Source organism: Mytilus californianus, unplaced genomic scaffold (assembly GCF_021869535.1).
Source record: "Mytilus californianus isolate M0D057914Y unplaced genomic scaffold, xbMytCali1.0.p SCAF_3, whole genome shotgun sequence".
NCBI classification, from domain to species: Eukaryota; Metazoa; Mollusca; class Bivalvia; order Mytilida; family Mytilidae; genus Mytilus; species Mytilus californianus.
Window position 1 is genome coordinate 37846108 of NW_026262679.1, and position 144179 is coordinate 37990286.

Here is a 144179-nt window from a genome sequence, read left to right on the forward strand (position 1 = left end):
ATAATGCAGAGACAAGAAAGTCTGCTCCATGAATTTCAAAAGGTTTATGGACACTGTAAGCTCTATGACAAACACAATGAATTCTGTTTTCATATTGTCAACCTTCTATCCATGAGTATAGTAACATGCAATTTCCCCCATGTCAATTGCGTTAACGTAATGAGATTTGATCGGGTATATTAAAGCTAGTTCTCACTACGGTGATTTTACTACAAGAGGTTTGATTTTAACTCAAAAACTACACCAGCAAGGTTTTGAAAAGGAGCGAGTGAAATTATTACTCCACACGTTATACAGTTGCCAACAGCAATTGGTTGATCGTTACAAGTTGAATATATACATGTGTTTCAAGTTTCTCGGTGCAATAGTGATATTTTAACTCATTGTCATAGATTGCATAATTATGTACACTATATATATATATATATATGTCAGTCTTATTTTATTATCCTACCAGTTTTGTCCTGATCCTTTCTTTGACACATATAACTGGATGCGACTTTGGAACCGTATGACGGGTATTGCAACCTTAGCAGGTGAGGCTTAACCTGTCAACTATCTGGTCTCATTCCCTTTTGGGTTTACTTTAACTCTCATAATGTTTGTGTAGTTTATATATATATATATATATACATACATGACTTTTGTTATATATTTAATTAACTGCCCTATATTTGGTAAATGAGTCTTCCATTGCCTATCAAATTGAAATAACATTTTCAAAAGTTGCTTTGATTCCTCGATTTACATTCATCATGAACGTTCAAATACCAAAAATTTAGAAAAAAATGCATGGTGTATAAATATTTAAAAAGCTTTACGACTAAAGAAGGATACAAAACTCTATCTGAGGAAGTTGGAACCTTATTTTCTTATAATTTCTTTGTTAATCAACGGACAATAAATTATATATTTAAATATTACGTCCCTCCTTCCTTTGTGTCATTAAAAGTCTGAATGTTCCTTTCTAATCATTAAAGTTGTATTCCTCTACCCCAGATTTGTTTTACTTGTGTAAATTTTCGTTTTTGCTATATTCCTTCAATCTTAGTATTAGTTTCTCGCTTGTTTTATTTCCCCACAGCTTGATTCTCTGAATAGTCATTTTCTATTCACTGTTTCTTTAGTATACTTTTTTCTCTTTTTTGTACATTCTTATCGAAAAGTCTTCTGTATATTCTTTTGATACTTTTTGACTATTTCGCAGATCATGTTTTTCCTTCATATTCATATTCATCTGATATTTTTGATTACTTTTTTCGAAATGTAATTATTGTAGTTTTCTATCCGTTTATCTTAATACATTACTCTTTTCTGTATGAACAGCTGCTTTTATTTTTATTTTTTATTGGTAAAGAACTTTAGTAATAATCGTATGTTGGTGTTGTCAGGATTTTTTGGTTTATTATTTATTTATGGTAGATTGCATCATTTCACAAAAATATTTTATCGCACATTTTGATGTGGTCAGTTTTATAAAGGTTTCCACAGTCTGAAAAATACAATGGTGTCTGTTCACTTGAATTTTCCGGATTTTGCTTTGTCACATTCTTACAGATTTTAACCTTTCATATATAGACAAACTAAAATACATTCCATTTTCTATTAAGCAAAGTATCTATTTTATTGTTGTGTTTCTTTTTCTCAAACCTTGGTTTATATATTTTCAGCTTTATTAAGTACCAAGTGTGTTTTCTAAATTGACTGTTTGTGGTTTTAACTGACAAACATAATTAAGATGTTCTCATAAAATAACGTCTTCTTTAGAAATAATCTAATTTCGAAAGCTTTATCAAATTTAAATATTGTCATAAATTTAACAAATGGATACATTAATCTTAATGATCAATACGAGAAATGATGAGGTATAACTGATATGAAACAGATGACAATATCGGAGACACACTTGCTCTGGTACAACTTAATTTCATCATTTCACAAAAAAACCTTATACATTATCACAGAATACCAAATGAAATATAATTTTCGTGCAAAGTGAATTAAAATCGTTTGCTCATCGTAAAAGTACCATTAAATCAAGAGTTGAAATTTTACAATCAGTTGTGAAAAAATTTGTGATATCTATCTCCCTTCAGAGCCAATTATTTTGTCTTTTCAAAGCACCTTTTTATTTTAGCGACATATGATGTATCCTGGAACAGGATCGATAAACTACATTTTTATTGTTGATTTCTAAACAAAATGTTTTAAATCCTAATCATGTTAATATTGATTTTTTTTTAAAAGTTTTGATTATTTTAGATTTGGTGAAGTCTCTTAAAAATCTCTATTTAGAAATAAAGTATAAGTATACATAATAACCATATAAAACATTACGTATAATATTTGTCAATGTTTTCACAATAACAAGCAACACTGAACTTTCAGTTAAGGGGATATATAGTAAGACCGTAAACTAAATAACTGCTGATTCTAGCTTTGTCTGTCCAATCCAAAATAACTAAACGTTCAGTTGTTGTCTTTGGTATTTGTATTATACTTCCGTTGCTACTGTTCCAAAACGTTATTTCACTGATAAATAAATCTTCGCCATTTTCATATTCTTTCTCGCATGACTATCTTTAAACCCAACCTTTTATGAGGTGATTTTTGGGCTCATCAACAAAGGTCGTGCAAGGTCGTGCAGCGAGCTTCAGATGTATGTTTTCACTCTTTATATTGGGGATATTGTCTCGTGTAAATATATGTCAAGTCTTTTCATTCTTTATGTAATGGTTTAAATGATGAGGAAATTTTTAAAAACTTGTTTCATCATTATTTTCATATTATTTTGACAATGAATATATCAACTGCAGTTTTTATATATTACTATAAATATTTTTAGTGAGAAAATTCATATAGTGCTATTTCCCTTATATATGGTTATCAACATCAAGTTTATCTTGACCATTCACTTTATAAAGATTTTTAGTTAGAAAATTCTTAGTGATATTTCCCTTATATATAGCTATCAACATCAAGTTTATTTTGACTATTCACTTTATGAATATGAATGTTTCTTTTCTATTAGAAAATAGAAGGTTCACAAAGCAGCATTTATATTTTAGAAATATTAGCTCAGCTAATATTTGTTTGCAGAAATATAATAATTTTAAGATGGAACAAATCATGTAGGTCCTCAAAAGATATTAAGAAAGAATGGACACAAAATGTGCATTCCACTTTAATGAACTGATTTTCTAAAATTAAAAGTCGCCTTAAGAAATATCTAATTTTATGTCACAGATACCCCAAGCGGTCCTTTACTGATCTGATATTGACATATAATGTTGGACACTTGTCTTTAGTTTTGTTTTGTCGACTTTTAGATATCTTTTTTTCGGCGGTGGGGGTTACTGTTGCTTATCCATATTGCTTTGCTTTTAGGTTCTATTGCGATGTTGTAGATTGACTATTTGCAAAATGTTTTTTTTAATTTGGGTTTTCTTCTCGTCGAAATACCCTGTAGTTAAATAAGAAGGCAGTAAATTTACATCAGTTATAAAATATTACAAGTCAGAGTATAAACAGAAAACAGTGGTAAGAAATCAGTCAGAATCCATGAACCACCAACCAGTAATATGTAATATACAAAAATGAGCTAAATTCAAGATGAATATAATTTCTGTGTCATTTGGTTTCTTGTGGAGAGTTATCTCATTGGCAATCATACCACATCTTCTTATTTTTATACATGATGTAAATATTCTACATTTATTTTGGAAATACTAAAGAGGTACTGATCAACCAATTGGTAATGGCTATAAACAACAGTAGTCTAATAGAAATTGAAGTGATTGTTTCCGGAGATTGCAGCTGCACATGACATATGCTCAAAACCACGAACAAACTGTGAAATGTAAGCACCCATGCAACTTAGGATCACCTGAGATCACCCCCTGTTTTTGGTGGGGTTCTTGTTGCTCAGTCTTCAGTTTTCTATGTTGTATTTATGTACTGTTGTTTGTCTGTTGATCTTTTTCTTTTTTTGCCATGGCGTTGTCAGTTTATTTTCGACTTATGAGTTTGAATGTCCCTTTGGTATCTTTCGCCTCTTTTTTTTAGGAAACGCACATTTATACTACTACTCTGATAATTTAAAAATAGAAGTAATTGTCAATTGTTGTTATAGATGTATGTCTAGCGACAAAGGTTGCGTCATACCTGAACGACAGTTATTTAGTCAAACCAAGCAGCTTTTGATGACAGCATGAAGATTATTTTAGACGAAACATAAATCCAACCTTTCACAATTCATACAAACTGTACACTATTTTGTGTGAACAGATACAGGTATAGCAGGAAAATGATCGGGATCTTAGACATAGGAGTAAATTAAAAAATGCATGTTTAATTCATCGACAGATCTAGCAACACTTAGCTCTGTCACTACCTCGCATTTTTATATATAGGGCGTGATAAATTATTTAGATTCATATTCCATAATTTCTATACATTTATGCTGTACATATGATTCGCTTTTTCAATCTAATGACGTAAAAAAACAAGACGATGTGGTACGATGTATATGTTTATTTCAGATATAACCTTATTCCTTTATTTGAAAGCTAATTTTTTTTTCTGTCCTGTGGGAGCATTTTTTTTTCTCACAATCATAATACATAAAATCATATTCTATTATTGTCATGCATTTTTTTGATATAATCTTATTCGGCAATTTTCATATATTTATTTTACGAATAAGATCTCACAATCACATTTTGATACATTTGTTCAACATGTTTTAACAGATCCTATCTGATTCCATTACTGGAATTGATCGTTTCGATACGTGTATTTAATGGATCTTGCATCTTTATTTTGATGCATGCAGTATTGTAGGGCATAACGCCATCAACTATAGACGGTTTTACTACCAAAGCATGTTAAAGTAAAGTTTGGTTAGTTTGCTTGTAAAGTTTGTTGAGAAGTTTTATTATGCATTGCTATTAACATTTACCCATTGATTATTACTTTTGTCCAATACAATCCTCGTAGTCTCTATAACCAGACAAACTCCACCTTTATCTTTGTTTGCAAACGTCATATTCCTTACAAACTTTGCGCGCAACCTAACCCAAACCTGCGTTGAATATCCTCTTGTAATAGAGATCTAATTGTGCATCAATTGTATAATTAGAATCTTATACCATAATAAAAAGGAGATACCGATTTCAGTGCGCATCATGCATGTGTTATAACCTTTACAGTTATAAACGGCACCAAAAGTGTGGGAGACAAAATATATGAAGCTTTTCTAAAACGATCACCAAACATAAAATATTTCGAAACAGTACAGCTAAAGAAGTGTCTATGGTCAGCCTTTTTAGGGAGTTGCAACCCCCTTTTTGTACAATAAGATACTAACTATCAATAAAAGTTCAAACTCACATAAGGAAATAAAGTATCATTAAAATCCAGCGAGTACTGTAGTACAAACTTTTTTTTGCTTTTAAAGTTCGTAATTGATTTGGCTTTTTCAACTGTTATGATTCGAGCACCACTGAAGAGGAGTCTTGTGTAGACGAAACGCACGTCTGGCGCACTTTATAAAAAAACCTGGTATCCTTGATTTTTTATAGATGAAATAAACGGAACGGACAATCTGCCAGCCACACACATCAATCAATACAGTGGTAATATTTAAAAGTACGATAACATGCAAAAATGACAACTCTTAACTCATAAATTGTATGAACAAAAATACCGAATTCCAAGGTAAATTCAAAAGGGGAAGGCCATAAAACCTGACAAAATCAAACGTTTGACTATATCAACTAACGAAACGAATGGAAAATAACTGTCATATTCCTGACTTGGTACAGACATAAATAACACCACTTTATACAATGTTTTGTAGCAAATTTTAAATTTTGTAAAAGAAAAAAAAACTTGAGAAGCGTCATTAGACTTGTACATATGAGAGAACTTAGCCTTCAATATATGTTTTTCCATTTTAATCCAGCCCAACAATAAATAAACCGCGTTTTTGCACTGTAATGCATATCTTTCCCGGAGCTGGATACGAACTATAGTTCTTAACCGGATGACGACTCTCCTCGTCGGCCATAGTAAAGGACATATAAAGTGAGTGGCGTTGAGATGATGTTTTAGTGGTATGGGATGGTGTTTTTGTGCAATTCATTTTTCCTTCTTCAAAATATCGTAATTGATTTGTAAAACAGTTATACAAACACACATGGATATATCTGTGTGTGTGCGTGTGTATGTGTGTGTTAGCTGAATTTTTATTGGAAGGTTAAAACCAAGTTGGAGAAAAATAGTGTCCTTTGCGGTTGATCCTGAACTTTATAACATAAAATGTCCGATTTTGATTTTAATTCATCTATATGTAGTCTTTTCTTCTTCTTTTTTTTTTTTGCCTTTCATTACAACCACCTAATTTATTTGGTTGATAATGTTTTAAGAATTTCCCATACACATCAACGAGAAAGTAATTACATTTATGTTAATCTATGCTTTGAATGGATTTTCCATAAAATAGAGTCAAAATATTCATAGTTATTTATTATTATAAAAATACATATAATAAAACTGTACCAATGTCATTTGCATAGATATATTTATTTCATGCTGAAGCGTTATGGATCTCCGATTATCACTTCTAATAGTTATGCAGAGAGCAAAATGCCATTGATGCGATCTTCAGTTTTTTTTTATCTGTAAATATAAAACATATACAATTAAGAACATAACTAAATCATGAACATTTTACTGGTATAAACATGTTTTTCTATATATTATAATCATCTCCCATTTAATCTTAATCAGTGAAATGACATGGTTCACAAAAGAAAGTACAATAAAATCAGTACATAAAAAGCACTAAATAGAAAAACAAAGAATATGGGGTATCCATCCATGACACAAAATCAGTACATGCACATCAAAATACACATATAAAGCAAAGGAACAGAGCTTGTATTGCTGTTCTTAACTCTATTGTTACTTAACTCTTATTAACTCTATAATACCGTTATAAGAGAGAGAGAGTACAATCAGACAATAAGGAATAGTACCGTACCTAATAATTCTTGCAGTTACATTGTACCAATATCAAGCTAACAAGGATTTGGGAGATTGAAAAGTGTCTGCAGACTTTGTTCTATTTTATTTACTTTGTTCTATTTTATTTACATAATATATGAATAAATGAAGATTTCGAGTATGTAATAAAAAAACATATTTTAGCAAACTGCAAATGTTGATAATTCCCTTGTCATAGGATGCTGCGGCAAAAAAAGTTGTGAATAAAAAATTGAAATTACTCTTTTGTCATGCACTTCACACGTCTTCCAGTGGTCGTATTTGCAACAGACGCAAGTTCAAACAGGTTAACCGTTCAATTTGTTTGCCTACCGTTGGATATCAGTTGTGCAAATTAATAGGAACTGTTTTAAAAGGTAACATTTATGTCACTTAAGATATATTTTCACCAACGATGCATTATGACTAAACTTAATTAATCCTAAAACTCACCTTCCTTAAGTACCAATTGTTTCCACCATTTTGCCATATAATCATAACCAACAAGAAGTATCAATCTGAAAAACGCATAAAAACATTGCATTTTGTCCATTTTTGCCTACTTCTTTCTCTTTTTTTGTAATTCAGTCGTGGTTTAATATGACTGTCTTGGAATCTCACAAATTTATAAAAAATGGACATAAATAAGTGCTAAACAAACAAAAACAAATGGAAAAAAGGAAAACACAAAGAAGAGATGAGATAAATTACAGATAGATCTTGCCTGTTAGTAGAATAAAACATACCGAAGTTCAGCCATACAGCTCTGTCTCTGAATCCATCCTACCACCCAGTAGGTACATTCAAGGCACACAAAATCATTGACTTAATGGACTAGATGACATTCTCGATTCGATGCTGTATTCCCGGCCATATGGACTGGACGACATTCTGGATTCGTGGTTATAGTCAGAATCAGAAAACTGCGTATTGCTGTCATAATCAGGATGGTTCCACACATATCCGTCGCTGTATCCTGTTCCATTAGGATGAAACGATGAGGAATTGTCAGATTCCATATTGTCAAAAGAATTCATCTGAAAACCGGAAACAGCATTACAATCAACAGCTGATGGCATATGCCATTGTGTTAAATATTCATCAATAATAACTAATGCATACCTGTATTAGTTCTATTATAATCTGCAAAATACTAGTTGTGGGTGAATTTTGTACTTAGAGTACTAAGTAAATTTCAATTCAATAATAAATAAAAACATATTCAATAACAATAACATTTTATATTATAGGTATATGATCCTAGTACTGCTGTAATGTTGCACAGCACAACTGTCTTTGATTGGGACTTAAACGTTTCAGTGTTTGTGTGGTTTAACAGTTTCCTTAATATCATTCTAGAGATTTTGTTCTTTTCTGTCCCGTCCACAGAATCATTTGACATACATCATTTAAATCATATCTGCACTCACATATACACATTTTGGAAATAATTAAAAGTTTATATATTGTATTTTAAATTATTTTATAGTCCTTTTTTCAGGTGTTATTCTTAGAATGAAATATTAACAAAATTATCTAGACACTGTGCCATGATTTCGGAAGCTCATATATAGTACACTTACCAGTTGTTGAAGAGGAGGCTCATCCATCTGATTTTTGATTCTGTATGTATTAAATGGCTGCCATTTCTGTTGATAACTCTGCACTTCTATTGGGTTCATTGGTATATGATTCTCATGTTTGACCGGACTTGACGCCACCATTGGTATTCCTTGTAAGGGCCCACAAAATCTTGCATTCTAAAAAGGGAATCAATGAAATGTCACTCTACAATCGATATCAATCTTATGTGGATTCTTGAAAATGACTAACTTCTATCATAGTCACTAAAATATTTTTTTATCAAATAACAAAACTTTTGGCCTTTCTATACTTTACTCTACAAATGACTTTTTTTCTAAATTGAAAGATCAATTAAACCTTCTCATAATAAATTGTTTCTTCTATAAAAATGGGAAATGCAAATAAAAAAATTTCTTTGGTGGTCGAAAGAAAGTAATACTTTGTTTAAAAGAACCAGACTTTTCTAAAGACGCCAATGCAGACATTATCGAAATACCGGTAGTTTTAATCGATAACATATATGTAAGAATAAGGGGATGTGTTATGTTGGCCAATGAAACAAATATCCCTATCCATAAAGACCAAAGGATATATATTCAGTTTTATAGTTTTCCATGCCAATAGATTGTCAGTTCCAATCAATACTACAGTGCACTTTTACTAAAATAGTAAAACTAATAACTATATACCATTTTACTTATATAAATCAGATTAAAATTTTTAAAAAGTCTATAAAAAGAAAAGAAATAAAAACATCCAGAAAACATTACTTTCACTACAGGTGTGGATACTATACAAATACATCTCAGTGAACTTTATATCAACTTCACTTCACAAGACAAGAAAGTCTACGTTAATCTTTATATCGACTAAAATAAGGGTCTACGAATAAAGGGTCAGTATTTCCATTGGGGAATATCCCATCTGACCAAGCCTAAAACGTTAACGTGTCTCAAGTTGAAGCAATATACCAAAGCATGTTCTCATTATAACGATTCACACGCAAGGTTTGTGAAGAAGAAGAACTAAATAATCCATCTACAAGTTTAATGGACAAAATCGTGAAATGGTCCCACTGTCTCAACTTACTAGAGGCATGCCTACTGTGTCATAGACCCGACATATCCACTATTGTCCATTTTACATTATTTACAGTTTTGTCATGTAACCAAGGGTTACCCATGTAAATTAGGTGACTTAGAATTGCATTACCCTGCCGACGCACCTTATCTCATTCCGCTAATATTCACCGATTCCGGTCGTTTTCACTCCCAAATTTGTATTTCTTTGTCTAAACTTTTGGTATTTGATCTGAAATCTGCCAACTTCCCTCATATCCAAAAGCTGTGTATAGATATCAATTTTAATTTACCTTGTGTACTTTTGTCCTTGTTATTTGCTTAGTATTATATCATTGTGTGCATTTCTTGTATGATTGTGTGTAATTCTAATTTGAATGCATGTTTGTTTTGTTGAACGTCAAACACATATCCACATCTTTAAAAACTTGATCAATAAGTTTCTTCACCAAACCAAACAAAATTTTGTACCTTTTCTTGTTGTTGCTGTTGTTGTTGTTGTTGTTGTTTTGACAGAATGCTCCGTTTGTTGTCCTTACAGCGTTTGTTTTGGAACCAAACTCGGATCACACGAGGACTCAAATTTGTCATTTCAACAAGTTGTTCTTTCATTAAAGCATCTGGTCGAGGATTTGCATTATACCAGGTGCATAAAGTGTGAAGCTGTTTTTCATTGAGTACAGTCCGTCCACGTGTCGGCTTTTGATCTGATTTTCGTCGAGATTCACCATTTTTGCTTTTATCTTTATTTCCTGTGAATCATATAAATCAATGATTTATCAGTGTATATTTATTGCCTTATTATTACCGATAAAACAAACCCATTTATGTAATAAAAATTACAGACAAGATTCGTTTTCTCAGAGTTTTAGCGTTTTCTGTTTTTTTTTTTATTATTATTATCATAACTAAAAAACACAGTTACTTCGGCACACTTATACACTTAGATTTTCGCTACCTTCAAGTATATCTTACCAGGTTTAACATGCTTATTCTAAAAAAAGATTTTTTCTCACATTCAAGAATAACAAAAATCGATTTGAATTTTATTCTACTTTAGTTAATTTTGATTCACATTTTTTGAAAGTATATTCTTTTATGAAAATAAATTTCAGTATACATGTATTTTTAATTAAGATTATACGCATTATATTTGTAATAATGAATTAATTGAAATTAAGATACATTTAAATGCAGATTGTTATTTTATAGCTTTTCCTCAATCGAACTAAGGTCCTTGGAGATGTCACCTTTGATCATTTTTATAGGATTCCACTATTTAATTGTTTTAATTATTTACAAAAATTGTTACAGTCAACCATAAATACTCAGTTAAAACAAAATATGCATGAAACAGAATTTTAGATTTGATCTTATTTATCATATTAATAGCTATGTCCCACTTAAATCAGTAATTTTATAAAAACTGTCGGCGCTTACTGGAGTGAAAACAAATAAGCACTATCGATTATCATTTTCATCGATTTCTTTTTCGAATTCTGTACAGTGATATCAACAACTCTAACATTTAAACATGAAGAGATAAACATCAAAAACTCATTATTGGGATTTTTCCATTGATTTTAATTGTCATTTTGCTAGCGTTAAAAAGACAAATTACTTCTCGTATTTGTTAAATTATAAATATAAAAAACAAATAAAACTGATAGTTTTTTCCTGATTTATACAAATTTCCCCATGGTTCCCGGTTTTAAATAAAATATTCTGTTTGTTCATAATACAGCAAATTATCAATTTTTTTAAATATAAAATTTAAAAAGTCTAAAATATCAATTTTTATGTGAAGTGAGAAATCTGTTGCATAACATTAATACCGAATTAATTTAATGCATCAAAGACGCAAATCAAACATTTATTTCTCATCAGTTTTCATTGTAACCAAATATTTGATGTTATAATACGAAAGTACAAAAAGTTTTACAGTAAAGTAAAGAAAAAAAGAAACTATAATATTTGTAACCAATTAAACGGTTAAAAATCATGTTACAGATTTCAAATTATTTGAACTAATGATAATAAATAACGCGTTTTTATACCACGGTGAGGCAATTAACGTCAAAAGATTACTGGCATTTCAGTCTATAAATGTTCCTGTCATGTTCATACAAAAAAAGTAATCAGACATTTATATTTGTCGCGTTTAAATTATTTTACTTGTTGTTATTTGAATATTAAGATATTGATGCACTTTTATCCAAATATATTTGTTTTACTTGTACCTTTATTTTTATGTAAACCGTTTTCTCTTTTTTCTTTTGCATTTTCATTGGTTTTCACTGTGTGTTCCTCCGCTTCTATTTTGATGTCTTCAACTTCTAATGCCGGGTTCATATCAATATCACTAACTTCATGGTCTTCTTTACAAAACAATTCGTTGTCTTTGAGTGCAAATTCATCCCCAGGAATAAGCTGGCGACGGCAAGCAACACAATGAAAACAGTCTATATGATAAAGATTATCCTTTGCTCTCATAACGAAGTCATTTCTACTACAAGCTTTGTGGCATTTAGAACATTTGGCACCAAATAACCTAAAGATAAAATTGGTTAATGTTATTGTTTGTTAAATGCTTTAAACAACACTTTTCTCAAAGATATAGTCTTGAGATATTTTCATGCATATATCGTTGGTTCAATTCTCTATCATGCATAATCATAGATAATTGAAAAAGTATACTAAAATTTCATGGATTACGCAAAATTAATTTTAAAACATTACTTTTCTACACTTTTAAAACATCCTATTTCCTAAACTTTGAAAAAAATAAAATAAACTAATAAAATTCATAATTCCGGGACTATAAAATTAAATGGTTTTAATTAAATCAAATTCTTGTTCCATTTTATTCACTCATTATTTCTATAATAAATATTAGATATTTTATTACTTGCCTTGCGTAGTCTTTACGACAGTATGTTTTCCCGTCTCTTACAAAACAAGTACAGCTTTCATCCAAATACTGACTACAGTCCACACATTTTAGGCACGATGCATGCCACTCTAAATCCGGTGCCACTTTCAAGATAAACTGGTCGTGTATCTGTGAGCCGCAACCAACACAGATTGAAATTTTCCTATTTGCTAAAAGGTAAAAAATAAAAAAATAGTATTGCTATTTTTGTTTAACGTATTCAATGTATACTTCATCTTACTAGTATGTATCCAATATAATAATAAATTGGTATATCAAACTTACTGTTGCCGATGGACTGTGGCTGTTGTGCATCCGCTGTCATTTTGAATACTTAAAATGAAAAGTATTTTAATTACTTGTTTTGTAAATAAATAGACAAAACAACCTTTAAAACGAGAAAATAACGCCTTATCTATGATATATCGGTTTGAATGATTACCACAAGAGATCCTACTTTGTCATCTCTATTTTGATTGGCTCATGTACTAGCTGCAATCAGTATACACAACTGGTCGATTTGACAAGGGGCGTATCAGTAATTCTGTTGATGTAAAGGAGAAGTGTAGTTTTTAATGAAGACTAAGAAAGATAACCGCGTTTAAACTTTATAACCATTTCGTTTACTTTTTCGTTCTATGCTTATTACCAACTCTCCCATTTGTCGATGAATGGTTAAGTTTGTATGTATATTGAGTATCATATTATCTAATGATATTCTAGAGAAAAAAGAAATAAATAAAAAAAAACACTTTATAAATTTAGTGAGTCCGAAGCGCTTTTCTGGATTAGCCTTCATCAGAAACGTTCAAACCCAAAATATCGAAAGTCAAGGATGAGTGAATACTTCAAAAATGACAAAAGGGGACTTAAAAGAATAGCCAACCACCTAAGATTAACTTTGCATGAGGGAGTTTGAACCTTAGTTTCCTAATAGTTTCTAAATTTATCAAAGGGGAATTTAAGAATTATATACCTTATAAATCATGTCAGTACTGGAGCACTGTCTTAATTGTGTTAATTGCTAGTGTGTTTTAATCTGGGACTATTATACAATTAGTATAATAGTCCCAGTTTTAATTCAGCTTGCAACAATAGGTGAAGTTTGTTGATCATAGGCGATATATGGTATGGAAAAGTCCAAATGTTTGATTTTAGCTGGCCGTTCTGCTATGGGCTTTTTGTACTGTTGTCTTGACCACAGGATGAAAAGCAAACATCAGTGAATAAATCAATATGAGGGTTTGGCATATTTGTCTTTTGAAAAAGACTATATATTGTTGACGCAAAGGTTTAAGCCAGAATCCCTTTTACAGTAAATTATGAAGATGGAATCTGTAAGTGTGCGTTGCTATTTATATATTTTTTTTGTAGTCATATTTTACCGATGCCGGAAGTTTTTTGTCTATGCGCGAGAACATTTACAAAGAGTAACATACAGCTTGAAATTATCCATAAAATCTACGACCGACACATGTTCCAGATAATCTGACTTAACACAGACAGAAAATGTACAGTTGTTAAACCAGTTTAACGTTCGCAAAAGCCTCACCTTAAGCATATCTTTACAAAATAAGGAGATGTGGTAAAATAGTATGCTTCAAAGTCATCTATTATATATGACTTTAACGGTAAGACCAACAAATCACAGGCACAACGAGACACAAGCAACTAGATTTGCGTCCCGTGAATACTCAATTACTCTATGTCCGATTACACACATCTCACTAAACACAAGTCATGTTTATACAACGGCTCAAAACTACAGCTCAGTAAAGGAGAAATGAAGAGTTTGTGAATGATAACAACTTGGCTTATATATAACTATTGGGCGGTGTAGAGAAAAATCCAAATATCTGACAAAGCTTGTTGTTTGGGCCAAAACAATTGTCTCCATGCTCCATGTACAGAGATCGATTCCAAAGAATACTCAAACATTGCAAACACACTTGTGTCATGGTATTGCATAGTATGTAACGCACAATATCGTTATGTTTGACCTGATTTTTTTCAGCTGGTAGCAACATTTATTCAGTACTGTTGAAATTCACATCAATCAACAGCGACATAAATCTAAGCATAACATCTGCAATGAACTCAAGTATTGGTGACCCTCAGCTTCACTAAAACGCATAGATAATTAAATGTAGAACCAACAGCAAAACAACAAGAAATCACAAACAACAAGAAATCACAAACAAGAAATCACATACAAGAAATCACAAACAACAAGATATCACAAACAACAAGATATCACAAACAACTAGAAATCACAAACAACAAGAAATCACAAACAACAAGATATCACAAACAACAAGAAAGCACAAACAACAAGAAATCACAAACAACAAGATAGCACAAACAACAAGAAAGCACAAACAACAAGATATCACAAACAACAAGAAAGCACAAACAACAAGAAAGCACAAACAACAAGATAGCACAAACAACAAGAAATCACAAACAAAAAGATATCACAAACAACAAGAAATCACAAACAACAAAAAATCACAAACAAGAAATCACAAACAACAAGAAATCACAAACAAGAAATCACAAACAAGAAATCACATACAACAAGAAATCACAAACAAGAAATCACAAACAAGAAATCACATACAACAAGAAATCACAAACAACAAGAAATCACAAAAAAGAAATCACAAACAACAAGAAATCACAAAAAACTAGAGATCACAAACAACAAGAAATCACAAACAACAAGAAATCACAAACAAGAAATCCAATACAACAAGAAATCACAAACAACAAGAAATCACAAACAACAAGAAATCACAAACAACTAGAAATCACAAACAAGAAATCACATATAACAAGAAATCACAAACAACAAGAAATCACAAACAAGAAATCACAAGCAACAAGAAATCACAAACAACTAGAGACCACAAACAAGAAGAAATCACAAACAACAAGAAATCACAAACAACCAGAAATCACAAACAACAAGAAATCACAAACAACTAGAGATCACAAACAACAAGAAATCACAAACAACAAGAAATCACAAACAAGAAATCACAAAAAACAAGAAATCACAAACAACAAGAAATCACAAACAACTAGAGATCACAAACAACTAGGTATCATCACAAACAAGAAATCACAAACAACAAGAAATCACAAATAACAAGAAATCACAAACAACAAGATATCACAAACAACTAGAAATCACAAACAACAAGAAATCACAAACAACTAGATATCACAAATAACAAGAAATCACAAACAACAAGAAATCACAAACAAGAAATCACAAATAACAAGAAATCACAAACAAGAAATAACAAACAACTAGATATCACAAACAACAAGAAATCACAAACAACAAGAAATCACAAATAACAAGAAATCACAAACAAGAAATCACAAACAACAAGAAATCACAAACAACTAGAAATCACAAACAAGAAATCACATACAACAAGAAATCACAAACAACAAGAAATCACAAACAACAAGAAATCACAAACAACTAGAAATCACAAACAAGAAATCACATACAACAAGAAATCACAAACAACAAGAATCACAAACAAGAAATCACAAACAACAAGAAATCACAAACAAGAAATCACAAACAACAAGAAATCACAAACAAGAAATCACAAACACCATGAAATCACAAACAACAAATCACAAACAACAAGAAATCACAAACAACTAGAGATCACAAACAACTAGATATCACACACAACAAGAAATCACAAATAACAAGAAATCACAAACAACAAGATATCACAAACAACAAGATATCACAAACAACTAGAAATCACAAACAACAAGATATCACAAACAACAAGAAATCACAAACAAGAAATCACAAACAACAAGAAATCACAAACAAGAAATCACAAACAAGAAATCACATACAACAAGAAATCACTAACAAGAAATCACAAACAAGAAATCACATACAACAAGAAATCACAAACAACAAGAAATCACAAAAAAGAAATCACAAACAACAAGAAATCACAAAAAACTAGAGATCACAAACAACAAGAAATCACAAACAACAAGAAATCACAAACAAGAAATCACATACAACAAGAAATCACAAACAACAAGAAATCACAAACAAAAAGATATCACAAACAACAAGAAATCACAAACAACAAAAAATCACAAACAAGAAATCACAAACAACAAGAAATCACAAACAAGAAATCACAAACAAGAAATCACATACAACAAGAAATCACAAACAAGAAATCACAAACAAGAAATCACATACAACAAGAAATCACAAACAACAAGAAATCACAAAAAAGAAATCACAAACAACAAGAAATCACAAAAAACTAGAGATCACAAACAACAAGAAATCACAAACAACAAGAAATCACAAACAAGAAATCCAATACAACAAGAAATCACAAACAACAAGAAATCACAAACAACAAGAAATCACAAACAACTAGAAATCACAAACAAGAAATCACATATAACAAGAAATCACAAACAACAAGAAATCACAAACAAGAAATCACAAGCAACAAGAAATCACAAACAACTAGAGACCACAAACAAGAAGAAATCACAAACAACAAGAAATCACAAACAACCAGAAATCACAAACAACAAGAAATCACAAACAACTAGAGATCACAAACAACAAGAAATCACAAACAACAAGAAATCACAAACAAGAAATCACAAAAAACAAGAAATCACAAACAACAAGAAATCACAAACAACAAGAAATCACAAACAACTAGAGATCACAAACAACTAGGTATCATCACAAACAAGAAATCACAAACAACAAGAAATCACAAATAACAAGAAATCACAAACAACAAGATATCACAAACAACTAGAAATCACAAACAACAAGAAATCACAAACAACTAGATATCACAAATAACAAGAAATCACAAACAACAAGAAATCACAAACAAGAAATCACAAATAACAAGAAATCACAAACAAGAAATAACAAACAACTAGATATCACAAACAACAAGAAATCACAAACAACAAGAAATCACAAATAACAAGAAATCACAAACAAGAAATCACAAACAACAAGAAATCACAAACAACTAGAAATCACAAACAAGAAATCACATACAACAAGAAATCACAAACAACAAGAAATCACAAACAACAAGAAATCACAAATAACAAGAAATCACAAACAAGAAATCACAAACAACAAGAAATCACAAACAACTAGAAATCACAAACAAGAAATCACATACAACAAGAAATCACAAACAACAAGAATCACAAACAAGAAATCACAAACAACAAGAAATCACAAACAAGAAATCACAAACAACAAGAAATCACAAACAAGAAATCACAAACACCAAGAAATCACAAACAACAAATCACAAACAACAAGAAATCACAAACAACTAGAGATCACAAACAACTAGATATCACACACAACAAGAAATCACAAATAACAAGAAATCACAAACAACAAGATATCACAAACAACAAGATATCACAAACAACTAGAAATCACAAACAACAAGATATCACAAACAACAAGAAATCACAAACAAGAAATCACAAACAACAAGAAATCACAAACAAGAAATCACAAACAAGAAATCACATACAACAAGAAATCACTAACAAGAAATCACAAACAAGAAATCACATACAACAAGAAATCACAAACAACAAGAAATCACAAAAAAGAAATCACAAACAACAAGAAATCACAAAAAACTAGAGATCACAAACAACAAGAAATCACAAACAACAAGAAATCACAAACAAGAAATCACATACAACAAGAAATCACAAACAACAAGAAATCACAAACAAGAAATCACAAACAACAAGAAATCACAAACAACTAGAAATCACAAACAAGAAATCACATACAACAAGAAATCACAAACAACAAGAAATCACAAACAAGAAATCACAAACAACAAGAAATCACAAACAACTAGAGACCACAAACAACAAGAAATCACAAACAAGAAGAAATCACAAACAAGAAATCACAAACAACAAGAAATCACAAACAACAAATCACAAACAACAAGAAATCACAAACAACTAGATATCACAAATAACAAGAAATCACAAACAACAAGAAATCACAAACAAGAAATCACAAATAACAAGAAATCACAAACAAGAAATAACAAACAACTAGATATCACAAACAACAAGAAATCACAAACAACAAGAAATCACAAACAAGAAATCACAAACAACAAGAAATCACAAATAACAAGAAATCACAAACAAGAAATCAGAAACAACAAGAAATAACAAACAACTAGATATCACAAACAACAAGAAATCACAAACAACAAGAAATCACAAACAACAAGAAATCACAAATAACAAGAAATCACAAACAAGAAATCACAAACAACTAAGAGTATTAGTAATCAACTTCCAAAGCGTTAAGAACAAAAGAAATGATCTCCAGGTTACTAGTATGCTGGCCACGATCAGATATTATTCTAGGGACAGAAACGTGATTCAGTGACAAGACCAACACAAACAAAATCTTCCCGCAGAAATTGTTAATGATGGTATATGCAGGGACCACAAAATAGACATCCTAGATTGAGTTCTAAAACAACTAGAGGCTATAAAAAGTCTTTGTCGTTCATCTAGGTCTATGTGCATCTTCAACAATGGACTCTCGCCAACACTGTGCACTAGACTAGAATTCATGACAAAAATCTCTTTTTTGTTGATCTTGTATTGCTGGTAATTTTTTGTTTACATTTCTGCCTGAAAAAAAAGGATAATTTAAGGGCAATCGCCACTTCTAAGAGTCTACTAACGATTTCGGAAAATTTGACTTGTTTGTAGATCTTTTCTTTCTTATCTTGCGGATCATTTTTGTATTTAAAGTGTCTATATATCTATTATAGTTTTCAAGATAATAGGCAAAACTCTAAAAATGTGTAGAAATCGTCATTAAAGAGCAATAACTCAAATAAGGAGTCGACTGAAGATTTCAGCCATCTCGACTTATTACAATCTAATTAAAATGTGGAACTCGGATTTCGTAAATCCGATTTCTTTATTTTAATAAGATTGGACTTATTAGTAGATCTTTTGCTGATTATTTTTGCTTGCAAAGTGTTTATCTATTTATTATAGTTTTGACGATATTAGGCAAACACGGAAACACTTGGTAAAGAGCAAGACGTCGACTGAAGATTTCGGCCATGTAAACTCATTTGTATATCTTATCTTGCGGATCTTTTTTGTTATTTAAAGTGTCTATATATCTGTTATAGTTTTCAAGATAATAGGCAAACACTAAAAATGGGTGTCATTGAAGCAATACGTCCAATAAGGAGTCGATTGAAGAGTTCAGCCATCTTGACTTTTAGTAGATCTTTTCTTTGTATATTCCTTGAGTTTTTGAGATATTAGGCATAAAACGCCAAAAATTGGTAAAAATCGTCGTTAAAGAGCAATAACTCCAATTAGAAGTCGACTGACGATTTCAGCTATCATACTTAGTTGGAAAACTTTTCTTGCATATCAATTTTGCTACTTTAAGGTTTTATCTATCTATTATAGTTATTGAGATATTAGGTATGATGGACAAAAAAAATGTAAAAATCGTCATCAAAGGGCAATAACTCTAATAAGGAGTTGTCAGATGATTTCGGCTATGCTGACTTATTGTAGCTCTGGTCGTACTGATCATTATTGCGTTGAAAGTGTTTATATCTACTATATTTTCAAGATACATGGAATAGGCAAAAGCACTAAAAATGGATACAATCTTCATTAAAGAGCAATAACTCTAATAAGAAGTCGTCGAATGGTTTCGACAATGTGGACCTTTTTGTAGATCTTGTCTTGTTGATCACTTTTTAAGTGTTTATGTATCTATTAATGTTTTTAAGATATTAGACAAAAACTAAAAAAATGGGTGAAAATCGTCATTATATACCAATAACTCAAATAAAGAGTCGTCGGGCGATTTCAGCATATATACTTATTTGTAGATCTTGTCTTGCTCATCATTTTTGCTTTTAAAGTTTCTTTATATCTATATTACAGTTTTTAAGATAATATGCAAAAATGAAAAATTGAAATGGTAAAGTTCGTCATTTAAGGGCAATAACTCCTATAAGAAGCCGTCTGACAGATTGACGTAAATGGACTATATATAGATCTCATCATTTAGAACAATTCTTCCTCAATCAGATTTTCTCTATTTATATCGGTTTTCAAGATAAAAGACAAAACTTGCATTTTACCCCTATGTTCTATTTTTAGCCATGTTAGCCATGTTGGTTGACAGGCAGTATCATCGGACACATTTTTAAACCAAATGAAGATTGTGTCCAAGTTTGGTTAAATTGGTTAAAAGTTTCAGAGGAGATTTTTGTAAAAGTTAACGCACGACGACGATAGACGCCAAGTGATGAGAAAAGCTCACTTGGTCCTTTGGACCTGGTCAGCTAAAACAAAAACTATTGTCCAAGCCATCTTAAGTCGGGCAAGACACATTAGTTATATCTTGGATCATAAATTCAAACAAAAGAAGAAAGCTATATTAACATGCTTGTATAAACCACCTTATATAGACTAGCTCAGCAAATTGGAGACAATGCAGTACCGGACATCACAAAAGTCTTATTTTCATCCTTGGAGGAGACTAGACAGACATCAATTGGAACAGCTTCACAATACAAGGTACTCAAACATAAAGAAACATCAATACTGCATTCCTTCAAAGGACATACAGTATTAATAAACAGAAGATAGAAGATCACTTTATACTTTTAAAATAGAATATGAAATTGTGTTTTTTTTAACTTTGGACCAACCCTTTGGGGGCTCACATAAAATCTTCATACGTATCAGACCATTATTGTCGTTTTCCAATGACAGTCGCTACTTTCTCAGCCAACAGATAGCTTCACAGTACACTAACTATGTCGTTCTTTAAGCTATATTAACATCATTTGGTGTCCTTCCTAAAGAATTGGTTTCGATAACAGCGTTATACGGCCCATGCATTTGACAGAAAAATAATCTTCAGTAAGCGCAACTTCCTTTATGCTATCATATAGCGTGACATCTTTGCTTTGACAAACTATTATGATTTGTTGATATTACTGACTTCAGGGGCGAAAAGCACCCGGGATCGCTTCTTTTGGAGTCCATTCGATTCCTTAAGTGTTTGTTTGCTGTCTTTCTTTAATCGTTTTGTAAAATTTGAATATCGGCTAACTACCGCGTGCAAGGCATATTCAATAATGATAATAAACTACCCTTAGTCCCTTGATTTTTGATAGAAAAAAAATCGTGCAGGCAGTAGCGTATTTATTCTTTTATTCTTACTTTTTCTGTTAATATTAACTAACTAAAATGGAGAATGGACACGGGAAATGTGTCAAAGAGACAACAACCCGACCAAAGAGCAGAAAACAGCCCAAGGCCACCTATGGGTCTTCAACACAGTGAGAAAATCCCGCACCCGGAGGCGGGCTACAGCTGGCTCCTTAACAATAAAGAATACTAGTTCAGCGAAAATAGACGTCACACTAAACTCCGAAACATATAAATGAACCAAAATTTAAAAAAACAAGACTAACATAGGCCAGAGGTTCCTGACCTATATATCATAGAAATATGACAGAATACATCCTTGCATCAATTTAAAGATATGATATTTAAAAATGCAGAATGCAAGTTGAATATACATGTTTTTTTTCGTTCTTATCCGAAGTTACTTGCTTTTCTGTTCCAAAGGAGTGTTAAATTCAGTCGATACACTAAGGTTTTTATACCCCAGGCATGCCTTAGGCAGATTTTCAGTGTTTTCAAACATCGCTATTGATTTTGGCCTTCCATCTGTTTTTAATCGAGCTCCACAGTATGTAGACGAAACACGTGTAATAAGTCATAAGACTGGGCTCTTTGATGAGTTTTAGACAACTGGCAGTGCCATTGCTGATGGACGGTTTATTTTCGAGGAAATAACCAGCCCAGCATACGTACTCAGCGTTCTTTTGCTGGAATGAACTTCTGGACAAGATCATTTTCTGTAAATTTATTGTAACTAAAAATGTATATATCATTGGAAACACATAAATGCCTTTCTATCCACAGACATAGATGGCCTTAGCTAGATTGGCACACTTTTTTGGGGAATTTTCTGTTGACAATGCTTCTCAACTTCGTTCTTAATTTGGCATTTTAACTATTTTAAACGATATTCCAGAGCTGTGGTTTCCTATCATAACGGATGTTTGCTATTGACAAGGAAGCTATTGACCCAATGGTTCTAAGTGGTAAAGTTGAAGTCACCCCCTTTAAATTTTTACGGACATCATCAACTGACAATATTTGCTACTTAACACCAAATTAAAAGAAAATCACATTTTATAAACTATGTGCGTCCGAAGTGCTTTATTGGATGTACCTTCATCAAGAATACTCAACCTAAACATTGAAAAGACGACAGAACCAGGACATTCGCCGTTTCAGAATCTAATGCATTCTGGGAAATACTTTTAAAAGTGTACACCAAAGCATCGTGTTTGGTTAAAAACGTCATACACATTGACATTCAACCAATGACGTGACGTTATTTTCAATTTGGGGTACAAACAATAAAATTACCCATAGTCCTTTAGATTCTGAAACGGCCTAGTTCAAATACAAAGGTTATAAGTGCACAGAACTTGGACATTGATCGTCAGCACATTATCAGTACAATTTCGCTAATCCTACAAAGTAAATAATCCCACCTGCACTGATTAGAATCAAATCAACAGCACCCACCATAACCTAGATCATTCTGTATTTTGCTTGATTGTTTATTTCGTGTTAAATTAAAAAAAAAATATTCATAAATCTATTTTGCTTAAAACTTTTGCTACACATTTAACGGACTGTAACACATAAAGGGCTCGTTTGGGATATCGAAATTGACCTGCAGTGTTATTGTTTTCATAGAATTTCAATAAAATAAATGGAATTTAAAATGCAGCAGGAAAAAAAAATATATTAGAAGAATTGCAGTTGAGGATCTTTTTTTTTATTCCCCAGTGCTTTCTAGAATTTTACAAGCACGACATATCCACGAAGTTAATTAAAATTTTAAAATTCACACAAAGAGGTACATACAAATGTTTATATCGCAAAAAAATCAATATCATCATCTATATTCTGTAACTGTCAATTTGTATTGAAATTTTTCTATTTGTGTGTATTTTGTTTATTTGCTTTATATATTTGATCTTTTATGATGTATTCTTTATTTGGAAAGTTAAAGGGGCATTAGCTGTTAAATTCATGTTTACCGATTTGACTAAAACTCTCATATTTGATTTATGACATAATTAAACGTACATGTATATACAAATTACAAAACGTATAAAATAAATAGTTAACAATGCAAGGACTCGTTAATATGTATCAACATTTCGTGTGTATGTAGACGCCATCTAATTAACTATCGAGATGACCTCCGAAGACTGCCGACCATCATAGAACCCGATATAAACATGAATACAAATATAAATAGATGGAGGGCACATGCAATTGAGTTTTTCAAGGTCTGTTTGATTTCATATTATATTTTATAAAAAATATGGTAATCATCGTTTTCACCTGCATAAGAATGATTTTTTTTTGTGGATCGAATCAGTCAACAAAATGGTTCACCCTTGTTTCACTTTCAATGTTGGCATTCTTTCCCTTTTAATTGTTGAACACACATAGTGCATGCGTAACCCATCTCTAGCTAAGGGGTTAAATTGAAGTTTACATGAATATGGATTCAATGAGGTTAAATTATTGACTTGCAAGTCAATAATACATCAGCGATATTTTTGAGCTTATGTTGACAAATTTGGGCGATACTGTCTGCTTATAACGAGATATTATTTCTAAATTTCACTTTTATCAGTACTTGAAACAAAAATGATCGTATTTTGTTTTTTGTCTAAATCGTAGCTAATGCGCCTTTAAGCAAATTAAACAGTGAACGAATTATTTTTATATTTTGCGAAATCAGTACTTGAAATGAGGAAATTGTATCGTTTTTTTTTTTTCATTTTATCGTAAAAATTTACAAATGATTATTGATTGCACACATCTATCTATTGTTCTTTGTGTCTATCTATAATAATTTGTCGTACATTACGCCCATCCATCCATCCATATCGCTCAGTCTCTCCTCTCTCTCTCGTGATAACTTTGTGTATTGCTTTAAATATGTACCTTTTATTGCTTAGTGTATGTCTGTTGCCATAGCAATTAAACAAAATGTTTAAAAATTCCCGTAATTATCTTTCAACTGCTAACATTGGCTACCAAATTTCGACATTATGATGTAATGTCCAGTTTTTAGCTTTTTCAATTTCCAGTTTCATCATAATATCGAGACTGTTAAAAAAAACCTCATCATAAATATTTTATAATGCTTATAATGAAGCAACAGCTTCAAAGTTGTCCCACCTTGATTAAAACAAACATTATGATACATTAATTGATACTCAAGGACGACGCCGTCAGACATATGAGCTACATGCACATTCTCGGGAGAATAATGAAAATAATCTATATTTTAATGTCGTACATTTTATTTGATTCAGATGAAATATTAAATGTATCAATTTACTTTGGAATACTTAAATTCAAATCATTTGTTCATGAAATATGAAATGAAGATTTTGTTTATAGATTAATGGTACCGACCGTGCGAGACCCTCATTGGTTGTCAAGGTAATTAAAAACGCCGTAGTAGTAAACAGATTAATCCAGATGTAGTGTGAGCAATCACTCACTTATTATATCCCATGTCCAGATATAAGCTTTCGCTAACAGAAAGCAGAACATTGAAGGAACCGAAAACTTGGTATACCAATATGAACCTTGATGTCATATATCAAGAAACTATGATTTGTAATTGCAGAAAAAAAATACAACGAAAATGTCTTGTTTTTGGGACAATGAAAAGAACATATGACACAAATATGTAGCCTTCATGAATCAAATAAGTGATATGAAAACGTGTGACAGGGTTAAGGTTATCAATGTATAGCAAATGTAGTAACACATATCAAGAACGTGTAGTAACTGATATGTGTAGTAGTTACTGAGGAAAATACGACAACAATATCTTAAATGTGCATTAGTGTGAGGAATATACACGTTTGCAGCAAACTGGAGGTAGATAAGTGACGGATCTGAAAACTTGTCACACGGTATTATAATAGCTTACCAATATGAAGCTGCGTTCGTCTGTAACAATGTGCCATTTAGAAAAGGGAAATTATTTTTTAGGATTAAACCTTATCTTTGATTTAAAATCAATCCCGAAATATCAAAGAAGTTCTTACTTGTAGTTGCTAAAAAAAAGTGACATGGAAGTGCTACGGACGGACAGAAAGGACAGAGGTTAACAAGTATATGACGAGATTTCGAACATCCGTACCAAATATTAAGAAACTCTAACTTGTAGATGCTGAGAAAAAATGTGGTATAAATGTACTACGAACGGACGGAACGACAGAGGAAAACCAGTTTCAATTTACTTTTTCGAGAAACCAAGCCTTCCGACTTTTATGTGATCGTTTGAAACTTTTAAGTCATAAAATACAGATAATACCTCAAGAAAAAAGACGAGCCAGAACAACTAAAATCAAATGAATAAGGTATACAAACAGCAAAAGGTATATATTCAAACTTAATGCTCAGTACGTTGCTGTTTAATATAATTTATACCTTGCAACACAGACGAATTTATCGACTGTCTAGTTACATGCAATGACGACCTAGCAAGACATTTAATTAAGACAAATAAATAAACCCCGACCTAACTGTTTATTTAGATGTACAACAAAATAAATTACAATTTATGTTCCCTTTCTTTTTATAATTGAATGAATCCAATTTCTGGGGGACAAATGTCAACAGAAATGGAAATATGTTGACATTGTGAAATAAGTCTTGTTTAGAAATCAGAATTACGGAAATTAATTTTCTATTCGCTGCTCCAGTTCACGACATTTTGTTTAGTTTTCCAAAAGAAAGATCCAACTTATCGAAGATTCTCAGACAGATTTCAATGTTTTATTGCAATTTTATATTCACGGATGGTTAAGGTATAAAAATTATTAAGTCAAGTCACGCATGTGAAATTGAAGCTACAGAAGAAGACACGGGTGAAGGAAATAGAATGTAACAATGGCTAATTGTGGAATTATTGGAGGAATTGTCAGAGAGAAGAAACAAATTAATTTCATTGATTGTCTTCTTAGTATTGATGGTTATAGCAAAACAAAAATGTTCATGCGGGTTAGAGTTTGGAATACTTCGGTTAATATTAGGTAGTTAAATCAGTAAACAAATATACATTTTCTTATTGAATTTGAGTTTGTTCCTTTGCTGTGGGTGTTGTCAAGGGCGTGTTTTGATTTTAATACCAGGTTCATATACCTCTGGAAGTTGTTTTTAGTGAAGCACCAATTTCTGTCGCTTATTGCTAATATTACTAGGTCGATATCCCTGCTAGTGTACCGTTAATCAACCTAATTATTGCGGTATAACAAGTATTTTGTGTTAATCTCACACAGATTAGCTATATAAAAGACATACTATTACATGTACAATAGTATAATGGAAATATGTGTAAATCACAGGAATCATTTTCCAAATGATTGAATGTACTTGAAGAATACCACAAGATAATGCAAATAATAATTCTACCCTAATATTCCGTTTATATGAAATACTTGCCTTTCATGAACTCTTTTTTCCCCTCTTTCTTTTTCTTTTAAATGCCCTTTTAGTTACCGATAAATACAATACTCTGTTTTGTATTACACTTTGCTAGTGCAAGATATTTATGATTCTTGGCATAGATTTTACATTTATATGCATTCCAACAGATGTACAGTTTATATACATCTTTACAAATGTACAGTTAATATGCATCTTAACATATGTACATCAAGATTGCATGTACTTAAGTACCTGTGTAATATTTTGAACACTGATATTTTAGCTGACTAGTTTCAATTATTGTTTGCTATTTGATATCAACAATCGTTACAATAAAACTTTTGCTAAATGTTTTACGCTTTCCTTATTTGTTCTTTACATTCAATCACGTGCAGATGTCTCTTTTTACGGCTTTAGATCTCCCATGCATATGCGCGTGAGACAGGTTAATAAAAAATTAGAATTACACGTGAGAAAACTGTTACGATCGTTAACGTTAATAAAAATATCTTCATTAACATCATAATTTGTAAGGGTAAAATAAAACAGAGGAAATAAAGTGACTACTTTGAGAATGTTTCCTTTGAAAATTACCTTCTCTCTTTTTTGCATGCGATTTACCAATAAAAATTGACAATTTATCGATCCCTATGCGGAAGACAGGAAATTGGTCTCGGTCATGGCGAATTCATGAAATATCATGGAAGGAATATAGCGGTTCCGATTCATGTTTGATAGGAACTTTGATAGATTAAACACTCGGATAAATGCATATGAATTGAATATGGAACCGGGACTAGTATTGCTGATATGGTCATTTATAGTAGTAACAAAGCAATTGTGATGGTTGTTCTTCCCTTCTTCTTATTTAATCTTGTGATTCTTTTAAGATATTCCTTCCAGATGAAGACATTGACATTCCTTCTTGTTTATTTCCAAAATCATAAAAAAAAAGTTTATGCAACTTCCTTTTAATTAACACATATTTGTCTGTAAAAAATATACTGCAGTAGCTTAAACAAATTTATAAACATCTAAACTACAACTAGGTGATTCCACTAAAAGATGAACCAAATCACAAATGCCCAAAGATTGATTAACACAGCAATTCTGTTTCCCAAAAAAAATAAAATCAGAAGGACTATTTTTAAACAAAACTGTTATTCTAGGAATTTGTCTACGTTTTGTCTTTCAGATATAAATCAAGGCAAAAGTAGTTTGCCGATTTTCAAATCTCATAAATCGATTTAGAAGACAAATGAAGGGGAAAAAAATTAACACAGATTTGTAATTGTAGGAGACATATTTATAAAAGCAAGTTTGCTTGTTTTTGAATCCTATATATTTATTTCATTTGTATCATACTGTTGTGTGATAATTCATCTGCATAAATATTGTTTAAACTTAGGTAATAAACAAAAAATGAGGGAATCGCATGAACTTTAAAAAAAAAAAGCGAAAAGGGGTGCGTCGAAATGGGTATGCTTCTGCTATGCTTGTATCTCCCCCATGCGAATTCACACTCAGACAACATGTCACAATCTATAAAATTACAGATAAGACGGTTATTCTGGTATCCAATGATCCAAGAACTTCGAAAACATGTCGCTACTGAGTAAAGACACATAAGTATCGTATCGGTCAACCGATTTGTTATGGTTACCATAAAACTTGTGTAGCGTCGATTTAAGTCGTTCTTCTGCCTGACTCTGTTGGACCTGTTTTTTTTTGTTTTTTTTTTTGTAAGAAGCACACCCCTGCAAAAGAGGTCCGTATAATGTGAACATGCACGAGCATTACGTATTAATTAAGGTATGTTAACGCCGTACAATCGGACAGAGGGTATGTTACTACTGAGAAATTTGATTAAAAATTAAGTTGAAAATTGAAAAGTTTAGATCATCACGTTTGTCATAGATTCTAGTCTGTGTCAATATCAAGGAAAAGATCCAAATATGTTGCAGACCTTTTAGTTTCGATAGTATCCTTATTCTCAAGTTCGCTGTGCTATATATATATGAGATACAAACACTCACTGAAAAGTGAATTATTGTGGCAGGACATCATCAATATAACTGAAAGAGAAATTAAAGAATTTTACAAGTTGTTTTTCTTTTTGTCTATGAAAGTTTGAAGGATTTCTACTTCGTATTGAGTACAAAAATAGTCGGCCTGTAGGGGGACAAATTAGACCATTTTGTCAAGGATGTTCTTCGGTGCAATTTTTGACAATAGAAAATGAAAGGATATGGAGTAAATGTACATGGGACAAAATCGCACACAATACATAGTAAAAATAAATAATTTATCAATGAACAGGGCTTTTATTCCTGTTCTTCATCTTGACAGTTGATGTAGGGTCTTAAACAATGAACGAAACATTTAAAAATGCAATATTCTACCAAAATTGTCTTCAACAGCAAATGCGTAGCGCTGAATAGCATTTTGATTTTTAGATATGCACAAAATTGTTAAAAAACATTTAAGTAAAATTGAGAATGGAAATGGGGAATATGTCAAAGAGACAACAACCCGACCAAAGAGCTGAAAACAGCCGAAGGCCACCAATGGGTCTTCAACACAGCGAGAAAATCCCGCAACCGGAGGAGGGCTTCAGCTGGCCACTCTTGAAATAAAAATGTGTACTAGTTCAGTGAAAATGGACGTCATACTAAACTCCAAAACATATAAATGAACTAAAATTAAAAAAACATACAAGACTAACAAAGGACAGAGGCTCCTGACTTGGGACAGGCGCAAAAATGCGGCGGAGTTAAACATGATTTGTGAGATCTCAACCCTCCCCCTATACCTCTAGCCAAAGTGCATTATGTACATACTGATGTATTTAAATTCCAAGTGTGTACATAAATTTCAGTCTGTTTCAACAACCGACCTACCTACTTCCAGTTCATCAAATTATATAGCTGCCTTAAAGCTAAGGTTGCAACACAATCAAGCTACATCTACCATATACGCTATTGAAACATTCCACAAAATTCCTAGCCTTTGCTTTGAAATCAAGGATAAAAAGGATAACAATTCTGTATATTATAACAAAAACCGAGTTTTACGGTCAACAAGAATTGGTAAATGGTTAAAGTGTGTCGGTTTCTCATGTTTACTAGACCATTCACATACTGTCATAGATAAGAAATGTCCGCGATGTTCCATCTGACATTATTACAGGTTTTGTCATATTCTTCGTTTAGGTTAAATCCTTGTTTCAAGTTATAATTTCAGAACCGTATGGCGGTGATTTATGTAAAGCACGACAAGATTAACCTGTTGAGAAACCTAGTCTCGTTTCCGTTTGTTTCAATTTATTAACTAAAGATCGATATACTACCTTTTTATTATATCTATTTTAGAAAGTGTACCTTGAGGAGTCAAATCTGATTGAATATTGCAGGTAGGAATTATTATGAGCCACATTTAAAGCAAAAAATTAAATCGAAATCAGAAAAATAATAAGTACTCTAGATAATTTCTGAAGCAATTTTATACGCCCTATTTACCTTTCTTGAAAAACGATTGGGGTCATGATCCTCAATAAGTTAACAACAACAGTTATAAACAACTGAACACACGTTATAACATTCATACCGACGGTAAATAAAGGCAACAGTAGTATACCCTGTTCAAAAGTCATAAATCAATTAAGAGAAAACAAATCCGGGTTACAAACTAAAACCGAGGGAAACACATCAACTATAAGAGGAAAACAACGGAACAACAGAACTGCAACAAAACCAAACGCCAACATACATAGAAATGGACTATTTGATAACAACTGCCATATTCCTGAATTGTTACAGAAGATTTAAAAAAAAAATGATGGGTTGAACCTGGTTTTATGGCTTGGCTGAATTTGTTGTGCCAGACTTTAAAAAGGTTGCATGAGTTTCTGACAGTTGTAGTTAACCTCAGTTTTGGTTTGTATATGTCATTTTGTTGGCTATACACATGCATGTCTCTATCAAATTATTCATGATATTTCAATACTTTATCTATGAAAAACGAATGTTCTTATTTTGATTTTAAAATAGACCTTACTTTCAGAGTTCAATTACATTTATATGGGTCATTTTCAAAAAATGTCGAATTTTGAAATTGCAAAATTGATTTGAAGTTACTTATTCAAACAACCCTCGTCATAAGCAAATCAAAACAAACAGTAGTTATAGAACAACATATAAAAAGATGCAATCTTTATAATGTCATACAAGAATATATTGAAACATTTTTTGATAGGTGGTGCAATATTTTTTTTCTCCTCTTACCATGTTCAAAAGAAATTTCGGGTTATTTAGAAAAGGTTTCGATAAAATTTTAAGCTTGTTTTTCGTAGCCAATAAGATGGTTTTCAAGAGTAAAAACTTCTATATATATTCATTCTGTGAAATAATAGATTATTTGCCAATTTTCCATGTTGTACTGAAAAATGCCTCTAAAAATTGTACTCAATAAATAAAAAAAAAAACCATTGTATTTATAGTCTTGTTTCATACTTGAATAAGTGAATTGATACTAATCTCCCCACAAAAAAGTCAGCTGCAATTATTCACGAATAGCTGTAAAACGAATATTTATCAGTGAATTTGTTAAACCAAATTGGAAAATAATAAAAATAATTTCTAAATTTGTTTGCCCTGTAAATGAGTTTTTTTGAAAAAACAATTTATGATATTTTTATTCCTGTGATCTGTGAAATCTGCGAATCAAGCTGAAGCAAGCTGAGTACACTCCATGAAGAAGCGAACATCCCTATGAAGAGGAAAATGACCATTGGAAAGTAAACGTCGGTTAGTCAGCCTTGTCGTTATCAGTTCGTCTTGGACTTATGCGTTTGAAATATCCCTTTGGTATTTTCCGCCTCTCTTAATTGGAATATAGGTATAATATCACAGTAAAAAACATCACCATTAAAGTTGGATTTATAATGAGCAATTTTCAGTTTTGAAAATTTCAATTCTTCAGTGAGAATATATTTTCTGTATATCTGTCGGTATAGTCGAAATCAACTATCAAATGTTATATCTTTGGGTCATTATAGAATTTAACATTCTTAACAGTATTATAACAAATATGCAATAAGAAGGGTACAATTAGTCCCCATAGTAATACAAGTTACTGACAGTATACTGTACTTTCACAACGAACACAAATAGTATCAATGGCTTCGTATATTCAATTAATATATGTTTGTTAAATGTGTTCACCTTTGATGCAGATTTAAAAAGGAACAGTCCCATATACTATATCTCAATCTGACCTCTTAAACATGAAAACATGAGACGTAAGATGGACATAAACTTCATGGAAAAAAAAGAAACATGTTGATTTTGCTGAGGAACAGATCTAGACCGAATCTTGAAAACTAAAGTTGTCCTCTGTAATAATTGTGTCATGCTCTTATGAACGACGAATTCCTAGCGATAAAGTTGCAGTCATCTCTTCGAAAATTTTAAGTATGCCATCATGAGTTGGTTTACCGTTGTGGAATAACTGTGTCACAGATGACCACAGTTATGTCCCAAATGTAGAAGCCGTTATCTCGTTCTCTTTTCTTGATTATTACCAAATAATTTAATGAGACATAACACCGAATTATTACTTACCATGAGCAACATGATAGGTGCTTCATGTTGATCAGGATATGCCTACCCTTCCCAGGCACCTGCTATCACCCCGGTTTTTGGTGGGGTTTCCGTTGCTACGTTTTTCATGCAGTGTTTTGTAGACTGTTGCTTGTCATTTCGTCGTGTTTAGTTTTTTGACCCGGTCTCTCTTCGACTTCTGAGTTTTTTTATTCTTCCTTTGGTGTCTTCCACCTCTTTGATTTGGTAATAAGAGATAAGTCAGGCTGATAGATATTCTTTGAACCAGACTTAGACACAACACATGTATTGTTTTGTTGTTATGGATACCTGTATTTACTTAGGAACCAACCTATAACTGCAAACTAAGTCTGACCATAGAGAATGCAAAATGAGGTAAAACTTATGCAACAGTAATAGAGTCATATTTATGGACATGGATTTAAAGAGTAGCCTGCATATGGAATATAAATCTCCCAGTGGATACGATATTCCACAGCTTGCATTTCCTATCATAATTTCCTTGATAGAGGGTTGCTGCTTACATGGAATCTATAAGACCAAGAGTTCCAAGTGGTGAAGTTGAAATCATCCCTTTGAAAATTTTACGGACGCCATCACGAGTTGTTTGACCGTTATTGAATATCTGTTTCACAGATGACGACATATATGTTCCAGGTTTTGTAACCACAATCACGTCAACTTTTCCTCAAATGTGACCTACCGAATTAGACTAATCACCGGGTGTTTGCTTACATGAGCAACACAACAGCTGCCACATGTGGAGTAAAAGCTGCCTACCCTTCCGGTGGACCCGAGATCACCTCCGGTTTTTGGTGGGGTTCATGGTGCTCATTCTTTGGTTTTCTATGTTGTATTTTGTATACTGTTGTTTGTCTTTTGGTCGTTGTTCATATTTCCCATGGCATTGTCAGTTTGTTTTCGGAGGTCCCTTTGGTATTGCTGGCCTCTCTGTAAATCTTATTAATATCTTTACCATCATAATATTACTACACTATGGGGAATATATCTGATGATAAAATGATTCAACGTTTTACCTGTGTAGATTATAGTAAATTAAGAATGTCAATATTAGTACTGTTTATTTGTTTTGAGGCATATTTTCTTGTTTTTGTCTTGTTTTACATTCACTATCATGTGTAACTAAAATCAGAATTGTTTTCAAATGCAAAATTTATTTAAAATCATTCATGGGTCATGCCCTAAATTAGATTATTCTATAACAAAATCACTAAATTTAAAACTTTGTTATGGAATACAATTTCTTTATATAAAACATGTACATGAATTTAATAAAAGTAAAATCATTATAAAAAAAGTTATAATAAGTCATGTATAGGACAAACTTAGAAATGATTTATTCTCATTAGCTTGATTAATAAGCATATGTGATCTGAATGACATGTAAAATCGAATTACATTATACACTAAATAATAACTCATAATAGATACAAGGCTTAAACTTTTGTACGCCAGACGCGCGTTTCGTCTACAAAATACTCATCAGTGACGCTCGAATCAAAAAAGTTAAAAAGGCCAATTTAAGGTGGCAGTTGAAGAGCATTGAGGACCCAAAATTACGCATGTTAATAAAGCTTAATATGTAAATACAAATACTTCACTCTCTCCACTGTATGAACATGTCTGTTGTTTGATTGACTGTCTACTTTGACATTTTTAGTATTACATTTACATTTTTTTAGCCCCCCCCCCCCCCTATGTTTCCGTATTTGTGTTGTCAAGAACTTTACCTTTTTCGCATTTGTTATACAAAATGCTATGCATATTTTATGGAATTTCACACTTCAATTTTCACCGATAAAATGTGATAAGAAATTCACAACTTTCAGTATATTATATATGTATATATCTTAAATGTTTCCATTGTTATGACTATATGAGAGACAAACACACTAATGATCCATGAGTTACAGAACTTTAAAAAAATCATGTAAAAAATGTAGGTAAAAATTAACCATTTGCATAAATTTTCACTTAAACACAAAATATATTTAAATGAAAGGTTTCACTAGTCGAGATCAGTAATGTAAAAGTATATCAAAAGAAATACTAATAGTAATATTAGTACACAATGATTATCTTAAAATAAAACTTTTTTTTTAAACTCACGACGGTCAAAATGATATTGCATTGATATTGGGAAAATGTTATTGCCAGTTTGACGAAAACTGATGACGTTACACAAACTTTGGTACGATAGAGAGTCAAAAAAAATTAGTTGAACTTCTGTCACAACAAAGTATAATGTTTCGCATTTTCGTCCTTGAAGAAAATCAAAAATCACTTACAAAACTTGTTTTATACAATCAAACTGTGCTTTTCTACAAAACAAAAACTATGTGAAATCAGAGTCTTCAGATAAAAGAAGACATATTAAAGATGAATGTGATAAAATAGCAATTTTAACCAAAAGGTTTTTGATTCCTGCTACCATAAACTATTTCTAATAATAATCCAGCCAATATCTCAAAAATCTTTAGTTAAAGACTAAATAATATTTCTTAGTTTGATGAATAGGTGCAGTATTATAATCATGATAATATTTTCTTCATAAGCCTTCGATTAAAGAGTGAAAATACAATTTCTTCAGAAGTTCAAGTTCATCAGTTCCTATCAGTCTCTTTATTTCTGGGACTGCTGATTCCTGGAATACAGTCTTTGTTCCTTTCAGACGAGACAAAGCAAGATCATATCTGAAATAACATAATCAATGGTGACATATATATAAACAGAAAGATATTTTTCCAATTCTTTTTATTTCTTTTTGACAATTTTTTAAACGGTAACATTTTCTGTGACATAAACACCTTTTTTCAAGAAATTTATCAATAACAGGTGATATGTTCTGTGATCTTTTATATTAAATTTTATCTATCTTCCTTGCACCTGTATGACCCTGCTCAGCTATTAGTAAAATCCAACAGCAAGGCTTTGTCACATAAGTTGTGTTTAACCTGGACTAGATAACTTTGAACATGAATTTCCACAACGTCATTATGTTTGACCCTACATTGATAACCCAAACTCATTAAGTCTTATTTTGGTTGGTGTGTAAAAAAGGGAAAAAGTCTACTTTCAATCATGAAAACCAAACAATGAAACCAAATAAATGGATTTGTCAGATTATCCTTATATGGAAATTGTAAACATATCAGTTGCTTAGCTGATATAATTCACTTCAAGAACATGCCATAACAGTTTCATTATGTAACTCACAGATGATATCTCACAATATAAATATGCAGAACACATAATAAAGGTATACGTACGAGGCAACTATTATTTGGAATATTATTTTGAAAGGTAAAACGGGATTGTTTTGTTGTTGTGGGAAGGTCTGACTATAAAGTGCTCATTAATATGTCTGTGTCAATGAGTCAGCATGATTATGTTAGTGGTAAACTCAGTACTGTTAAGACATTTACACGCACTGCCATTCAGTTACTGTTCCAATAATTATGCTTTTTCTGTGTTCCAAAGGTAGGAATTGGGAATTAGAATGCTTGGTTTATAAAATAAAATTCTATATATATACTGGCTAGTTTTGAGGAAATCTTTTCAAACATTTTTCATGGGAATAGTTTGCTACTGGCTATGATAGTCCGGACTTGGTTAATTTTTGAATAAATGGTTAACTGAACCAGGTCTTACATTGAGCCATACCATCCTCTTGTAAAACAATCATATCAGTTTCAATTATGTATCTTTATTGTGTTCAATGACTCAATTTTCACCAATTGAACATGGCTATATACGTTAGTTTTTACACAGCAAAACAGATGTGGCTGTGTCTGTATACATCCCACACAGACAAACAGACACCCCTCTGCAAAGACTTTGTGTGTTCACAGAGCCTGTCATAACAGGTCAATAACAGCCAACTAACAATAAATATATCAGACCTTAATTTACCGTTGTGGATATGAAAATTTGAATGAAAGAATAAACATGAATTACTAATTCATTGATCAGTCTTTAAGATCGGTTCAAATCAAAATGAACATTTCAGTTCAAAATAAATTGACTAGTGTAAGACAGTCATGCCCATTTTTCTGCATATCTAAACTAAACCTTTGACAGTAGAAATGTTAATTCCTTCCATGTCCTTATCTCATGTAACTCACCTTTGGCGTGTAAGATGTTCTTTGATTTCACTAAAACTTTTCATTAAATGGTTTGCATCATTTGGATCTAACCCTGAAAGCAAATAAACAGAAAATATTTAAGTTGAAAATACTTTTTTTCAGTGAAATTTTTTATGACATTATCTTTTGTGTTGTCTTAAAACCTGTTAGGAATTCAGTGTTGCCTCACTCTCTAATAGTTTATCACCCGTAATTCTTAAATATTGCATTCAGCTCAACTTACCACCAGATAACATATCTGTCATGCTGTCTTCTAATGCCTCTGGATTTTCTAGCATTAATTTCATTTCATCTTCAGCCACTATCCAAGGTAAACTCAAATCTTCGTTAACCGATAAGCTCTCCAAAGCTTGATCTAACTCCCCTGGAAATGCAAAATATTTCATTTTACAAACATTTGAAAAAAAATGTTACCTTTGATCCTTCCTTTCAGTTTTAGTTTATTTCTATGAAATGTTTATTTACTTACTATAATGTATAAACGGTATATTTCCCACTTTATCATCTTGTATTTGTTCATTAACATATAATCAAACAAGAAATATTGTTCGTTTGGTCACTCCCTTGCCAGTTAAGCATTATTCTATGCAATATAAACTTATTTGCAAAGAAGCTTGGTTCTCTTTCTTGAGGGACTGGAATTGTTTCATGAGATATAATCATAGTGTTTTTATAGCAATACATTTTTGTGTCTGGCTTGTGATTTTCAATAAGTTATAGACTTATAGGCTATATTGAATAATTCTCTCCTCTGTCAGTTTATGACTGTTCTATGCGATATAAAGATATAAACTAACATGCTATAATGAATTATTCTCTCCTCTATCAGTGTATGACTGTTCTATGCGATATAAACTTATATGCTATAATGAATTTTTCTCTCCTCTGTCAGTGCATGACTGTTCTATACAATATAAACTTACATGCTTTAATGAAGTATTCTCTCCTCTGTCAGTTTATGGCTGTTCTATGCGATATAAACTTACATGCTATAATAAATGATTCTCTTCTCTGTCCGTTTATGACTGTTCTATGCGATATAAACTAACATGCTATAATGAAGTATTCTCTCCTCTGTCAGTGTATGACTGTTCTATGCGATATAAACTTACATGCTATAATGAATTATTATCTCCTCTGTCATTGTATGACTGTTCTATACAATATAAACTTACATGCTTTAATGAAGTATTCTCTCCTCTGTCAGTGTATGACTGTTCTATGCGATATAAACTTACATGCTATAATTAATTATTCTCTCAACAGTCATTGTATGACTGTTCTATACAATATAAACTTACATGCTTTAATGAATTATTCTCTCCTCTGTCAGTGTATGACTGTTCTATGCGATATAAACTTACATGCTATAATAAATATTTCTCTTCTCTGTCAGTTTATGGTTGTTCTATGGGATATAAACTTACAGGCTATAATAAATGATTCTCTTCTCTGTCCATTTATGGCTGTTCTATGTAATATAAACTTACAGGCTATTCTGAATGATTCTCTCCTCTGTCAGTTTATGACTGTTCTATACATAAACTTTCAGCCTATAATAATTGGTCACTTTTCTTTCATCTTATGACTTTTCTATGAGATATAAACTTACAGCTGGTTACAGTGAAAGGTTCTCCCCTTTACCTTTTTATGGGTGTTCTATTAGATTTTAACTTACAGGCTATAATGAACGGTTCTATTCTTTGTCATTTTTGACTGTTCTATGAGATATGAAAGTATGGGATACATTGAATTGTTTTCTCATTTTTCAGTGTTTGGCTGTTCTATGCGACATAACATTACAGGATATAACGAATGATTTTCAACTCAGTCATTTTGTGGCTGTTCTTTGCGATATTAACTTACATGCTATATTGAATGGTTCTCTCTTCTATGATGTGTGACTGTTCAATGAGAAAATGGTGTTCTCATTTCACTTTTTGAACTATGGGATCTGCACCTACTTGCTATAATGGTTCTAATGTATGGTCTCTCCAATGTCAGTTTGTGCATGTTTTAAGGTCTAAACTTACTTGATATTACAGAAGCTTGATTCCCAGCCTCAGAAGTGTTTGATTGTTCTCCCCATTCTGTCTCATAGTCTGAAATGAATATATTATATATAACCTCATTTAATTATATTCGAAGGTGTACACTAACTATTTGAATCAGTTTAATATATGTGTGTAACGACAATGTGTTTTTCATATATGTTTGTGACCACAATGTATTTTTCATATCATCATATTAGTATCATGATATTTTGCTTTAGATTTTCACTTCAAGGTTTGAGCCTGTAATTGTTCTTAAACAGTCATTATATAATATCATTTAGCAAGGTTAAACTTCAAATTCTAAATGACACTTATAATTAAACATTTTAATTTTAGCCAGTAACTGTTTAGAAGTAATTAATCATTGAAGAAGCAATCAATTTTGACGCTTTAAATATATTCTCTTATTTTAATGTCCTATTTCTACCTTGTCTGTATCTTGATCCTGAGGGGTTTTCTGAAGAAGAAATAGATGAACTAAACATCTGATTAGTTTATAAATGGTACAGAAAAAAATATATTCCAAGTCGATCTAACAAAGAAGTATGCTATCAAGTCCATTTTGGAACATGGATATATTATGATTCTTCTCTAAAAAGAAACAAAGCTATTATTTACAATTATTAAGAAAATTAATAAATCAAAGAAATAATGTTCAAGATAATGACTTCACAATTATATCATTATATGCAATCATTTTGTTAAAATTTAAAAGGAAATGATGCGTTGCAGTTCGAGATAATGAAAACAATATTTTATAAATTTCAAGCATCCGATGCGCTTTTCTAGATTTACCATCAACAGCGCTCAATGTCGAAAATTTAAAAGCCAATGATTTATAAGAGCCGAAACAGCTGAAGAGCTACATGAACACATAAAATAATAGCCAAATCCATTTAGGGTCAACTTAGCCTAATATATATATATATATATATATATATATATATATATATATATATATATATATATATATATATATATATATATATATATATATATATATATATATAAACAGTGTATTATAATTTCAGGAGAACCATGTGCACATTTAAGAAACAACAATATATATTTTTCAGAGTAGAAGCATTTTAATTTATAACAAATTCTTAACAAAAATCATCATTCTGTTCCAGTCCAACCAATTTGTATGTACCAAAACAATTTGTGAAAAAAAAGACAATCAGAGAAATTTTCAAAAAGTGCCGGAGAGTGAAAGTTTCCTTAATTTTCGTATCAAATTAAATTAAATGGTCTTTATAAAAATTAAGTGTACATGTGTGTATCAAATTTATTTTGACACACATATATGTCTCGCCTGTATGTAATTTTGAAAGTAAAATTCTAATTTTGAGGTTAATATAGTAATACTTTAACACATGTAAACTACGCAAAACATCCACAGTCAATCAACCATGACTGAAGGTTCAGGGCCAACAAATAATCTCCATGACAATGAGATATATGTCAATGCTTATAGGTTGCAATTCTGTAAATACAGACAATGCAATTTCCCATAGGAACTCCCTTTGCGGCTAAAACTGTGACACTTTTACTATGAAGTTTCGTGAAAAATAATATCCCAGAACGGAAAGTTTATATGCACTACTATTTTATTCAAAGGTCAAAATATAGGGCTGTGCGGCATATTTTCAACATTTATATGCCCTGAACTTCTAAGAGTTTAAACTTATACTAAAATTCTATACTACCCTTACCTCCATTTTTGGACCTCCTAAGAATTAAAATTTAGCCGCTACCATGTTTATCTATACTGGTTACATTCCCAAGTGATGTCTCTATGAGATGAAACACAGAGATCATCAATGGGAACCAGTACGTTAACAAATTAACATACCTATGAATATTAAATATCTCCCCAAAAGAGGCGTGGTTTGAGAAACAGCTGTATTTACAAAGTGCAACCTATACAAACATTTATTCAAATAGAAAACTCTCTAAAAACACTTTTTCTCACAACAATACTTATTTATCAGAATTATAGCCTTAAAGAAATCACTGCATATACTCTAAGTCTCCTTTTACAGTACATTTTATACCCCTACCCCTGTTTCAATTTTTTAAAGATTTTGAAAACAAGACTCTAATTATTGCCAGCTTACCCTATGTGCATGTTTTCTGACATGAACTGTCTAAAACCTGTTTGAAACTATTCTGATAACAAATTGAAAGCATTTTAGAATACTATAAATGTATTGTTTAGTAGTTAAGCATTCCAACATTCAAGATTATACAAAGTATCCAATCCTGCCTGTGTCTCCAGTCCACATCTTACTGTATGCCTATTTGTCAATGAAAGTTCACAATTTCTGCCTCAAATGGTCAGTTTAGAATTCTTGTCACAACAGTATCATCCCTAACCATATATCTAACATAAGTTAGTTAATATATGTCCTAGAAGTGTTTAAACAAAGGCATATTTGCAAAAGTTGTATTTATGAAGATATCAGTCTGGTGCATAAATTCACTAAAAGTTTGATTGAAATGACTGCTTACATCTGATTTTTGCATAACTTCCTAGCACAGTTATTGTTTACTTTATAAAAGACCTTTAAAATAAAAAAATCATAGCATTTACAAGTTAAATTATCTATTTTATGACTCAGGGGTAGGCATTTTCCTCTGTTTTTTGCCCCTGGGGCCTCACATTTCCTATTTTTTTTCCCTGTTTCTAGCAATGTGAAATATTTACTACATATTTAGGATAGAACACACTATTGTAAGTTTTACTGAGGTCTTTTTGTAATTCTAGCTTGTACTTTTTTATGCCGCAGTCACAAAAAAGCACATTTAGGCGTTACGGCTTACTTTTGGGTTATCGACAGGACAAAAACACCCCACCAGAAATATTTAGGAAGGATCAATGAGTTGCAATTACTGCGAAGAGTAAATATAAGCACTTCTAAACAATTTAAATTACAAATAGGCATATATTATGAATTTATTTTGAATTCAGGGCTTTAAGTAAACCATGCATACTGTAAACTGTGAATTTATGCTGAGTCATCATAGTTAAGGCCCAGGATTTTCTCAATCTTCATGAAATATTTATAAAACTTCATATTTGAGTTAAATTCTTTAAAATCTCTGAGATAAACCAGATTTTGTGAAATTCTGTATGTTCTATTTTTTAACCCTATATAGGTTGCAATTCTGTAAATACAGACAATGCAATTTCCCATAGGAACTCCCTTTGCGGCTAAAACTGTGACACTTTTACTATGAAGTTTCGTGAAAAATAATATCCCAGAACGGAAAGTTTATATGCACTACTATTTTATTCAAAGGTCAAAATATAGGGCTGTGCGGCATATTTTCAACATTTATATGCCCTGAACTTCTAAGAGTTTAAACTTATACTAAAATTCTATACTACCCTTACCTCCATTTTTGGACCTCCTAAGAATTAAAATTTAGCCGCTACCATGTTTATCTATACTGGTTACATTCCCAAGTGATGTCTCTATGAGATGAAACACAGAGATCATCAATGGGAACCAGTACGTTAACAAATTAACATACCTATGAATATTAAATATCTCCCCAAAAGAGGCGTGGTTTGAGAAACAGCTGTATTTACAAAGTGCAACCTATAATACTGCTAACCAAATATCATTGACTTACCATTAGAAGTTCCCCTTAGAGTGACCTAATCACATGTTTTAACAGTTTGTTGACCCACTGCCCAAAACAGAATGCCTACATGTACGAGACAAAAAAGGTGAGACGTTGCTAAGTGTTTAAAATAAATACCTTGTCTTTTCTGAAGTTCTTGGCTGACATTTTCATCATGATTAACTGTAAATTAAAAATAACATGTACGTATTTGTAAGTACATCAGGATTTAAACCCATCACACAGATACTTCATTTTCATACTCTCTCAATAACAGTGAGTACCTTCTATTATCTTACCCGAAAACATAAAATCACCCATTTAAAGGTCAGTATACTGAGTGGGGTGTCAAATCTTGAACTTGAATGAAAAGAATTTTCTTATTTTTCACTTTCCATATATAATTGTTTGAATAAAAAAAGTTCTTTCTTTTATTAAACTTAACCAACTATTCTCAAACTATGGATGATTACGCAAATTCCTGACACAATATTTTAGCTTATTTTTAGATTACTTAATAGGTTCATTTCTGTATTGATTTGTACGAATTGTTTTTAAATTGTATAACAATTTAATCATAAAAATTCAGTATAACAGAAGCCAAAGTAAAATAGGTTTTACAACAAATCTTTCCATTTGGAGGCCTAAAAATTAACTCCAATTTTGACAATACAGAAAATGTCTATTTTTATTACAATATGGTAAACATAATATCTCTTGAAATTTGAGTATTCATTCAAAATTGTCTCTAATTTAAATTTATTTTTCTTTTTAAAAAAATACTCACATGACCAATATTTTTTCAAAAATTAAAAAAAAAGAACACTCTTTTAATTCACATGTGTTTCTCATCCTATTATACATTGTTACATCAATGTAATATTATGAGTGACTTACTTTGTTCTAAATCTGTAAGATATTTGGCAATCTTTGAATGATCTGAAGTAAAAAGAAAAATATTATAGACAAACATTTCTTAATACAGAACATTCACAATTCATTTCCTTCAGACAAATTTTGTCTAAAACAGCTTTCAATAATCCCATAGCAATTTCCTTGGAGTTACGATTTAAACATGCTCACTTAAAGGGCAAAGGGTTGCAGGTGCATTCACAAGACAGGTTAAATTAAAGCATTTAATTTTGGCATTCCATCAGGGACACCACATTTAGTAGCAAAAACAAGAATAGTAGTCTTGAAGTAAGATAATTCATATATCTTCTAGCTCTAGACTCTAACCTTGTGAGTAAGTAAATTATTATCTGACGCAATGTGTTCATCTACTACAAAGCAGTGCGCAGTAATATGTCATTAACATGTTATAGACCTGAGTATGCCATCATTTTTCCACTGGACATAAGCAGCCAATCAATTTATTTCACATCCTACCTTTTTATTTAAATTCACTTGTGTAAATTATTGCTTTTTGATAGCAGTAAAATCCTAGAACAGTGTTTCACTATTGTTAATTATTTGTCACATTGACAATACTTTAAATGATCTGAGTGAACTTATCTGGTAACAGTAGTAGTTCTTGCAAGGCTTCATTTCTCTACAACACACTTTAATTGTTAAAATCAAATCAATTGGCGGTTTTTGTTGAATTTCATGGAGATTGACATGTCAGCTATCATTTTCATGTTTAAATTTTAAAATCATGGCAATAATTTCTTGGGCAAACATTGTTATGTCAAGCATTACTTCTCAGCAAGAACAACTATCTGGTTAGAAAAAGGTCTAAATAACTGAGCTTACATCAAGTAATACATGTTTTTACTTACCTTCAAAGATCTGCTTTGGTTTTGGTTTGATCATTTTGATAGCTTCAGTAAAACTGCTATAGCCAACCTTTAATAAAAAAAGATCTTTAATGTACATGCATTTTGTTTTCACTTTTTATTTTTTAAGAAAATGCATTTATTTTTATATTACTGACAGTTCAGAAAAGATGATCCTTCAATAGGGAATTAATTTGAAAACTTTTCATTTAAAAATTATCTTTGGAATTGGCTTATCTATTGTATGCACACAAATTCATTTTCTTTTCCTCGAAGTGATATTTTAAAAAAAATTTATACACTAATTAAAAACAAAAAGGTTGGTAGAGTTTAGATGAAATTTATATTTTTTTTCAATAAATACCTACAGCATTTTTTATGACAAATTTCATCTTGACACTTTCCAGTACGATATCATTGCTATAGTGTTGTACAAGGGCTCTTTCTATACTATGGTCTGTGCCTTCTTTGTAAAACATTAAAAAAAAGTCCGGCAGTCTTTTATTGAAGTCTCGGAACAAAAAGAACGCTTCTTCATCCAAAATGATAGTATAACTCTCTTCAGGGATATCATCTGAGAAACCTCCTTGTAAAGTGGACACCTGGATTTCTAGACTACCTGTCCATTTTGGACAAAGATAATCAATGTATCCACCTTTTGAGTGTAAACTCCGACGGCAAATGTTCAAAACCTTCATGGTATCATCTAATGACTCAAATAATATCAGGAACCAGACAAAATCAACTCCAATCATAGTAGATATCTGTACACCATACTTTGTATCACCATTTTCACCCCCAACTTTTTTCAATAAACAACTTCTCACTCGGGTTATCTCTGTCTGATAAATATTACAACTATTTCCATTGACATCCATGATAAACTGGCATGGTTCATTATTAGTCAATTTGCCCTTCACATCCACTTTTAACAGAGAGTGATTATCGGAATTTTCTGCTGCCTCTTTGACCTTTATAAAAAAGTTTTTTTTTAACATCAGTCAATATGAAGTCATTAGTATAAATAAAGATCAAACACTTTTTGCATGTTCTATATATGCCTAATATTTTATACATTTTTGATATTTAGAGAAAATAAGAGAAGATACACCCGCGTTTATAATTCGATTAACAGGAAGTTGATCAGCGATGAAGTTGAAAACTCATCACACGATAAAGCAAGTTCACACGAAGCTCGATAGCAACTTTCGAGAAGTTGTAAATTGTAGTTGCGACGAAAATTTCGCACATGGTAATTATGTGTTAGAATATATAAGTATTCGGTAACCCGAGGATCGATGAATCTGAACTGCATTGCACGGTATAGCATGTTCACATGCAAACTGATAAAAAATTTCAGGAAGCTCTAATTTGTACTTCCTGAGAAAAAATTGAACTTTCTAAGAAAAATGCTACGGAAAATGTTTTGGGACGTATGGACATATGGACAAATATACAATATTCACAAAATTACTATAAATATCAAATGATTCATAAACTCTTCAAAGAGGGCCCAGACTGTAAGTTATATGGTTTGCTGCTGACCCCCTACAGATCCATAGAGAATTAGTAAAATCCATAAGTGAGAAGTTTGTAGGTCAAGTTTACACAACGGTTTAGTGAATACTAGTAAGATTATCATGAAGAGGAAAACTGGGGTTGCTTTGAAATATGCGTAGTTTTAAAGGAAAATATTCCATAAAATGATTCATATAAGGTAGGGAGTATTTTACTTTAAGTTAATGGTGACAAAAGGGTCCGAAGCGGAGACGGTCTTGACATTCGTTAGCCACCTTTTATTATATATGGTTAGTCGATCTCCCAAAGCATAGACATAAGTGACTATACGGTCAGTAGTCAACCGTATAACGAATTTATCACACGGAACTTTTCCTGCCAAGTTTTGATAAAAATAAACAATGAACTACAATAACATTTATAGAAGATGATACCCCAATGAAATCTTCTGACCCCTTACGGATTCATAGTGGGTCACCACGTGACAGCATCAAACCAATCACAACATCACTAATTCACCCGAGGTGCGATAAGTAAGGCTATTGGATATTACTTTCTGCTTACTGTTAGTTGCACTAAGTCCTAAAAACTTTGTATATATTTTAAGATGATAACTATCAAAACTGTCATAATGCCAATACTACCAGATATATCAAAATAAGGAGATGCATTTTCTACCAAAACTGTCAAGACTACTATTAAAATCTGCATACACTATCAAAACTGTCATTACCACCAGAATTGCAAATACTACCAAATCCGTCAATAATACCACAACTGCAAATACTATAAAAAATGTCAATCAAATACTTTTAAAACTGTCAATAATGTCCGATCTGTAAATAACACACACACCTTCTTTACTACCAAAACTGCAAATACTACCAAAGCTGCCCATACTACAGGAACTGCATATACTATTAGATCTGCATATACTACCAAGAACTGTCATAACTGTCTAAACTATATACTACCAAAGCCGTCAATATTATCAAACTGCAAATTCAATTAGAAATGTTAATACTGCCAAAAATGCATTTTCTACCAAATCTGTCAATACTCCCAGAAATATAAATACTATCAAAACTTTAATACTACCATACCTGAATATACTACCAAAACTGCATATACTGGCAGGTCTGCATATTCTACCAAAACTGTCAAAACTACCAGATCTACAAATACTACCGAACTGTCAGTACTACCAGAATTTCAAATACACATGACTATCAAAACATCAATACTACCATACCTGAATATACTACCAAAACTGTATATACTGGAAGATCTGCATATTCTACCAAAACTGTCAAAACTACCAGATCTACAAATACTACCGAACTGTCAGTACTACCAGAATTCCAAATACACATGACTAACAAAACTTCAATACTACCATACCTGAATATACTACTAAAACTGTCAATACAACCAAAACTTTCAAAACTGTCAATGTTAAAAATCTCAATGTACCACAACTGTCAAACTACAAATTCTGCTTCATTGAACAGCATTTAATATTCAGACAAAAACAAGCAAACAAATCAATATTTCTACAAGATATGATCCCCCCAAAAAAATGGCTGTAATTTCTATATATTGTCTTATTTTAAACTTTAATCAATCTGATCTCAACTGATGTTTGAAATGATTAGTTTGGTCAAATTGGCAAATTGTTTATAAAATCACTGCCCCTTCATTTTTTACATTTTTGTACTGAAATAGTAGACTATATTGTCAGAGACTATGGTATTTGTCATTGAGACAGCAACATTAAACATATATTCATTTACAAAATAATTCACATATTTTTTTTAAAAGAAAATTTTACACATTGTTATTCATGTCTGGATAACAATCTTATTTTACAGTTTATACCTCCTGACTATCTGTATCTAATGCTTGGTATGCCCATTCTGGAAGTTGTACTAAACTCTCTGCCATTGTTGTAATGTTACTGAAAGTACAGAAGTATACATCATAAATATTACTAAATCTATAGCAGTTTACTTTTTTACCAACAGATTAACAAGGAAAGATTTGACCCCTGTCCCTTTTTTAGGCAATACATTTATCATTTTGACTGCAGTTTTGAACGAATACAAGGTTATTTGCTGGTAAGCATGATTCCTTTATTTGAACATTACACGTCTCCATAAGTTTTCCTTTCTTTTTTTCTCTTACTCTTAGTCTTGTATATATTTACATGTATTGGGCATTCATCAATGAGTTAATTTTAACGTACAAAGATATCTTGCCAAGTCTGATTTAAAAATCCAACTGGTTTAAAAAAAATATGCTGGTTAAAAGTCAAAGGACCTCCCCTCCGGCCAAACCACCAAACCATCACCACTTATTTAATAAATATGCATAGGCCCATTACTCTTATATTCCATAGGGGCTTCATATATAAACTGCCTTAGGTAGTATTAGCAATAAACATGATGAAAAAGTTTAATTAAGATGATTATTTACAATAGGGGGATTAAGTAGACTCCATTTCATAAGTAACAACAAGGCTAGACATTGGTCCACATTGGACATAGGCCTAATTCTTAGCAATACATGGATTCGTATAATACTCCAACTTTTTGCACTGAGAAAGTTATCAGTCTTGTTGTAACATTTATCTATAATTATTCAATTGTTAAATAGTAATACATGCAATTTAATATGTTTAATAACTGTAAAAAAGTAAAATAACAAAAATACCGAACTCCAAGGAAAATTCAAAACGGAAAGTTACTTATCAAATGGCAAAATCAAAAGCTCCAACACATCAAACGAATGGAAACCTCGTTTTTGTTTCTGTTGAGAACATATTTATATAATAGAGTTATCTTTCTTTAAACAAGAAATCAATTTTGTGTCAGCTCTTTTAAAAATTTGTGTCAGTTCCGTCGTATTTATTCATTAAATACCACACTCAGTATACAAGTTGTTTAATAAATATATATAAATGAGTTTGAGTAAATATGAGTTACTGTTTTAAAAATTTTCTTTCATAATTTGTTATTAGTTAATATGTCAGCAGTGATTGAGCCCTGTGGTTATGATGCATATTAAAAGTTAATAGTCATATATAGATCATGGTATATTTATTAGTAGAGGAAACTGAATAACCCGGGACACACCTTTGTGAAAACATCTAAATCTAGGCGGAACCACATACCAGCAAAGGAACAGAGTAAAGCTATAACTAATATGATTCTTGAAAACAAAAGTAGCTTGAAAATCTATCAAATTTCAAAGGCCTTTTTAAAATATCACTTCGAGGTTACCAGAATGAATAACAGAGTAGGTTCTTTTTTTATTTATGAATTAAGTAATCATTTTGCTGTAATATACAAACCTTCAATTTGATTATTAGTTTCCTCTTATAATATGGAAAATCCCTGTTGTTAAAAATATTAGCATCTACTTTCGTTTTCGTTTCATCGTTTTGACCAAATACCAATAATAAACAGTAACGATAAATAGACTAATAACGTACTCAAGTTTTTCCGTATTGAGTTCATTACAATTATATATTATGATGTAGCATTCGATCAAAAGTAAGTAAATGAATAACATTCTTTATAATATACTTTCAATTATTGACATTGGTCATATGTTCGAATTGTTGAAGTTTAAAAAAGGGAGGACGAAGATACCAAAATGGATGACAAAATGACAACGCCCTGGCATAAAAATATAGAAAACTAAAGACTGAGAAACACGAACCCCATCAAATAGTGAAATAAGATTGATGGTAAAGCTGTTTAAAAGATTTAGAGTTAGTCAATGGGCTGATCAAGGACCTTGTTGAAACCTACGTCCTTTGATCTGACTCTATCACAGTTGCATAAGTTTGACTTCATTTGTTATGGTCAGACTAAATTTGCAGGTTTAGGTATGTTCCTCAGTAAATACAGGTATCCAGAACAAGGAAACAATAAACTATAATATGTATCTGGATTTGTTTCACAGAATATCTATCTCTAATCTATTACCAAAAACAAAGAGGTGGAAGATATCAACGGAAGAATTCAAAATCGAAGCTCGACAATCATGGCAAATAACGAAAAACGACAAAAAAAAACCCCAATAGTCTACAAAACACTGTTTAAAAAGAATTGCAACGGAAACACCACCTATAACCGAGGAAAGATCAGCAGATCCTGCTCCACATGTTGCACACATTGAAAAAAAGAGGACGGGATTGTGGTTACCAAGGAACATGTCCGCCGTCATTTGTGAAACAGATATTTTATAACGGTCTGTGGTTATGACGCATATTTAAAAAAGTTTATAGCCATGTATAACATTGTGTACTTACTATTTTCTATTTAACTGTTTGGTTTTTAATTTTTTGGAGAAAAAAAAATGTTTTTTTTCAGAAGGGAAGTGGTAAAAATAGTTTCGTTTCCATAACAAAAAAGAAAGAAAAAAAAAAAGAAATACATTAATCTCATGTATGAAAAGAGGGGTGAAACATACCAAATGGACATAAGTCAAAAGTCAAAAATAACCTGACAACGCGATGGCTAAAAAAGAAAAGACCAACTGACAAAAAACAGTACACAAAACACAACATAGATAACTGAAGACTGAGAAGCACGAACCCCACCATAAACTTGGGGGTGGTGATCTCCGGTGCTCCAGAAGGGTAAGCAGATCCTGCTCCACATGTGACACCCGTCGTGTTGCTCATGTTACATATGACATTTGAGATTTCCACCCACAGGCAAAGTCAGGACGTTAGAACTGTTGTGAGCTTAAATAAGGAGAACAATACAGCCTCTGAACAGCCTCCCTGCCAACACTTAAAGTTTACTGAATTATTTTCGTCACACATCAAGGTTGGATACACCCGAAGGATACAGCGGCCAATTGGAACATAAGGCAGGATAGATATTTCAACATCTCATTTCTCGACTTTTAAGAGCAAACTTCTACTATAGATAAACTGATTTCATTTATAAAGAAGTAAATTAGACCACAGATAATATGTGTTATAGTAGTCTCAGAGAAGACTAGACTAAAAAACAAAAAAATCAGTTTGAATTTTCTTAACCTGTCAACAGTTGGCGTATGTCAAAGCTTTATAGTTTCGATATGGCAGTTATTTTTATATTTCTGTATCATTTATTCCCATATTTTTATAATTCGCGCGATCGGGCCTATTGAGAGATTGACTTATTGTTTAGGCACCTTTCCATTGTTAATGACTATCCTGTAGTTGTCTATTGTTTATTATACCCCACGCAAAGAGTTGCGGAGGGTATAATGTTTTTGACCCGTCCGTCCGTCTGTCTGTCCGTCCGTCAGTCCGTCAGTCCTATTTCTTGTCATCGCAACTCCTCTCGAACCACACAACAGAATTTCACGAAACCTTTTAAGATAATAAGGACATACTATGTAGTTGTGCATATCGACAGAAAATTACGATTCAATTTTTTTTCTAGGAGTTACGCCCCTTTGAACTTATTTACTTTAATATACTACTGCAACCTTTTGTCATCGCAACTCCTCTAAAACCACACAACAGAATTTCATGAAACCTTTTCAGATAATAAGGACATACAACGTAGATGTGCATATCGACAGGAAATTACGATTCATTTTTTTTTCCAGGAGTTACGCTCCTTTGAACTTATTTGCCAAATATACTACTGCAACCTTTTGTCATCGCAACTCCTCTCAAACCACACAACAGAATTTCATGAAACCTTTTCAGATAATAAGGACATACTACGTAGATGTGCATATCGACAGGAAATTACGATTCAATTTTGTTTCTAGGAGTTACGCCCCTTTGAACTTATTTGCCCAATATACTACTGAAACCTTTTGTCATCGCAACTCCTCTCAAACCACACAACAGAATTTCATGAAACTTTTTCAGATAATAAGGACATACTAAGTAGATGTGCATATCGACAGGAAATTACGATTCAATTTTTTTCCAGGAGTTACGCCCCTTTGAACTTATTTGCCCAATATACTACTGAAACCTTTTGTCATCGCAACTCCTCTCAAACCACACAACAGAATTTCATGAAACTGTGTAGATAATGAGGACATACTATGTAGATGTGCATATTGACAGGAAATTATGATTCAATTTTTTTTTCTGATACAATTTTTTTTTTATTACACTTATTTTATTTCTCCAATGACAATGTGGGGACGTGGGGTATGTGAGCGCGCTCACTAAGGTTCTTTAATTTCTATCGTTGTGTTGCTGTCTTAATATTATATATGATATTTTAAAACGTAATAATACAGTGTTCTCTATATTTAGATTTTTTGAAAAGTAAACAATTCCCAATCCCGTGTTCGGTTTTTTTACCGGATTTCCAAAGAAAAATACCGGTTATTAATTTGGTAGTGTACTGATGGGCGACCGGACGTGCTAGTGCAAAAAAGTGTCCGTGCATTAGCTTGATAACGTTTTGACGAAATCTTTTCAAATTACGATATGTTGTTTCCAGTCAAGTTCGATTTTCACGATTTTAGCTTTTATCGTTGTTGAGTTATAGACCTTTAAGTAGCGAAAAGTGATACTTAGAGCGTTGTCCCTGCAATAACTTGAAAACGCTTTGATAAAATCTTTTCAAAATTAAGATATGTTGTTTCCTTCGACTAAATAAAGATCAAGTTCGATTTTCACGATTTTTAGCTTTTATCTTGTTGAGTTATATACCTTTAAGTAGAGAAAAGTGATACTTTGAGCGTTGTCCGTGCAATGACTTGAAAACGCTTTGACGACATCTGATCAAATTTAGACATGTTATTTCCTGTGACTAAAAGAAAGTCAAGTTCGAATTTCACGAATTCAGCTTTTATTATTGATGAGTTATAGACCGTTATGTAGCGTAAAGTGATACTTAGAGCGTTGTCCATGCGATAGCTTGAAAAGGTTTAGATGAAAATCTTGTGATACTTTGAAGAAACAAGACAACAACCGTTTAACCAACTGCTGATGAAATGTGTGTGTACTTATATACTCTCTTAAATTCCAATACTATGTCACTATTGATAAATAGCAGGTCAAGCTTGATTTTGACTTTTCCATTTCTGAACCCTACATTAATTCATCATTTTTTTTACTTGATCCTGTTTGGGGTCCAGATTTGCAAATATCATTTTCATGCAGGAAAATCGATTTGCTGTCAAACTTACAGCCTCTTGTTCTCTATAGTATATTACCCAGTTCTTTACTTTTAGAGAGAACGAGAGAGAAGATACAAATGGACAACAAAAAATGACAAGCCCAGGAAAACATAATACCATGGCCAAAAAGAAAAACGACAAAAAAGCCTAATTTAAATTAACAAAACTCTATACAGAAAACTAAAGATTGAGCAACACAAACCCCACCAAAATCCGGGGTAATATTATAGAACATTATTCTTTTATTTTTTCCATCATTATTTGCTAATTTAATTATTAAACAAAAATGTGTCCATGGTACACGGATGCCCACTCGTACTATCATTTTCTATGTTCAGTGGTCCGTGAAATTGGAGTCAAAACTCTAATTTGGCATTAAAATTAGAAAGATCATACCATAGGAAACATGTGTACTAAGTTTCAAGTTGATTGGACTTCAACTTCATCAAAAACTACCATGACCAAAAACTTTAACCTGCCCACTCGAACTATCATTTTCTATGTTCAGTGGACCGTAAAATTGGGTTCAAAACTCTAATTTGGCATTAAAATTAGAAAGATCATATCATAGGGAACATGTGTCCTAAGTTTCAAGTTGATTGGACTTCAACTTCATCAAAAACTACCTTGACCAAAAACTTTAACCTGAAGGGGAACGAACGGACGAACGCACAGACCGAAAAACAAAATGGCCCTAGGTGGTGCATAAAAAGAGCTTTTTCTAAAAATGGCAGACTAGGAGGCGTACTAACGAAATTAAAGTTTTACAGTCTTAATTGATCTTATCAAAGTTATGTTAAATATTTGAGGTAGATTTTAAATCAGGTCACGGCGTTAAAATCCTCAAATTTCCAATAAATTATGGACTAACATTTAAAAAAAATAAAGGGGCCTTGGTGGCCGAGTGGTCTAAAAAGTAGTTAAACTACTGTATGACTAGCCTGTCAACACTGATGTTGTGAGTTCTAATCAGGCACTTATTCAGTTGTTGTCGTTGAGTTATGTCTGTCATATATGTGTTTCGTTTTTTTTTGGTCATAAATCGCGCCATTGGTTTTTTTGTTTCAATTGTTTCAAATTTTGTCATGTCGAGGCCTTTTATAGCTGACTTTACTTTGTGTGTTTTGATCTTTGTTGAAGCAGTGACATATAGTAGCTTTAACCCACGTCATTCGGACTTTGGTGGATAGTTGTCTAATTGGGAATCATACCACATCTTTTTTTTACATTATTATACTGAATGTGAATGTGGTGCTTATCTTAATATTTGATTATTCCTTCATTTTTTTTGTCATCAGTTTAATTTAATTAACTAAATCTTTCAAATCATGCTTCGTCTTAACAAAGACGAATTTTCACAACAGTCTGTACGATCTTTCTTTGATTTCTTCGGCATGGCTAATTCTAGTCTTTTCCAGAAAGAGTCTGCAGCCTTTTGATTGGTTCCTTTAGGCCACGTGATATAAGTTACGGATTGTACAATACATTTTAGAGTTTCATCCATTAAACCTTGACAGCTGTCAAATTTATCCAGAAAAATTGGAATTATTTTATGTTTTGATTTACTGTTGATCATTTCAGTATGAGCCACTTCGTATTCAAAAGTGGTATAGCCTCCTTGCAAATATTCTTTGCTGATGATCATTATTGTTCTGCGGCTGTTGGCAATGGCGTCAATTATGTTAGCAGTGATGGCTGAAAAAAATAAATCTTACCCTTTATATCCAGTATGAGATGAAAAGATTTAAAATTTGACAGGGTTTGCTGTGGTGATGCTAGCATTCATATTAAAAATTTCCTATGGAGATATTTTTCATGGGGTTTTGTATTGCTCAGTCTTTCATTTTCTAAGTGATGATTTTTTTGACTGATTATTTATTATATTTCATTTGTCGATTGGGTTGTTTATCCATTTTCGATTTTAAATTTTTAACTGGTCACCTTGCACTGCTATATTTTTCTTAACCAAAGATTTCAAGCAGGTGCTGGTGGTATGGCTTTCTTTTAGTCTCTGTTATATTATTCATTGTCTGTATAGACTCCAGGCGATTAAGAGCTTGAAATAAGTGGTAGACAATTGTCATCTATAGATTTGAAGTGGGTTTGTGTGCTTTTAGTCTCTGACGCATTGATGTATATCCCAGTTTACAACTTTATTTTATTCATAAAGGCTTATTAATTGACCTTTTCCTGGTAAGAAGTCCTTATGATGAATGCACAATTTAAATCCCAGTTGTTTTTCCAATTTAGGGTACAGGTTTTGAAAAACGAATTGGATATCTTCCTCCTCTGACTTAAACGATACAAATGCATCCCACAATTTAGAATCTGAAAAAAAAAATCCACACAAAAAAGTTAATGAACAATTATATAATTTAAAAGAGATACAATTTTCCCCGAGTTTATTTCACATCAGACATTTTCTAAAAGTTTTGTAGCTAAATTACTTAATTTCACAGCATGAAGTTTAGGAATTTATTAATATTTTTGGCGTATTTTCAGATAATTCTAAATGAAAAAACCATTCTAGTGGAATTAAGACTATGCCATTATGTATGTCCTTTGGTGCAAATTTTACAGAAATACGTAATCTTTTCCAATTTTGCTTCAAAATTGCGTTCAACAGCAATGTGTAGCACTACACGCATTTTGATTTAATGGTGAAACGATTGAAAAAGGTTTTACGCGTATATTCTGAAGCTAGCTTGCTGTGTTACGACTCATCTGAGTTTGTGTCGATGTTATTTATTTAAAAGAAAACTAAGAAGGATTTATTCCTGGTTGTTTCTATAAAGTTCAGCAGCAAATGTATCGTGTTTATTCTAATCTACAAGAATAGATATTCACAACTGATCGACATGAAGTATGATGAGAGTCATTATTTGGTCCCTTGAATATCAAAAATAGTATGTTTAGCAAATCCTTTTAAAATCATGTTTATTTTAGAGATAAATGAATTATGATGATATATCATAGCCATTTTAGTGCACACATAATATTTGTGACGCCATAAACATGTGCCAATTGAAATATTAAACCAAAAACATTCATTTTTATATAGATTTTGGTAAACTCAAACACGATCGACATTACCCAAACAGATAATTGAGTCACATCAAGATCTTTGTATGAGACATATAAAGCTTGTTGTAAAATATCTATTCGAGAAATACTGGAGCTCATGATCATATCTAAACATTTATGAAAAAACCTGAAATTTGAAGGCAAATGCACAAATTAAAATTCAGATCCGTTATTATTAACTTAAATTGCACCGAGTATCCAAATTGCAACTATTATGCAAAAAAGCAGAGGAAATCTTATAGGTTTTCTTAGAGACTAAACAATTCGGGTTTTTTATCATTTGACATTAGGCATGTCTTTCCACATAGCTTCATATACATCTATAAAATAAACACAGAATGAAAACTTTTGTCGGTTTCTCAAATGAACGTAGGTGAAAAAAACTGTCAAAATAGGTGCAATTTGGGTACCTTCACGTTAATTGATATCAAGGGGCACATTTGTATTTTCGATCTTTTAACTCAAGGGGTAAAACATAACCTTATTATATGTTCCCTGTTATACAATATAATCTTATTTTGCTTCTGTTTGTTGCTAGGTCAAGAAATTTCAAGAGAGTAGAAATGCTTATGTTAAAAGAAATTGTTAATATGGGAGGGGGGGGGGGGGGGGGGGTCGTGATGTTTTGTTATTACTTTACACCTTTATAAATCTCTTACATGATTATCTGTTATCTGCATTAAAATCTGAATTTCTAAATACTTGCCGTCATCTTCAACCTTCTGAAATCTATGTGCTATTTGCAGTAGAAATATTGGTTTCTTTTTCTTCAGAGTAAGGATCGTTATGATTACCAATACAAGAAGACAACAAATCGAAACGAATATATATGCAATCTTTTTGCCAGTGGAATCTGCAAAGATAAACATTTTGTCTACAGCACGTAACACAATTTTACATTTAAGTATGGAAAATTAATGAGTAAATAAAAATGATTACATTTTAAAGCAGAAAAAGCAAGTTTTAATTTTTCAAAAATTTATTTGAAATACTAGTAAGTGCGTTGGCGTCATTTAAGATGGAACAGAGAAAAATAATAGTGATAAAAAATCAACAAATAAAAAACAAAACACACGAACATGTATATTAAGTTGCTCTTATAAAAGCCATCACATATTTCTTAACATATTTGGAAACATCGTCAAAGAATGCTTACGCGGGTAATTTACGATCGTATGCTTAACCCTAATGCAAAAAAGTGAAATTGTGTAGATATTTTACCTGGTTTGTCATTGTTGATAACTGTTAAATGTGTTGATGTAGTGCTGTTTCCAGTAACCCCAGCTTCGTTTGTTGCCGAACATATATATAGTCCATCATCACTTAATTCCAATTTTTGTATTGTCAGTGATGGATTATTAGGAGTGGCCTTGCTGTATTTAATAATATCAGGTTTAAGGAGTATATAGCTTCCGTTTGATTGATTCAGAAAATACCAACATACATGACTGACAGGACTGGTTTTAGAGGAAACAATACAACCTAAAGTTACAGAACCTCCTATCGTTCCAACATAGCTTGTCTTAGATACTTCTACAGTTAAATCTCCTATAAAAGCGAAAAATAAACTAAAAGGATTTGATCATTTACAAAGAAATTCAATATACAACACATCTTACTTTTTGATTTTACTATTTAACGTCTTATTACACTTACAGGGTTCTCGTAATTCCCAAAAAAGTCTATCTGAAAAGTGACATTAATTTTCTGAGTATATTTATACAAAAATGCAATTTGAACAAGCTGTAGTAGAGTGTTGCAACGAAAACCTTGTTTAGTCCATTTTTTGGTAATATACTTTTGTGCTATGGTCATTTTTGTATTCTTGTCTTTCATTTTTGCTTATGTATTTGTCTATAGAGTGTCTATATGCCCTTTTGTTTTTCTTTGTTGAAATAGTTATTTGTTTTTACAGTGAGTAAGATTATAACACAATGTAGACCGCTGTAACCCAATTTTTGACATTTTTACCCATTATGTCTGGTTTTTTTTGGCTCACACATTGTTGTCAATATAATGGAATTCTATGCGATTGCATACAAGTGAGAGGTTTATAAATTAGCTAGCTATAAAACCAGGTTTAATCCACCATTTTCTACATAAGGAAATGCCTGTACCAAGTCAGGAATATGAAGTTGTTTTCCATTCGTTTGATGTGTTCAAGCTTTCGATTTTGCCTTTTGATAAGGAACTTTCCGTTTTGAATTTTCCTTGGAGTTCGGTAGTTTTGTTATTTTACTATTTGGATTTGAATAGTGATTGACGAATCAAAAGTGAAATATGATAAATAGATAATTATCAACAAAAAACCATTGATTAGATACTAGTAATAATGTGGTTCTAATATACTGAATAAGAACAATCAGAAGAGCAGAATTGTGTTAACAATTCTGATTATAAAAATTATAAATGTTTTAATATAGTAGTAATCTCCCCCAGCACTGGTATAAGTAATTAATGGTAATAACACGAAATGGTTAGTTGAAGCGGTAAAACTTCGACTTGCAGATCAATTTAAGCAAACATGGCTTTCGGAAATTCAAAACACCCCAAAATGTTTGAATTATAAAATCTTCAAGAAAGATTCAACATTTGAAGACTATCTAAAAATACTTCCAAATAAAGATGTTATAACTTTTTGTAAATTTAGGACACTAAATTATAATTTACAAATCGAAAGAGGTCGATGGACAAATGTAGAAAGATCAGAGAGAAAATGCACACTTTGCGACAGATCAGAGATATGAGACGAATATAATTATGTTTTACAATGTCCTGCACTGAAAAATGAAAGGAAACTGTATTTAAGTCACTCAAATATAATAAAACTTGAGAAACTTTTTAACACAAAGAAGATTTCTCTTCTTAAAAGACTGTGTAAACTAATTAAAAAAATCAACGAGAAAATCGGTTCTCCTGTCTAAAGCACACTACAAAGTTGTTTTTTGTTTTTTTTTGTTTTTTTTTGTTTTTTTTTTATATTGTATTTCATACTACAACAATGTTAACTCACCTCTACCATACTATGTATTATTTGTATATTATTTTTGCATGTCATTCTCTGTACCTTTGATTGTATAGGGTTTTAGAGAATAAAGTATTGTATTGTTGTTAATTAAATATTGATTTCGATCAGATGTTTTTTTTTTAATCTACTGGAGAACAGCGATTCCCTCAGTCAAAGTTGTCCATAGTAGTTTTTGGCTTCTCCTGTGGGTCCTGTTTGAAAATGTAGCCTTCCATGTTATCATTCATTATTTAATATTAAGGAATACAAATGTGATCCTTCATAAGAAAAACACAGTAAAGCTCTTCAAATGCTACGTTTGTTATTTTTATTATAAAAAGCGTTATTCCAGTTGTAGACGACATTTCTTGATTGTTAAGTTAAAACATTCCCATAGTACAAGCAACAACAAAAAAATTTCATTATTGAAGCATTCGATAAAAACCATACAAAAGAGCATCAATTTTCAGTGCGGTTTTTTCTTTTAAAAATCATATAAAGTTCATTTGAAAGAAATAAACTGCTTTTTCATTTCAATTACATTCAAAGTAATTCTATTCAAAGGATTTCACGAAAATTTTTACCAGAAATTGTTTAAGATCTTAAAATGTCAGTTTGGACCCGAAAATATTAAAAACTAAAATTGATACGATTGATAGAAACCTCGCCACATTTCATGTGTCTATCCCAAGTCATTAACCTCTTCAGTAATTGTAGTGTATTATATTTTGATGTTTTTCCATGTTGATTGCAGATCTTTGATTCTTTTTGTAAAATTTATTTACAATTCATATAGACTCTGAATGATTTAGAACTTGATCTACATACCAGGATGCAAATTAACTTAATCCATACCTATTACTTTCAACCTGAATTTGTCGATCGAACCTTTGAGTTCGCACATGTACAGTCCTTGGTCGGTAACCTGTAGTTTTTTTATTTTTAGATTGTATCTCCCATGATAAAAATCTCCTACCACTGACAATCTTGGTCTCAAGTTATCCGGAATATCGGGAGCATTTAATTGGTTCTTCCAGGAATAAACAGCTTCATGTGGAGGAGGATTTTTGGCAGGGCCGTACCATGTAATGGTTCCATCTAATGAGCAGTTTAATATGATTGAGGAGTGGACATGTCCTGTAACAGTATATTCAGCTGTAGAAAAGTCTGGAAGTAGAATTTAAATATTTTGTTTTCAAAATTAAACTATATATATATATAAAGAGAGGTAGGTAATATCAATGAGACAGTAACTCAAAAACACCATTTGACCAAAACAAACATACTCTCTCAATGTCAGCGGTAGTAACCGTATTACTGCCTGCATGTTAGTTGTCTTCCATATCACATATAATAACGTACTGGGGCTGTAATTTAACTCTGAAGCAATTGATGTGCATGTTTAACTCACGTTTCAAGTATCTACTTCTTTAAAATGTGGAAACATAACTGTGCTTACCATAAATGTAAGAACAAACTACCACCCAGCTATAGATATACTTGTATTGAATGTCCATTTCTGTTTAAGCAATAACTTCTTATTTCTTATAATAGCCAGTCTTATTTTCTACCTTAAGCGCCCCCCATATATTGATGACTTCCAATGTCACATCCTGTTTATATATAGTCAAGAGCATTTGTACATCGTTATTTATATGCATTTTAGTAAAAAAAAAAACAACAATCAAATGACTCAACACATGAATCAGTAAAACTTATTTTCTTCAGTTAATCACTTTTTTTATATATTCCCTGATGTAATATCTAGACTGGAAACTCTTGAGGGAACAGACTGATCGGAACCAGTTTTCATTTGTGAGAAATTCTCAAAACAAATGTCCTTACAAATTCACTGAATTGAATTACTACCGATATTGCAATGATAATCGTACACTGAACATGTTAATCGGATCGCATTGATCCCTATTGAGCACGAAATAACAGATACCACAGATACAATCAGATGTACATCTTGTCTTGACTTTGGCAGTTTTGACAGTAAAGGTCGGTTGAGAACAAAACATGTATTTCTAGGTTAATGACAGATCTGCGATAGTCCTTGTTACAAAAGACTGCATGGATACCCCATAACCTTTCTTTTCTATGGATAGCTTTTCTGTGAATATATTTCACACTTGTGCTAAAGTTTACAGTGTTATAGCTACTAATTTTTTATATGCTATCCATGCTAGGAAAGGAGAGAGTAGTGATAAAATGTATTTTGATTCACTTCATGTTTCTTCATTTAAATTAACATAACAATACACAAATCATTTAGCATTATTTTAGAAACAAAGAGATGTCTAAATAAGGAACCGAACTTCTTTGAACTCATCTTTGTTTTGTATTTTATAGTTTTAAATGTTCCGAGTTAAACACTTTACGTGCACATGACTATACAATTTGTATTTCCTGTAGTACGAGTGGTATTGTCATACGATAAGATGCAGTCGCTTAATGACCTTTTGAAGAAAAGTGAATGATCGATGTTTTTTTTCTCTCGAAAAATGCAACACGCCATTTCTTTAATTTTAAATTTATTGTGAATGGTACAACTCTAACATCAGAAAAATTGTTTCATAGCACGTCATATTGCATCTTCATACTTTAATCTATTATGAATAGTGCAAATTCAAGGTTAATACGAAAACATATATCAATAGACACAGATTTTTACACTAAGTTCCCTTTGTTAAAGAAATATCAAAATGAGGATCTAGCTAGGAAGCCTCAACAACCCTTCCGATTAACAAATACAATAGGAAGTAGACAATGCTAATATACACTTATGATTGTTTTCTGTACACTACTATTCCCCATGCACAACTGAAAGTTCGAATACATCGTCACATCCACACAAATTAGAATCAAAGTTTCTTTCTCGTTTTAGGTCATGAACAATGTTATTTTGTAAAGAACAGCACTGATTCCAAAAACTAATACTACGAAGATGATATAATTAAAATGCTTGACTTTTTGATCGATAACATTCTTTGTGAGTTTGGGGGATTGATATTTTAAAAGACGTCGTTATTCCAATGGGTACTAAATTTGCAATAATTCTTTCCGACTTGTTTATATACGAATACGAGGCAGAACTCTTACAAAACCTTCTTAAACACGAAAAGAAAAAGAACATTTTGCAAAGTCCTTTCATTTCACTTTCTCACTTTTAGATACATGTATACTGATGATTTCCTGTTACTCAATAGCCCACATTTCTGTGAATGTTTGCATCTCATACATCCCATTGAATTTGAAAGGATAATACCGAACCTAGAAGGTCTGCTTCATATCTTGATCTTTTTCGCGATATTGACACAGATGGACGACTTCAAACTAGAATTTATGACAAATGTGACGATTCCAACTTTCCAATTATAAACTAACCTTTACTCTGCAGTAACATACACTAAAACCCAGAAAATTAAAGCGAAAGAAGCAACGAGCAGTTTACCTCGAAAAAAGAGTATTTATATTGCAGCACGTCTTAACATCATAAATAGAATCGTTTGAATAACATTTTAGTTTAAATTCAATGAGAACTTCATTAGTTTATAAGTGGGTGGTTTACTCATAACAATATAAAAATAAGTGGTATGATAGCCAATAACAGCTGTATAGTCTTCATAAGACTCACCATGCGCGCTCGAATCAAAACAGTTATAAAGCCAAATCAAATATAACGAAGTTGAAGATCATCAATAGCCGAAAATTCCGAAAAATTATAAACCATACCCAAAGAACACGGGAAACAATATCTATACATTTCAATGTCACTCATTGACCCTTCAATAATAGTAATAGTCCATAATACTCAGACATAAAAGGATCCCAGTTAAAAAATGTGAAACGAGTAACATCTGGATTAAGTCATTAGCAGAAAGGTAATATTTATTTAGGAAGACAAAACAGCATTATTCTAGAAGGCTTATGACTTAAATAAAATCGGTCAATATACTGTAGGGATTAACCATGTTAGGAATCTGATGTTCAGTAGTTGTCGTTTGTTGATGTGGTTCATAAGTGTTTCTCGTTTCTCGTTTTTTATATAGATTAGACCGTTGGTTTTCCCGTTTGAATGGTTTTACACTAGTAATTTTTTGGGGCCCTTTATAGCTTACTGTTCGGTGTGAGCCAAGGCTCCGTGTTGAAGACCGTACTGTGAACTATAATGGTTTACTTTTATAAATTTTGACTTAGATGGAGAGTTGGCTCATTGGCACTCATACCACATCTTCTTATATCTATTGTAAGTGTTCTAACTGTTTTGATTATAATAACAGTTCAATTATCCTCTCTTGAAATGTAATTGATGAATCTGACTTTCCTTTCAGCATGTAATCGTGATTACTTTGAAATAACTTAGTTTTCTATGTGGTATATTGTTGAATTGTTTTTCCTTTCGTTGTTTGTCTTTTAGCCTTAGTGGTGCCTGTCTTTATCGACTTGTTAGTTTGATTACTCGACTTGGTTTTTCTTCTTCAATTTGAAATTAATCAAAGATTGAAAAATGTACATACAGAACAATAAGTAATGATTCTTTTGAAGACACATATCCTGCATGGATGCGTTTGTTTATAATCGTAACCATTCCACTGCTAAAAGTTCATAAATATATAAAACACCTGTCTAATTAGCCAGACTTATCAAACAGGTACAATTAACTTTCCATGGTAACAAAAAATAATAATCGCAACATCGTTTTCACAGAGATATATCCTTGTGTGATTTCTATAGGTTAAATGATAAAAGTATTTTTTTCTACTTGTAGAAACTATCTTTAATCGTATTTTAGTCTCATAAAAAGAAAAAGAAAAAAAAAGAAATAGTTTTATTGTTTATAATATTTTATTCTGATACTCTGAGTTATCATTGTCTTAAACGATTTATGAAATAAACGGAAATTAACAAAATCCCATATTTCAATTTAAACGTTATAGTTTTGTTTTTATTCTATTGAATTTGTTACACATAGTCAATCAATAGATTGAAAACTAATGTGTATGGAACGCCACAGCTGTCTTATGTGGTACTCTGATATAACGTTATGTTGTTTTATCATTACTTGATGATATTTTGTCTTTACATAATATGGTTATGACATTACATAATATGGTTATGACATTACATAATGATGTTTGATATAACTTAATATGGAATAGTCATTACTTAATGATATTTCGATTTTACGTGATATGGTTTCGTTTTGACTTGATATGGTTTTTTCATTACTTAATATGGTTTTGTCATAACTCGATGTGATTTCATCATTATGTTTATTTAATGTGGTTGTGTCATTTGGCAATGTGGTTTTAACATTACTTGATGTGTATGTGGCTTAACGTTGTGTATTTGTCTCATTACATGATGTGGTTTTTTTATTTCGTAATGATGATTTGCCAATTCTTTATATGGCTTTAACATTACATAATGATGGTTCAAAATTTGACGATTTTACACAACATGATGTGTTTGTTCCTGTATTTGATGTGGTCCTGTCATTCTTTGATGTGTTTATCACATTACTTGATGAGGTAAAGCCACGTGACCATTTTGGAAAAAATTAGTTCTATTTTTAGACCGATTTCCATATGTCCTTTGTTTAATGTGCTTCGGATGAGTGTCGCTATCCATTGAGTTAAAGTTCTAATTAAAGTTCGAGTTGTTGTTCAGAGTTATTTGGTATGAAAAAGGGGATCGGCAGAAAAAAATAAGAAAAAAAGTACAAAACAAATATCAATATTTCGGACATAAGGGGGCTATCTTCAAACCACTTGGTCCTGCCGTTTTTTCCCTTAGTTCTCAAATGGAAGCAGTATTACAATAAATTCGAGAAGAATTCCACGGAACCCTCTGTCTCGCCTGAGATTGCTGCTGTCATTGTAAAAGTGTAATGTTGACTGTAAAACGTCCATTGATCGGTAAAAAACAAAATTAATAAAAAATGATTTTTCTGTACATGCTTTATCTCGATATAGAAGATTAACTCCTATACAAGTTTTATAACATTTCATGGAGGTTTACAAATTTATCATGACAAAATAGTTTAATTTGGTAATATTTAATGCAAATCAAACTTATATAAAAATAAGAAGATGTGGTATGATTGCTAATGAGACAACACTCCACAACATATCAAATGACGCAGCAGTTTATAACTATATGTCACTGTATGTTGTTGAAGACAATGAGCAAAATCCATTCCGCATAGTAAGCTATAAAGGGTCTAGAAATGACAAATGTAAAAACAGTTCAAACGAGTAACATAACAATCTAAATAATGAAGACGCCGACGACGGAATATAGGTTTGTTGTGTCTCACTTCCGCGACATTAATAGCACAGGCATCACACACATCAAATGACATGTACTTTATTGTCAACAAATGAGACACTTTAAATCAACTCACACTAAAGTTACAGGGAAATGGGGGGATCGGACTAAGCGACAAAGCATCAATTCTATAAAATAAGAATTCTCCGATTTTTTTTAAGCGAGTATTATCATTTGAACATGTACGAATATCAATCTTTTAATATATATTTTTATAAATTCCATTCTCTGATATACCTCGCACTAAATTGAAAAAAAAAACTAAACTTTTTGGTATATCTGTTTCACAAGTGACAACGGATATGTTGCAGTTGTCGTAACCGCAATCCCGTCCTCTTTTCCTCGAATGTGACCAAATCCCTGGGTTTGTACTTTCACGAATAACACGACGGGTGCCACACGTTGAAAAGGATCTGCTTACTAGTCCGGAGCACCCGAGATCACCCTAGGATTTTGATGGATTTATATTGCTCAGTCATACCGATCTATAGAGTTAAGCCAATTGCATCTGATTTTTACAGTTTATTCTTGTGTTGTGCTTTTACACCATTCACCCATGGTAGGGTTAGGGTTTAGCGCTCACAGACATGTTTAACTCCGCCACGTGCACATTCTTTATGTGCCTGGCCCAAGTCAGGAGCCTGTAATTCAATTGTTGTCGTTGTTTCATGTGCGTCATATTTGTTTTTCGTAAGTTGTTTAGTTATTAGTTACGGGTGCCTGCATGTATAATTGCTTTCATCCACTGCATTTAAACTCTGGTGGAAAGTTGTCTCATTGGCAATCACATCACATCTAACTTAATTTCGATTTCTATGTGGCGTTTTGTATACTGTAACATTGTTTATCTTTTGTACGCATACCCCTAAACCCTTTTTTCGGAAGCCCGATCAAAAGCCCTTGATCCGCGAAAGAAAATTTAAATACGAACTCGTATTAGATAACTCCAATTTCAACTTGAAATCTTAATTCTAATGAGACTCAAATTCAAAGTCTAACTCGAAGTCTACCTCAAAAGGTAACTCAAACTCGAAGTTCAACTCGAAACTCAATGCTAAATCGAACTTTAATTCTAATTATGACTTAAATTTTTACTCGAAATCGAAAATTATTCGAAGTTTAAATCGAAGACTAACTCAAAGTTTAATTCGAACAGTAACCCGAACTTTAATTTGAACTCCAACTCGATGGATTGCCACACTCATCCGAGGCAAATAAAACATGGAAATCTAACAAGTTTTTCCCAAAAAGTCACGTGGTTTTACCTCATCAAGTAATGTGATAACCACATCAAAGAATGACAGGACCACATCAAAAACTAGAACGAACACATCATGTAGTGTAAAATCGTCAAATTTTGTAACATCATTATGTAATTTTAAAGCCATATAAGGAACTGGCAAATCATCATTACGAAATAACAAAACCATATCATGTAATGAAACAGCTACATTACGTTCAGCCACATACACATCAAGTAATGTTTAAACCATATTGCTTAATAACACAACCACATTAAATAATGGTGAAACCACATCGAGTTACGACAAAACCATATTAAGTAATGACAGAACTATATCAAGTCCTTACGAAACCATATCATGTAATATCGAAATATCATTAAGTAATGACTATTCCATATTGAGTAATTCCAAACATCATTACGTAATGTCAAAACCATATTATGTAAAGACTAAATATCATAAAGTAATAATAATACAACATAAAGTAATATCAGAATACCATATAAGACAGCTGTGGCGTTCCATAAATGTGTAATGTGAAACACGTAGAACTAAAACTTGGCAATCTATGGAATTTTTTTATGACATTATAAAATGTATGTATCACAGAAACCTGTGTAAAAATAGACCTACACAGGACTAACCTATTTAAATAAAATATAGGAGCAAAACAAGGGGATCTTCTTAGTCCCTGCCTCTTTAACATATATTTAAATGATTTGCCAAACTATTTTGACAAAAAATGTGACCCAGTACTATTGAACACACACCCCTTAAATATTTCAATGTATGCTGATGAGGTAGTTCTTTTATTATCATCTGAGCAAGGACATCAAAATTTTGTTAATAAATTATTTGAATATATAATAGATTGGGAAATGACAGTTAACACCAAAAAGACCAAGGTTCTTGTATTTAACAAATCAGGACGGCATAAGCATATTACAATGGCCTTAGGAAACCAGACTTTAGAATGTGTACAGAACAACACATACTTAGGAATAAAATTTTTCAGCATCTGAGAGCCTCCAACAGGCAAAGAAAGAGCTGAATAATAAAGGAATGAAAGCCTATTCCAAATTAAGGAGGATTTTTATAATGGAAAGCCCAAAACCTAGTACTACATATTTATAACCATACAATCCGACCCATCTTGTTGTATGGATCTGAAATTTGGGGTTACATACAACCTAAGAAACAAAAACATATGGATAACTTTATTTCTGAAGAAACAGATGATCTTGTACTAGAGAAAATCCATAATAAACTTTGAAAATTTCCACTTGGAGTTAACATAAAAACATCAAATGTTTAAACCATATTTAAGAACAAATTAAAAAAGACAGGCAAATAATTACAAGATTTAGAACTAGCTGTCATGACCTTGAAATTGAAAGAGGAAGGTATATTGTTATAAAAGCTGAAAACAGAAAGTGTAAGCTATGGAAGAATGCAGTTGAAGATGAACTACATTTTCTTTTAAAATGTCCTATTCTGAAAGATACAAGATCTCATCATCTATCTAATTTAATTCTTAGATTTAAATTTTTTTTACAGATATCTGATGAGATGAAATTTGTTTGGATTCTTTCTTCTGAAGATTTGTTTGTTACTTCAAACTTATATAAATTAGTGCACTCCCTATTTGAAGAACGAAAGAAACTCCTAGAAATTTGAAAAATTAAAAAATTAAAAAATCGATCAGGAGTTGTTTTCCATAGGCCACGGTCTATAAATTTATTAAGAAAACATATTTTCTCCAGGTCACAGTGGCTTCTAAAAGACTTGATGTTTTGTCAATGACATTGTTTATACAATGTTAATTTGTGTAAATGTGTATACAAGTTTTTTGTTTAAATGTACTTATACAATCACTCTATTCATTCTAATCATTTACTGTGTATTATTGTGTAATAATTCATTTGATAATATTGCTCAAATTTTGGGCACCATGATTGGTTGATAAAAAATATCGTACCTTATCTTATCTTAACTAATAAGACAATTTCTTAGGGGGAAATGGGAGGGGGAATCGTATATAATTCGTATACGTCATATAATTAATAATTATCCAAACATTTTGTATTATTTATAATTTCTTGAATATTTGTCTGAATTCCTGAGCCTCTTCATGGGGTTTTTGATTATGTGATTACTTGGCCGTTTTTTTTTAAGTGATTATTCGATTACCAGACCAAATATTTCATGATTATTTGATTATTTGATTATCTTTATCAAATACCTTATTAGAATTAGGATGACTCTTTAAGTAAAGATCTTCTGTTTGCATGTCATTTGTGGTGGTATTAGTAATATTTTGTAAATAGATTTCAATAGTGTACAGCAGTTATTAAAAACTATATTGCCGATTCATTCGAGAAAGAACCTTTTCAATCTGCTGTGTTTTGAAGAGAAAAGAGAAAATTTCTGTTCAAGGACTACGGAATTGTGTGATCAGTTAACTCCTAGAACAAAAGTGAAAATAATCCTTGTACTTGTAAAAAGTTTGTTAAAGAACAATACATCGATACAAAGTATTTTCGTGGGGGATATTTCTTTTATTTCCAGAGAAGCGGTCAAAAAAGACATTATTTAAGTACCTACAAGAAGTAGAGAGCAAGTGAGTGTATGTAAGACATAAAGTCATGTGCTATTAAAGTTGACAATTAGAACAAAAAATGAAATAGACAGTTGAAACAAAGTTATGACAATCTTTTAAGGCATAAAATACAGTAGCAAGGACAGATAATGATTCATCCAAATTTAACGCGTTGTTTTGACAACTGTTGTTATTGATAATCATTCAAAATTCGCGGAAAAGTCACTAACTAACGTCATAAAATCGGTAACGTGGATTTACAAAGGAAAACGGACATGAGGTTTATTTAATTACTCGAAATCTACTTCGGCCAAGTTCGGGGGCATAAAATTTGAGGCAAATAAGTCTATTCCTAAACTTTCCTATCATCAATCAATTTGTATAGCGTTTAAATATTGACTTGGTTTCAAAATCATAAGGAAAAAATCCAACGAGGGATCTTTTGTGTATCGCATGTATGTATTCATGTATTGTTAAAACATTTGAGCAATGCAGGGGGAAGTAAAAACATATAAACTCATGCGAACTCCAGCATGAATATCTCGAAAAGTAAGTCATGAAGGTTTATTTTTTTGGCATATTTCGATAGTGCATATCAAAATTGACTTGGTTTCAAAATCTTAAGGAAAAAAACCAACGAGGGATCTTTTGTGTATCGCATGTATGTAGTCGTGTATTGTTAAAACATTTGAGCAATGCAGGGGGAAGTAAAAACATATAAACTCATGCGAACAAAATCTTGTTAATATTTCTTATTAATTAAATGCAGCATTATATCAACTACAAGGCTGTCATTGGTCAAGTGACTGGAGATCGAAGGAAATGTTGACTGCTGATGACATTAAAATAATGAAATGTCGTCATGTAATTATAATCAAGATGGTCGATTTGTTTGGGACATTTTTAAAACGATAATGTTGGTAAAATTTTGCTGAATTTGAAAAAAAATACTGAAGAATCGGAAATGGTATCTCATTCGTAAAAAACACTATTTGATTATAATTGGTTTTCAATGCACTCCTATCCTCAACTTTATTTCATGATTTTCGCTGCATAAAATTTTATTTTGAGACTCTAAGACAAAATAAATAAAAACATGAGAAACATTTTCTATTGATTAGGGATCAACCAAACAACACATGCTATTTAAAGCTATTGACTGAATATAAAAACATGCCATACAAAATTGATAATGATAACAACATGCATTTCATGCAAATCGAATTGCGGACTTTGTTTAAGTGTAATTTTCAAGAATAATAGAAAATTTCTACTAAAAGCCTTCTATGCATTAACGCTATAAATATTGATAAATAAAAGAGGAAATCATGATACAAATTGGATACTACTAGTAATAAACGATCAAATACTAACATTGTTTTGGGGTTTGATATATTGATATTCTAGTAGGCAGTTGGTATTACAATGGGTACGAATTGTGCACCAGAACTAGCCGTCTGGTTTCTGTACTCTTATGAAACAGAATGCATACAGAACTTTCTCAATGAAAAAAAAGAAGAAAAAGCATCTTACAAAATTCTTTAATTTCACTTTCAGATATATTGATGATGTCCTCTCACTTAATAACCCATATTTGAAAAGGTGATTACATCTCATATATCCCAGTGAACTTAATAATATAGATACTACCGAAAGTAGAAAGTCTTCTTCATATCTTCATCTTTTCCTCGATATTGACACTAATGGACGACTTCACACTAGAATCTATGATTTCAACTATCAAATTGTCTACTCCCTATTTCTCAGCAGTATCATAACCTCTGTTACGTTGTATGGCGTTTTACATATCTCAGTTGATACGTCGCGCGCGTACATGTTCACATTATGCGGACTTCGTTAACCGAGGTGTTCTCCTTACACAAAAATTGCTCAAACAAAGTCATAAGGAAGAACGTATGAAATCGACAAGTCATATGTTTTACGGTCACCATTACGAATTGGTATATCGATAAACTGTGTCTGTGTCTCAATACATATCGACACGTTTTCGTGGTGTCAGATCTTTAGAGACCAGTATGACTTCTATTACTCTTTATTTTAGGTCCTTTTTTGAATTTAGCTTTTATGTTTTCATGAATGAATGAATTTCCAAGCCTTAATCAATGAGCCTTCTGAAAGATAACCCAGGAAAATCCTTCAAATACTACTTATGTTCCGAACAGCATTTTTAAAAATTGTGGACGTCATTGTCTTTAAACACTCGATAGTATGAAGCAAGTACAAGAAGACTACATTATTGAAACAAACTCCAAATAAAATAGGTGTAAATTTATAGTGTTATTTATTTTCTCAAAACACCATTAAGTCTATTTAAGAAAGCAACTAACTGCTTCATGATCCTTATATTTACGCTGCATAGTGTAAATTTGGCCTGTATACTTTGGCATTGATCTTGTTTCAATATTTTTGTGCAACCATTGTTTGATTGCATAGGCTAGTTAAGTAAATAAACTCACCGTAGATACCAGGATTAAAACTTTGTACGCCAGACGCGCGTTACGTCTACAAAATACTCATCAGTGACTCTCGATTTAAAAAAGTTAAACAGGTCAAATGAATAACGAAGTTGAAGAGCATTATGTTTAGTCCTTTCATATAATCCATACAATGTCACTGCTATGCAACGGCCATTATTATCAGTTGCTTACCGAGGTACGTGAGAGTCTGACTGAATCTCAGGACAAAAAAAATACTCGATATCCATAGCCAGTGTGTGTTTTATATAAACACTGCAGTAGACTCCCCTCGAGAACGAAAAAGTACAAGTAAAAACTATTAAAGACAAGAATCCAATTGAAGTTTGGCTTTTAAACACAAGAGCTTCATGACTAAAAAAAAATCAACGTGAGACATCCTTGACAAGGACCTGAACTCTTATATATGTATATGTATATAATATACTGAAGTTCAAAAGTGAGTCAATCACCAGCTACGTTTATAACCTAATGTTATCCAGCAAAATCAGTCCAAGCGTATTGCTAATTTCTGGCCCAGAATTGATTAAATGTACCCCCATTTTTATATTGATTCCTGCACCAATAGCAATTGTTATAGAATGGTTTACTTACTGATGAAATTCTGAGTCTGTGGTTGATAATTAAAAAGGAGGAAGGACAGGGCCAGTGCGACTCAATACTTTACCATGATCTGATTTTAATAACATGATGTAATGTAAAAGGTCCATTAAGAACAATCAATATGATGAACAATTTTCAATTTGGTCTTAGTTGGTACGTGTTCTTTGTCAATTTAAGGGCTAGGGCTTTATTCTAAAAAAAGGGTAGGTTACTACAAATCATAGTGAACAGCAGCTTACAACTTGAAATTTACCTAATTTTCACCAAATTACGAAACAACTTTTTTCCTGAATGCCCGTTGCAGAAAAGGGTGTGCTCGAGTCTGAGACAATAGATAAAGACTGGAAATTTCAATATGAAAAAAAAAGGAATTATGAAATCTGTTTTACGATGCCACATTTCTTTTGACTATATCAAGTCGCAGTAAATCATTGTATTATATTTCATATTGGTAAAAGTATTTAAACATAGCTCACAATTGTTGTAATGGTGATATTTGTTATGAAATTATTTCGTGAGTTGTGATAAAGGATCTAATATTGTACTAGTTCAAAAAAGGGAACAACCTGTACGAATGCGTTTTGTTTTAATAGAAGGCAAATTCTACACTTAGCCAAACTGTCTTTGTTAAAAAAGCCAAATACTTATGTATATAATTAAAAAAAACATCATAATTTACACTGCCTTTTACATTTATTATCAAATCATCGAATGTTTACCTACAGAAAATGACGAAACAAACTAGCTATAGGAACTGTGCATATTAATAATTCCTGTAGCTAGTTACCACTTGGGCTAGCATATTATACACTGTCATTCTAGAACAAAGCAGGTATATTCATTTGATACTGACACATCAGCGTTTTGAATATATATGATATAATTGCTACTGGAGGTTAAGCACCCGTCAATAAACAAATTAGTCATAATGCATAGGTCAAGAGATTCGTAGTACAACATTACATCATTGAACGTACCGAGATCGGATAATGGTGGCATTCTTTCCGCTCATCATTCAATTTAACGTGCCTATTCAAAAAACCTCATTAGAGCGACAGACGGAAGTACATTTTGAACAGTGGGAAAGCCACACGTCAGTTCTGCGCCTCCTTCCATATGACGTAACGGACAAGAATTCAAGGGCGACAATCGCGATTTTTACATAGACGGCGACAGTATCGCACCATCTCGGTAATTTGTTTACATCGTGTACGTTTGATTTTTCAAGAAATTTATTATTAAAGACAATTAAACTTGCATCATTTCATCATCAATTAGTTATATAGGTAAGTTTAACAGGTGACCATGCTATTTTTTCTTCTTAGGAGATTTTATTTTACAAGAAATAAACATCTGAAAATGGCAAGTGACGTTGTTGTTTTGGAAGATAAAAATATGGCGGGTGTTTTCCCCTTCTGAAAATAACTGACACATTTGCATCCTAATGGCTATTTAAATATAAAATGACCAAAAATAGTATCTATGATGATTGGAGTCCCTAAATATTTGCATAATTACCCATCACTCCGTGTCAAATTGCAACTGAGGCTGCGAAAGGGAAGCACATAAATCGACGCCATTTTTCAACAGATCCACATGAATAGTAGGTTTCTGTGCTCACAAAATCCTAGTAATATTCTTTTAATGGTTAGTAGAAAGATATGAACAATATCCATAACAAAATTTTATTGATCAGATCGGTTTATGCCAAATTATGGCTATATATTTGCCCCTTTTTCGAAGCTGAAATTTCCACGCCCCTTTCCCAGCGTGAGACTTCAATTTTAAATAAAACTTTAATTTTGGCCTGTCAATGATAGCATTTATATTTTAGTTTAATTATTACGGTTGTGTAAAGCATTTGTGATAATTTGTTTGATTCTCTCGAATAGTAAACAGGTTAGTTCAATGAGTGTGTGACAAAAAAAAAAATAACAACAGAATAGAGTACTATGGCTAAAAGTATAAAGAATAGAGAAAAATTGACTAAAAAATATAAGGAATAGAGAATAATGTTGTGCTAATTTATTGAGAAAAGAGAATGATGGGTAAAAAGTATAAAGAATAGAAACAAATGACCTTAAAGATTTGATAATATAGAAATGGAGGACACCCCATCCAGACCCTTGTTTATGTGAACAACAGTACCATTTTTTTGTTAAATAATGCATATATGGTCATGAAAAATATTTTGAACAGATTTCAGGTATATGAAATATTAAGCAGAAGGAAAGTATCAGTTCTGCCCCTCCTTCCATGCTAAAAAAACACAAATTATATGTGCATGATTGATTGTTGATTTTTAACGCCACAGTATTGGCAAGGTATGTGTTGTGGCCAGGTTTTATTGGTGGTGGATGCCTGATTGCTCATATATTTTATAGTACAGCTCGAAGAATGCCCTCAGATTTGAGGGTATCTCAAATTTCACAACTGATTAGCTTCACAGTTTGAAGTCCTTGTAATTTATATATCACTCTTCCCAATAAACCATGGAAGTATTATATTGACATGAATAAACTGACCACAGATGTAACACATAGGTTATCTGATAAGAAAGTCAACATTTTGCCATTTTCTGTCTTTACTTGAAATATAAATATAAATATTCTTCATAAGATTTAGACAATCTAGTCAGTGTTTTTTTTCATTAATCATGTTCAGATACAGTTAAAGGAATGTAATATGAAGTTATGATTTTTTTTTTTTATTAATTTTCCATTTTTTTTTAAATTTAGAATAGACCCATAATCTGTTGTCATTTTGAAGATTAATTTTCATTAGAAATGAATATTCTTAGTAATTTTCACATTTATTTTGATAAAATGTCATTTAATGATAAAAGGAAATTTCCTAAATATTTAAAAGAAATTCTTAATAGAATATTCATTAGGCAAAGACAATTTGGAAAAAGAACCCTCCTTTTTATACACCCGTTTATGAGAGGTACAAATGTATTATGGTATACCGTTGTCCATCTGTCTGTCTGTCCGTCCGTCATAGATAACCACAGACCTTTGATTACAGCAATCCTAGTTCAGATAACTTGCACAAGGAGAGTTTGAATTCTCAACCTGAATGCAGACTTACTTGTGCATTTACTTTATATTTTGCTCTCATACTGATATTTTGTTTGTAATTATGACGTTTACTTACATTTAATATCATAAAATATATATTAATATCTATTAAACAGATTGATATGTTATTATAGTGATGAATTTAACTTTAACATGTTAAGATACTGAATTAAATGAATAAATAAATTGGAAAATTTCTTTGAACATATGTTGCTGTATATGATTTTGACCTTTTCTTATCAGACATATCATATAAAGTCATTAAAATAAATTATTTATTTACATCAAAAGTCTAAATTTTTTTGTTTTTTTTTATTGAAGCTTATATACATACTTTTGATTATTTAAGATTAAAATAAGAATAATTTCAATTTCAAAAAAATAATAACAAATATCTAAAAACAAACTTAAGTATACCGGTATACATTATGGGATTTTCTCATGATTGAAGGCTTTAGTGTAGCATAATTATCCACTCCATTTGATTTTTTGGGGATAGTTGTCTCATTGGCAATTATTTCACATCTGATTAGTTTTACATTAGTGAAATTAGAAACATTCAATTTAAATTAAAACTTGGACCACATAAGAATCAGTAGACAATTAAAATGTAAATTATAATTTCATATGACAACTCTAGAGAAGTTGGGAAATTATTTTCATTTAATATCATATGCATAAATTATATATTTACAGATACATGTAACAATAGAAATAAGGAATAAAGAAGAGCAGGAAACATTTCCATTTTGAGGATTTATGGAACAGAGGACTTTTTTGACTTGTTTTTACTTTAACTTGGACTTTTTAACAATAATTATGCTTCTTAAATTTTAAACTTTATTGTTATGTGTTTTTTTTTTTTTTAACTTTCAAAGTATTTAAGTTGTATTAAATTTTGTTTATTTGATTGAAGCTTATTTACTTATAATTATTTAAGATATCATTTACACATGTTTCATTTTAACATTATTTTTATGCATTTGTATTTATTTATCTTTTAATAAACTTTTTTTTTCTTAACATTTTTATATATACAAAGTGAAACAAAGTGAAACACCATAATCATTTTATATTGATGACATGGGGTAGATGAACATAAGACAATGCTGCTGCTATACAATACAACATTCATAGATGCAAAGCAAGCACATTAGCCATATACATGTATGTACTGTAGTATTTGAGACATAAAAAAATATCAAAGATGTAAAAGGTCTACTTTAATGATTTATTAGGTGTGAAGGACTTAAACGGAGTGGTTTTAGAATAGTTCACTTCTCCCAGAGGTATCCTTGATGTCTCTCTAGTGGCCTCTCATGACATGACTTTTCACTGTTATATGCTTCCAGGGAGATTTTGAAGTGTGGTGACCCCTGCACCTAAATAAATCATTTTCAGCAGATACATTTCTCTGTTTTCAGACTATTTGATGAAAAGTTTAAACTAAAATTCAAATTAGAAAAATGAAAACTGAGCAACTTGAACCCACAAAATACAGATGATCTCAGGTGCTCTGGAAGAGTAAGCAGAACCTGCTCCATGTGTAGTATTTAGAATGAGATGCCTAGGTGCCCTTTTCCTATATGTAATCACATGATTTTGCAAATTATTGTGTGCTTTTATTATTGCAAATTTGAAGAATGGAATAAAATGTGTAAAAAGTATTGCTTTTGCAGAAAAATCAGCACACAGATATAGGAATGGTATATATGTATTTGATTTAAGTATAGATCCTGTGTCCAAGCTTTGTTTTCTTGTAATAAGCTTGGACATCATCTGAGGATTTGCATTTTAATCAGATTAAAAGGTATCAGAATGTAATTTATTATTTAGATACTCACCCACTCACATTATTGCAGTAATAAAAAATTTGCTATCCTTTCTGAATTTACAGTACCTAAAATTTCCATCATAATAGACCTCGAAAAAGATTAGTGTGAAATAAAAGTTGTGGGTCGAAAAATTAATATCAACGCAACAAAACAGGATCACCAAAAATCAGAGTGAGACATTCATATGCCATCTTCAAAGCAGACCTCAGAAGCAATATAGCTTTTTTTAATGCTCTTAATGGTCATATAGCTCTCACTTGTATTAAGACTTGTATGTACTAGGCATTGAGCATACCTGTTGAAGGTTAATCCAGGAAAGCCCTTGGATGCATTCAATTTAAAATATTTTTTTTTCATTTTCAATGAAGGAATAGTGTAATTAATGAATGCTATATTTGAAAAATACCATAGTTAATGTTAAATTCTTCAGCAGCAGCATATCTGGGTTGAACTATAAGTTGTTTTTAAAAGAAACCCATATTGACATGATTGACAATTGATGGAGGATGATAATTATAGGTAACAGTTTTAGCCTTCAACAATTTGCAAACCAATTTGTCAAGTATAAAGGACCTTATAAAACAGCATGTGATAAAAATTCTAAATCCAGAACTAATGATAAAATAAATACAGCTACTATATATATATATATATATGGAAGAAAAACAAATTTGATGATAATGGCCACTAAACTTTTTCAAAACATTTTTTTAAGAACATGCACACACTTTGAAAACACAATAACAAATATTTGTTACCAGGGCCCAGACACACTTAAACATGAATGGTTAGTGTACAACAGGTTCCTTGATAAGGACAGGCAAAATACAAATGTTTGTGTGTTAACTTCCCACTTGCATAGTAGTTTTATTTATACAATAAGAACAAAGACTAAAAATCAAGTGAAAATTATTGACTCATCAGATTTTCATGTCACAGTGGCAGGCAGGCAATATTTGTTGATTGATACTTTTAATATTTTTAAAATTGACAAGTTGACACATTTCAGGTAAATATTTACAGAAACAAAGAATGACTGTAATCATTAGACTTTAAAAAATGGCTTAAAACAGACATTAGCTGAGTGTTTACACTTTGCATTTGTGCAAGCTTTTCATTCAGACAATATTTTTTGCCCAACTGAAATTTCTTGAAAGTGGGAAAAAGGGGGGGGGGGGGGGGGAGCTTCCAGAAAACTGAAGTCATTTATGTGGAAAAATTCATTCATAGAATAAACCAGTTTCAATGTACTACATAAATCTGTTATACACTGCAGCATAATTAAATAAATGCAGAAAATTATTGAAACAAGGAGTCTGAGCAACATGAAAAAAATCAACAAATGACGGAGTAAAGCCTTCAACCTATCAACATTTTTATGTAAAACATATTAAAAATCCAGGAAACATCATCACACTTCATTGTCTGAATCAATTTCGTGGTTAAAAACTGGTAAAATTGACATCGTTTGCTCCATTTTGCAATGAAATAACGCCAAAAACGTTAGAAAAATGTTGAATTTTGACCTCCGGTTGAGGTATTTATTATGTAAACAAGACTCGAAGTGACGGGGATTTCTTTACATAGTCATGTGCCCATGTGTTTTTGGGTCACATTTATTTATATCTCAACCAATGAAAAGCTTTAGGATGCAATTGTGTCAGTTATTTCCAGACGGGGGTATTACCCGCGGTTTTTTGGAAACCAACGGAGGTAGTCTTTTGATTTATCATATTTCAATAACGAAGCACTTATTTTAATATATTTTTGGCAGTCGTGTGACAAAATCTATTCTGATGAAGATTAAACCGCAAATACTGTTGGATGATAAGTCGTTTTGATAAATTTATTGTCTGAATCATATGCTACGTTTTTGTTTACACGCTGATTACAGCGCCACCTCGAAATTTTTAGATTATGTCCCCTTTCCCGCGTGACCACCGGAAAGAACTCTTCAATGTCACTGGCTTTCCCACTGGAATGCAAAGATAAATGATCAAAATAGAATTCGAGATTTTTTTATTGATGCATATTTGTTTTGGAGTGTCAAAAATGTCATATAATAATTTTTTAACAACTATCTGAGATACTGCATGTACATGTATTGCACCAAAATATATAGGCATTATCCAACATGGTAGTCTTGACTATCCATTTTAAAAAGATTGATAAAGTTAGATTCATAAGTGGAATAAAAATGATTGGGAGTCAAAGAACTGTTCTGTATTTTAGTAGTCACCATTTTGATTTTATTACGCCATGTGGACTGGTAATGCACATTCAAAATTCTGAAAAGAATAAAGAATAAAATTAACTGTTTCATTTCAATGTATTACACAGTTTTCATTTCATCTGTGCAATACTTTAGCATAAAGAGTTGAGAGGTAAAGTAATGATTTTCCGTATCACTTGTATCAGAAGGACATCGCTTGGGCTCGAGTTAGTATTATATACATTGTAATATGAACAGTCATTAACATTGCCTTGCTATTTTGCACAATGTTTTCCTAAACTACATATTTGTTCACCACAATCGTATACTAATTATACTTAATTTTAACACAGAATTTCGTAACACGTTGTAGTCGGAAAAAAAATGAAATTATTAATGCCTTCAAAACATTTTTAAATCAATGCTGATCATTTCACTCGTAATACGACTAGTGTATCGGTATCATTTGTAATATAGAATTTGGTGTATTTTAAATTTTTATATGTAGTGTAGTTGTTTACACCCGTGTCCTTTCGGTCTATGGTTGATAGTTGTCTCATTGGTAATCATACAACATCTTCTTATTTCTAGATTGTGGTTTATACTTTATTGAAAATCTAAATTGTTTGAAACATTGAATCCAATTTCCACTTGTACTTGGGGGCCTCGGTGGCCGAGTGGTCTAAGTAGTTACTACTGTAATCACTAGCCAGTCAACACTGAGGTTGTGAGTTCGAACCCCGCTCGTGCGGGTGCATTCGACTCCAATCTTAATTGATTAGGATTGTCAGTTTTCCTATCGAAGATCGGTGGTTTTCTCCGGGCACTCCGGCTTCCTCCACCAATAAAAACTGACCGCCACGAAATAGCCCAAAAGCGGTGCTTAAAAGTGGCATTAAAACACCAAAAATCAAATCAAATCAGATCACTTGTATTTGTATATGTGACAAGCATGATTAACCACGAATGTAAGTATTGATTATAGTATGAAGTTATATATGATGCAAATTAAATTACTCTATACCTATTACTTTTAACCTGAGTTTGTCAACGGAACCTTTAAGTTCGCACATGTACAGTCCTTGGTCTGTAACTTGTAGATTCTTGATTTTCAAGTTGTATCTCCCATGATTAAAATCGCCTACCACTGACAATCTTGGTCTCAAGTTATCTGGAATATCGGCAGCATTTAATTGGTTCTTCCAGGAATAAACAGCTTCAGGTGGCGGAGGATTTTTGGCAGGGCCGTACCATGTAATGGTTCCATCTTATGTGCAGTTTAATTGATTGTGGAATTAACATGTCCTGTAACAGTTTGTTCTTCTTCTGCTGTAGAATAGAATGAAAGTAATTACACATCTCTATTCCAACCTTAGACTACAATAAAACATATATGTATACTAACGAATATGTATAAAAGGAGATATGGCTAACACGAATGAGACATCAAATCAACAACCCGAATGAACCAAAACAGTCATACTTCTTTCAAAGTCAGTGATAAATACGATAATGCTGCCTGAAAGTAACGAGTTTATTTATCATCTCATACGATTACTCTCTGTGGTTGTGATTAAATATTAATATATCAAAGCTTTAAAGGCCCTCCAACATATTGGTTATTGACAAAAAGATGACGAGAATTTTTTTTTTATATTATCAACCACAGAAGGATATAAAAAAATCCTTTTGTTATTTTATAGTAACACATTTTACAACCTTTTTTTGCATACTGTTTTTTTTTTCAGTTGTCATTTTTTTCAAATAAACTGACGATATCATAAAGTAATATGAGATGCAGGTTAACTTAATCCATACCTATTACTTTCAACCTGAATTTGTCGACTGAACCTTTAAGTTCGCACATGTACAGTCCTTGGTCTGTAACCTGTAGTTTCTGGATTTTAAGGTTGTATCTCCCATGATTAAAATCTCCTACCACTGACAATCTTGGTCTAAAGTTATCCGGAATATCGGGAGCATTTGATTGGTTCTTCCAGAAATAAACAGCTTCAGGTGGCGGAGGATTTTTGGCAGGGCTGTACCATGTAATGGTTCCATCTAATGCGCAGTTTAATATGATTGTCGAGTCAACATGCCCTATAACAGTGTGTTCCGCTTCGCAAAAGCCTAGATGTAAATACAAAACTTAGACTAAAGAATATACATATATATATATATATATATATATATATATATATATATATATATATATATATACTACCGAATACGTACTAAAAGAGATGTGGCTAACACCAATGAGACTGCAAATCAACAACCCATTTGAACCAAAATATTATACTTCTTGCAAAGACCATAATGCTGCCTGCAAGTAAGTACAATAGTTTATATCTGATCCCACTGATACTTTTTGTGGCTGTGATTAAACTCTAAAGTACTTAGTAATTGATGTGCATATTCATCTAAAATTTTGAAGCAATTCAAAATGTTACTGAAAAGCTTACCATAAATGCAAGACAAAAGTATCATCCATCTATAGATACACTGGTATTGAATTGCCATCATTGTTTATGAAAATGTTCATTATTTCTTATAATAATACGTTTTTATAACCTTTTACGCCTCCATACATGGATGACATGTGAATATCACATCCTGATAACAGCCTCGTGAAATCCAAAATCGTTATTTATATGCATTTGTGTTAATAAAACTTATATCAAATGACACAGCAAAGGATTCAGTAGAAGTTATTTTCATCTCTACATCCTTTGCTCGAAAGGTGCCATGGTATATTATCTAGCCTGGAAAATGTTTATTGAAAACAACAAAAGTGATACCAGTTTTCATAAAACTTCATTCATTATTAATTTTATCATATCATTTGCAAATAATGATGTGAATTATTGACATTGGTCATATGTTCGAATTGTTGAAGTTTAAAAAGGGAGGCCGAAGATACCAAAACGGAGGACAAAATGACAACGCCCTGGCATAAAAAATATAGAAAACTAAAGACTGAGAAACACGAATCCCATCAGATAGTGAAATAAGATTGATGGTAAAGCTGTTTAAAAGATTAAGAGTTAGTCAATGGGCTGATAAAGGACCTTGTTGAAACATACGTCCTTTGAACTGACTCTATCACAGTTGCATAAGTTTGACTTTATTTGTTGTGGTCAGACTAAATTTGCTGGTTTAGGTATGTTCCTCAGTAAATACAGGTATCCAGAACAAGGAAACAATAAACTATAATGTGTATCTGGATTTGTTTCAAAGAATATCTATCTCTAATCTATTACCAAAAACAAAGAGGTGGAAGATATCAACGGAAGAATTCAAAATCGAAGCTCGACAATCATGGCAAATAACGAAAAACGACAAAAAAAACCCAAAAAATGCTGTTTAAAAGAATTGCAACGGAAACACCACCTAAAACCGGGGAAAGATCAGCAAATCCTGCTCCACATGTTGCACACATTAAAAAAAAAGAGGACGGGATTGTGGTTACCATGGAACATGTCAGCCGTCATTTGTGAAACAGATATTCTATAACGGTTTGTGGTTATGACGCATATTTAAAAAAAGTTTATAGTCATGTATTACATTGTGTACTTACTTTTTTCTATTTAACTGTTTGGTTTTTAATTTTTTGAAGAAAAAAAAATGTTTTTTTTTCAGAATGGAAGTGGTAAAAATAGTTTCGTTTCCATGAAAAGAGGGGCGAAAGATAACAAATGGACATTCAAACTCATAAGTCAAAAATAAACTGACAACGCCATGGCTAAAAAAGAAAAAGACCAACTGACAAACAACAGTACACAAAACACAACATAGAAAACAAAAGACTGAGAAACACGAACTCCAACAAAAACCGGGGGGGGGGGGGGGGTGATCTCAGGTTCTCCGGAAGGGTAAGACCCTGCTCCACATGTGGCACCCGTCGTGTTGCTCATGTTACATATGACATTTGAGATTTCCACCCCACAGGCAAAGTCAGGACGTTAGAACTGTTGTGAGCTTAAATAAGGAGCACAGGCAAAGTCAGGACGTTAGAACTGTTGTGAGCTTAAATAAGGAGAACACTATAGCCTCTGAATAGCCTCCCTGCCAACACTTAAAGTGTACTGAATTATTTTCGTCACACATCAAGGTTGGATACACCCGAAGGATACAGCGGCCAATTGGAACATAAGGCAGGATAGATATTTCAACATCTTATTTCTCGACTTTTAAGAGCAAACATCTACTATAGATAGACTGATTTCATTTATAAAGAAGTAAATTAGACCGCAGATACTATGTGTTATAGTAGTCTCAGAGTAGACTAGACTAAAAAACAAAAAATCAGTTTGTATGTTCTTAACCTGTCAACAGTTGGCGTATGTCAAAGCTTTATGCTTTCGATATGGCAGTTATTTTTATATTTCTTTATTATTTATTCCCATATTTATATGATTCGCGCGATCGGGTCTATTGAGAGATTGACGTATTGTTAAAGCTGGGGTCACACATTCACGATTTTCACTGCCGTCCTTGAGAGGACCATTCCCGATTAAAATTTGTCAAAAGTCTGCTTGATCCTGTGAATCGTGGCTGGAAATTCAAACTTTAAATAAAACTTGTAAAAAAATTTATTGAATCACGACAACAATCAGTTATGTTCAGGAAGCGTCCAAATTTAAACGTTTATCCCGTTCTCAATTCGATTCTAATCCGATTTGTATCTTTCGCATGGTACAAAACGACCGAATTTGTCACGCCAGCGTCCCGATTCTACCGAATGAGATCCGACAGAGATCAGACAGTGACCAGACAGTGAACCGACGCTGACGGAAGATATCCGTTAGAAAACTGTCGCCATATTCGGGATGATCAGGTACTGTCGGAACGCAATTATATAACAGTCTGTTGTACCGCATTGCACACCGCTTTGTCTGGACTCAGTCGTATTGTGTTCTGTAATTGTCGGGACTCTGACGTGTGAAGTGTAATCCGATTGTTTAACTTTTCGTGTCTTAGTGCTGTTTTATCTCAAACGGGAGCCATAATCGGCACTGTGTGAACGCTGCATTAGGCACCTGTCAAAGATCATACCATAGGGAACATGTGTACTAAGTTTCAAGTTGATTGGACTTCAACTTCATCAAATACTATCTTGACCAAAAAACTTTAACCTCAAGCGGGACAGACGGACGGACGAACGGACGGACGCACAGACCGAAAAACATAATATCCCTAGGTGGGACATAAAAAGAACTTTTTCTAAAAATGGCAGACTAGGAGGCGTACTAACCAAATTAGAGTTTTACAGTCTTAATTGATCTTATCAAAATTATGTTAAATATTTGAGGTAGATTTTTAAATTAGGTCACGGCGTTAAAATCCTCAAATTTCCAATAAACTATGGACTTACAATTGAAAAAAATATAGGGGCCTTGGTGGCCGAGTGGTCTAAAAGTAGTTAAACTACTGTATGACTAGCCTGTCAACACTGAGGTTGTGAGTTCCAATCAGGCACGTGGCCACAAACTAGCGCAATAGTGCTGAAGTGGCGTTAAAACACCAATCAATCAATCAAAACAACAATTAACAATCAGAAAGGGGATGAAAACAGTATTACAGATTCAAGGCGAAAAAACGTGTGTGTAAATATGATATCACATCCTAATTGTACGGTAATGTTTTTTTTAAAGCCCGTACATTTAGGTCCATTTAAACCTGATAGATACTATATTATAGGAAACATGTTTCACCCAGCCACATAATTATGTGCATGTCCCAAATCAGCAGGCTCTTATTCAGTTGTTATCGTTGAGTTATGTCTGTCATGTATATGTGTTTCGTTTTTTTTGTTTTGTCATAAATCGCGCCATTGGTTTTTTTTGTTTCAATTGTTTCAAATTTTGTCATGTCGAGTCCTTTTATAGCTGACTTTACGTTGTGTGTTTTGATCTTTGTTGAAGCAGTGACATATAGTAGCTTAAATCCACGTCATTTGGACTTTGGTGGATAGTTGTCTAATTGGAAATCATACCACATCTTTTTTTATATTATTACACTGAATGCAAATGTGGTGCTTATCTTAATATTTGTTTATTCCTTCAATTTTTTTTTGTCATCAGTTTAATTTAATTAACTAAATCTTTCAAATCATGCTTCGTCTTAACAAAGACGAATTTTCACAACAGTCTGCACGATCTTTCTTTGATTTCTTTGGCATCGCTAATTCTAGTTTTTTCCAGAAAGAGTCTGCAGCCCTTTGATTGGTTCCTTTAGGCCACGTGATATAAGTTACGGATTGTACAATACATTTTAGAGTATCATCCATTAAACCTTGACAGCTGTCAAATTTATCCAGAAAAATTGGAATTATTTCATGTTTTGATTTACTGTTGATCATTTCAGTATGAGCCACTTCGTATTCAAAAGTGGTATAGCCTCCTTGCAAATATTCTTTGCTGATGATCATTATTGTTCTGCGGCTGTTGGCAATGGCGTCAATTATGTTAGCAGTGATGGCTGAAAAAAATAAATCTTATACTTTATATTCAGTATGAGATGAAAAGATTTAAAATTTGACATGGTTTGCTGTGGTGATGATAAGATTATGCATAAATTGGATCGCTAGCATTCATATTAAAAAATTACTATGGAGATATTTTTCATGGGGTTTTGTATTGCTCAGTCTTTGATTTTCTAAGTGATGATTTTTTTACTGATAATTTATTATATTTCATTTGTCGATTGGGTTGTTTATCCATCTTTGATTTTAAACTTTTGACTGGTCACCTTGCACTTTTATATTTTTTTTCTACCAAAGATTCAAGCAGGTGCTGATGGTATGGCTTTCTTTTAGTCTCTGTTATATTATTCATTGTCTGTATAGACTCCAGGCGATTAAGAGCTTGAAATAAGTGGTAGATAATTGCCATCTATAGATTTGAAGTGGGTGTGTGTGCTTTTAGTCTCTGACGCATTGATGTATATCCCATTTTACACCTTTATTGTATTCATAAAGGCTTATTAATTGACCTTTTCCTGGTAAGAAGTCCTTATGATGAATGCACAATTTAAATCCCAGTTGTTTTTCCAATTTAGGGTACAGGTTTTGAAAAACGAATTGGATATCTTCCTCCTCTGACTTAAACGATACAAATGCATCCCACAATTTAGAATCTGAAAAAAAAATTCCACACAAAAAAGTCAATGAACAATTATGTAAATTTAGAAGAGATACATTTTTCCCCGAACTTATTTCACATCAGACATTTTCTAAAAGTTTTGTAGTTAAATTACTTAATTTCACAGCATGAAGTTTAGGAATTTATTAACATTCTTGGCGTATTTTCAGATAATTCTTAATGAAAAAACCATTCTAGTGGAATTAAGACTATGCCATTATGTATGACCTTTGATGCAAATTTTACAAAAATACGTGATCTTTTCCAATTTTGCTTCAAAATTCCGTTCAACAGCAATGTGTAGCACTTAACACATTTTGATTTAATGATGAAATGATTGTAAAAGGTTTTACGCGTATATTCAAAAGCTAGCTTGCTGTGTTACGACTCATCTGAGTTTGTGTCGATGTTATTTGTTTTAAAGTAACTAGGAAGGACTTATTCCTGGTTGTTTCTTTAAAGTTCAGCAGCAAATGTATCGTGTTTATTCGAATCTACGTGAATAGATATTCACAACTGATCGACATGAAGTATGAGGAGAGTCATTATTTGGTACCTTGGTTGACAAAAATAGTATGTTTAGCAAATCTTTTCAAAATCATGTTGGTTTTAGAGATAAATGAATTATGATGATATGTCATATAGATATAAGAAGATGTGGTATGAGTGCCAATAAGACAACTCTCCATCCAAGTCACAATTTGTAAAAGTAAACCATTATACGTCAAAGTACGGCCTTCAACACGGAGCCTTGGTCATTTTAGTGCACACATGTTATTTGTGACGCCATAAACATGTGCCAATTGAAATATTAAACCAAAAAACACTCATTTTTATATAGATTTTAGTAAGCTCAAACATGATCGACATTACCCAAACAGATAATTGAGTCACATCAAGATCTTTATATGAGACATATAAAGCTTGTTGTAAAATATCTATTCAGGAAATACTGGAGCTCATGATCATATCTAAACATTTATGAAAAAACCACAAATTTGAAGGCAAATGCACAAATTAAAATTCAGATCCGTTATTATTAACTTAAATTGCACCGAGTACCCAAATTGTAACTATTATGCAAAAAAGCAGATAAAATCTTATAGGTTTTCTTAGAGACTAAACAATTCGGTTTTTTTTATCATTTGACATTAGGCACGTCTTTCAACATAGCTTCATATACATCTATAAAATAATCACAGAATGAAAACTGTTGTCGGTTTCTTAAATGAACGTAGGTGAAAACAACTGTCAAAATAGGTGCAATTTGGGTACCTTCACGTTAATTGATATCAAGGGGCACATTTGTATTTTCGATCTTTTAACACAAGGGGTAAAACATAACCTTATTATATGTTCCCTGTTATACAATATAATCTTATTTTGCTTCTGTTTGTTGCTAGGGCAAGAAATTTCAAGAGAATAGAAATGCTTATGTTAAAAGAAATTGTTAATATGGGATGGGGGGTCGTGATGTTTTGTTATTACTTTACACCTTTATAATTCTTTTACATAGTTATCTGTTATCTGCATTTAAATATGAATTTCTAAATACTTGCCGTCATCTTCAACCTTCTGAAATTTATGTGCTATTTGCAGTAGAAATATTGGTTTCTTTTTCTTCAGAGTAAGAATCGTTATGATTAACAATACAAGAAGACAACAAATCGAAACGAATACAATCTTTTTGCCAGTGGAAACTGCAAAGATAAATATTGTATCTACAGCACTTCATACAATTTTACATTTAAGTATGGAAAATCAATGAGTGAATAAAAACGATTACATCTTATCGCAGAAAAAGCATGTTTTAATTTTTCAAAAATTTATTTGAAATACTAGTACAGTGCGTTGGCGTCATTTAAGATGGAACTGAGAAAAATAATAGTAATAAAAACAAAACACACGAATATGTATATTAAGTTGCTCTTATAAAAGCCATTCATCACATATTTCTGAACATATTTGGAAACATCGTCAAACAAAGCTTACGCGGGTTTTTTACGAGCGTATGCTTAACCCTAATGCAAAAAAGTGAAATTGTGTAGATATTTTACCTGGTTTGTCATTGTTGATAACTGTTAAATGTGTTGATGTAGTGCTGTTTCCAGTAACCCCAGCTTCGTTTGTTGCCGAACATATATATAGTCCATTATCACTTAATTCCAATTTTTGTATTGTCAGTGATGGTTTTTTTGGAGTGGCCTTGCTGTATTTAATAATATCAGGTTTAAGGAGTATATAGCTTCCGTTTGATTGATTCAGAAAATACCAACATACATGACTGACAGGACTGGTTTTAGAGGAAACAATACAACCTAATGTTACAGAACCTCCGATCGTTCCAACATAGCTTATCTTAGATACGTCTACGGTTAAATCTCCTAAAAAAGCGAAAAATAAACTGAAAGGATTTTATCATTTACAAAGAATTTCAATCTACAACACATCTTACTTTTTGATTTTACTATTTAACGTCTTATTACACTACAGGGTTCTCTGAATTCAATCAAAAAAGTCTATCTGAAAAGTAACATTAATTTTCTGAGTACATTTATAATAAAATGCAATTTGAACAAGCTGTAGAGTGTTGCAACGAAAACCCTGTTGGATTTGAATAGTAATTGACGAATCAAAACTGATTTATAATAATAGACAATTGTCTACAAAGAATATTGATTAGATACTAGTAATAATGAGGTTCTAAATATACTGAAAAAGAAAAATCAAAAAAATAGATTTGTGTTTACAATTCTGATTATAAAAATTACAAATTTTTTGATATTGTAGTAATCTCCCCCAGCACTGGTGTACGTAATTAAATATTCATTTCGATCAGATGCTTTTTTTATAAAAATAAGGAGATGTGGTATGATTGCCAATGAGACAACTATCCACCAAAACTAAAATGAAGTGGATGTAAGCAATTATAGGCAACCGTACGGCCTTCAACAATGAGAAAAACCCATACTGTATAGTCGGCTATAATAGGCCCCGACATGAAAATATGAAACAATTCAATTGAGAAAACTAACGGCTTAATACATATATAATTTTGACTACTGGAGAACAGCGATTCCCTCAGTCAAAGCTGTCAATAGTAATTTTTGGCTTCTCCTTTAGGTCCTGTTTGAAAATGTAGCCTTCCATGTAATCATTCATCATTAAATATTAGAGAATACGATTGTGATTCTTCCTAAGGAAAACCCAGTAAAGCTCTTCAAATGCTACGTTTGTTAGATTTATTATAAACAGCGTTATTCCAGTTATAGACGACATTTTGGTTATTTGTGTTGTTGGGTTGCAATCATGTTGACGCATACCACACAATCTCTTTTATTCACATCAATGGTTTCCATCATACACATGTGTTTATATTTTGACTTTTCAGTCGCTCACACAATGAAAAGAGTTTTGACTCGTTGCACTCAATCGCCAGAAATGGCTTTAAATTCAAACTATAAAACGTCATGTTCACATTCTTTTTTAATACATAAAATTAAATAAATCAGACAGTTAAGTTTTTTTTTTATTGTTTCACATAGTGTTGTCCTTTTGCGTTTAAACTCTCCTATACGGTAAGTGTCTTGATAATTGCTGAGGCTAAAACTATAAGGTTTAAAGATCCTTTAAATCCTTGATGCCATCAACGGTTAATAAATTACCGTTTGCAAAATCGTATTTCAGTTATTTTATTTCAAATAACTAGATTATAGTAATTAACTTAATCCATACCTATTACTTTCAACCGGAATTTGTCGACTGAACCTTTGAGTTTGCACATGTACAGTCCTTGGTCCGTAACCTGTAGTTTCTTGATTTTTAGATTGTATCTCCCATGATAAAAATCTCCTACCACTGACAATCTTAGTCTCAAGTTATCCGGAGTATCGGTGTCATTTAATTGGTCCTTCCAGGAATAAAAGTACCATGTAATGGTTCCATCTAATGAGCAGTTTAATGTGATTGTGGAGTTGATATGTCCTGTAACAGTATATTCATCTGTAGAAAAGCCTGAAAGTAAATTTCAAATATTTTGTTTTCAAAATTAAACTATATATGTATAAAAAGATATGTAGGTAATATCAAAGAGGCAGCAACTCAAAAACACCATTTGACCAAAACAAACATACTTCTCTCAATGTCGGCGGTAGTAACAGTATTACTGCCTGCATGTTAGTTGTCTTCCATATCACATATAATAACGTACTAGGTCTGTAATTTAACTCTGAAGCAATTGATGTGCATGTTCATCTCACGTTTCAAGTATCTACTTCTTAAAAATGTGGAAAAAACTGTGCTTACCATAAATGTAAGAACAAACTACCACCCAGCTATATATATACTGGTATTGAATGTCCATTTCTGTTTAAGCAATAATTTCTTATTTTTTATGATAGCCAGTTTTCTTTTCTACCTTAAGCGCCCCCATACATTGAAGACCTTCAATTTCACGTCCTGTTTATATATAGTCAAGAACATTTGTACATACTTATTTATATGCATTTGTGTTAAAAAAAACAACAATCAAATGACATAACACATGAATCAGTAAAACGTATTTTCTTCAGTTAATCACTGTTTTTATATATTCCCTGATGTAATATCTGGACAGGAAATTCTTGAGGGAACAGACTGATTGAAACCAGTTTTCATTTGCAAGAAATTTTCAAAACAAATGTCCTTACAAATTCACTGAATTGAATTACTACCGATATTGCAATGATAATCGTACAGTGAACATGTTAATCGGATCGCATTGATCCCCATTGAGCACGAAATAACAAATACCACAGATAAAATCAGATGTACATCTTTTCTTGACTTTGGCAGTTTTGACAATGAAGGTCGGTTGAGAACTAAACATGTATTTCAAGGTTAATGACAGATCTGTGATAGTCCTTGTTACAAAAGGCTGCATGGATACCCCATATCCTTTCTTTTCTATGAATAGCTTTTCTGTGAACATATTTCACACTTGTGCTAAAGTTTACAGCGTTATAGCTACTAATTTTTGATATTCTATCCATGCTAGGAAAGGAGAGAGTAGTGATAAAATGTATTTTGATTCACTTCATGTTTCTTCATTTAAATTAATATAACAATACACAAATCATTTAGCATTATTTAAGAAACAAAGAGATGTCTAAATAAGGAACCGAACTTCTTTAAACTCATCTTTGTTTTGTATTTTATAGATTTAAGTGGTCCGAGTTAAACACTTTACGTGCACATGACTATACAATTTGTATTTCCTGTAGTACGAGTGGTATTGTCATACGATAAGATGCAGTCGCGTAATGACCTTTTGAAGAAAAGTGAGTGATTGGCTCGGGTTTTTTTCTCGAAAAATGCAACACGCCATTTCTTTAATATTAAATCTATTGTGAATGGTACAACTCTAACATCAGAAAAATTGTTTCATAGCACGTCATATTGCATCTTCATACTTTAATCTATTATGAATAGTGCAAATTCAAGGTTAATACGAAAACATATATCAGTAGACACAGATTTTTACACTACGTTCTCTTTGTTAAAGAAATACCAAAATGAGGATCTAGCTAAGAAGCCTCAACAACCCTTCCGATCAACAAATACAATAGGAAGTAGACAATGCTAATATACACTTATGATTGTTTTCTGTACACTACTATTCCCCATGCACAACTGAAAGTTCGAATACATCGTCACATCCACACAAATTAGAATCAAAGTTTCTTTCTCGTTTTAGGTCATGAACAATGTTATTTTGTAAAGAACAGCACTGATTCCAAAAACTAATACTACGAATATGATATAATTAAAATGCTTGACTTTTTGATCGATAACATTCTTGGTGAGTTTTGTGGATTGATATTTTAAAAGACGTCGTTATTCCAATGGGTACTAAGTTTGCAATAATTCTTTCCGACTTGTTTATATACGAATACGAGGCAGAATTCTTACAAAACCTTCTTAAACACGAAAAGAAAAAAAACATTTTGCAAAGTCCTTTCATTTCACTTTCTCACTTTTAGATACATGTATACTGATGATTTCCTGTTACTCAATAGCCCACATTTCTGTGAGTGTTTGCATCTCATACATCCCATTGAATTTGAAAGGATAGTACCAACCTAGAAGGTCTGCTTCATATCTTGATCTTTTTCGCAATATTGACACAGATGGACGACTTTAAACTAGAATTTATGACAAATGTGACGATTCCAACTTTTCAATTATCAACTAATCTTTACTCTGCAGTAACATACACTAAAACCCAGAAAATTAAAGCGAAAGAAGCAACGAGCAGTTTACCTCCAAAAAAGAGTATTTATACTGCAGCACGTCTTAACATCATAAATAGAATCGTTTGAATAACATTTTAGTTTAAATTCAATGAGAACTTCATTAGTTTATAAGTGGGTGGTTTACTCAAAACAATATAAAAATAAGTGGTATGATAGCCAATAACGGTTGTATAGTCTGGTATGCCATACATGCGTTTCGTCTTCATAAGACTCACCAATAGCACTCGAATCAAAACAGTTATAAAGCCAGATCAAATATAACGAAGTTGAAGATCATTAATAGCCGAAAATTCCGAAAAATTATAAACCATACCCAAAGAACACGGGAAACAATATCTATACATTTCAATGTCACTAATTGACCCTTCAATAATAGTAATAGTCCATAATACTCAGACATAAAAGGATCCCAGTTAAAAAATGTGAAACGAGTAACATCTTGATTAAGTCATTAGCAAAAAGGTAATATTTATTTAGGAAGACGAAACAGCATTATTCAAGAAGGCTTATGACTTAAATAAAATCGGCCAATATACTGTAGGGATTAACCATGTTTGTAAGTGTTCTAACTGTTTTGATTATAATAACAATTCAATTATCCTCTCTTGAATTGTAAATGATGAATCTGACTTTCCTTTCAGCATGTAATCGTGATTACTTTGAAATAACTTAGTTTTCTATGTGGTATATTGTTGAATTGTTTTTCCTTTCCTTGTTTGTCTTTTAGCATTAGTGGTGCCTGTCTTTATCGACTTGTTAGTTTGATTACTCGACTTGGTTTTCTTCTTCAATTTGAAATTAATCAAAGATTGAAAAATGTACATACATAACAATAAGTAATGATTCTTTTGAAGACACATATCCTGCATGCATGCGTCTGTTTATAATCGTAACCATTCCACTGCTAAAAGTTCATAAATACATAAAACACCTGTCTAATTAACCAGACTTATCAAACAGGTACAATAAACTTTCCATGCATGGTAACAAAAAATAATAATCGCAACATCGTTTTCACAGAGCTATATCCTTGTGTGATTTCTATAGGTTGAATGGTAAAAGTATTTTCTTCTACTTGTAGAAACTATCTTTAATCGTATTTTAGTCTCATAAAAAGAAAAAGAAAAAAAAAAGAAATAGTTTTATTGTATATAATATTTTAGTCTGATACTCTGTGTAATCATTGTCTAAAACAATTTATAAAATAAACGGAAATTATTAACAAAATCCCATATCTCAATTTAAACATTACAGTTTTGTTTTTATTCTATTGAATTTGTTACACATAGTCAATCAATAGATTGAAAACTAATGTGTTATGTGAAACACGTAGGACTAAAACTTGGCAATCTATGGAACAAAGTTTTATGACATTATAAAATGTATGTATCACAGAAACCTGTGTAAAAATAGACCTACACAGAACTAACCTCTTTAAATAAAATATAGGAGCAAGACAAGGGGATAATCTTAGTCCCTGCCTCCTTAACATACATATATATTTAAATGATTTGCCAAACTATTTTGACAAAACATGTGACCCAGTATCATTGAACACACACCCCTTAAATATTTTAATGTATGCTGATAAGGTAGTTCTTTTATTATCATCTGAGCAAGAACATCAAACTTTTGTTAATAAATTATTTGAATTTATAGTAGATTGGAAAATGACAGTTAACACCAAAAAGACCAAGGTTCTTGTATTTAACAAATCAGAACGGCATAAACATATTACAATATCCTTAGGAAACCAGACTTTAGAATGTGTACAGAACAACACATACTTAGAAATAAATTTTTCATCATCTGAGAGCCTCCAAAAGGCAAAGAAAGAACTGAATAATAAAGGAATGAAAGCCTATTCCAAATTAAGGAAGACCTTTTTACTGGAAAGCACATCTGAAATTTGGGGGTTACATACAATCTAAGAAACAAAAACATATGGATAACTTTATTTCTAAAGAAACAGATGATCTTGTACTAGAGAAAATCCATACTAAACTTTGAAAATTTCCACTTAGAGTTAACATAAAAACATCAAATGTTTAAACCATATTTAAGAACAAATTAAAAAAAGACAGGCAAATAATTACAAGATTTAGAACTAACTGTCATGACCTTGAAATTGAAAGAGGAAGGTATATTGTTATATAAGCTGAAAACATAAAGTGTAAGCTATGGAAGAATGCAGTTGAAGATAAACTACATTTTCGTTTAAAATGTCCTATTCTGAAAGATACAAGATCTCATCATCTGTCTTATTTAATTTTTAGATTTAATTTTTTTTTAAAGATATCTGATGAGATGAAATTTGTTTGGATTCTTTCATCTGAAGATTTGTTCTTATCTTATTTGAAACTTATCTAAATGATAGAATATCTCGAAAAGTGAGTCATGAAGGTTTATTTTTTTGGCATATTTCGATAGTGCATATCAAAATTTACTTGGTTTCAAAATCTTAAGGAAAAAAAACAACGAGGGATCTTTTGTGTATCGCATCTATGTATTCATGTATTGTTAAAACAGTTGAGCAATGCAGGGTGAAGTAAAAACATATAAACTTATGCGAACAAAATCTTGTTAATATTTCTGATTAATTAAATGCAGCATTAGATCAAATACAAGGCTGTCATTGGTCAAATGACTCGAGATCGCAGGAAATGTTGACTGCTGATGACATTAAAATAATGAAATGTCGTCATGTATATATAATCAGAATGGTCGATTTGTTTGGGACATTTTCAAAACGATAATGTTAGTAACATTTTGCTGAATTTTAAAAAAAAATACTGAAGAATCGGAATTGTTGTCTCATTCGTAAAAAACACTATTTGATTATAATTAGTTTTCAATGCACTCCTATCCTCAACTTTATTTCATGATTTTCGCTGCATAAAATGTTATTTAGAGACTCTAAGACAAAATAAATAAAAACATGAGAACATTTTCTATTGATTTGGCATCAACCAAACAACACAAGCTCTTTAAAGCTATTGACTGAATATAAAAACATGCCATACAAAATTGATAATGATAACAACATGCATTTCATACACATCGAATTGCGGACTTTATTTTAGAGTAATTTTCAAGAATAATTGAAAATTTCTACTAAAATCGTTCTATGCATTAACGCTATAAATATTGATAAATAAAAGAGAAAATCATGATACAAATTGGATACTACTAGTAATAAACAATCAAATACTAACATATTTTTGGGGTTTGATATATTGATATTCTAGTAGGCAGTTGGTATTACAATGGGTACAAATTGTGCACTAGAACTAGCCGACTGGTTTCTGTACTCTTATGAAACATAATGCATACAGAACCTTCTCAAAGAAAAAAAAAAGAAAAAGCATTTTACAAAATTCTTTAATTTCACTTTCAGATATATTGATGATGTCCTCTCACTTAATAACCCATATTTGAAAAGGTGATTACATCTCATATATCCCAGTGAACTTGATAATATAGATACTACTGAAAGTAGAAGGTCTGCTTCATATCTTCATCTTTTACTCGATATTGACACTAATGGACGACTTCAAACTAGCATCTATGACGAACGTGATGATTTCAACTATCAAATTGTCTACTCCCTATTTCTCAACAGTATCATAACCTCTGTTACGTTGTATGGCGTTCTACATATCTCAGTTGATACGTTGCGCGCGTACATGCTCACATTATGCGGACTTCGTTATCAGAGGTGTGCTCCTTACACAAAAACTGCTCAAACAGAGTCATAAGGAAGAACGTATGAAATCAACACTACATATGTTTTACGGTCACCACCACGAATTGGTATATCGATGTATTACAGTGAAATAGTAAAATTTCTGTAATTTCCGGGATTTTGTATTATCACTGAACTGATTAGTGATTTTATAAAATCCCTGATTTTGACTGAAATAATTAAGACTTTTTTTCACAGATTCCCTGATTAAATTCAGTAAATTTGTAAAAAAAATTACTCTTTTTGATTTAAAAATTTTAATAAAAAAAAGTTATTAAGATTTTTTTTCAAAGATTCCCTGATTAAATTCAGTAAATTTGTAAAAAAAAAATAACTCTTTTTGATTTAAAAACTTTAACAAAAAAAAGTTATTAAGATTTTTTTTCACAGATTCCCTGATTAAATTCAGTAAATTTGTAAAAAAAAATAACCCTTTTTGATTCAAAAATTTTAATAAAAAAAGTCTACAGCACTTACACAAATGAGCAATTTTCATCAAACAACTGACACACTGTAGAAAAATGGCCCATGCACATATGTTTTTAAATCAAGAGCAAACTTACACACACAAGTTAATTTTTATAATTGAGGGAAAATTAAAATGTAACATATGGAACCGGGAAAAAATATGAAGAAATTTTAAAACTTATTCCTAAAAGCCACAAAAAGAAGACACAAACAAGCTCTTATTATTACCTTGTTCGAAACTAAGTTAATGTTTATTATATAGTGCTTCTGTAATTTCTGAATAGTATAAACCTATTATAATCAAATATAAAGACAATACATTGTAGTGATTGCCGTTATGATATGAGAAAAAAACATATGGAAGATAAGAAATTGATTCGTTTAGGCTATGTGATCCAGTGGCAAATATTACATGCATATCAGAACGAGAGCATCTTATTGTGACATGAAAATTGATATATAAAAAGCAAACAAGTGTTGTATTGTTAATTTGCAGCCTATAAAAGATATTTCTATCCACAAATGAATAACTGTAACAAAAAAGACAATTTAGAGGTATAGGTAAAAATACTTTGCTTTGGACTTGCATTTCTTACTTTGGTCATATCTCAGATACTGTCTTATACATGTATTCTATCAGAAAGTCATCACACTTTAAAAAAGTTTCTATACTTTAGATCAAAATAAAAATAAAAATAAGTAAATTGTAGTCTTAAAATCAGTTCATATGCCTATAGTTTATAATCACTGTACAATAGTTTTAACTAGTATTATTTATTAAAAATATATTTCAAAATCATTGGTTTAATTGTACTAAGAAAAACACATTTCTAATATCATGTTTAAACTTGTAATCAGGGATTTTACAAAATCCCTAGCAATATTTTTTGAAAATTTTCAGGGATTTTACAAATTCACTGAAACTGTTAGTGATTTTACAAATTCCCTGTAAGAGATACACTGTGTCGGTGTCTCAATACATAGCGACACGTTTTCGTTGTCTCAGATCTTTAGAGTCCAGTATAGTCGTCTGATCTGTAATTTTACTGAGTGTGTCCTATTTTAACCGATTGTAGAATTACATTGTGGGTGATGCATGCATAGCAGGAGACGATTTCCCTGTCAACGCACCCGGTCTCACTCCATTTAGAGGTCATGTAATTCCCTCAGTTTTTGTTTCTTACATGTACCTTGATTGATTTCTTATCAATCGATTTACAAAACTTGAACAATGGTAAGCTACTGTCACCTTAATTTATCTATTTTATGCAAACCTATTTTTTAACCTGAGGGTCCTACAAGCCGAGAAGTATGCGTGCATCGGAGTTGGTGTAGGTAGCATATGAATTTTGTTCAGGTTGTTTTTATCTATTACTCTTTATTTTAGGTCTTTTTTTGAATTTAGCTTTTATGTTTTCATGAATGAATGAATTTCCAAGCCTTAATCAATGAGCCTTCTTAAAAGATAACCCAGGAAAATCCTTCAAATTCTACTTATGTTCCGAACAGCATTTTAAAAAATGTGAAGGTCATTGCTTGATCGTTTAAACACTCGATAGTACGAAGCAAGCACAAGAAGACTACATTATTGAAACAATCTCCAAATAAAATAAGTATAAATTTATAGTGTTATTTATTTTCTCAAAACACAATTAAGTTTATTTAAGAAAGCAAATAACTGCTTCATGATCCTTATATTTACGCTGCACTGTGTAAATTTGGCCTGTATCCTTTGGCATTGATCTTGTTTCAATATTTTTGGGAAACCATTGTTTGATTGCATAGGCTAGTTAAGTAAATAAACTCATCATAGATACCAGGATTAAGACTTTGTACGTCAGACGCGCATTTCGTCTACAAAATACTCTTCAGTGACGCTCGATTCAAAAAAGTTAAACAGGTCAAATAAATAACGAAATTGAAGAGCATTGTGTTTAATCCTTTCTTATAATCCGTACAATGTCACTGCTACGCAACGGCCAGTATTATCAGTTGCTTACCGAGGTACGTGAGAGTCTGACTGAATTTCAGGACACAAAAAAATGCTCGATATCCATAGCCAGTGTGTGTTTTATTTAGACACTGCAGTAGACTCCCTTCAAGAACGAAAAATTACAAGTAAAAACTATTAAAGACAAGGATCCAATTGAAGTTTGGCTTTTAAACCTAAGAGCTTCATGACTAAAAAAAAGTCAACCTGAGACATCCTTGACAAGGACCTGAACTCTTATATATGTATATGTATATAATATACTGAAGTTCAAAAGTGAGTCAATCACCAGTCTGCCCAGTTACGTTGAAAACTTAATGTAATCCAGCAAAATCAGTCCAAGCGTATTGCTAATTTCTGGAACAGAATTGTTTAAAGTGTACCCCCATTTTTATATTGATCCCTGCACCAATAGCAATTGTTATAGAATTGTTTGATTACTGATGAAATTCTGAGTTTGTGGTTGATAATTAAAAAAGAGGAAGGACAGGGCCAGTGCGACTCAATACTTTACCATGGTCTGATCTAAATAACATGATGTAATGTAAAAGGTTCATTAAGAACAATCAATATGATGAACAATTTTCAATTTGGTCTTAGTACGTGTTCTTTATCAATTTAAGGCCTAGGGCTTTATTCTAAAAAAAGGTAGATTACTACAATTCATAGTGAACAGCAGCTTACAACTTGAAATTTACCTAATTTTCACCAAATTACGAAACAATTTTTTCCCCGAATTCCCGTTGCAGAAAATGGTGTGCTCGAGTCTGAGACAATAGAAAAGACTGGAAATTTCAATATGAAAAAAAGGAATTATGAAATCTGATTTACGATGCCACATTTCTTTTGACTATATCAAGTGGCAGTAAATCATTGTATTATATTTCATATTGGTAAAAGTGTTTAAACATATCTCACAATTGTTGTAATGGTGATATTTGTTATGAAATTATTTCGTGAGTTGTGATAAAGGATCTAATCTTGTACTAGTTCAAAAAAGGGAAAAACCTGTACGCATGTTTTTTGCTTAATAGAAGACATATTCTACACTGAGATTAGCCAACCTGTCTTTGTTAAAAAGCCAAATACTTATGTATATAATTAAAAGAAACATCATAATTTACTCTACCTTTAACATTTACTATCAAATCATCGAATTTTTACCGAAAGAAAATGACGAAACAAACTAGCTATAGGAACTGTGCATACTAATAATTCATGCAGCTTATTACCACTAGGGCTAGCATATTATACACTGTCATTCTAGAACAAAGCAGCGTATATTCATTTGATACTGACACATCAGGTTCTGAATATATATGACATAATTGCTACTGGACTGCACCCGTAAATAAACCAATTAGACATAATGCATATGTCAAGAGATTCGTAGTACAACATTACATCATTGAACGTACCGAGATCGGATAATGGTGTCATTCTTCCCGCTCATCATCCAATTAAACGTGCCTATTCAAAAAAACTCTTTAGAGCGACAGACGAAGTACATTTTGAATGCAAAGATAAATGATCAAAATTAAATTTGAGATTTTTTTATTGATGCATATTTGTTTTGAAATGTTATTTACAGACAACAAAAGTGTCATATGATAATTTTATCAACAACTATCTGACATACTGCACGTACATCTGCTACATCAAAATATATGGCATTATCCAACATGGTATTCTGGAATATCCGTCTTAAAAAAGATTGATAAAGTTTGATTCATGAGTGGAATAAAAATGATTGGGAGTCAAAGAACTGTTCTGTATTTTAGTGGTCATCATTATGTTTTGATTACACCATGTGGACTGGTAATGCACATTCAAAATTCTGAAAAAAATAAATAATAGAATTTACTGTTTCATTCCAATGTATTACACAGTTTTCATTTCATATATGCTACGCTTTAGCATAAAGAGTTGAGAGGTAAAGTAATGATTTTCCGTATCACTTGTATCAGAAAGACGTCGCTTTGGTTCGAATTTCGTACTATATAATATGAACAGTCATTAACGTTGCCTTGCAATTTTGTAATCTATTTTCCTAAACGTCGTATTTGTTGACCATAATCGTATAATAATTATATTTAGTTTTAACACAGAATTTCGTAACATGTTGTGGTCGAAAATTATTTTTAAATATAAATGCCTTCAAAGCATTTTTTATTCAAGGCTGATCATTTCACTCGTAATACGACTAGTGTATCGGTATCATTTGTAAAATAGAATTTGGTGTATTTTTAATTTTTATATGTAGTGTAGTTGTTTACACCCATGTCCTTTCGGTCTATGGTTGATAGTTGTCTCATTGGTAATCATACAACATCTTCTTATTTTTAGATTGTGGTTTATACTTTACTGAAAATCTAAAATATTTGAAACATTGAATCCAATTTCCACTTGTACTTGTATATGTGACAAGCATGATTAACCACGAATTTAAGTATTGATTATAGTATGAAGTTATATATGATGCAAATTAAATTACTCTTTACCTATTACTTTCAACCTGAGTTTGTCAACGGAACCTTTAAGTTCGCACATGTACAGTCCTTGGTCTGTAACTTGTAGATTCTTGATTTTCAGGTTATATCTCCCATGATTAAAATCGCCTACCACTGACAATCTTGGTCTCAAGTTATCCGGAATATCGGGAGCATTTAATTGGTTCTTCCAGGAATAAACAGCTTCAGGTGGCGGAGGATTTTTGGCAGGGCCGAACCATATAATGGTTCCATCTAATGTGCAGTTTAATATGATTGTGGAATTAACATGTCCTGTAACAGTTTGTTCTTCTCCTTCTGTAGAATAGAATGAAAGTAATTACATATCTCTATTTTAACCTTAGACTACAATAAAACATATATGTATACTTACGAATTTGTATAAAAGGAGATATGGCTAAAACGAATGAGACATCAAATCAACAACCCAATTGAACCAAAACAGTCATACTTCTTTCAAAGTCAGTGATAAATACCATAATGCTGCCTGCAAGTAAGGAGTTTATTTATCATCTCACACGATTACTCTCTGTGGTTGTGATTAAATATTAATATATCAAAGCTTTAAAGGCCCTCCAACATATTGGTTATTGACAAAAAGATGACGAGAATTTTTCTTTTTGATATTTTCAACAACAGATGGATAAAAAAATCCTTTTGTTATTTTATAGTAACACATTTTACAACCTTGTTTGCATACTGTTTTGTTTTTTCAGTTGTCATTTTTTCAAATAAACTGACGATATCATAAAGTAATATGAGATGCAGGTTAACTTAATCCATACCTATTACTTTCAACCTGAATTTGTCGACTGAACCTTTAAGTTCGCACATGTACAGTCCTTGGTCTGTAACCTGTAGTTTCTGGATTTTAAGGTTGTATCTCCCATGATTAAAATCTCCTACCACTGACAATCTTGGTCTCAAGTTATCCGGAATATCGGGAGCATTTAATTGGTTCTTCCAGGAATAAACAGCTTCAGGTGGCGGAGGATTTTTGGCAGGGCCGTACCATGTAATGGTTCCATCTAATGTGCAGTTTAATATGATTGTCGAGTCAACATGCCCTATAACAGTGTGTTCCGCTTCGCAAAAGCCTAGATGTAAATACAGATCTTTATTTAAAACTTAAACTGAAGAATATACATATATATATATATATATATATATATATATAACCAGTCTAAAAGAGTACAACATCACCAAAAAATGACAATAAATTAACAAATGTAACTATAAATATTTCGAATAACAGATATCCTTCATCAGTATGAGCACGATGTAAAATGAATCAGATAAATCTATTCTGATTATAAACTATAGCAATCTTGAATTCTATACAATAAAAAAAGTGAAACAGTTTCACCCGAACATCATATGTAGAGACGCTAATAAATTTTTTTAATTTCCAAAAAACGACTCAAAGACATGCCTAAAATGAAAATAGTAATTAGAGATATGAACTGGCACAACTCTAAAATTCCAAAATGACGTCAGTTAAGATGTTACAACAACTGCGTGTAAATACATTCCCAAAAAAAACAGCACTGATCGATATAAGCTGGTAAAATATGACAAACAGAGGCTGCGTATTTATCATTCCAAATAAATAGCAGTTTTATAATGAAAAGAAAAAATAATAGTAAATTTGGGCTAAGGTTAAAAAATTGGACGTGGATGCGTACTTGTACTTCCCTACCAAATGAAAAGAACCCTGGTATTTAAACTAGTAAAATTCAAAAAATTCAAAAGAATCCTTAAAACTGTAAAAGTCAAGTAAGGAAGCCGGAGTAACTGGAAACAAATGATGTCAGGAAAATGAGTGATGGTAGGGACAATGAGTGACTCATTCTATGTTTTTTCATTTATGCCCTCTGGGGAAACTGTCCTTAGCTTTCTTATCCAAAACCTTTCCCGAGCAAGTCTTTCGGCCCTTGACCAACCCTCGTTGTGGTCTATGATTGTGATTGTAAGGTTTTTGAGGATCTCAAATGACGACTTACGGGGAGGTCGGGCTTGCAGGTGTAGTCACTTCGATGACCATTCATGCGTTTGTTGAATGGCTGTTCTGTCTCGCCAATATACTGCATGCCACATCGACACTGAAGAAGGTATACAACATTCTGTGTTTTGCAAGTTACATTACAAAATATAGTGTACACAGACCCAGTGGAGTGGCAAGTAAATGTTTGAGTATTCAGTATTTGTTGGCCAGTCAGACATCGTCTGTTTGGATAAGAAAGCTAAGGACAGTTTCCCCAGAGGGCATAAATGAAAAAACATAGAATGAGTCACTCATTGTCCCTACCATCACTCATTTTCCTGACATCATTTGTTTCCAGTTACTCCGGCTTCCTTACTTGACTTTTACAGTTTTAAGGATTCTTTTGAATTTTTTGAATTTTACTAGTTTAAATACCAGGGTTCTTTTCATTTGGTAGGGAAGTACAAGTACGCATCCACGTCCAATTTTTTAACCTTAGCCCAAATTTACTATTATTTTTTCTTTTCATTATAAAACTGCTATTTATTTGGAATGATAAATACGCAGCCTCTGTTTGTCATATTTTACCAGCTTATATCGATCAGTGCTGTTTTTTTTGGGAATGTATTTACACGCAGTTGTTGTAACATCTTAACTGACGTCATTTTGGAATTTTAGAGTTGTGCCAGTTCATATCTCTAATTACTATTTTCATTTTAGGCATGTCTTTGAGTCGTTTTTGGGAAATTTAAAAAATTTATTAGCGTCTCTACATATGATGTTCGGGTGAAACCGTTTCACTTTTTTTATTGTATAGAATTCAAGATTGCTATAGTTTATAATCAGAATAGATTTATCTGATTCATTTTACATCGTGCTCATACTGATGAAGGATATCTGTTATCCGAAATATTTATAGTTACATTTGTTCGTTTATTGTCATTTTTTGGTGATGTTGTACCCTTTTAGACTGGTTATATATTATATTTTGTAGTGTACTGTATCATATTTATATGATCCATCGCCCTGTAAGATTTATCGTTGGCTATTATTCAGTCATTATATATATATATTTATATATATATATATATACAACCGAATACGTACAAGAAGAGATGTGGCTAACACCAATGAGACTGAAAATCAACAACCCATTTGAACCAAAATAAACATACATCTTTCAAAGACCATAATGCTGCCTGCAAGTAAGTACAGTCGTTTATATCTGATCCCATTTGATACTTTTTGTGGCTTTGATTAAACTTTAAAGTAATTGATGTGCATATTCATCTTAAATTTAAAAGCAATTCAAAATGTTACTAAAAAGCTTACCATAAATGCAAGACAAAAGTATCATCCATCTATAGATATACTGGTATTGAATTGCCATCATTGTTCATGAAAATGTTCATTATTTCTTATAATAGTACGTTTTTATAACATTTTACGCCTCCATACATGGATGACATGTGAATATCACATCCTGATTACAGCCTCGTGAAAATCTAAAAATCGTTATTTATATGCATTTGTGTTAATAAAAACTTATATTAAATGACACAGCACATGATTCAGTAAAAGTTATGTTCATCTCTACATCCTTTGCTCGATTGGTGTCATGGTATATTATCTAGCCTGGAAAATGTTTCTTGAAAAAAACAAAAGTGAAACCATTTTTCAGAAAACGTCAATCATTATTGTTTTTATCATATCATTTGCAAATAATTTTTTTAAAAAATTTCATAAAAATCCATAGGCCCTCAATTACTACTGATATTGCTATGATGAACGTACATAATTCATAGAAATGATTCTGTTGATCGTATAATCCCCATTGAACTTGTAATAAAGGTTTGTTGTAAACTAATCATATGTGTCTATGTAGATGACATTGTGTCGTAATTCAGAAAATGCAATCAAATCTTAAATGCTGAAAAATGATTAAAGCATACAATTTAAAAAAATGGGCTTATTTCGAGTTTCTTCTGAACCAAAACAAAATTCCTTTGGCAGTAAAGCTAAGGTGTTTTCTTCAAGACAATAGTTTATCTATTTCGGTAATAGATGTTTTTTTATTGAGAATTGTAGGAACACACCTGAAAGCAGAGGTATGATACGAGTCATTATTTGGCCACTGATTTGCAAAAATTAGTAAACTTATTCAAGACTTTCAAAATTATGTTAAATTTATTGATAAATGAACCAGTTGCTTTATCTCGTAAACTTTAGTGCAAGTGCAGAAAGGTAACATTACATCACTATGATGTCGAAATTACGTATTTGACCTACAATGGACATTTTACGCACAGTTTTTTTGTCAGACTATATATGAACAAGAGCTTTACCCAATTAAATATTTCACACACATTTAGATTTTCGTAAAATACATCAAAAAAATCTTTTGGGGTTAAGCTCTTGCTCATATCTAGATATTAATGTCAAGATTCCAAAATGAGACTATTTTGGCAGTTGTAACAGACTTGCACTAAGAATATATATACTAATGTCCGACAGAGTTATGTCTTATGAAGATCTGAAGGATATTTTTGGTAGATTTATAATACTTTCTGATCTTTTAATTCAAGGGACCAAGAAAATGGCCTTATCATACCTTCTTCATTGCAATATGGTATCAAAACAGTCTTTAGCAGCAGTGTATTGCGTTGAATAACATTTCGATTCCATGGATATATGAAAATTTTACGGAAATAGTATAAATACATTTTTTAGGCGCTTGAATACTCGATTCGTGCAACAGTGTTTTTTTTTTCTTGCTTGACTATTGTATTACAAAGAAGACTTTTACCACATTTTACCAGCTGAAAATAGGACTGAAATCATTGTTAGAATTCTTTAACTTTCAAATTGAAGATGACGAACATACTTGCAAAAGAATAATTGCAAAAGAAAAAATAATAAACTTATTCAAGACTTTCAAAATTATGTTAAATTTATTGATAAATGAACCAGTTGCTTTTGGTATATGTATGAGACTCATTCCTAGTTTTACCCACAAAAAATTATTAAAGGACTCTTAACAGAATAAGAAGAAAGAGTTGACGCATATTTTTCACTTAGTGTTAATGAAGGACAGTACGGACATGACCAACTCTGTCACCTTTAACAGAGGGTTGTAAAGGGTTAATAAAGTACTGGATCTGCTTATCCTTCTGAAGAACCTAAATCCCCCCCCCCCCCCCCAGTTGTTGGTGGGTTCTTGTTGTTCAGTCGTTTATTTTCTATGTTGTATTTTGTATGCTGTTGTTTGTCTTTCGGTCGTTTTTTGTTTTTCACTATGGCAATGTCAGTTCGTTTTCGACTTATGAGATGGAATATCCCTTTGATATCTTTCGCCTGTATATTTTACCAGATTGTTTTATATTTTTGATTATTTATTTCAAGTTCTTCAATTTGCATACCGCCACAGCTTTACCACAACAACATGTAGAAGATATCTATGGTAGAGAACAATGCATTCCAAAACGTTTTGCCAAATACAGCTAAGGTAATCTTTTCCTGGGGTAGACAATCCAAATGTTTGTAAACAATTTATAGTTATGACCATATCAATGATAATTCATGTCAAAACAGAAGTGCTGACTACTGGTTTGGTGATACCCTTTTTGGTGTTGCTTCGTTTTCTTCAACTCGTTTTTTTTTTTGTGGTTGAAACTTTGGTATATTTTCCTCTTTTAAAATTCGTAAGTGTAGATTTAATAAGTAAATCCCAATAAATTTACTATAACAATGGATTGTTGATTTACCAAATTATACTTTATTTTACATTCTTGTTTTGTTAAACTAAAAAGATAAATTATCTTCATCATAAAGTGAACTTGCTATGTGGTTTTTTTAATTGTTGAAGGCCGTACGGTGACCTATTATTGTTAACTTCTACGTCATTTGGTCTCTGGTGGCGAGTTGTCTCGTTGGCAATCATGCCACATCTTTTTATTTTTATATTAGCTATTTTTTCGATTCGTTTATCCGTTTTGTAGTATGTTAGTCGTTAGCCGAAAAGGGTTTGCAGCTTTTGTTACTTTTGGTATTATAGTTTCAAATTTTAAGTTTGCAACAAAGTATCAAATAAATAACGACAATTTTCAATTTGTCCTTTCTGCTTTGTGATAATTGGTCAATACAGCGACCCTTTTCAATTAAATGAATGTCTAAAAAATATCATCATCTTTGTACTTTACATTTCTAATATTGTTTTAGCGAAAACACTTTACATGCACATGACTACAATTTTTCATTTCCTGAGAATAAGGGTGTGATTATGCATTTGTCATTACTTAATAAAGTACAGCCGCACAATGACCTAAGTAAATTTCTATTTCATTGATTGATAGTGAATGTTTGCATCATTGGACTTTCGCAAAATGTAAAATTGAGACGAAAGATGACAAAGGGATATCAAACTCATATGTCGAAAACGAACTGACAATGGCATGGCAAACAACGAAAAACGACTAAACAAACAAACAGTAGTATACAAAACACAACATAGAAAAATAAAGACTGAGCAACACGAACATCACCAAAACCGGGTAATACTCTTTTGATAATCGCCTTGATTCTTAATTCTTAATAAATTTTGAATAGTACAACATAAAAAAATGAAAACAATGCTTTATAAATTTCATGCGTCCGAAGCATTTTTCAGGACTGATCAAAGCCGAATATTTAAAGGCAAAGGGTGTATCAGAACTGAAACAGTTGAAGAACTATATGACCAAAAAGGACATAAAATTAATAGCCAAATCCATTTAAGGTCAAATTTGTCTGAGTGAGTTGAAACCTTAGTTTCTTTTTAATTTTTAAATTTATTGACGGACAATTTAGAAAAGTTTGTTATAAATCATGTCAGTACCGAAGTACTGACTACGGAGATGATTATTCCCTCGGGGACTGATAGTCCACCAGCAACGGTATCTACCCAATACTGTGAAAAATCAAAACAATGCTTTATAAAATGCACAAGTCTGAAGCGCTTTTATGGATACACCTTCATCAGGAACGCTTAAAGCCGAATATATTTGAAAGCCAATGATGTATAAGGACCGAGCAGTTGAAGGGCTATATGACAAAAAAGGGCCTAAAATAGCCAAATCCATCTAAGGTCAACTTTGCCTGAGGGAGTTGAAACGGTAGTTTCTTTGTAATTTCTAAATTTATAAACGAACAGTTTTAGAAATGTTTGTTATAAATCATGTCAGTACTGATGTACTGACTACTGACCTGACGATACCCTCGGGAACTAATAGTCCACCATCAACTCTAACATAAGATACACTATCTGATTTGTCTTATTAAAGTGCATTTATTCATATCGACCTAGTATACATTCTTTTACTCCCATACCTATGCAAATTTAAATTATTGGTCAATGAAAAAAGGCAATAGTAGTATACCGTATTCAATATTCATAAATCGTTTAAGCGAAAACAAATCCGGGTTACAAACTAAAACCGAGGGGAACACATAAACTACAAGAGGAAAACAACGGAACAACAGAAACACTGAAATGCAACAAAACAAACGCCAACATACATAGAAACGGACTATTTGATAACAATTGCCATATTCCTGACTTGGTCCAGGACATGGTTTTATGGCTAGCCAAACCTCCCGCTTATATGGCAATGTTAACAATACCGCTAAAATGACAACATTACGTTACAGGAATACAGTTCAAATAAACGCAAGAACACTCAGGACAGAAAAATACATAAGTAAATAATATGATAGTAAATTACAACATGTAAACCACAGAATAACAACGGACACCTCCCATGAATTTACGCAGTACAACAGTACACCACAAACGAAGTATAAACTGCGCGTCACACGAATGTATCAACGCCACAAAAAGTGACGTATTTTTGTGACGTTTATATTATCACAGGTAAATTTCTAAAAATAGAATAAATTTGTTTTATTGTAGACACGTACAAAAATATAAAATTGGGATTGAGTTTGTAATGGTGTTATTTTATGTATTTTCTGACCATGAAAAGAATATTAAAATGGAATTGTGTTTGTAATGGTGGTATTATTTGTATTTTCTAACCATGTCGATTTTTCTCATAAATCAAAACTGTGTATAAACAAAAACAATCCTGTGCATATAGTAGCTTAAAACTTAAAATCATATAAATGAAAAAGCTGGTTTATCATCTTACTTTTACATACATGTAGAAAATAAAAATAAAATGACTGTAATATAAAGCAAGATGATGTAAGACCAAACAGTAAAAAAACTTGAAAACAAACAACATAAAACAAAAGCACTGTAGACGAACCACGAGTAACTCGACTATACGGACAAATAAGACATATGTGAAATGTCTATATCAGCCCAGAAGTGTAAAATTTGTATCACCCATTTTCGGTTCAGAGGGCCAATTTGTGATAATTACTTGATATGAAACTGACCCTGCTGTTAATAAAACAGTATAACAGCATACAAAAATTTGATTCTTTATTTTTAAAAACATCAACGGTATCAACATTATTGTATTGATAGTGAATTTCGACAATAAATGCCTCTGTGGTGATACACGAGGCCCAAATATATGAAAACCCAAAATTTATGTAAACGTCGAAGTACTGAAAACACCAAAAAGGACCAAAATGTAATTTCTTTAAAATCAAAACATGAACAAATGTGAAATTTTTAAAATAAAAACTGTCTTTCAGATTAAAGATTAAAAACAATACCAATGAAGAGACATTGAAAAATGAAACATCACAAAATGCAAATCAGAATATAGAGCAAGAGTAGAACGAACAACTAACCTTGAATATTGTGTACTTATATTGCAACAAGTCTTAAATAATTAGATATGGACTCTTAAAGGGGTGTTAGCTGTCAAATTCATGTTCACCGATTTCACTCAAATTCTCATATTTGATTTATAGCATACTAAAACGAATATCCAAATTACAATAAGTCTGAAATAAACGGTTAACAATGCATGTACTCGATAATATATATCAGCATTTCGTGTGTATTTTAGTCTAGACGCCTTCTAATTAAACATCGAGATGACCTCTGAAGACTACCGACGGTCACATAACCCGACATAAACATAAACATATATATAAATAGATAGCGACCTCGTGCAATTGGACTTTTCTAGGTCTGTTTAATTTCATGTTAAAGTTAAAAAAAAAAGTCAATCATCGTTTTTACCTGTATAAGAATGATTTTTGTGGATCGAATCAGTCAACGAAATGGTTCACCTTTGTTTCACTTTCAATGTTGACATTTTTTTTCCTTTTAATGGCTGAACACGACTAATACATGCGTAACTAATCTCTAGCTAATGGGTTAAATTGAAGGTCACATGAGTACGGATTCAATGAGGTCGAATTATTCACTTGCAAGTAAATAATTCATCAGCGATGTTTCTTTGCTTATTTTGACAAAATTCCACCAAATTGGCTGCGAAAAGCGAATTATTATTTCATTATTTCACTTTTATTAATGATTGAACAAAAAACAAATCTTATTCTAATTATTTTTTCATATATCGTAGCTAATGCCCCTTTAAAGTCACTCGTAGACAATTCAATACTGTGCCTAAGCTAAGTATACATTCGAACATAAAATTACTCATTTAAACTAAAGGCTAAAAAACTAACAACATGATATAAGTCATAAGCATAAAATTAATCGTTATTTGAGAGCACAAGGCAACATTATCCTGGCTTAAAACCAGCAATAAATTATGTGTATTGTTAGAATTAGCGTTGTTTGATAGTGATGAGGATTTGGATTATAATAAAAATTAAATTATCCACTCTTGAAATGTAATTTATGAATCTGCATTTTCTTTTAGCATGTATAACTGATTACTTTGAAATCACTTTTAATTGTTTTATATTATTTGGAAATTATTATGACGATTTTTTTTCTATTCGTCTTTTTTCTTTTGTTTTTGGTGGTGTCTGTCCTCATCGACTTGTAATTTAGATTACTCTGTTGATACAGTTTTGTCAACTTGGATCGAGTATTGAAACATGACATGAAAACACATATCCTCCATAAATACATCTTCCATATCGTTACATTTACTTAATATTGTTCAAAGTTATACAAATTACTTCCTCTTGCTTATCGGTCAGACTAAGCAAACAGGCATATTTAAGTCACAATAAAACTTCAAAAATAGCACAAAATTAATAATGTTCTACGTTTGTTTTACAAAGTTGTATCCTTGTGTGATTTCCATGGGTTTGAATAATAGAATTCTGTATTTATAGCTGTATTGATCAGAAAAAAATTATCTTTTATTGTATTTGAGTCTAGCAACTCAAAAACAATAAAATATCTTTAATTGAACTGATAAAAAAAGATCTTACCAACTTTGTGAAACAAAAAACATGGCTTTAAGCCTTGAACGTTAATTTATCCAGTCCAACGTCCAGTTGTACAATTGCTGATTGGCTAGTTTTTGCTTGTTAAAATAAAACATCACAATGATGGAAACGTGTTTTATTGTGACTTTAGAAATTATATTAGGGTTTTGTATATTAGTAAAAGTCTGTTTTTATAGAACTTTGCCGTTTTGTTCTTTACCAGATTATTTGATAATAACTTCTCTCAGGGTAGAAATAAGAATACTAGTTCTATCAATTAAATACCCTTCAAGTTTCTGAATTTCCATAATTTATTTCTAAAATGTACTTCTTACATCCCATCCTCCATGTTATATATGATAAATTGTATCTCTTGTGAAAGTTGTCTACTTCTTAACAACTTAGACATTTCAGTAAAACCTAGACTAGCTTTCTTTGACTTCCGTTTGGCATTGATAATTCCAGTCGATCCCAAAAATATTCTACAGCCCTCCGAGTATACTGTAAAATGAAGGTGAAAAATGTTTGCTTTGAACATTGTCTCTAATCATAAAAAAAAAACTTCAAAGTATACTGTAAAATACTTTTACCTATTTCATCAGCTTTCTGCGACAAAAGTCGCAGGCTCGACAAAAAACATACAATGTATCGAAATTTTAATTTTATTTATACAAGGCTTAGAAACAGGTAGAAAGCAAGGCTTTGCTTGGCATTTCTATCCTGTTTTGAGCCAAATGTAAGATAACTCATATAATTTATAAGGTATCTTATATGATTTTCTTCTTATAAATTAGATGAGACATCTTATAAATTAGATGAGACATCTTATAAATTAGATGAGACATCTTATAAACTTTATGAGATATCTTATAAACTTATATGATATATATTATAAACTTTTATGATATATCTTATAAACTATATAAGGTATCTTATAAAGTAAATAAGACTTGAATAGAAGTGCACACACTGAATTGTCCTGACTGTGTAACAGATGTTGATTGATTTCTATGTTGAAGGTCTTTAAGGTAGATGGGGTGTCTTTTTCTGAACATCTTTTTTGAGCATGTTGCTAAATTACTTTTTTGGTTTAAAAATATTTTACCAAGTATCTTTCAATATATAACAGAAACATATAAATTCTGAAATTTAAAGGTTAAAACTTTAAAAAAAAAATGAAGTGTCAGTAAGTGTATTTAATTTTTTAAGAAAAAATTCGTAAGGGTTCCGCGGAACCCAGTGTCTCGCCTACTTTTGCTGTTAGTTGCAGGCTCAACAAAAATGGGGAAACAATTATTAAAAATTTTCCTCTAGATACTATCTATACTATGTAAGAAGTTCTGTTCAAGTTTGGTAAAAATCCAAGAAGGTTTATGAATCTAATAAATGTTTTAAAAACTTTAACTGCAGACTGTACGTAATGTTAACTGGAATAAAACTAAGTCCATTTATAAGTAATATACGGAAAGACAGGAAATAAATTTTTACAAAATTTCCTTCTAGATACTAGCTTTTGATCATAAACAAGCTTCTGTCCAAGTTTGGTACAAATCCAGGATAGTTTAAGAAAGTTATCAAAATTTTAAAAACTTTAACCACAGAGTGAATGTAATGTTAACTGGCAGAAAAACTAAGTCCATTTATGAGTAAAATACTGATAAACAGGTTTTGTTTTTTTACAAAATTTACTTCTGGATACTATCTTATGATCATAAACAAGCTTCTGTCCAAGTTTGGTTGAAATGCAGGATAGTTTTAGAAAGTTATTAAAATTTCAAAAACTTTAACCACAGAGTGAATATTTGTGGACGCCGACGGAATGTAGGATCGCTATGTCTCGCTTTTGCAACAAAAGTCGCAGGCTCGACAAAAAGCTTTTTAAAATCAAGGTCAGATGATTATAGTGAATTTGATAGGACAATTTGTTTTTTTTTTTTCATTTTTCAAGTAAATAAGGCCTGTGACCCCTTAATTTTATTTGATATTTTGGAAGTATTTATGAAAAGCAATTCTCTCACTGAATTTTAAGTAAGGAAAAAAATTAAGATTCCCCTATACAACCCATATAGAATAACTGTGATTTCAATAATTTCAATGTATTTTAACGAAAAAACAAAGTCTGTGACCCTCAGTATTTATATATTCAAATTGGAAAGTACATTCACCTTAAGTCTTTTACAGAAGAAAAATCTATCGTTGAACATTCAGACATCTTGCTACCTCAAGACCAAGGTTTTACAGGTATAACAGAAAATTAACATTATAAATGATCCATGAAAATAAGGTCAATCTCAAATAAATCCTGTTAGATGGAAATGCACACCTTACAATTAATCTATACACTCACTATCGTCGGGACCTTATGAGAAGTTAATGCTGACCAAAAAAACATGAAAATAAGGTCAAGGTCAGATGTACCTCATCAGACAAACATTCTGTTCACCAAATATAGTTGACCTATTCTTCTTTCTGAGAAACAGACCTGATCACCAAAACTAAATGTTGATAAAAAAAAATCCATGAAAGTTAGGTCATGGCCAGATGAACCCTGTTAGACAAACACGCACACTTTATATTCATTCTGCCCATTAAATATAGTTGAATTGCTTTATGAATTAGTTTGGGAGAAACTTAAAGTTATACCTTATCCCCAAAACTGAACATTAATCACTGAACCATGACATGTCACCACAGGCAGATTTAGGAGGGGGACCAGTGGCCCCAGGCCCCCCACCCTTTATTGAAGTTATATATATGATAAGTGCATATTACATTATACTTTTTGTATGTTCCACTACCAACACTGCCTAGTATGGAGGCCGCATCTTTTTCAAAATCCTGGATCCGCATCAGGACAAGTATACCTTGCAATGAATCTATATACCAAATGTATAAAAAAGAAGATGTGGTATGATTGCCAATGAGACAACTCTTCACAAGAGACCAAATAACACAGAAATTAACAACTATAGGTCACTGTACGGCCTTCAACAATGAGCAAAGCCCATATCGCATAGTCAGCTATAAAAGGCCCTGAAATGACAAATGCAAAACAATTCAAATGAGAAAACTAACAGCCTAATTAATGTAAAAAAATGAACGAAAAACAAAAATGTAACACAGCAGCAAACAACAACCACTGAATTACAGGCTCCTGACTTGGGACAGGCACATACATACAGAATGTGGCGGAGTTAAACATGTTAGCGTGATCCCAACCCTTCCATAACCTGGGACAGTGGTGTAACAGTACAACATAAGAAAGAACTATAAAAATCAGTTTAAAAAGTCTCAACTCTTCAGATGGATACAAATAGAAATACAACTTACAAAAACACAGAGTGGACGTGACCGGGTACTTGTACATCCCAACAACAACACGACACTAAGAACAGATCTGAGAGTACTCGCAGTTACTGACAGCTAGTTCAAAGCCAATAACAACTAATCAAAAAAATTATGCATCTAAGACTAAATTATCCATCAGTACACATCCAACAGCTGTGAGATGTGCCAAAGCTAATACAACTGCATACCAAATACCATTGACTTATTATAAGTCGTTCCCTTTAAACAAACCTTAATACAACCATTAACTTGTAAACTATGTAAAAGTTTTAAAGTCAATGAACCATGAAGAGGGGGTGGGCTATTTAATCTCCATGGGAACGATACTTGCAAATGCCAATAAATTTGCATACCAAATATCATTGACTTAACATTAGCAGTTCATCTTAAACTGATCTAATCACAAATTAATACATGTAAACTAAGCAAAAGTTTCTAAGTCGATAGACCATGACTGAGGGGGCGGGGCCAAATATTCTCCATTGTAATGAGATGTGCTAAAGCTTATACAACTGAATACCAATTAACATTTGCCTACCCTAAATGGTTCCCCTTGAACTGACCTAATCACAAACTAATACATGTTAACTTAGCAAAATTTTCAAAGTCAATAGACCATGACTAAGGGGGCAGAGCCAAATAATCTCCATGAAAATGAGATATGCCAATGCTTATACAACTACATACCAAATATCATTGACCTACCACTAGTGGTTCCCCATAAACTGACCCAAGCACACACTAATACATGTAAAATAAGCAAAAGTTTCAAAGTCAATAGACCATGACTGAGGGGGCAGGGCCAAATAATCTCCATGGAAATGAGATGTGCCAATGCTAACTGCATACCAAATATGATTGACCTACCACTTGTGGTTCACCACAAACTAGACCTAATCACAAACTAATACATTGTTGACATCGACGACGCCAGAAACTGCATACCTATGTCACGCTTTTTGACTCCTGTCAAGGCGAGACAAAAAAAAGACCATAAGCCATCTGCATACCAAATATGGATTATCCAGCTCTTCCACCATCTGGATAGATCAGTATCCCTATGTTTTGCATGTGACAGAAAAGTCAATAAATTAGATCATTTTTAAAAGCATTCTTGATCTATTAAAAGAATTTGCAGCCAATCAGGTTATCCGCAAGTCCAATGAACAATTCTGTAAAGTAATGCCAAAAGTATCATTTGTGTAAAGTCTGGTTTAAAATAGCCAAGAAGTTTCATGAAAATTTCAAAAAATTTAAAGAATGATAATGATAAGACACCAAGTGCTGGGAATATAAATTATCTGTCATACCCATGACCACAGAAACTTCTTCCCCCTTCATTTGTCATCCAGACTCAAATAAGATATATGAAGAGTTTTCTCAAATAAATTTTATTTACCATTTAATTTGATTATCATCATGATACAAAATACCCAAATGAAACAAGACACAATCTGCTTCATCAGGTGTGTATAAATATCTAAGACATTGTAACTATTAAGCTTTTGGCCACAGTCAGTAGCAGATCCAGGATTTTTTAAAAAGGAGGGGTGAAATTTTGTAAAACTGTATATAATTCACCAAGCTTAGCTAGGCGAAAAACATTTTTGGGACAATTTTATGCTAAAAATTCATATAAACAGTGATAAACATGAGATTTTTTTGTGCAAATAAAAGGGGGCGTATGCCTTGTACAATCCTCCACACCCCCCCCTGGATCTGCCACTGCCAGTTAAAAATTAACTGTATAATTAAAAGGAGGAAAAGGATCTGAATCATAGGTTAGGTAAATATTACAATTATACAAAATAAATAAAAGTACTGAGGATTTTTTCTGACTAATTTCTCAGATTGGTTGTTACAGAAAAAAAGATGTCTGTTTCGAGATACAGTTTTTGTATATGTATTAAGTTTTGTACAAGTTTCTATCAAAATTACTATTTTTTTTTTTTGCTTAATATAAAAACTTGAGGCTTCACATTACTTAATACCAAACATCTTTTTTTATAGAATTCAATAAAAAATCTATGAATCCTCAGTTTGTCTCATCCTTTTAAAAAAGACTATAAAAATATAACAATTCTCATACAAAGGAAAACTCTGGTAAAAACTGCAATAAAAAAGGTTTAAAAATACATGAAATAAATTCATTTTTGAGATGTACTCAACATATTTACTAAACAATTAAACTAAAAATCTTGATCTGTGCACAAATTATTAAATCACTAAGGGAAAAAAAAAACTTTAATTCCTCATATTTAACCCTAAGGTGTTTTTTTTTACAGTCTTTTTCATTTTCCACCCTATTTCTTAGCAAACTAATTTAATTTCTATTTTGATATATATACCAGTATATATTTTCATTTAAGGAATCAAGTACTTTTTCCAAGTAAGGGAATAATTAGTATCAAGTTATTATTTCTTATAAAAAATAAGAAGAAGTGGTATGAGTGCCAATAAGACAACAGTCCATCCAATCATCCAGTCTGATTTATCCATAAGGAAATGTTGTATAAGTAAGCAAGTGTATCATCTGTATGCTCATCCATCTATAACTTCCAACCATAATTAGATTAAATGAACTTTTCCTAAACTGTCAAATAATCTTCAGTATCTGTTGACATTGTATAGTTTTTTGTTTTTTTTTACTTCTAAAGGTTCTCCAATATTGTAATGGATTTTAACATTTCTATCATCTTATTACTCATATTGAAGGATAGGATGGTTCAACTAATATGAACATATATTTAGTTAGAGCAGATACTGAACTTGCATCCATAAATCTTGCAATTTGGTTAATATTCAAGGATTGTATCAAATTAGCTAAATTCATTCATTTTACTATTTTATCTTTGAAGAAAGAGTTGATAGCATAAAAATGTCAGATCTCATTACGTAAATAAAAATTTTGTATTACATGTACATGTATAAGAAAATCTATCAATTTTGACCAAAAATTCAATCATATTAAGGCTTGGTTTAACAAGATTTGAAAATAAAAACAAATAAAATCATATAAAAACCACTAAAATAATATAAAACCAGATAAAACACAAATCTTGTTATAGCAAAGCCTTAGAAAGTTTAATTAAAAGCTACAGTTGTAATATATTAGTGTCTTAAAGCAAATTTTATTCTAAATTCTTTTTAATGTTATGAAAATTTTGTCATAATGAGATCGAACTATTAAAAACAAGATTAAAAACAGATTAAAAACACAGAAAATATTCAAAACAAACTATCCTTCACATGATGGACTTTATGAACGAAAAGATTTCTTCCCAAGTTAATCCAAATATTTAGAAGGTCCATTCCTGTCTTTTGGAAACCCCTATTTTTTTTTTTTATAAAAAAAAAAATACACACTGCCATTAGTTACAGAAAATAATCTTGAAAGTTTTGATAAACACCTTCAAATAGTAATATAAGCTATGGATGAGAGATGATGACGGACAAACAGACAGATAAATCTTCTTTAACTGACAATTTCAAGCTTAGGTACTTCGAGTGCAGAAGGTCATGGGAAATTGGTATTAGCTGCTCCTCTGCTAATCATGCAGCATTTAGGAACAAGAGCAAAGACTGGTTGGCGCCGTTGGCCCCAAGTCAGAATAATGTGTCAGGGTAAGGTAACATGTCTTCCTGCAGATTGTTACTGTGTGAACAGAGTAGCATATCAATTAAAAAATCTAGCTCAGGGTGTCAGTCTTGTACAAAGCCGGGTCTATATTCATATCACATTTTCATGTTGTCCTAAAATGCATTTAATTTGGCACTGGACATTAAGCAGCAATTTTTCCATCAAAATCAATAAAAAATTATTTTACAGGTTCCTGATTATAATCTTGGGTAAATAATTCTTAAGTTGAGCACAAGCCTAAAAAAAAAAAAAAAAATATGTCCTTAACAATATAAATAACAATGAACGAGAAACAACATAAAAATCATCACATAAAAATGAAGAAAAAAAAACAATCTGCAAAAACTGTAATTATTTTTACTTGAGTGGCATCAGATGCTGAATAATTCATTTATTATATATAAACAAAAACAAATAAAAAAAACTAACAGCCATTTATTTGTTTAAATGTACAGAAAGTGGAGTCAAACCCAAAAATACCAAACATTTTTATTTGCATTCACCAAATTTAAATTACAGGGAATATTTTTCATATTCTCTTTAGTGTTTAGCCATCAAATTTCTACTTTATTGATTTTTGCAAAATTCATTTCACAAAGCACTTGTAAGACTTACACATACAATACATTAATAATAAAGGTTTAAACTAATATAAGTCTTATGGGTACTTTGTGAAACCATAGAGAATACCTTTGGAGTCCCTCAGATAAAAATAATTTCACAGTTTCATTTTTCATCAATCACAATACAAAAATTGAATGCATGTAAAAATAATGAAAAAATATATCTATAATTTGGATAACTCAATACATCAATAAAAACAAAATTCATTCTTCTGCTTACAATACAACTGTCTACGGATTCTACTAAAAAAATAGCAACAGTTCATCCGATGGTTTGCAGGATTATTGTCTGAGGATTTTACCAAACAAGGCAGCAACAGTAACACTTCAACTGTAAAAAAAAAAAAAGGTTGAATTTAAATTGTTAATACTTAATATTAAAATAATCTTAAGTACTTGTGTATAATAAATAAATGGGGAATGTGTCCAATGGGACACAGATGATGCCCCCGCTTGCATATAAAGTTAAAAAGGGACATAACTCAAGAACTGTAAAAATGACGCTACCCAAATTTGTACTTAATCTGAGTTTTGTGGTAATAAGAATTTTGTATAGGCTTCATAACATTTAATTGAGGCAAACTTAAGTTAGAGAACGGAAACGAAAAATTCAGCAAGTTTTCCATTTGTAAAGGGGCATACCTCTAGCACGGTAAAAGTGATGCCACCAACATTCAAACTTGATCTGTGTTTTGTGGTAATAAGCATTGTGTATAAGTTTTATAACATTGTGTTGAGGCAAACTAAAGTTAGAGAACGGAAACAAAAAATTCAGCAATTTTTCCATTTGTAAAGGGCATAACTCTAGAACGGTAAAAGTGACGCCACCAAAATTCAATTTTGATCTGTGTTTTGTGGTAATAAGCTTTGTGTATAAGTTTTATAACATTTGGTTGAGGCAAACTAAAGTTAGAAAACAGAAACCAAAAATTCAGCAATTTTTCCATTTGTAAAGGGGCATAACTCTAGAATGGTAAAAGTGACGCCACCAAAATTCAAACTTGATCTGTGTTTTGCAGTAATGAGCATTGTGTATAAGTTTCATAACATTTGGTTGAGGCAAACTAAAGTTAGAGAATGGAAACCAATTTTGGGACGTACGGACGTACAAGGGTAAAACTTAATGGCCCTTCCGCTATGGTGAGGCATAAAAATTGTGGCAATTTTTCATTAAATAAAAAGATATCAGTGCATGTAAAAACTCTTTGTTTGCTACATATGTTTATCGATTGCACCAAAATATATGGTATTAAAATTGTGCAGCTATTGTAAAAATGAAAGTAAATTTTCTGGACTTTACAGCTGAACGATCTTTTGAAATATTGATCAAATTCAGAAGCTTCTAAAAAATTGATAGACTCGACCATCTTTATACTCATATAATGAAACATAATTTTGTTGTTGATAGGTTGTAGTTTATTGACTCTTAATCCAAAAATTTGTTTTCTCCATGATAAAAAGGAGGAATTTAATTTATAATGAAAAAGCAAGACTATTAATGAAAAGCTGTTATCACACATTTTTATGACAGCAGAGGTTTTAACCTTACAATAAAAAGTGAGTTAGCTCACCTAAATTTTTAAAGTAAAGGTACAACATTTTATATTTAAATATATGTAGGATATATGTATAGATATCTAGGGAACATCATACATATGACAGAGTTGTCAAGTCACAACTGGAGATTTGAAAATTTTCAGCTGGAGTTCAGGCCTCATAACTGGACATATTTATCTCCGTTTTCAGTGTTCATTCTGACGATAAAGCTACATATTTCCCTTTTTTTTAAGATAACAGTATTACTATTAATGTTTTCTCTCTGTTTTGTTACCATGTAAAATATTTGTCAACACTAAGCTATGCTATTTGTAATTTTTTTTTCCTTTCCTCATCTTTGTCATTATAAGTGTGTTTCCCAGTTCTATAGTCGATTATTTTCATTGATATTCCATTTTCTAGAAAAACACTCTCTCATTCAGAACTTATAGGGTTTTTTTTATGACCTTGACTGGCTAATAAGCCATCACATGGTCCAGAAAATGAAGTCAATACATATTTGTAAATTTCAATTTAAGCATTGAAAAGAATTATAGATCTCTCAAATAATTTTCAAAATAATATTTTCCTATTTGTTCTAAGACATTTAAAATCATTAGATTACCAGCCTTTTATGATTCTTTGTTCAATTTCTACTTCATTCATATTCTTTTATCAATTTACATTATTTTAAGGAGGGTAACTTAAAACATGATAAAACAAGGGATGTAACCCGAAATTTCTTTTACACAAAGCTTTTATTACATAATGGCAGTTAGCCTGAGGTAAAAATTGTTGACACCCAAGATGTCAAGTAAGATGTCAAGTGAAGCCATATAATCATACAAGATTTTTCATTTACAGCTAGGTATAAACATTACCTTCATCAGTGACACAAAAACGTAATTAAAGTTGACATCATGGTAATAAAAAATAGAGAATGACAAATTATTTGTGGTTGAAATTTTGAAAAAAACAAAGATTTGTATTATTAACGGGAGGAACGGAAGAGGGCTTAAAAATCGGGAGATTTTGACTCCCGGCGGAAGAAACACGTGTCTGGGACATTCGCAATAAGATAACAAATAGATTTAAGTTGTATAAATTCTCACCTTAAATCAGCTCTGATTAAAAACCGCAACAAGTAACCCTATGGAAATGTTGTGATGCTAACCTGGAATACAAAGTTGGTTAGTTATTCTCAACTTTTCAACAACAAAAGATCATCATAATCAATTTAAAATAGAACTTGGATAACAACTAAAAAATCATGTTAACAACAATTTGGCATTCTGAATGATAAACTCATAAAAGTTAAAAATTTGAAATGGAAAAAAATCAACCTGTATTAAATCATAGCGTATAATTCATGTTTTGGTACTTAAAACATTTATAAAATACTACAAAATAAAAAAAAATGTGTCCAAGGACATGAATGCCCCCATTCGAGCGTGAGAATACTTTTTGGAAGCATTTGATGTTACTGCTAGTGGGGAAAAGGCAAAACTTGCAATTTATCGTTATAAAGGGACAAAACTCTAGAACGGTAAGTGACTCACTGCCCAAAATTAAACTTTGCAAGGTTTGGTTCTTAACATTTTATATTATTTTCATAAAAATTGGATGAGAAAACCCTTGTTAGTGTGTGGAACCAAAAGTGGGACAGACGGAGGTTTTAGGGTAACACCTTATGACCCCTTCGCCTAGATGCAGTGGCATAAATAGTTTTAATACCTACCAACATGTTAACAGTATCAGATATCCAAGTCTTACTCCCAACACCTATGAAAACATTGTCGTTACAACATCCTAAAATTTAAAAAAAATTAAGAAAATATACTTGTTTTACAGATCAACCTATACCTAAGAAGACTAACGAAATCATGCTATTTGTTTGCACCTGTCTGAAGTCAGGAATCTGATGTTCAGTAGTTGTCATTTGTTGATGTGGTTCATAAGTGTTTCTTGTTTCTCGTTTTTTATGTAGATTAAACTGATGGTTTTCCCATTTGAATGGTTTTACACTAGTCATTTTGGGGGCCCTTTATAGCTTGCTGTTCGGTGTGAGCCAAGGCTCTGTGTTGAAGACTGTACTTTGACCTATAATGGTTTACTTTTACAAATTGTGACTTGGATGGAGAGTTGTCTCATTGGCACTGATACCACATCTTATATCTATGTTTTTTTTTTTTACAAAATTGTTGTATACTGTGGATTAATTATTATTTGTGGGATTTTCGTGGATTTCATGGGAATAGGTGACCAATAATTCAAATGTTCCACAAAGTACAAATTTTCTTTGGCAAAATCATAAAATCAAATATCCATTCCATGAAAATTTTTACCCACAAAACAAACGAGTCCACAGTATTATCATCTTCAATATGTAAACATGATACCAAAGGTTGAAAACAAATAAATACAAATATCGTATTACAAATGATTGGGGTCATATTTCAAAACAAAAATATGTAAGGTAATGATGTAGATATCCTTAAAGTTAAATTGATAGAAAAGAACCCTAAAGAATTTTTTTTAAATGCCTATTTATAATAAAATTATCAGTGGCCTATGATTATTACCTAATTTTTTGAATATTTAAACTTACAACATATTTCTCACAGTAAAGCCTCAGACTTGGTTAAGATTTAATTGACCATCTTCCTTGGAGCTGTTTTCCTGGCTGCCAAGGTTACTGTCCTCATCTTTTTGTCAATCTATTTTTTTGTCCATTTGTTATTCTTTAATAATAAAGTTATACATATAAAAATATCAGATGCACTTTTGTATAATCAGCTTTTTTGAAAAATTTTACCAAATGACCGAACCATAAGATCTCCCACCCTACATATCTATTATTTAGACTTCAGTTTACATATTTTTTTCTTTTACAGAGCTCTAAATAATAGTAAATTTTAGCAAGTATACATCTGATATTTAAAAAACACCAAACTTATACAAATATCAATATTAAAGTACATAATAAGTTAGATTCCCTATTACTGAGGGAATTTCGAAGAAAAAATGATGAGTTAAACAGGGGTATTACTTCCCTTTGCCCAAAATTTCACCGTTAGAACTCCACATTCTTGCTATATTTAACAAAAATATAAAAGAGCACAAATAAAATTTAAAAAAATAAAAAAATAACAAAAATTCAGCACATTTTAATAACATATTTTACTTTAGTTTTCACCTATGGGCCATGGCGGCCAATCCTGTGTAAAGAGATGTTAAGCACCAAAAATCAATCAATCAATCAATACATTTTTCCCAAAATATTCTTAAAAATTTTTATGCTTCATTACAAACTCAGCATAAAAAAAAAAAAAAAATACAAGATAAATATCTATCAATCGGGAAACCCAAAAAATACTGTTTAATAATCAAAATAACATTTTTTTCTTTTCTTTTCTTTTTTTTTTTTTAGATTATCCATTCTCAACCTACTGGAAGTGTTTGGACTAGATACTGACCATAATCAATACATCTAAAGTAGGTCAAAACCAGATCATTAGTCATAACCATGACAAAAAAATGTCAAGACAATAATGGACATGAACAGAGCTATTGGAATAACTCATGGGGCTAAAAAGGAAAAATATCAAATTTAAAATACAAGTTAACGTACAACTTCAAATCTGGTTGAAAATGGAGAATCTTCACAATTTTATTTTTTTTTTTTTTTTTTTTTTTTATGTTAAAAATTATAAACAATTCCTGAAACAAACACAAAAATTGTCTGAATTACATTCTTTACTGTTACATCACACAGCTACTTAATGCAGCTACAGTTAAAGTTATCTGAAAAAGAAATATACATTATAAACATAGCTGTCAAACCAATATAAAAACTAAAACAAAATTTAATGCAAAAGAATAATCAAAGTGATTTGTTGACATATATTTTTAAGGCCACACCAAATTAATTTCTAGTTCTTCACTCTTTCCTTTGAAAAAGGGTAGCAAGAAAGCTAATTTTTTTTATTTGTTTTTTTTTTCCTGAAATTTGATTTCTTGGCATGCGAAAGAATTTTTAACTAGCGAGCAATATTATTTTTGAAATATTAAAAAAATAAAATCTAAAAAAAGCACTTTATGCAAGTGAGCAATCAGAAATTTACAGAGTTTTGGTGCTTCATGTTTTTATTTATCTCATATCCTAGTTCTTATATTACCCTACTTTACTTCTCAATTTGTTCTCCAACACCCTGTTGAACTTTTCACAACATTACCAGTACAATAAAATGCTCCGCTGGGCGCAGCTTGATACGACCGCAGAGGTCGACCCCTGAACAGTTGGGGCAAGTATGGACACAACATTCAAGCTTGATACAGCTCTGAATTTGGATTGTGATTAAATATTTGACACAGCATAGGTTTCTGACACAGAATGAATGTGGTCTAAGAACTTAAATTTTTTTAATTTACCTATTATGGTCCAATATCCAAAATCTAAATACATGGTTAGATTCAGCATATCAAAGGATCCAAAGAATTCAATTTTTGATGAAATAAACAAAGTTTAATTTTGGACCCTTTTGACCTCAATGTGGACCAATTTGATAACGAGGCCCAAAAATCAAAATACATGGTTAAATTCAGCATATCAAAGAACCCCATATATTCAATTTTTGTTGAAATCAAACAAAGTTTAATATTGGACCCCAACTTGGACCAACTTGAAAACTGGGCCCATAATCAAAAATCTAAACACATGTTTAGATTCAGCATATCAAAGAACCCCATATATTCAATTTTTGTTAAAATCAAACTAAGTTTAATTTTGGACCCTTTGGACCTTAATGTACACCAATTTAAAAAACGGGACCCAAAATTAAAAATCTAAATACACGGTTAGATTTGGCATATCAAAGAACCCCAATAATTCAATTTTTGATGAAATAAAACAAAGTTTAATTTTGGACCCTTTTGACCTCAATATGAACCAATTTGATAGCGGGGCCCACAAATAAAAAATCTAAATACATGGTTAGATTCAGCACATCAAAGAACCCCATATATTCAATTTTTGTTGAAATCAAACAAAGTTTAATTTTGGACCCCAATTTGGACCAACTTGAAAACTGGGCCCAAAATCAAAACACTTAACACATTTTAGATTCAGCATATCAAAGAACCCCATATATTCAATTTTTGTTAAAATCAAACTAAGTTTAATTTTGGACCCTTTGGACCTTAAAGTAGACCAATTTGAAAACTGGACCCAAAATTAAAATCTATATACACGGTTAGATTTGGCATATCAAAGAACCCCAATAATTCAATTTTTGATGAAATAAAACAAAGTTTAATTTTGGACCCTTTTGACCTCAATATGAACCAATTTGATAGCGGGGCCCACAAATAAAAAATCTAAATACATGGTTAGATTCAGCACATCAAAGAACCCCATATATTCAATTTTTGTTGAAATCAAACAAAGTTTAATTTTGGACCCCAATTTGGACCAACTTGAAAACTGGGCCCGAAATCAAAAATCTAAATATATGTTTAGATTCAGCATATCAAAGAACCCCATATATTCAATTTTTGTTAAAATCAAACTTAGTTTAATTTTGGACCCTTTGGACCTTAATGTAGACCAATTTGAAAACTGGACCCAAAATTAAAACTCTAAATACACGGTCAGATTTGGCATAACAAATAAATAAATGTGGTCAAAGATTTTACAAATCTAATGCGCCATACTGTGCAATTAAAGATTACTTCTTGAAATTTTTCAATATTTGAAATTTGAAAAAAAAAAAAGAGAAAAAATTGACCCCCCACAATTTCTCAAAAAGATGCAATATTTACAGATATTTTTACTGGTCTTCCTTTATAAATATGCATTTCTTTAAACATAATTTAAAAGCAGTGTAAGGGAAGTAATCAAAACGTTGTATGTGGATTACCCCCTTACACTGTTTTAAATTATCTTAATTGTTCATTAACCATTACTTTATACATAATTTAAAAGCAGTGTAAGGGAGGTAATTCAAATGATGTATTTGATTTATCTCCCTTACACTGCTTTAAATAATGTTTTGTACTAAAGTATTTGTCCATATAAAAATGCTTGTTTTTTGCCCCTTTTTTTGCCCCTAATTCCTAAAATTTTAAGGCAATTACCCCCAAAATCAATCCCAGCATTCCCTTTATGATATGGAACCTTGTGGAACAATGTCACAGAGATCCATACACTAACACACAAGTTATGTCTGAAGTTCCAAAAATGCTTATTTTTGGCCCCTAATTCCTTAACTGTTGGTACCATAACCCCCAAAATCAATCCCAACCTTCCTTTTGTGGTATTGAACCTTATGGTAAAATTTCATAGAGATCCATTCACTTAAAGTTATTGTGCGAAAACCAATGTGTCTTGGGACGACGACGACGCCGACGTCATACCAATATACGACGGCAAAAAAATATAAAAATATAAAAATGTAAGATATTTGTGCATAATTTTGGGCCATTTATAACTTCTTCGGTGTGAGCCAAGGCTCTGTGTTGAAGGCAGTACTTTGATCTATAATTGTTTACTTTTCTACATTGTGACTTAGATGGAGAGTTGTCTCATTGTCACTCATACCACATCATCTTATTTATAATAAAAATGGATGAATAGTTCATAAATCTTTGTATTGGTTCTTACCATAAAAGTCAGCTCCAATGGCCATTCTCAATCCTTACAGACAAGCTGTGATGCTAACCTGAAATATAAAATGCTTCATCAATAAAATTGTTTAAAAGGATCATAGACTATTTATTATATAGAAATGGGTTATATATATATGTAATAGATGTTGAAAACATGTAGACAGCAATCCAGCAACCAAATAAATTTTTTCTGTAATCAATTTAGATTTTTAATTTACTCATATATAATGGTACTGATAAAAGAAAGAAATAGACTTCTGACCAAACTCTTATAAACTTTCAAGCCTACGTGACATGATTTTTATAAATATTTTTTATAATACATTTTTTTTTCAAAAACAGGAATAACATACTGGTACCTACCTACATATTAGCTGTATTAGACCACCAAGTCTTACTCCCACACCACGAAAACATTTGTCTCAGAAAGAACCTAAAATACAAATTAAAATTGACACATTATATAATTTTTCCAAATCCATTTCTCTGTTGACCTCAAATTTACTATCAACAAAAGTTTGTATAAATTAATCAGAGATGGAAAACAAAAAATAAGTCAAAGATTAATGACTTGAATTTCAACTGCACAAAAATCATCTGCATGTTTTACAGAGTTATCTCCCATTGAATGAACAAAAACTTGCTGTAAATTGTACTAGTCTCCCCTTGAAGTTTTATTCCATCTCAGGATTTTCTATTGTTATTCAAATAGAAAATCTTGTTCACTGTACGTGGTATCTTAATATATTAAACCCTTAAAATTAATTCTGCAATGGTGTTTTCTAATCAGAAGTTCTAGATAATGTATATAAATTGTTTGGGTTAAATAAACTTGCCTGATTATTTTCTTGTGAAAGCCTCAGACTTGGTAGAAGATTCATTTAACCATCTTCCATGGAGCTGTGTTCTCCTGGCTGCCAAGGTGGCTGTCCTCATTTTATTGCCAATCTATTCTTTGTTTGTTTGTCTTAGAAATACAGTTACATATAAAAAAAAATATCAGATGCACTTTCAACTAATAACTTTTTTGAAAAATTTCACCAAATCAGTTTTTGTGCCAAATAATTTCTCCCACCCAAGAAATCTTTAATCTAGATTCATATTCAGTACACATTTGATATTAAAAATAAATCATACAACGTGAATATCCAAGTAAATAAAAACCTAACACTGAGGAAATTTCAAGTATGTGGAGTTTAACAGGGGGTATAAAAAATTACCTCCCTTTGACCTAAATTTCACAGTTAGGACTCCACATTCTTGCTATTTTTAACAACAATACAAAAAATAGTATAATAGAAAAATAATTTAATAACAAAACTCCAACACATTTCAATAATATACTTAGTACATTTTGTACTTTAGTTTTCACCTAGGGGCCTTGTTGACAAGAGTGATCTTAGTTCAACTAGTATAACACTAGCCTGTCAATACTTAGGTTGTGAGTTTGAACCCGGTAAGCGGTAGGTTTGACTCTGGTCTTAATTGACTAGGATTTTCAGTTTTCCTTTTGAATATCGGTGATTCTCTCATATTACTTGAGCTTCCTTCAGCAATAAAAAAAATGGCCATCAAGATATAGCCAATAGTGCTCAAAGTGGTGTTAAAACACCAAAAATCAATCAATCAATCTATTTTCACAAAGATATTCTTCAACTATACTTCTTGCAAAATGTTATTACAAAACTTTTATGCTTCGTTACAAACTAAGCTTCAAAAAAACAAAAAGTTGGCAAAAAAATATATATCTAACGATCAGTAAACCAAAAAAATACATTACAATAAAATTTACATTTTTTTCTTTTTTCTTTTCCTTTTTTTTTTTTTTTTTTTTAGATTCTCCATTCTTAACGGACTAGAAGTGTCTTGACTAGACACATACCAATACAAACCAGTTCAGTATCCATAAGCACGACAAAAAGAAATGCCAAGACAATTCTGGACATGAGTAGAGCTATCAGAGTACAGCCATGGGGCTTAAATGGAAAAAAGATTAAAAAAAAAATGAATATAAGTTAACATTCAACTTCCAATCTTGTTGAAAATGGAGAATCTTTACATTTTTTTTTATTTTTTTTTTTTTTGTAAAAAATTATAAACAATTTCTCAAACATACACAAAAATTGTCTGAATAACATTCTTCACTGTTACAGTTATATCACACAGCCATTTAATGCAGCCACAGTTAAAGTTACCTGAAAAAGAAATAGACATTCTTAACAGATAGAAGATAGCTGTCAAAACTATATAAAAATTGAAACAAAATCTAGTGCAAAAGAATAATTAGTGATTTGATATCATATATTTGTAGCTACCAGTTTTTATTAGCAAATTAGAATGAAAAAAATTGTTGTTTGCTGTCAGTCATATGGCCCGAGAACACAGTTATTTCGTAGTGCATTTCTTTTAGACAATAAAGTCAAATTAAAATAAACTGTTATAACAGAGATATGTCTCGCCTTTTGTAATTTTGATAATGCAAATGTTGAAATTAAAATTGCAATACTTTAACATGTAAGTAATGCAAATATTCAAAGTCGATGAACCATGACTGAAGGTACATGGCTAAACAATCTCCATGGAATGAGATGTGCCAATGCTAATACAACTGCATACCAAATACCATTGACTTATTATAAGTCGTTCCCTTTAAACAAATCTAAAGACAAACATTAACTTGTAAACTATGTAAAAGCTTCAAAGTCAATGAACCATGATCAGGGGTGGGGCCATATAACCTCCATGGAAACGATACTTGCAAATGCCAATAAATTTGCATACCAAATATCAATGACTTAACATTAGCAGTTCATCTTAAACTGAACTTATCACAAACTAATACATGTAAACTAAGCAAAAGTTTCAAAGTAAAAAGACCATGACTGAGGGGCGGGGCCAAATATTCTCCATGGAAATGAGATGTGCTAATGCTTATACAACTGAACACCAATTAACATTGGCCTACCACTAATGGTTCCCCTTGAACTGACCTAATCACAAACTAATACATGTAAACTTAGCAAAATTTTCAAAGTCTATAGACCATGACTAAGGGGGCGGAGCCAAATAATCTCCATGGAAATGAGATATACCCATGCTTATACAACTGCATACCAAATATCAATGACTTAACATTAGCAGTTCATCTTAAACTGATCTAATCACAAACTGATACAAACTGATACATGTAAACTAAGCAAAAGTTTCAAAGTAAATAGACCATGACTTGACTGAGGGCCGAGGCCAAATATTCTTCATGGAAATGAGATGTGCTAATGCTTATACAACTGAACACCAATTAACATTGGCCTACCACTAATGGTTCCCCTTGAACTGACCAAATCACAAACTAATACATGTAAACTTAGCAAAAGTCTATAGACCATGACTAAGGGGGCGGAGCCAAATAATCTCCATGGAAATGAGATATACCCATGCTTATACAACTGCATACCAAATATCATTGACCTACCACTAGTGGTTCCCCATAAATTGACCTAATCACAAACTAATACGTGTTAACTATGAAAAGTTTCAAAGTCAATAGACCTTGACTGAGGGGACGGGGCCAAATAATCTCCATGGTAATGAGATGTGCCAATGCTAATACAACTGCATACAAAATATCATTGACCTACCACTAGTGGTTCACCATGAACTAGACCTAATCACAAACTAATACATTGTTGACGCCGTCGCCGCTGCTGCCGGAAACAGCATACCTATGTCTCGCCTTGATGGAGTCAAAAAGCGAGACATAGGTATGCTGTTTCCGGCAGCAGCGGCGACGGCGTCAACAATGTATTAGACCTAATCACAAACTAATACATTGTTGACGCCGTCGCCGCTGCTGCCGGAAACAGCATACCTATGTCTCGCTTTTTGACTCCGTCAAGGCGAGACAAAAATCGCACCTCTTCTATCTCAAAAAGATTTTTTTAACAGTGTAGTGTATTACTATTGGGACAAATAATTACTATTGGGACAAATAATATCAAAATTATAGAAACTTCTACCAGTTCTTACTCAAAATATTGACAATTCTATGTTAAAGGGGTCTAAAATTCAGTTTGACAGCTTCAGACATAATTACCTTTTTTAACTAGACCAAATCACTACTTAACACAAAGATTCAGCATTCCACATTTTAACATAAATTTCATCCCCTAACTAAAAATATTTCATTCATAAAATATAAAGAAATAAATTTGGAAAGTGTATGAAAAAAATTTGCAAGTTATACACTGTCCACACTAGTGACTATATTTGTAGACAACCAAAATCTAAGAATGATAACTGTCTCCTCGGACCATATTTGATTTTAATGTTTTATAATAAATCAGGCAAATGGTTTTTGCATTTGAATTGTTTCAGATTTTGTCATATTTGGGGCCTTTAATAGCTTACTATATAGGACAGGTTTTGCTCATTGTTGAAGGATGTACGGTGACCTTTAGTTGCTCACATCCACATCATTTGGTCTCTGGTTGATATTTGCCTTGTTGGCAATCATACCACATCTCCTTATTTTCATTTTGGGGGACAACTTTAACAAAAAACAGAAAATAAGATATCCAAAATTTATCTGGCTTAACCACCTTCCAGATTATATCTACAATTATAACTTGGAGAAAATTATTAGCTCTACATTTGTGCTAATTTAAAATCTAGAGGCATTTATATGCTCTTAGATGAATACTTGATAAAAATTTGTATCTGTTCTTACCATAAAGGTCAGCTCGAAATGGCCATTACCAGCTTCAATCCTTACAGACAAGCTGTGATGCTAATCTGAAATATAAAATGCTTAGTAATTCAAATTGTTTAAAAGGATCACTGTTGGTATACTATATGTATATTAGATAGAAATGGGTTATATCAATGTAATAGATGTTGAGATTAGACAGCAATCCAACAATCCAGCGAATGTTTACGCAATCAATTCAGATCCTTAAATTTACTCATATAATGATACTGATAAAAGAAAGAGTAAGACTTCTGACCAAACTCTTATAAACCTCCAGGCCTAGAGGACATATTTTTTCCAAATATTTTGTAAAATACTTTTGTTGTTTTTTCTTCAAAGCAGGAGTAACATACTGGTACCTACCTATGTATTAGCTGTATTAGACCACCAAGTTTTATTCCCACACCATGAAAACATTTCACATAAACAACCTAAAAAGAAATTACAAATTGACACATTACATATTTTTTCCAAATCCATTTCTCTGTCAACCTCAAATTAAATATCAACACCAGTTTGTAAAATTAATCTTAGAAAAATAAGTCAAAGATTTATTATGAGTTTGAATTTCAACTGCACAAAAATCATCTGCATATTTTACAGAGTTATCTCCCATTGAATGAACAAATCTTGTCTGTTTATTGTATTGACTTTGAGTCTCCCTTTGAAGTGTATTCCTATCTAAGGATTTTCTATTGCTATTCTCATAGAAAATCTTGTTCATGTACATGGTATCTTAAAATATTAAACTGAAAATTAATTCCAAAATGGTGTTATGAATGCTAATTCCTTAATGGTGTTATGAATGCTATAGATGAGAAGGATGCTGTTTGTTGTCTTTTTTATAAAGTGCCAGTCTTTGTAAGAATCAGGCAATTTTGAAAAAAATCAAAACATGGCCGAAAAAAACTCACCAGCCTAACCACACTATTTTGAAGGTACCCTCATCCTGAGTTAGAAATGGTAGGTCTTTTGTTTCTGCGTGTCTGGTAATTCGAGAAATATCTAGATAAATTTTGGTTTAGAATGATAGCAAATTACGGAGTTATCTCCTCTTATTAATTTCTAGTGCATTTCAACCAAAATTAAATCTTGAATTACCAGAACAGGGAAAGGAAACAAATGTTATATTCATGCATCATTATACATTCTGAACTTAAATTAATGTAAAACTGAGTCAGTTTTTGTTTGTCATGTTTTCACCACTGCCTGATTCTTAGGCAGATTGGCACTTAAAATATTCACTTTTTTATCAAAAGTTCAGAGAATGAATAGAAACTGTTTGGCTTAAATAAACTTGCCTTATTATTTTCTTGGTAAGGCCTCAGACTTGGTTGAAGATTTAATTGACCATCTTCCTTGGAGCTGCTGTCCAGACTGTTTTGCTCTTCATCACAGGTTTTTATGCTAATCAGTTCACTGAATCCATTTTATCCAATTAATGAAATGTCCTTTCCATAGTACAAATAATTGTCACCAGAATGTTCCAAAGCATATTTTCTTCCAATCATGGCAACTTGAGTAATTCTCAATGTAACATACAAATGATTTATTAAATTCTTTCATAAAATACTGTAAAAATACCAGATGTGCTATTAAACAGGTAACTTTTACATTGAAAATTTACCAATTGCTTTCATTTTTTTTAATTACAGAGCTCTAAATAATAGCTTATATATTGTTTAGCAGACATCTGATATGTAAATACTTATACAAATGTTATAAAAAAAAAAGGCAGTTTAGTAATTGCCGAACACTTAAGGGTCCTCCCGTAGGAGGAGTTAACCATGGGTATGACCTCCCCTTGCCCAGTTTGGACTCCAAACACAGTACCTTAAATGATAGGCTAAAAATGATACATTCAGTCTAAAACAAGTCTGTGATGGTATGAAATAAAAAAAATCATAATGAATGTTGTTGCCAGTTATTTTCTAACTGCATTTTTCATTCAAGACAAATCAAAAATGTACAGCAAGAATGAATTGTATTAAATACATCACCAACATCTTTTTCAAAATATTTTTGAAGTATAGTTTAACAGAAAACGGCTGGGTTTCAGATTGTATTTTTAACAATGGAGGATGGTCTATACTGAAATTTAAATATATGGGAATACATGTATAAGCTGTAAGAATGGGGGGAAATCTGTAAAAATCCATATTGAAAGGCGCTAAATCTCCGCTTGTTTTCAAACTATCTGTGATGTTCTAAAGATCTGGGTTAAAAACAAAAACAAAAATTTTACCATCTTTAGAAATTCTTGCTAGAAAAAAAGTTCCCGTCATGAAAATTGAAAAATTTTATCAAACAATTCCATAGTAGCATGTGAACAACTTCTATATTTGTGCAATCATTCTGGAAAATTTCAGAGATCTAGAGTGAAAACTGCAGGAGTTGATTACACAAAATTGGTACACTGTCTTTGTAAATTTTGATGAAAAATGATACAAGTTCCAAAATTAAAGTTGAAAGGGGGAAAATTCCTCAAGGAATTCCATAATAGCAGGTGTGCAATTTTTCTGTGAAGTTTCATGGATAGGAGTTGAAAACTGTAGTAGGAATTGAATACACAAAACTGTTACAATCTTTCACAGATTTTGCAGACAAAAGTTCCAAAGTTTGGATAAATGAGAATTTATCTTACAATTCCTGTCCATGGTACAAGAAACACTGAAATAAAAAAAATACAAATATCATGAATTATTTAGTATGAAACTTGATTAAAGACAGACAGGCCAATCAATGTTGATCAAATTCAAAATCAAAATTTAAGGCGACACTTTAATTGATTTGTTTTTTAAACTTTAATACCTGAAGAAAAATCTGTTTTAAAATTTCAATTCAAAAAGAAATGATTTTGTTCTTCTGTTGGATAGAAAGTAAAAACACTGATATCTTGCTATAAATAGAGATGGACTTATATGGGGTAGCTCTTGGAAACCACTGGTTCCTTGAAGGGATAACAGTCACAACTGAACCAGAGTTCTGCATTCAATATACAGACTACAGGAAACAGCTCTTTTTTGCTATTTAAGTGATTAAAAGGCGATATTTGAAATCCCCATGGTCTAGAACAGGGTCCAATATAAAACTGCTTGGTAACTGAACTGATGGTATGCAATTCTTAAAAAGTTAACGAGAGTCAGCCTCAGTCTTGAAATCATTTTGCAATGTTATTTAAAAAGGATTTCACGGAGCAAATTTATATATGTTGTAATTTGAAAAATATGATATGGTTAAGATTCATTTAATGTCCATTTCAATAAAAATTCTAAATTGTATCAATTAACTTCATATTTGAACAAACTTATGACAATTCATAGAGTGAATGCACATTCATTTGAAAACTCATGTAAAGAAGATGTAAAGAAGTAAATTAACAAATAATCATATCAAGAATTCTGTAAGATGAGCAAAATATGTAAGGTGTGACATCATTAAATTCATTGATCACAAAATGGCTTTGGGAGTTAAAAATAAGAAACATTTTTTGAGGATGATTTTTAAAAGAAAAGTAAAAACTTAAATTATATAACCTTGTCTACAATAAGCAATGAGCAATTGTTAAATGGGATGAAAAAGTAAAGAAAAAAAAGTTGTCAATTATGTTCGGAAATGTTACAATATATTTTTAATTAAATAAAAATACAATGATTTTAGAAAAAATTTGACCCCAAATGGTCAAAGAAGGCAAAGAAAATAGCTTGTTCCAAAAACTAATTTTTAGTATCTTGAATGTAATCTAATCAAGAGTTATCTCCCTTACCACATCGTGCATAAAGAAATAAAAGAAATTTACAAAAATATTACTTAACTAATATACAACATTTCTACCTAAGTCCTTCTGTTGGAGTTTGATTTGAAGTATGTTGGAAGCAAGAAAAGAATATTGAGGATTCATATCTTATTCCTTGGTTTCCCATTTTTTGTGGATTCAGGTGAAGTACAAACTTAAGCCTTTGACAAAATTAATCTCCATGGGCTTTTATGGAGAACTGATCAAAACCATATTTCAAGTTATTAAAGTAATCGTTCAATGTCAGAATGAGGCCACACTTAAAAATAATAAATTTAAAAATCAAACTTATTCTTTTTTATGGCCTAAAAGATTAGTGTTAATCCAAGGTTTAGATATTTGAAGCAAAAAGAGACAAATTTTAACTGTCCGAAATCAGGATCTGTAACTTGAAAAAACTCTGGGAGATGATGATAGTTTCAGATAGCCAGAAAGGAAACTTTTTTTTTGGTATGAAAATTATTTATATAATTTACGATTATTTTCTTTCCATTTAGTCAAAACATTAAGTGATTGTTTTTTTTAAATAAGAAAAACATCACATTAGACTGTTATTAAATGTTATTTTCTTAAATTCAGGACTACCTTGTTAGCAATCAGTACTTTGAAAAAGCCGATACCCAGATACTGTAAACCAACTTATTTTCGCGGATACTTTATTTCGCGTTAAGCCCTTTCTATCCCTTTTCGAGACGATTTAATTTCGTGATTTTCAAATTTAATGGAAGTAGTTGAATAAGGAACGATCTAAGTTTTACATATTCGCAATGATTTAGAATCGCGTTAATTTTCTACTCGCGAAAGTTGAGAAAATAAATCGCTCGCGAAAATAAATTTGTTTTCTAATTTTTCCATTTCCAATTCATTAAAATATGTCAAATACAATTTAGATTTGAATTTAAGATATTTTCTTTTTATTTTAACATAATTTTAAGAAAAAGTATGCCTATTGCACAGATTCAAAGTTCAAAGCAGCTTTATAACTTTTTTCAATCTTAATGACTGTAAAAATATCAAATATATTTCATTTCAGAATTACATATAAAGATCCCTTTGAATGAAAAACACCATATCCTGAATACATAAAAACCATAGAACCATCCAAAGAACAAATGAAACAAACAGAAGATATAAACAACCCTACTGCAAGCTTTTACACCCATAAGCAACTATGTTACATGTTAGTAAAGACGCAGCGCTCCAAGCACAATGTATTTCTGAAATGATTATTTGATATTTGCTGAGTCTACAAAAAAACTTTTAAGATAAATATTAATATTCTGCTACCAAACTTTGAATGCACTTGACCATAAGTTATGTTTTCTACAATCTGACAATTACAATGTATTGAAAACAGAAAAATTTTAGGAAAATTGTTTCATTATAAATATGAAATTTAATTTGAATGATAATTTTTTTTAATGTAGTACAACAAACAACACTGCATGTATTTTTGTTTGTTTTTAAAACCCATTTTTACCTTTCAAAAAAAGCACTGATAGAGCTAACAAGACAATGTTCAAAAAGTTTCTTAAAAAAAAATCAGTCCATCATTGGATGAAAGGAATCTGTTGTGGAGTAATTTACAGATAAACCTCATTCAAAGTCATTGAAACTATCACCATCAGTACCATTGGCAGATTTTGGAACCCCTCCCCCCCTCCCCCTTTTTTTCAATTACGTAAAGTTTCATGGTGTTCCGGGGTTGGAATTAAATTAACAACTTAAATAAGTAGGTCTGCCATACTAGGCCTGGGTTAATCTCCAAACACTATTTTTGCTTTCCATGTTGTTCCAATTAAAACATGAAATTCAACTATTGAAAATTATGGACATATCTTTTTACTGCATTCCAGAAGAAAATTTAGTCCTATTGTATTTTTCAATACTTTTTTTGGTTCATTCAACCTATACCAACATTTTGAAAATTATAAGGTATAGAATTGTATGAAAAAATGTTGAAATTATCAGAATGATGGTTGAAAATATTTTAGAAGTGTTTTGCTGCTTTAAACTAAGTCTTTTTATAATAAAACATTTTGAGTATTCAAAAAAAAAATCCTTCAAATTGGTGTTATGTCTTTTGCCATCATGGAACACATGACCATTTGGCTACTGTTATAATTAATGAGATGAAAACTTTTACAATTAAAAATTGCTCATCATAATCTTTCAGAAGTATTATTAAAATTGTTATGGTGAATATTTTTTTAAATTTTCAATGAACACTTTTTCAAATAATAATAACTAATTCAAAAATTGATAAGTGCATTTTCGAATCATCAAAAGTTGGTAGACATTTAAAAATTACTGGATTAAATTTTGATCTAACAAGTGAATCTGTGAGTTACTGCTCACTAATGATACCTCTGCCCCGCTAAAAGTATAAGGTAAACAGGAAGTTGTTGAGTGATGAATCTGAAAACGCATCACACGGTATAGCTGACTCATATAAACCCTGAAACCAAATTTCCTTGTAATGTAGTTCCTGAGAAAGATGCCATGAAAAATATTCATGGGATGGACTGACGGACAGACTGACTGATGGACAGACAGAGGTAAAACAGTATACCCCCACTTTTTTAAAACTGGGGTATAAACATATATTTAGAATAAAATTATGAAATTCAAATAATCTGAATCCAGTCATATTTTTCTAATTACTAAATACTTCACAAATATATCTAAATAGACAAGCAGAAACTGTTTATCATAAAATAATTTACCCGCGGTGCGATAAAAAATATTGTCAAAATGTTTTGTGAAAATATGTGCCATTGATTTATTTTAAATCTTTCAATTTTAATAAAAAATGGAGACCTAAGGCTGTAGTTAATTCAGAAATTAATGTGTGCATGTTTTAAATCAAATCATAAAAATTTGTTTTCACATGCATAAATTATTGAAAAGTGTTACATTAGAAAATAAATCTGAAAAAAAAGTATTGTCCCAAGTATCATAGGAGTAGGCTATTTCACCTACACAACTGATTTCATTTCACATATTACACATTAAAGCCATTTAGCCAGAGGCGGACTTAGGTGGGGGCAGGGTGCCCGGGCCCCCTTAATGGAGATTCATTTATGGTAAATATTTTATCTCATTTGGGACCCCCAGGACCCCCTTTTTCAAAATCCTGGATCTGCATCTGATAGCATCACATTTCAATGATGCTAAAATACCCTTGGTAGAATACTGTACACCCTCCTCTACTATCAAACAAGATACCAGTGTTTTCATGCAGTAAGACTGGGTCATCATGTTTCATTGCTATACTTAATATTTTCTGTAAAAAAAGTGCATCAACTAAATTTTGGAACAGTTTAAATATTAAAAAAATTTGGAACAGTTTAAATGTAAAAAATAATTTGGAACAGTTTAAATGTTAAATTTTTTTTCGAACAGTTTAAATGTAAAAATTTATAGAAGCATACTTTTATTCACTAGATTTGTGATTTGTGAACTATAATATTTAACACATTCAGTAATACAATAATTTAATGTATGAAAAAGGTTTGTAAATTTCTTTTTATATCAGTGGATTAAGGTTAGATTCAAGTGAAATAACATATCCAATTTTGGTTTTATTCAAGAAATTATTTGCTTATTATTTTTAATAGTTCAACGGGCATTAAAAATATTTAAATAAGTAAAAAGTTTTGTAGAAAATTTTCAATGGCTTATATCTCGAAAACAAGCACACGCCTCCTTCATTTTTTTCTGCTTTTTTAGTTCCTTCATCTATATACTATCAATCTATAACAATCTTTTAAAAAGCTTGTTATTTTGAAACAGAGGAGCGAACATCCTTAAATATGATGATAATAGAAATTAACAGATGAAAAATAACCTTTCAGTTAATAAATGTATTTGCATATTAATTATGCGCAATCTTTAACTTATCATAAAGGTATTGAAGAAACTCTGTGAATGGAAAAAAGCATTCGATTTGTAAATTAGTTAACATATCAAATACTTACTGCCCTTCTGCAGAGCCTAAGTTCCTCCCTGGTCTTTGGGTGGGTTTGTGCTTGGTGCCTGAGAGCATCACTGGTCATTGGTTGGTGCTCAGTGCCTGAGATTACACCTGGTCTTTCGGTGGGTTTGTGCTTGGTGCCTGAGAGCATCACTGGTCATTGGTTGGTGCTCAGTGCCTGAGATCATACCTGGTCTTTGGGTGGGTTTGTGCTTGGTGCCTGAGTGCATCACTGGTCATTGGTTGGTGCTGAGTGCCTGAGATCATACCAGGTTTTTGGGTGGGTTTGTGCTTGGTGCCTGAGAGCATCACTGGTCATTGGTTGGTGCTCAGTGCCTGAGATTACACCTGGTCTTTCGGTGGGTTTGTGCTTGGTGCCTGAGAGCATCACTGGTCATTGGTTGGTGCTCAGTGCCTGAGATCATACCTGGTCTTTGGGTGGGTTTGTGCTTGGTGCCTGAGTGCATCACTGGTCATTGGTTGGTGCTGAGTGCCTGAGATCATACCAGGTTTTTGGGTGGGTTTGTGCTTGGTGCCTAAGAGCATCACTGGTCATTGGTTGGTGCTGAGTGGCCGAGATCATACCTGGTCTTTGGATGGGGTTTGTGCTTGGTGCCTGAGAGCATCACTGGTCATTGGTTGGTGCTTAGTGCCTGAGATCATACCTGGTCTTTGGGTGGGTTTGTGCTTGGTGCCTGAGAGCATCACTGGTCATTGGTTGGTGTTCAGTGCCGGAGATCATACCTGGTCTTTGGGTGGGTTTGTGCTTGGTGCCTGAGTGCATCACTGGTCATTGGTTGGTGCTCAGTGCCTGAGATCATACCTGGTCTTTAGTTGGGTTGGTGTCATACGATTTTCTTTTCTTTCAGTGTAGTATTTCATAGACTATTGTTCATTTTTGTTTTGTTTTGTTTAAAGTCTTCTGTGTGTTTTATCCCATTGACAATAATACCAAGCTATTTCTGTAAGATACCATAACACGCAAAGTAAAGACCGAAATAATAAATACTGTATACCTATACATCTCTGGAAGAACTCTGTAATGGAAACAAATAATAAAGATTAGTGATTTGTTGGAGAAAATTGTTGTCCATTCCATCTAGACAGACTGTCTAACAAGCTAAGAGTAGATTTACCTTGTTACTATTGTATGGACTAGTGAATATATATATATGCCACTTGTCCTGGCTGCATCTGTAACAAAAAATAAAATTACAAAATTAGTAGTGTGTTGGAGAACATTGGTGTCACTTCCATCAAACAGGCCCTTTAACAAGGTCAGAGCGGAGTGATCTTGCTACTGTTGTATAGAGTTACGGAAACTATATGCCACTCTTCCTGGTCTGCTACAACGGAGCCATATCCAAGGTCTATGAATGAAACATCCTCCTCCCGGTTGCATCTGTAACAAAAATAAAATTAATAAATTAGTAGTGTGTTGGAGAACGTTGGTGTCACTATCATCAAACAGGCCCTTTAACAAGGTCAGAGCGGAGTGATCTTGCTACTGTTGTATAGAGTTACGGAAACTATATGCCACTCTTCCTGGTCTGCTACAACGGAGCCATATCCAAGGTCTACGACTGACACATCCTCCTCCCGGCTGCATGATCCTGTAACAAAAATGAAATTAATAGATTAGTAGAGTTTTGGAGAATGTTGGTGTCCCTTCCATCAAACAGGCCCTTTAACAAGGTCAGAGGGGAGTGATCTTGCTACTGTTGTATAGAGTTACGGAAACTATATGCCACTCTTCCTGGTCTGCTACAACGGAGCCATATCCAAGGTCTATGAATGAAACATCCTCCTCCCGGTTGCATCTGTAACAAAAATAAAATTAATAAATTAGTGTGTTGAAAAACGTTTGTGTCACTTCCATCAAACAGGCCCTTTAACAAGGTCAGAGCGGAGTGATCTTGCTACTGTTGTATAGAGTTACGGAAACTATATGCCACTCTTCCTGGTCTGCTACAACGGAGCCATATCCAAGGTCTACGACTGACACATCCTCCTCCCGGCTGCATGATCCTGTAACAAAAATGAAATTAATAAATTAGTAGAGTTTTGGAGAATGTTGGTGTCACTTCCATCAAACAGGCCCTTTAACAAGCTCAGAGCGGAGTGATCTTGCTACTGTTGTATAGAGTTGCGGAAACTATATGCCACTCTCCCTAGTCTGCTACAACAGAGCCATATTCAAGGTCTACAACTGAAACATCCTCTCGGCTGCATCTGCAAAATCAAAATTAAAAATTAAACATCTGTGGGTGAACTCTGAAATGAAAGATAAATATATATGCATATATATACAATTTCACCTATAATTGTTATTTTTTTTTATATTTTGTGACTTGTATGGAGACTTGTCTCATTGGCACTCATACCACATCTTATTTATGTATATAGGCATTACACAGAAATTTATAAAATGAAATGGATCAACCAACCTTATTTTCAATTTTTTGGAGTAACTTTTAAACCTTTAAAAAATCTAAATAAATTTTATTTTGCTTCACTTTTCCATAAACTTTCAGGCAATATGACTGCTGTCAAAATACAATATAACATTTATACTTTTCAAAGAAAGTTTGTCTCAAGCTAAGACAAAAGTAGAGACATAATAATTAAGAGTTTTTGTGGGCCAAAACAGTCAGCGAAACCGTTCTTCATGGTGGCTCCATTTTTATACAACCGCAAAAAAAAAATTTGGGTTCATATAATGCTATGATGTTGTCGTCGGCGTCTGCGTCGTTTGAAGACACATTTGGTTTCCGGACAAAAACTTTAGTTCAAGTGAATGGATCTCTATGAAATTTACAAGATGGTTTAATACCACAAAAGAAAGGTTGGGATTAATTTTGGGGGTTATGGTACCAACAGTTTAGGAATTAGGGGCCAAAAAGGAGCCAAAAACAAGCATTTTTGTAGTTTCCGGACAATAACTTGTGTGTAAGTGTATGGAACTCACGGAAATTGTACCACAAGGTTCCATATCACAAAGGGAAGGCTGGGATTGAGTTTGGGGGTAATTGCCCCAAACATGCAGGAATTAGTGACAAAAAAAGGGGCCAAAAACTAGCATTTTTCTAGTTTCCAGACAATAACTTGTGTTTAAGGGTATGGATCTCTCTAAAATTGAACTACAAGGTTCCATACCTCAAAGGAAAGGCTGGGATGAGTTTGGGGGTAATTACTCCACGGGTGGTCAAAAAGATTGGGGGGATTTTTTTTCCAAATTATTTTTCTTCAAAATTTTTGAAATTTCAAATTTTTTGAAAAGTTTCAAGAAGAAATCTTCAATTGAAAGTATTGCTCAAACACACAGTATTGCACAATAGATTTTTAAGATCTTTGACCACATTTATTTTGTGTCAGAAACCTATATTATGTCAAAAATTTGATCACAATTCAAATTCAGACAGTATCAAGCTTGAATATTGTGTCCAAACTTGCCCCAACTGTTCAGGGATCGACCTCTGTGGTCGTATAGGCTGCGCTCAGCGAAGCATTTTATTTTATTTTGACATTCTTTTCTTTTTAATATCTGACCATACAGAGCATA

At 31.7% G+C, this 144179-nt stretch overlaps 5 protein-coding genes and 5 long non-coding RNA genes across 11 annotated transcripts; 1 reads left to right on the forward strand and 9 right to left on the reverse strand.

The window, feature by feature from the left end:
• Positions 1 to 7500: 7500 nt before the first annotated feature.
• On the reverse strand, positions 7501 to 13082 carry LOC127734504 (insulin gene enhancer protein isl-1-like). The gene is made up of 7 exons (XM_052244409.1): positions 12928 to 13082; positions 12623 to 12812; positions 11951 to 12261; positions 10182 to 10462; positions 8631 to 8807; positions 7794 to 8084; positions 7501 to 7565 (listed from the first exon to the last, which is right to left on the reverse strand). Exons 1-6 carry the CDS (start codon positions 12965 to 12967, stop codon positions 7866 to 7868), a joined length of 1218 nt encoding a protein of 405 aa, XP_052100369.1. The 5' UTR covers positions 12968 to 13082; the 3' UTR covers positions 7501 to 7565; positions 7794 to 7865.
• A 21054-nt stretch (positions 13083 to 34136) lies between these two features.
• On the reverse strand, positions 34137 to 49562 carry LOC127734503 (uncharacterized). Its single transcript, XM_052244408.1, has 11 exons — positions 49483 to 49562; positions 48009 to 48087; positions 44981 to 45583; positions 44616 to 44682; positions 43732 to 43773; positions 42973 to 43017; positions 39629 to 39658; positions 39181 to 39249; positions 37371 to 37511; positions 37127 to 37199; positions 34137 to 35695 (listed from the first exon to the last, which is right to left on the reverse strand). Exons 2-11 carry the CDS (start codon positions 48072 to 48074, stop codon positions 35551 to 35553), a joined length of 1281 nt encoding a protein of 426 aa, XP_052100368.1. The 5' UTR covers positions 48075 to 48087; positions 49483 to 49562; the 3' UTR covers positions 34137 to 35550.
• A 5013-nt stretch (positions 49563 to 54575) lies between these two features.
• Positions 54576 to 60977, reverse strand: LOC127734501 (single Ig IL-1-related receptor-like). Its single transcript, XM_052244405.1, has 6 exons — positions 60839 to 60977; positions 60235 to 60546; positions 57594 to 57920; positions 57079 to 57225; positions 55473 to 55616; positions 54576 to 54983 (listed from the first exon to the last, which is right to left on the reverse strand). Exons 1-6 carry the CDS (start codon positions 60894 to 60896, stop codon positions 54610 to 54612), a joined length of 1362 nt encoding a protein of 453 aa, XP_052100365.1. The 5' UTR covers positions 60897 to 60977; the 3' UTR covers positions 54576 to 54609.
• A 13165-nt stretch (positions 60978 to 74142) lies between these two features.
• LOC127734509 (uncharacterized) lies at positions 74143 to 76759 on the forward strand. Its single transcript, XR_007997634.1, has 2 exons — positions 74143 to 74303; positions 76433 to 76759. It is a non-coding gene; the product is annotated as an uncharacterized LOC127734509 (long non-coding RNA).
• Positions 76760 to 79756: 2997 nt separating this feature from the next.
• LOC127734507 (uncharacterized) lies at positions 79757 to 105403 on the reverse strand. 2 transcript variants are annotated; one of them, XM_052244416.1, is made up of 4 exons: positions 105251 to 105403; positions 102720 to 103031; positions 101926 to 102231; positions 79757 to 79859 (listed from the first exon to the last, which is right to left on the reverse strand). In XM_052244416.1, exons 1-4 carry the CDS (start codon positions 105309 to 105311, stop codon positions 79852 to 79854), a joined length of 687 nt encoding a protein of 228 aa, XP_052100376.1. In that variant the 5' UTR covers positions 105312 to 105403; the 3' UTR covers positions 79757 to 79851. The 2 variants fall into 2 exon arrangements, with proteins under 2 accessions (XP_052100376.1, XP_052100374.1); XM_052244414.1 differs by lacking the exon at positions 79757 to 79859 and adding an exon at positions 100973 to 101261.
• Positions 81602 to 82348, reverse strand: LOC127734511 (uncharacterized). Its single transcript, XR_007997636.1, has 2 exons — positions 82249 to 82348; positions 81602 to 81913 (listed from the first exon to the last, which is right to left on the reverse strand). It is a non-coding gene; the product is annotated as an uncharacterized LOC127734511 (long non-coding RNA).
• On the reverse strand, positions 85819 to 90846 carry LOC127734506 (single Ig IL-1-related receptor-like). Its single transcript, XM_052244413.1, has 5 exons — positions 90664 to 90846; positions 88986 to 89312; positions 88488 to 88628; positions 86780 to 86923; positions 85819 to 86266 (listed from the first exon to the last, which is right to left on the reverse strand). Exons 1-5 carry the CDS (start codon positions 90710 to 90712, stop codon positions 85893 to 85895), a joined length of 1035 nt encoding a protein of 344 aa, XP_052100373.1. The 5' UTR covers positions 90713 to 90846; the 3' UTR covers positions 85819 to 85892.
• A 17160-nt stretch (positions 105404 to 122563) lies between the features above and the next one.
• LOC127734513 (uncharacterized) lies at positions 122564 to 124854 on the reverse strand. The gene is made up of 3 exons (XR_007997638.1): positions 124041 to 124854; positions 123171 to 123241; positions 122564 to 122606 (listed from the first exon to the last, which is right to left on the reverse strand). It is a non-coding gene; the product is annotated as an uncharacterized LOC127734513 (long non-coding RNA).
• A 246-nt stretch (positions 124855 to 125100) lies between these two features.
• On the reverse strand, positions 125101 to 128533 carry LOC127734514 (uncharacterized). Its single transcript, XR_007997639.1, has 3 exons — positions 128462 to 128533; positions 128094 to 128151; positions 125101 to 125236 (listed from the first exon to the last, which is right to left on the reverse strand). It is a non-coding gene; the product is annotated as an uncharacterized LOC127734514 (long non-coding RNA).
• A 421-nt stretch (positions 128534 to 128954) lies between these two features.
• On the reverse strand, positions 128955 to 133278 carry LOC127734515 (uncharacterized). The gene is made up of 3 exons (XR_007997640.1): positions 133209 to 133278; positions 132825 to 132889; positions 128955 to 130293 (listed from the first exon to the last, which is right to left on the reverse strand). It is a non-coding gene; the product is annotated as an uncharacterized LOC127734515 (long non-coding RNA).
• Between the last annotated feature and the right edge of the window lie 10901 nt (positions 133279 to 144179).

Bases quoted from the DNA above. Each gene is read 5' to 3' on its own strand.
- LOC127734504 (XM_052244409.1), bottom strand. From the start codon at position 12,967: ATGACAGCGGATGCACAACAGCCACAGTCCATCGGCAACA. The intron at 10,463-11,950 runs GTACAAGTAAAA...TATGATTCACAG, and splicing joins CGGTTTACATAAAAATAAAG to GAAATAAAGATAAAAGCAAA. The intron at 8,808-10,181 runs GTACAAAATTTT...TTCCCTTTTTAG, and splicing joins AACAGCAACAACAAGAAAAG to AATGCAAGATTTTGTGGGCC.
- LOC127734503 (XM_052244408.1), bottom strand. From the start codon at position 48,074: ATGGCAGAGAGTTTAGTACAACTTCCAGAATGGGCATACCAAGCATTA. The intron at 37,512-39,180 runs GTAAGTTTAGAC...TTGCATTTCCAG, and splicing joins TCAAGCTTCTGTAATATCAA to GGGAGTTAGATCAAGCTTTG. The intron at 35,696-37,126 runs GTGAGTTACATG...ATGTTATTTCAG, and splicing joins GAACATCTTACACGCCAAAG to ATATGATCTTGCTTTGTCTC.
- LOC127734501 (XM_052244405.1), bottom strand. From the start codon at position 60,896: ATGGACATTCAATACAAGTATATCTATAGCTGGGTGGTAGTTTGTTCT. The intron at 57,921-60,234 runs GTATGGATTAAG...TCGCTTTTATAG, and splicing joins ATTCAGGTTGAAAGTAATAG to GAGATTTAACTGTAGAAGTA. The intron at 54,984-55,472 runs GTCAATTAATAA...TATTTTTTTCAG, and splicing joins GGACTTCTTACCAGGAAAAG to CCATCACTGCTAACATAATT.
- LOC127734506 (XM_052244413.1), bottom strand. From the start codon at position 90,712: ATGTGCAAACTCAAAGGTTCAGTCGACAAATTCCGGTTGAAAGTAATA. The intron at 88,629-88,985 runs GTAAAATATCTA...TTATCTTTGCAG, and splicing joins TATCAACAATGACAAACCAG to TTTCCACTGGCAAAAAGATT. The intron at 86,267-86,779 runs GTCAATTAATAA...TATTTTTTTCAG, and splicing joins GGACTTCTTACCAGGAAAAG to CCATCACTGCTAACATAATT.
- LOC127734507 (XM_052244416.1), bottom strand. From the start codon at position 105,311: ATGATGGCAATTCAATACCAGTATATCTATAGATGGATGATACTTTTG. The intron at 103,032-105,250 runs GTAAGCTTTTTA...ATTTACATCTAG, and splicing joins ACTTTTGTCTTGCATTTATG to GCTTTTGCGAAGCGGAACAC. The intron at 102,232-102,719 runs GTATGGATTAAG...TCTATTCTACAG, and splicing joins ATTCAGGTTGAAAGTAATAG to AAGGAGAAGAACAAACTGTT.